The following is a 121,896-nucleotide window of genomic DNA, read 5'->3' on the forward strand; positions in this document are numbered from 1 at the left end:
GCAAACAATAGGGGCTGCATTGCCAGCATCTCCCTTGCCTCAGCTGCAACAGACCATGCACTTTATGCTGCTCGACTGGAATCCAAACTGTCGTGTCTGAGTGTTCAGGACAAGCTGGTTAAAGTGGTCTGAGATCAGAGAACAAGGCTGAGGGCTGCTGTTCTCCAGGGAGAGGGATGAATCCTGGGTTTCAGGGTGTCCTGCTGGCTTTGGTAACTAGTAACACGTGGGGGTTGTTGCACTCTTCAGCGTGCTCCTTCAGGCAGGGCTTGCACACCCATCCCAGATGATGCCAGTCTTTAATTCAGCATCAAACAGACTATATCTCAATCTGTCATATTTGACAGAGTTGCTTTGTGAGGGAGCTCATTTTTCATGAGCTGCTGCTTTATCTCTCTTCCTTTCCCCATTTTCTTCTGTTTCATCTTCCTCTGGCTTCTGTTTTATTTTTCCCTCTGGCCAGCCTGCCTAATCTTTATTTTTTTGCTTGAAAGTCTTTTACTGTCTGAAAGCTGAAATTGTGGAGCATATGGGCACTTAATGCAGGCCACCTGTGTGCATCCAGGGACTCCACACAGTCCATGAATTGTCTGCTTGACAATCTCAGTGTAAAATGTTCTGCAACCACAAACAGCAGATATGAGTCAGGCTGCTGCCAAGACGTGGTGGAAACCGTAAATTGTTGTGATTCCTTTCTGTCCTGTAAATGCTGTTTATTTGCATAAATTCAGAGAAGCCTCCTGGATTGCCTCAAAGCTGCAGCTGTTTCACTGAATTAATCTCCACCACCTCAACTGTTTTTTGCTGCAATTTTGCCAGCACCCACTGCAGGCACAGCTGTAGGGCACAGCAATTTGTTTCCATATGTTCTTCACACAACATGTGTAGTAGCACCCAATGGTGCAAAATTTTACTAGTGGGACACATCCAAAAATTTCAGATCTATTTATTAGGTGCTTGGGGTCTGGTCCTACAGCAATTTTGTACATAATTTATGCAGTGGAGCTTAAACGTGCAAATACAATGCAAGTAGCAGATAGTCATAATTATGGCGTTAATAAGTGGTGTTTTATAAATGGTCTCCTGGCAAGATGTCCTGTGTAGGCTGTTATGCAAGCCATTTCTCCTTTATTAATTGCTGCTAATTATGTTTTCACTGTCAATGATCCATTAACTAGCTTAGCATGGCAGAGAAGAACAAGAAAAAGGTATTACATTTGCTCAGAGAATAAATAGAAAAAACCACAACTCTTGGCTGGGTCTCTCACTGCTGCTTGCTCCCCTCAGATGTGTTCCTTATCACTGTTTATTGCCTTCCAGGCCTCATGGGCTGTGCAACCTGTAAAAGGAGCATTCAGGTGATATCATCTGCTCCCTTTTTTAGTGCAAGTCATTCAAGGTCTAAATCTTTTATTCAAAGCAACCCAGGTTTTACTATGTGTAAAAGCATATTATAATGAAGGCCAAGATGTGATTTGAGTGCATTAAAGAGTAACAATGGCATCAGTCATCCACTTGGAAGCTGGGTGGCGTTGCTTTCAAATCTGGATACCTTTCCTGGAGGTACTCATGAAAGAACTGCTGCAGGCTTCTCTTATAACCAGGACTTATTTTATGGAGCTTGGGTACAATTACTTATCCAGAAAAGCAGTGGCACTAGTGGGTAAAAACTTCAATTGAAGACTGGTGTCTGTATAAACATATCCAAGAAACAGGCCTAATCTGATTGGGTTTCAACATCCTAATAGTGTTCTAAAATAGTTACTGAGTAGAACAGACTCTGTAAACAAACATGTCTATATGTTTAGGTAATCCCCATCTTTGTCTACTGAACAGTTTAAATAATTAAGAGGGAACCCAAAGGGAATATAGATTTATGAAGATTTTTGTTTTGTAAAGCAAGATTATACAACATATTGTCCTCAAATCCAAGGCTCAGAGAACAAATGGGTCTTTGAAAATATGTCATGGTTAAAGACATGAGGAAAAGACCAGGGTGTTAACCAAGCCATTACAAACAAGTGGTGAAAAGAAACTGACTGCAGTTTGGTTTAGCAACACAACTGGGAAAAGAGCAGCCAGGCTGAGACTATTGGAGACTGTCAGCACTGTCACAGTAGCACATGATGGACAGCACAGGATTTGGAAAATCTGCATGAGCAGCCCCCTCGCTGCCAGCCTGTGCTGATGCTCCACAGGAAGGACTTGAAACATCTACAGAGAGCACAGGGGAAAAGGGCAGTGTGAAGAATGTCTAGGAAAGCATGAGCAGAATTCCAGTGCTATGCTGCTCTAAGAAAGAATTGCAGAGCTTCCCAGTGCACCTGGAGCAGCTCTGGCACTGTACCACTCCTTGACTCAGGTGTATTTCTGCAAGAGGAGTAGGGAACTTGGTTATTGCAAATACCTACTGCTATGATGATTCCTTTATCCTGCTACATTTTATTACCTTTGATTTAACTTATTTACTTACTTTGCTCTTTTCTTGTTATTCTATTTTAAATTCCCAGTTAAACCCTCTAACTTGTTTAACTAAAGGCTAAAGACAGCAGAGGTTAGGGATTGGTCAGAAATTGGCAAAATCCTTATAGATTTAAGAGGTGTGTCATGTGTAAATATACAACTGCTTCTCCATTGGGGTGTCACTCATGGCCACAGGGCAGGTGCTCAAGGATGAAGGCAAGCAGAGGGCATCCACATCTCTCCTTTGTCCTCCACTCTGCAGGCAGAGCTGGAAAAAAGCTCTGTGCACTGACCCTTTATCTGGAAATCTGGAGGAATCGTTGTGTGTATTTTAAATGGCCTTTAGGTGAAGCAGCTTGGGATGATGTATTCAAGATGGGATAATACTGGGAAAGGTGATTAAGAGCAATGCTCTTCCACAATGATGCAGAGAAAACAGTTCTCTGCTAAGACAAAGAATCTTTCACTTGTGCAGGAGATTACAAAGCAGGAAGAACTAAGGACAGGGAGAGTCACTTCCCATCCACTAGTCAGATCAGTTTTATAGTGATCAATCTCCTCCACATCATCTCCTATCTGTGTCTATTAGGTGTATAAACATAAACTTGCAGGCTGACTGGGACTGTAACTGAATAGTGGGGCAGTAGGTGCACGATCAGACTACTGCAAGATGTGTGGTGCATTTGTGCCAAGCCTAATTTGGCCTCTGGATCAGAAATAAATGGTCTGTCATTGCAAGTATGCTTCATTGAATATAGATGTACTAGCCTAGCCCCAAAGATTACAGTTTGCTGGAGGACACTCGTTTGGAAGAGATTAGATTAAGTAAAGAGTGATTTTTAAAGAGTATTTTTCCTTTAAGCATGACAAGGGTGTTGAAATGATTGATAACCATTTTAATATAACTAGAGTCTGAGAAAGAACTTGGTGGATAAATGCCATTTCAAATAAAGGTTTCAGTGAGATTAGCTTTCAAATACTTTCAAATGTATAATTTTTCACAGATTCTCTTCTTGAGCAGCTGTTCCAGCTGGATGGTGAATCCCAGGCAGCTGCTTTCATACCCTGCCTGTACTGTAGCACATACTGCAGCCAAACCAGGGTTGCACTCATGCAACTTGTGCATCTTGCCTGTCTATGCTCTACTGCAGCTTGATTTAGTAAGAGAATACACTACACTGCTCTGGCCAGAAGATGGCAATGAGAAATGAGGTTTTACACTTTATTTTTTTTATCAAGTATTGTACTGTGATGCTTCAAGCTGATCATAGTTTATATGTCAAATCCTTCCAGGCAGAAATTTTTTTTGAATAATTAAAAATCCCCAGCTTCACCTCTACACAGATGAAGTCACCAGTGGGCTGTGTGTGAGCAAGCCAGAAGGAGGGAATGGAGGTGCAAGTTTAAAATTAATTGTCCCTTAATTGATCTTTCATATCTGGTTTTCATATACTGCACAGTGGTTGTAAAGGCCAAAAAAACATTTAGCAGCTGTTTTAAGGACTTTGGGAAGAGCAGATGGCTGAAGATTCACTTGAGCACTGGGGCCCAGGGTAGCTACTCTCCTGGAGCTCCTGCTGAGAGGTTTTTAACAGTGTAGAGAAGATTTGTTAGAATGTGTAGATTTCTAAAGCAGGAATGTAGTTTTAACACACGGTTCATTGCCAGAGATTGCTCAGCACCAGTGAAAAGGAAGCTGTGTAGCTGCCCTTCAGGTGCTAGAGGCTCAGAAGAATTATTACTCACCTGTTCCAGGGACATGAGGGTGTTATTCCTGGTGTGGCAGCTCTGGCTCCATCATGAGATGTATCCCCCAGAGCACTTTGTGCTGCGTTTCTTCTGGTTTTACTCTCACCTCTAGAAAGACCTTGATTCTTCATGCAAGATAAGAAGTTCATGGGACTCTTCAAAAGATGATTGCCATTAAATTCTTGCTATTATTTTTATCATGCTGACTCCTAAAACCTATCAGAAGTAGGAGAGTGGAGTTGGCAGAGGTAAACTCACAGTGGCAGAAGAGGAAATTTCTCTTCTCCTTTAATATTTCCATGATTGACTGCAAAGCTGAGTACCCAAAAGCAGAGGGGTTTTACTACGGGGGAATAACTTTAGAACCAAGCAGTTCTGACCTGAGTGAATGATCAGTTGTTTCAAACAGAAACAAAGATAGTAAAGTGTTTGCAAACTTTGCACAGTCTCCTTTGCTGATTGCCACAAAGCGAGATGTGTTTCCAGGAGGAAGATGGACAGCAGGAGAATGCTGAAGAGATCAGACTAGAAGAGAAGTAAAACCACCCAGGGGACAAGGTCAGAAGTTAGTGTAAAGTGCCAGGCTTTCAGCTTGCCTTATTGCCTGATCCATGTTGATTCCCTCAGGCGATCTCTTGAGATAGGAGCTCATACCCCACCATTTCACAGTCCTGCTGAGGTGTTTTTAGTTACCCAAACTGACTGTAGCTCCTGGACCTGCTGTTCTGCATCTCCTTTTTGGGGCAGGACAGTATTAAAGGCCCTCCCTGTAGGGAAGGGAGTTTATCTGTGGTGTGTGTTGTGCACCATGATGGCAACCTAAGAGCAAGTGATTAATTTTAGCTTCCTTGTTTGCTCTCAATTCAGCAGTTACAACGAAGACTCTCCAGTGTCCTCTGCTGTTCTTTAACAACTCAACCAGACCTAGTGTCAACAAGGAAGCAGCTAACCAAGGGCTGCTGGCATAAATGATCAGACCCAGGACAGCACAATTAATGCACACGCCTCCACAGGTGCCCCATGCCCACTCTGTTTGCCTTTCCTTGGTTTTGGATTAACCTGGCATGGCCATCCTCCTCCTGTGTGGGCTGATGATCACAACCCTATCGTTTTGTGGACTGCAAGTATCTGAGTGTTCTCTGCTTGTTATCATTTGCCAGGGCTGAGAATCAGATTTCTTCAGAGACAGTCTGAAGAGGTTATGTCCCTAGCGGGAAAACTTTGGTTAAATAAGCCAAATTGGTTAGTTTGTTTCCTGGGACACTTTCTTATACCCTAATTCATGCCTGGGGAGGATTGACTGCAGTGATATATTGCAGAATGCAACATGAATGTGCTCACTGCCCCGTGTCACTTCATGTTGAATTGTGATTTTTTGGAATTACTCTGTTCCTCAGTGACTGCTCAGTGCTGGGATTACAGGAGCAGATCTGTGGAGCCAAGGCAGTCACTGTTTGTGGTGAAGGCTCCCACAGCGAGGGAGGGATGCGAGGCAGAGGCTGAATCCTTGCTGTGATAGCAGGGCTGTCTGTCAGAGGCAAGGATGGCCATCCATCCTCTCCTGCCTGTTCCCAGGCACCACGGACTCGGTGGGGGTGTGGGGATAACAGCTGAAGATGAAGGTTCAGTCAGGAGCTGTGTGTTTCAGGGTGTGTGTTCCAGTTTGCCCTTCTGTGCAGACAAGGCTTGTCCCTGATCTTTGGCCCTGGCACATTTTAGCTGTGGGCTCTGTGGGGCTGGGCTCTTACTCTCCTACCTTATGTAAAACTACAGTGAAGAGGCAAATCTGACCAGGGGATTTCTCTGCTGAGGAGAAATGAGCAAAACCAGAGACAAGTGCAAAATGCTGCAAATATGGGTTAATTGATGGAAAAATATCACAGAAAGGTAAAATACTATAATTTGTCTTTGCATTTTCCCACTGTTTTTATCTGTTTTTCGCTAGTTTCTGTTTCTTTACTGCTTATATGCCTCATTCTAGGCTTTCACACCCAAATGTATTTTGGTAGGAGGTGTAGAGACTCCACTGGACTGACATGAGTCCCAGTCCAGCAGGGTACTTGCTGAGAACTCTGCTGGAAGTTGAGTCTGCAAAAGTGAGTCTCAGCTATACAGGACATGCATAGAGAACCACCAGAGGTGGACACTTTCTTCAATTTTTTTTGACAAAAGAGAGGTGCCAAGCAATCAAAACCTGTTTACAGCATGGCAAGTAATAAATCAAGGCTCTGATATTTTAAGCAGTGGGTTGTGTAACGTTCATAAAGGAAGAATAGGAGCTCTGCCAGCCATGCTGGTTATTCATCATCTTCTCCATCAGTTCAGCCAGTCTCAGGTATTCAGGTTGTTTCTTCCTCCTTCTTATTTCTTAGTAAGCATTACTTTATTTTCTAGGGAGCACAGAAATAAGAATGGAGAATGAACATAATGATGACAAATGGCTGCTTTGGCCTTCTCTGGGAAGACTGTGATAACCTTGGACTGGTCTTTGTGTGCTCCTCCTGCCTTGCCATATGAGTTCACTGAGGTGGCCCTAGGCTGGCAGACCTCCAGACTGGCGTGTGTCTGACATTGTTCAGTGGGAACACTCTGTGCAGACCCAGGCACGCTCCTCTCCTTGGCATCAGAGGAAAGAAAGGCCTTGGTTCCAAGTTTCATGGCTTTATCAGCACACATGGTTGCCTCCTCAGTCTTCCAAAAGCTGATGCAACCCCAAGACCAGATCATTGGTACTGTCTGGCAAGGCCCTCCTCACCTGCAAGCCATAGACAGTTGGCTTCCTTGGAGCTGATGAGCAGTGCTTCCCTGCTCCAGGCTGGTCACGAGCATGGAGAAACAGTTGAACATCCATAAATCACTAATTATTGTCTCTTTGTCCACCTCCTTGCTCAGCTTAAGCAGAGTTTTTGTGCAAAACTGATTCTTCCAGGGCCTTGTCTGTGGGCAGTTTGGTCTTCCAAATGACAGGAGATGTAATGGATACTACTGATTTTGAGAAGAGTTCCAGTTCAGCCATAAAATGAACCACAATTGTTCTATTTCAAAGCCTTTGACACAAAAATCTTTAATTTTCCTTGTCCAGTGATTTTTTTTTCCAAAAAGGAAACAAAGGGTATAATGTCAGTGCCCAACATGACAGAATCACCTGTTTTCAGCTTAGCTTTAGGGAGAATCTGTCAATCTGAAATGGTAAAAATTGTTATCAGGTTTCTCAGGTTGCTGCAAGGGATGAGTTACAGTGGAATTGCAGAATAATGCAGTCTGAGGAGGGGCTGGCATCCATGATTAGCTACACCCTGTTAGAAACTATCTGAGAGGAGAGGCTTGCAATTGTACAGTCTTTTCCCCATGTTGAACCTATTGGTTGGGTGACCAACTGGGAAGTATTAAGTTGGATGTAAGCATCTGGTGCCTCTGATCTCTGTTAATGGGGGATAGCAAGAGACAAACTATTATTCCACTCACATTAAACATTAAACATGAAAGAGTTGCATTAAAATGCCCTAGGAGAAAGGAATTACTTGTGACTTTTTGATCAGTGGGTGGTTCTTCTAGATTTGACACTGGCATGTGTGTGACTTGGTGCACCCAACTACATTTTTGAACAGCAGTAGGAGTTAAATTATCCTCCCAAAAGGGAATGAACACCCTGCTGGGGTTAATGCAGAAATATCAACAAATGACTTTGTGCTTTAAGACGCCTGGGGAATAGCTGCAATTTCTGGGTTCTGCTCCCAAACGCATTTGGACAAACGTAGAAAGTGTGAAGATAAAAGCAAGAATCCATGGTTCTATTTTATAGGGGGAAAAGGCAAGTGGTGGATCATGCTCCAGCTAATATTGGCTAGTCTAAGGCAGGTGAGTGCTGACTGAGTTTCACTTGTATGTAGATAGTACATGAAGAGATGGCTGATCAGATGTGGATTTAGAATTGCTGAAATATTTGAAATCTGAAGGTAGAAAGAGACATACAGAGGTTTTCTGCTCAACATTTCAGCTCAAAGGGGTAACTTCAAAGTTGAACTGGGTTGCTCAGGGCCTTGTCCAGCCACCTGCTGGCTATGTCCAAGGATGCACATCACCTACCTAAATCCTTGCTTTTACTGTGAGGAATTTTGTCTTTATGTGGAAATGTATGTATCCTTAGTTGTCCCTGGGCAGCATAAAGGGAATGGGGAGACAAAGGCCAGTGTAAATGTCTCTGAGGGTTTCCTGAAAGGGGCTTGAAACCCTTCAGGAAAGAAAAGAACAGTAAGTGAATATTGATGCTCAGGAGATGAGTTTCACCTTCAGGGCAAATAAGAATCAAAGGGAAAGATATCTTTCCCTTGTAGCTAGATAAAAAAAGAGCTTAAGAAACGAAGAAAATTAAACTAAAATAATCAAATGCCTCTCACCATTCTGTGCTGTTTTTTCTCCTATGAGCATTACTTAGCTCCTTGCTTCCCTGTCTCCTGGTTTCCTGTTGCCTTAGAGTCAGAGAAGAGAGGTCCTAGGGAAGCACTTGAATTCCATTCTCCACTTCAGGGCCTGCCAAGGAAGGCAATGGGCTTCCAGCTGCCCTGGACAAGGCTGGTTTGCTGACCCCATGGGCTAGTGGCCAGTACATTTTCTTTGTTTGTTGTAGCCTCCGTTGGGATGCAAAGAGAGTGCCAGCCATGGATTTCATTAATTCCACCATCAGTAGGTCTGAATTCATTGCCACTAATACAATGCCTTTTTTCTATGTGCTGTGCCAGGGGTATTTTTTTTTTGACACCATGTGTGACCTCCTGTTATTTCTCAACAAATGTTGGCAGGCACAGCACAGCTGGCAGAGCAAAGCAGCACAGTGTGTCACAAACTGCTGAGTGCATCCATGCTGAAATGAACAGCCAATTCCAGAGTGTGCTGAAAATTAAATCAATAAGAAAGAAAAACATGCCACTATTGCTCCCCTTTACTCCAGTCTTGACTGCTGCCTCCCATTGCATGCTAACTCTTCTGACTTGGACTCAGGCAATAGCCAGAAAAAGGTTATCACAGAGTTTTAGGGTTATATTTTTTTATATCTCTTCTATCCTTCTAAAACTTCCCCAGACTTCTGTAAAACAGGTGTTTCTAAACCATTCACATGTAACTTAGCAATTAATTCCTTTCTCTGAGCTGATGTTCAGACTCTACTTTTTTTCTTCAGATAATATATTACAAATTATAATTGTAGTGACAGTTCGTGGTTTCCAGCAGTGGATAACCCACTTTTCCCATCTTCCCTTTTTGGGGTTCCGTGCTCTCCTCTCTTGCTGTGGAAGAGGAGAGCAGGGCGAAGTGCTGCAGTTGGTCACAGGCAGCCTGAGCTTTGCTGGTGACAGACGTAGCTGCCATGGCTTAAACTGCTCAGGTAGTGCTGCAGAACATGACTTGGGGATACTGGGTCTGCTTCTTTGTTAATAAATCACTTCCATGTGTTAAGGAGTGGCTGTGCCATCCTAGGAACTTGCCCTGTGCCAGCCATCCTGCAGCCAGCCCCAGCCCCTCTCTGCCCAAGGCACACAAGAGGGCTCAGACCCTGCTCAGGCTGCTGGGGATCACCCAACCCCAAAGCTCTTTAGCTCAGGGTGGTTCAAGGATTCAGCCCTGTCCCTCAGGGTGGGTAACACACAAACAAGTCTGAGCTCCTGTCTCCTGACAGGGTTTTATTGAGTAGTTTTGTTTTATTGCATTTAATTGACCTGTTTTAGGATGACCATGGTAGGAGGCAAGTGTTCATGGGGCAGGTTTCTGCTGGGACACCCTCTGTCAGAGCCATGTGTATAACTCTGTGTGCTCAGTATGGCACAGTGGACTGGAGAGCAGGGGGATATGCTCCCTGCCAACAGGCCTCTCAAGATGGCAAGGCAAAAAGAAATAGCTTCAATACAACTATCCTGCAAGCCTGGTTCTTCAGTGGATTGTCATTTTTTTGGCACCAAGGAGAGCATTTTAAGCTGATGAGAAAATGCAATAGACTGATTTACTTGGATGCTTTCAATGTTTCTTTGACTTTAGCCAGGGGAGCCCAAAGGGGGGGTAGAGAAAACCAAAATATAATGCTGCACAAGGCTCGTTTGTATGCACTGGAGCTTGCAGGCACTCGTTAAATTTGTACCTGCCTGTGGGCCAAGTGGAAAAAGAGGACAGGCAGAGGGATTTTTTTGCTCTTGCTCAGATTTAAAATCACTGTCGTCAGCCCCAGGTGTAGCCATACAGCTTGGAAAAGTTGAGAAAGGTGTGTATGGCTTACACCTGCTCTCTCTGCAGTCACACTCTTTCAGAATTTCTGATGGTGTTGGATCTCTGGTTCACCTTCCTCTTCCTCCCCTGTCTGTGGAGCTGGGCCCCCCAGGTGGCACTGATGGGATGAAATGTCCTTTGAGCAGGAAGATAAACCCTAAGTCTAAACTGATAGAAATAAAGCCATTTCTTTTCTTTTCATGAGCAAATTTTACTTTTCTCTCTGATAAAGAGCCCATTCCAGAGCAAAGCAAAAGGTAAGCAGAGACCTGTCAGGTGCCCTAGGGCAGTGATATGTTGTCAACAGGATCATCCCATCCTTTCCCAGTAGAAGCATCTCATTCCTACTCTATTTTCTATTATCTGGTCTCTTGTCATCCTTGCTGTCACTTTAAAGACTGCAGAAGGTCTGTAAGCCACTTGGGTGACACCAACTGTTCCTCTGGCTGAAGTGTTTTGATGGCAGAGGATGGGACAGGCAGAAATGAGGATGTGAGGATAAACAGGTCCTGACAAAACAAGCAGTTGTGTTGGTGGCTCTTAGAAATGAGGAAGTGTGACCCATCCTTATGGACCCAGGGCTGGGACCAAACCTTGTGTGTCAGAAAGCCAAAGAGAGGGAATTGCAGTGGCAGTTCACAGGAGAATGGTGACAGTGACTCAGCCCCTGTGGCTGCAGCTGAGCATGAGTCCATGCACTTGCAGTTATTATTCTCTTAGAAAAAGCCAACTCCTGGAAGACTTTGACTTTCAATTTGCAGTGAGGGAACTCATGTCCCTGTCGTGATGGGGAGCCCAGTGTTGCATCTCTGCAGCAGTGACTGGAGGGCTGTTTCTCATGTGGCAGCTCCAGGACCTTCATTATAGCACAAAAACGTGGATCAGCCCTTGGATAAGGACTGACTGGTCTCTTGTGCTCCAACATGCTGCTGCTTCTAATTATACTCAGTCCTATCTGATTAAATGAGACTGGAATTTACTGACTACTCTTTTTCTCTGCTGCCTTTGTCACTAATATCCAGGGGCCCGAACTCAAGAGCAGCTGCTTTTGCAGCCCTTTAACATTTCTGACCACATCTTCTGGAAAACTCGGCAAAGGCTGGGTGTTGGCAACTTCTCCCTTCTTGGATGATACAGTAAAAATATCTGGAAGTGCTTCAGGTTTCTGGAGTTGTGGTACTCCTAATCTTCTCTCTATGAATTCTGAATTAAATGAGGACTTGCTTTACAGGAAATTTTAGGTAATGTCTGCCTGTATTCACAGCTCAGTCATTTATTTGGGTGTAGCCCAGTAGTCTGAATAGCCTGTGATTTACTGCCACCAGTGAAATGAAACAGAATCACTTTCTCTGATTTATATCCTCTATTGTAGTTAAATATTTACACAGTATCAAGATCTTTATAATTGGATGGCTTACAGATAGGCAGCAAATGTTTATATACCTCTGGAATGGCCAAAGGGCCTTTGAGGTAATGATATTCCATTTTGATAAAAGGTCTTTTACTAAGAAGAAACTTAAATCTCAGCTCTGTTTTATTCTCGGGGTCAGACTTAGCCATGCTGATTTCAATGAGTTACTGCAATTGTTATAGACTGTAAAAGTTCAGAAAAACACTTTTGTTGAAACGAAACCATTGTGACGGAGGAACACGGCATCTTTCCCCTAGCAGTGTTGTTGATTTTTTCAGGTAAGAAGGCAAGAAAAATTACCAGGCTAATATCACGCTCTGAAGGGAACTGAAGCTGGCAGGTTTGAAAAATACTACCAGTATTAAGTCAGTGTTTCTCCATTCACTTGCAGAAACATATCACGAAATATTTCATGACCCATAGGTAAACAAAATTAGCCCTGTTTTCTGAAGCAAGAAGGGATCCTGTCATTCCTACTTGTTCTGTTTGATTCTATCTCCAAGGGAGGGAATTGGAACTCAAAGCAGGTGCAACAATTACAGTTGAGTTTGAATATTGCTGAGCTGATCTTTGCTTTACAATAATAATCAGAACTTGGGAATGAGCTGACCTGGATTACATTGTTGGTGAAGACTTTGTCTAGATTTGGATAAGAATGTGTATTTCTTAGAGGAGCTGCTTATGTCTTGGAACTGTGTGGTTTTATAACCAAAAGAGATGTCAACTTTTCTTAAAACCAGATTCTCCTTAGAGGCTTTCCATCAGCATAGATTTTCCCTTTTTTTCCATCACGTTTTGTTGTTGTCCGATAATCTTGAGATCCTGGATTTCAAATTGGACTAGATGACCAAAAAGCAGGAGAGTAGCAAAAAGGTAGTTGTTATTATATTCTTGTCTCTTGATTACGGAAAATCATTATAGCAGCTGTCTTTCATGTAATTCCAGAGTGGATGTTGGAGAAAAACAGAAACAATATATGTATATTTTGGGTCTTACTTACAAGTGTAACAAAACCTTTTAGAATGTGGGAGGGAGTCTGTTGGGAATCCTAGTCTGGAGGAAGGGGAAAAAAATTTACTACAGAGTGATTAACATTTGTGATACCATTTCCTATATAATGGAGATCGTATTCCTACTTGGATAGTCTAAATAATCCTATAACACAGAGTGATGAGTATTTAAAATCTGTAGTAAGAAGTGTTTCTGTAGAATCAAGCCTATAATCAAACATGCAATGCTTTGGAGATTACAAAGATGCTCTTCTCAAAGGTCACAGGATTTCTTGGCTTCTCTGTCCCAGCTGGGAGGCAGTAGATAGCCTCTTTATTCTGTGTCTGGGATAAACTGCAGTGCATAACACTGGTGCAGGGGAGCTTTCCAGCTGACACTGCCTCTACATGCCGTGATGTGGAGTAGGATACTCTGAAACTACCCTGCCTTTTACCCAGCTGCCTCACAGCCTGGGCAGAGGAGCCCAGCGCTGCTTGTACCTGCAAACTGTCGCTTACATACCAAGGATGTAGCCCTGTGAACGTGATATTTCTCCCTGCTTCCTTACCCCCAGTTGTGCTGTCAGGCAAAGACTGCCTCGAGATCAAAGCAAGCTCATTTTGCTAACCAACCCCATCACGTGTGACAGCGTCCTTCGAGCCCTGGTAGCTGCTGGTGAGGAACAGGGCTGTGGCAGCACGTTCGGGTGGGGTATCGCGGCTCTCTCTGCTGGGGAGCCCGGCTCGCCCTGATGCTCTCGCAGCCTGTGCCCGTTTCAGCACCTTGGCCAGGGCCGGCGGCGGGCGGGTCCTGCCGGGGGCCGGCCGCGGCTCGGTGGGCAAGATGTGCACCGGGACCCCCAGATGTGCACCGGGACCCCCAGATGTGACAGCCTGGGGACACAGCCCTGCAGCGGGAATCGGCATCGCTCCACACCGCTGGGTGTAACTGCTGCGGCCCCGGCTGCGCGGCTGCTGCTTTCTACACAGCTGGGCTCGCGTGGCACATCTGGGGCGCTGGCAGCACATCTGGGGCACTGACAGCACATCTGGGACACTGACAGCACATTTGCGCTCTCTCATGGGCTGTTAGGCCTCCATTCTGCACAGCTAGAAGCTGCTTTGATTACGTTGTTTGTGCGCCTGAAAGCATCACAGAGCTCCCAGCTCCTGACCCTGTGTTCTGTGATCACTAACAGAATAATAATGTCGTAGTGGAAGATGTTACACATGCAAGCGTTGTTTAGTAAATGAATATTCAGAGTGATCTTCGACTAGTAACAGCTTTGGAGGCAGAAGTTGTTGGGAGTTTCAGCTAATCATACCAGTACCACAGCCACACTTCGAGTGGGATTTTTAAAAATAAATTAGGGAAAATGGGGACCTCAGACCTCCCAGCTCTTCATACTCATACTGATTTTTATAATATGTTCCTTGTGAACTATTATTATACTGATTTCCTTGGGCTGTACTGTGTTTAAGCACTCAGCCTTAAAATAACTCAGTGATGCACAGCTAATGAAACAGAGGAATGACTGGAGAGATGGCATTTTAGGTGAATCACAGCTCATTCCTCAAATTATTTATAGACTGCTCTCTCTTTATGACAGGGTGTCAGCTACCCGGCAACAGGCCAGAGTGTTTATGAATCATCTCATAGACGTAGTAAGGCTTCAAGATCAGGGCAAAAGAGATTAAGGAAGGCTCACTTTGTATCTTTTCATAAGCAATAAGCCATCTCCATTCCAATGAAAAATCTCTCTGGTCCCAGCTGGTGCATGGTTACCAATAAACCAGCTCATGTACAGAAAGGAAAGTTAATAACTAACACAGCTTTTCTTTGTTGTCAAGTGGAGCTAAGTAAAGGTTTGAATTTTTTAATCAGGCTTTTCTGTCTCACCTCCAATCTCTTTATGTGACACCTCAGTGCCATTTTGCAATTCATCATTTCAGAGTCAAAATCAGGAGTAGTGAGAATACTATAATGAGTCAGGTTGTCCTGGATGAGGATGCTCAGCTGCCTAGGAAGGTATAAATGAGAGAGCCAGATGCTGCAGAAACAACAGACTAAAAGCACAATATTGCCTCCGTCCCTGCTGTTTGGTAGCATGACATCTATTCCTGAGCCAAAGCAATAATGGGTCACTGCAATACGCTGTGCAAGCCCAGGCTGAAATGAGCACACCCATGGCTGTCAATATAGTTGGATCTGGTACCATAGAAACATGGCATGTCCTCGTGTGGACACTTGTGACTGCAGGAAATAAAGGTGCCTTTCAGTCCTCTGGGGAGATGTGTAGGTGCCAGGTGGATGCTGTGCTGTGTGAACAACAGCTGCATGGTTTAATGGCTGCTGAAGTGGGCAGAAACAATTGCATCAATTAAGTTTTATTAGCCATAATTTAGTGACAGTGGTAAAATTGACATTTACATATAATCATGGCCTTTTTAAGTCACAAAAATCAGAAACCATATTAAGTGTTAAATTAACTTCCATTTCCGTTAGTGTACCTTTCTAGAAGCATGGATTATTTTAAATTATGCAGCTGCATGCTACATTCACACAATAAAGTAATCTTCAAATAAAAAAATAAAGCAAATTATGTTAATACAAGATAAGTATTTACAGACAAGGAAGTTCACTGCTGCTCAAAGAACCACCCTGGGTCCTATGGCCATTGAAGTCATAGCTCCCCATCCTGGAGTTTTATGGGCCTGGTACTGATTCTTGGCAAGAGGGAACTTCTTGGAGTTTGCAGCAGCAAGAGTTGTGTTTTCTTATTAAATAGCTATGAACTGGTCCAGTGGTGAATTCCATAGAAACCAACTGTAATACCAGAGGCAGCATCAGAACCCAGAACTTTTGCCTTCTGGCCCTTGTTTCCAGCTGCCTGTTTTTTGAAATTAGAGTACCAAATTGAAACCTATCTCTGCTATCTCCTGGCTACCTAGTTGTGATGGCAGTGTGAAGAACTAGATTTTGTTTCCACTTTTTGCTTTCATTGACATTGATCTCTAGCTACCTCTGGGGCACAGGAATGTGTCACAAGCTTCCCTGAGCTTTACCTCGGACATTCCATGAGCAGCAGGGTGGCTTTGAATCTCTTTCCCCCACCAGGAATGGATACAAAAGGACAAATAGGGAGGATGGAGCACAAAACAAGACTGAACACCCATTTCAAAGCTCCATCTAGTCTTTGTACCAGCAAGAGCTTTTCCCCCACATCTTTTCAGGCCAAAGAACGGCACCACGTTAATGCAGCTTCAGTGCTTCCAGGCCCAGGGAAATCATGGGGACACAGCAGGTTAATCAGCATAACAACCCAGCACCAGCCCAGTCAGAAACTGTCCTCACATCCCACCATGTGACAGCAATCTGCCATGAGATGTCTTCAGCCTCTTACTCATTTCCCACATCTATTACACCTGTAGGAAGGCAGGATTTTCAGAGGAGCCAGGCAGTTTAGAGTGAGGTATGCTGAGCAATGGCTTTCCTTTGGCAATAGGAGCAATATTTATCTAAAGGAATGGTTTGGTCACTGTGCTGATTTGCTTGCTGTGGGTTGGTGTTAGACAAACCCTGTTTCTATTCTTTTCCATGTAACTCAGGAAATACTGCTTCAAATGGTGGTTTCAGAGTAAAACAAATCACTCATTTATTTGTTAAAATGCTTTGGGGATTTTTCTGTTTCCTTTCCAGTGTGCTCTCTCTGCTCCAGTGCCCAGCAGCATCATTACCACAGAGAACTTTGCTCAAGCAGTTGCCTACACCAGAATTTTCAGTCTGCGTGTTCAGGTCAGGAGCATCCATCAGCTTGACAGGAGCAGCACCATGAGATCCTCTACCCAAATGACCTCCAGTAAAGTCAGGCTCAGAAAAAAAATCTCTCCAACAGAACTCAGTTCCTTCATATACAGTAAAATTCAGGAACCCACTGGAAAAGAAGAGGATTCATTCAGGTAAATTATTTCCTCACATTCATAATTTATTTGCTATGAGGCAAAGGGTCAGTCACCCCTGGACAAAAGGCTGGCAAAGGCTCAAGTATCAGCTTGTTCCTACTGAAACCCTACTTCGGGATTGTACCAAAGATCTGACACTTTTGTTCTGGCTCTCTGCAGGAGAACTTCTCACATGCAGGGATATAAAAATGTGGAAAGTCAGGCAAATGGAAAGCTTTTCTCTCTCTTCAGAGAAAAAAACCCTGATTTAAGATTTGTTGGTAGTACAAAAGAACTTATTAGTGCTGCTCACTCCATAGCATTGAAATTCACATGTAATAGCATTCTATAGGGTTAGAAAACATAGACAGATGTTTCTCTACTTCTGTTTTACAGCTGCTTTGAGAGACGTGGCATCTGCAGCTGTGTTGGGTGTAGTCCTCTGGCTGCACTGCCTTACTCCCAGCTTGCTGTGCATCCTCCACATCCTCCACCTGTACCAAAGGTTCCCATCACATACTCAGGTTAAGTTCAGGCATTTTCTACACTACCACACATATCAACAAAATCTCCAGTGATAGGAATATTTTCTTCAATGCTCTCTTGTATAGTGGGGCAAGGGGAGAATAATAGGAAAGAAATGCATTGAGAAAAAAATGAGCTGTTTGTAGGACAGGATTTTTCTTCAGCTTTCACTGAAAAGCAGAAAAGTGCTACAGAAACAGTGGTCTTGTCTGACCAGTCTTCATAAATCTACAATAATTTTATGGACTACAGCAAGCTCCCCAAACAAATACCTGTATTTATTCCATGAGCGTTGTTTGGTTTGGGTTTTTTGGGTTTTACTGAATTTTTGTCGTGGTTTTCTTCTGCTGTGATTGTTGTGTGGGTTTGTGGTGTTTTTTTTTAGTTTGGTTGGCTTTTTGGCTTTTTAATCCAGTGAATTAATGCCTACAATCAATGCTTTTATATTGCCTATTCTGGAAGTCTGCCACAGTTACTTTAAAGTAACTACCCAGAAATACAGTTTGTTTATTTAGGAGTGCTTTGGGAAATCCTTACTGCTCCTGATGGAGTGTCTCAAATATTGCAATTCTAAGGCACAACAGGCTATTAGAATGTATTTTTATCCTCTAAAAATAGAGGAATATCCTGTTTTCTGTATTAAAATAAGCCACTGGAAAAAAAATCCTCTACTTTGGTTATTTTTACTTAAGTCCTTCCTCAATGTCAGTGGCCCCATTCTGAAAGCAAGAATAACCAAGTCAGTCTATTTTGAATATTAGGTGCCAAACTACTGTAGAACTGAAGACAAAGGTAACAGAAAACAGTACTGGTGAATTTCCTTCATGTCCATTGACTTCCTATCATTAAATATTCATATCATTAATAGCACTAGTGAAAGTTAAGTCCTGTGCAGTGCTAGAGCACCTTCTCTCAGAGAGTTTTAAAGCATCCTCAAAGTAATGCTGGTGTTACCCTCAGCCCATCCCAGTCTGGCAGACACAGAGAGGCAGGAGCTGGCATTGAAGGCTGGGGTTCCCAAAGACCCACTCCAACTACTAAGTGATACTGCCTCCCCACATGTAAACTCCTTTTATTGATAGACAAATACCCTTAAAATGTATTAGTAAACACATCAGTCTCTTCATCACACCTTAGGAAGATCCCCTGCCCTTGCTGAATCTCTTGTAACTAAGTAGCCTCCAGGCATTAGAAGTAAATCCTGGTTTTATTTTGAGGCATCATCAAAGAATGTGACAGCACCATGGAACTGCAGGTAGGGTAGCCTTGTGCAGCACTTAAGGCAACCATGGGTGCTTGTTAAATCCAAGGCTATCTGTGTAGTCAAGAGAGGCATAAATCACTTAGAAACTGCTGATCCTCAGCCTCCAGCCTATGCCTCCTTTGTTATCTTTGGGTATCTGTGGGACAGGTGCTATTTCCAAAGTGAGAGAGGTGTATTCCCACAGTGCTTTCCTGTTTGGTGCATGTGAAAGTGATCATCAAAGGTGAAAGCCCTCCAGCCTGGAAACCACCAGTAACAAGGAAGAGCTGATGACAAAACCCCAGGAAACAAGTAAAAGCAAGTATCTCAACACAGGCACAAGAGAAAAGAATCCAGTTTGAACATCTGGGGCAGAAAATTGTCCAAGTGCAATCTGGAGTCACATCTGAGAGGGAATGAGGAATGGGTTAGTGACAGAGCAGCATTTAAAGAAGCCCAAAAGGGGTCTTTTTTTCTGCCTGGACCTGTCTGATGCACAAGGTGAAGTGTGACTCCTATGTCCTCTGTGGCTGACCCTTGATCAGGCGCATCATTCAGCCTGCTTGGGCACCCAGGTGAATCTCCAGCCCCCATCGTCGTCCCTGCGCACAAAGGCCTGTCCTTGGTGGAAGCTGTGCGTTCTCACGTTGCGGTGGGGACTCAGGGACGTTGTGAAGGCCACTTCTGTTTTGTTGGGTGACAAACCACCAGTCAAATAAGGCAACCCATAGGCTGGGATGGAGGAAACACTTGGCACAGGTGAGGAGATGCATGGTGCTGAAGAAAACTGAGGAAGGAAGGGAGAATCCTCGCTGCAGGGATGGGTGCTGCTGCTGGCTGGAGGCACATGGCTGCAGCTAAACACTGCTGCTGCTCCTTCCCTGTGCTCATAGTCTACTGCTCCCCCAGGGCTCAGGCAGTATGTGTCTTTTCCAAGGTCTGGGGACAGGGCACTGTAGTTAGCTGAAGCTTCATCAATTGTGTTCACATCTTTTAATCCCAAAGTCTGCAAGACCCAGCTGTCCACAGCAGGGCTGGCTTGCTCTTCACAGGCAGTGAATTCATTGAAGAGGTTCCTTCTAGCTTTGGAGGCATGAGGAATTTCTTGAGGAACAAAGCAGTGGTCCTCTTTTAATCTCCTCTTGGTACTTTTGAGGATAGGACAGGTTTTTTGCCCATGGCCAGACAGTAGTTTCTATTAAAAAAACCAAAACAACAAGGTGGAGATGGAAGATTAAAATTTGAATTTCTAGATACCTGAAGGCAACATGTTTCTGACCTCAGATGCACAAGACGGTTCCTACTTGATTACTACTGTCCTTACAGAGATTTTTTCCCCCTCTGCTTAAACATATGGGCATGACCAACTCTTTTGTATCTTCACAGTGTCTGCAAGAACCCTGTTCCTGAAAGAGAAGAGTGTGGCCATGTCAATAAGACCTGTGCATTGATGCATTCCCAGCCCTGAGCTGCCACCTGCCTCTGTGCCAGCAGTGCTCTGCAGGTGAGCAGGGCATGGGGGGCAAAGTAGCAGCCTGACAAAGAGAGAGGATTCAAAGGTAACTCGTGCTGGAACAGGGTGATCCTGACAAGGCAGTGCTCAGAGCAGCAGCTGAGTGGCACCGCACTCATCAATTCACCTCAGTTGTCATTATCCCAGGACAAGGGCCCTTCAGGCATCCAGCTATGGTCAAATGAAGGCAAGAATAAACAAGGAAGCTCCCCACCATGTCATGAATTCACTGCTCCACACTGGACCCTTCTCCACATGACACAGGGCGGCCACATGTCCCTGCTGTGCCCAGTGAAGGAGACCTTTTCTACTGACAGGATATCATTCCTGGAGCAAACCGTCACCTTTGTGAATTTAAATGTGAGTGTGAGTTCCACTGCAGGTTGTCTACACTCTTAGATTTTCCATATATTTTACTGGCATGTACCTAATCAACCTGTTCCTTCTGCACACATTTCTATGACAGGTCTGAACACAATACCTTGGCTTTTTCTTCCAAACACTTAATCAGGGCAGAATTCAGGTATTGTCGGAGGTTATTATTTTCTTCATGTAACCTAGCAAGTTCCTCTTCCTTCTGAAGCAAAGTATCTTGAAGCTGTGGAATAGAGATATTGATGAATAGATGTTGACTCTGTAACCTAATAGCAATTGCCCTCTGGTACAAGCTGCTTGGATTTGATGATCTGGGTGTTTGCTTTGTGAGCTCAACCCACCCCCTCCAGCCTCTTGTTTCTATAACTCTAAGTGGCATGACTGTTCAGTTCTCACTTTTGACTTCCTTTAATCTTTAAGTGAGTGTTTGAAAAGATTATTCTGAAAAAAACTGCAACCACAGAATAATAATAGAAATGAATTACAAGTAGCCCTGTGAGCAGCCAGAAATGGTCACGGGCATGACAGCAGCTTCAGGATCTCCTCTTGAGCCACAGCAAACATCCCTTTGCACCCCTCCTTCCCATTTATAGCTGGCTAGTGAAAAAAAAAGAAGGAGGAGTTGCAAACTAACAATTTATGGGGGTGGAGTGCAGAAGCGAGATGCAGTTGCTATTCTTTATGATAAAGTAGCACTCAGTGATCTCTTCAGTTCTGGACCCTACTGTGCCAGCACTGATACATATACAGAGTTGAGATGATCCCTGGTCTCAAAAGCTGAACAGGAACGGCAGACACCTAACACTTTTCTGTGGGAAATCTAAGTGTTTACAGATAGATATTTGGCCCTCATCATAGCTCTGGAGACTTCTTTAGGAGGACAAAGAATCTTCTGCCTTGGACCACAGGCATCTGCTGAGCATAGGTTTAGTGAAAAACAGATTAAATGATTGAGGCCGAGCCAAAGAAAGAAGTACACTGACATCTGGAACTATGGTTTGATCCAGGGACCTTTAAGATAATATCTGAATTTTCACTGACTTGACTGTGTCAAAACATCATTCCAAGTATTTGATCAGAGTCATCAAACTGGAGCTCCTTCATCGAAGACAGTTCAGTTTCTCCTGTCTCTTGTCGGGATTTACAAAAAAATGACATATAAGAGAAAATAAAGTAACAAGGAAAACCTGTTGGTCAAAATGGTTGATCTTCCATGTAATTAGACAGTTCTGGTGGACTCATTTCCCATGAAGTTAAACCTGGTGGAATCAGGAGGACACACGCTACGTATTTCTAGCCAACAGCATCACCAGAGCCTGAGGTCCCCCTGCTCATGCCCCTGGTTTTCTTTAGTGCCAAGGCTGCTGCTGCAATATGATGTAAGAGGGGAGGAATGGATACGGAATCCCACCACAGTTGGTCCAACCTCACAGGACAACATGGGGGAGACAAATACATCAAGCACGGAACAACAGTTTTGTGTCAGTTCTGACGTCTGTGCCAGTGACAGGGAGACCTGCCATAAGCCAACCCAGAAGATGCAATACGTGACACAAAGTTCGGGAGCCTCGTGGGGTGAACCCGGGGCTGCTGGGGGACGCGGAGCCTTTACCTGCTTGTTTCTGTAGAGCTGGGAGGACAGCTGGTCTCCCTGCCACGCCGCGTCCTGGGCACCGAGCTGCGGGCTGCAGAACTGTCCTGCGGACGAGAGCGAGGGTTATCCCGGCCCCGCACGGCTCGCAGCGCGGCTGGGGACGCGGCAGCGGAGCGCTCACTCACCCTGCGGCCGAGCCTCCCGCCCGCCCTGGCTGTGCGGCGGCTCCGCGGCGCAGACGGCGGCCCAGGTCTCCTTGGAAACCCCGGCGGGGGCGGACCAGGGGCAGGCGCAGCCCGAGCCCCCGGCGAAGTCCGGCTCCGGGCACGGCCGGCCGGCGCTCTGCGGAGGGAAGGGGCCGAGGCGATGGGGCGCTCGGCGGGGCAGCGCTGTCCCCGCTGCTGTCCCGGCCGGGCTGTGCTCAGGTGCTGCCGCGGGGCAGCCCCACCGCCCAGCCGGGCACCCCCGAGGCAGCGCCCAGCCCTGAGCCGGTGGCCGCTCCCCGCCTGCCCGGTGGCACCGCTCCGTGCCGCCCCGGCAGCCCCCGCAGCGCTGGGGCTCCGAGCACAGCTGTGCCACGGAGGCGGCTCCGTTTCCTGCAAAGCCTTGGGGAATGCTACGGTCCTGAGCGGGTTTAGGGTGAAGGGGGGTCCAGTGCTGTCCTTGGCCACACCGTTGCTGCCACCACGGGTGTTCGACTCAGCTGCACAGCAGCAGCACAGAGCCAGCAGAGTCACTTCCTGGCTGCTCGCACTTTCTCCTGCCCCTGCAGTTCTGCAGGAGTCCCAGACCGCAGAGCCTGGGGTTGTCTCTGGATTCACCCCTTCTCCCTCCTCTAAATAAGCCTCATCTGCAGCAGCTCTAAATCTCTGCAAGGAAGGCAACGGCAAAACTTGGAATCTCAGTCAGGGAGTCTGCCTGCCCATGGGAAGGCACAGCAGCAGAGACTGCACTGGCAGGTAGAGAAGAGCCCTCTTTCTTTCCCATCTTAAGAGGGCACAAAATCTATTGCACTCCCCCAAGGGAGAGACCAGCTTCTCCTCCTCTGCCTCGAGGTCGAGAGAAATGCAAAGAGCACTTACCATATTAGTGGCAGAATGAAATGCAGGTCTTGGGAGCACGTTTCTGTTAAAGCCCCAGAGAGGTTTAAATGGCTCTGAAGGAGGGGGAGAGGGGGGAGACCGGGGAGGCGAGTTTAATCTAAAGGAGCTCCCAGTGACGCCTCAGAGCTCTCCTGAAACCCAGCAATCTGATTTGGTGTAAAGCTGTCAAACTTGTGACGTGAATAAACAGCAAACTTGCTGAAATCAAAGTCATTCTGGTCCCACAAATCAACACAAGGAAGGAGGGAAAAGAAAAGGAGGGAGAAGGAAAAAAAAGCTTCCACACACTTCAGGGCAGCAGTGAACTGGTGCGTCTGAGTTTCACTCCAGGAAATGAACAGGCATGCAGGGAAGCATCCCACATGTTCAGAATAAGGCTGCTGGTGTTGCTGGTGAGTTTGTTTTGTTTTGTTTTGTTTTGAAGACTTGTTTGCAGTTGTAAAATCCAGCAGGAAGAAACAACTCTGTCCAACTGCCTGGCTGACAGAGTGGGTTTTGCCCAGCTTCTGAGAGGTGTGTAGAAGCAAATATGATTCAGAACACTTGTGTGGACAGTTCTAAGAAGGAAAGTGCAGGTCTCAGAACAACAGAGTCTGCAAGGACAAGCTCCTGCAAATGTCTCACTATATTGAGAATGTTTTCCATCAAGCCCCAGACTTCCAGAAGATCTTAGGATATAAATGTGGCAGTGGTAAAATCCTTTTTATCATAAAGGATTTACTACCATGATGTTGCAAAAGCCATGGTCAGGTGTGTGAAAGGCAGAGATTGTCTCCATATAGTCACTTCTGATTCATATCAGATTTATGTAGCAATCAAAATCCATGGATAAACTTGAGTTTCTCCCATAGAGGAACAAAACCAAAACAAAATAAAAAAAAACCAAACCAAAAACCAACAACAACACAATAAAAAGTATATATATATATATGTATATATATATATGTGCGTGTGTATCTTCACTGAGGGTCTGCCTTTGAATAGCATAGGGGTCCATAGAGGAACAAAACCAAAACAAAATTAAAAAAACCAAAACAAAAACCAACAACAACAACAAAACAACAAAAAGTGTATATATATATGTATATATATATATGTGTGTGTGTATCTTCACTGAGGGTCTGCCTTTGAATAGCATAGGGGATGGTGGGAATAAAGCCAATAGCAGAGCAGTTGTTCTGCCAGGATCCTGTCTCTGCCATGGCAAGGGCTGTTCCAGGTGCTATCCCAACCTGTCTGCAGCCAGCCAGGACGAGACTTGGCCAAGGGCAGGCCATGCTGGCATATGGGATGGTCTTTCATTTCCCCCCTGCAGGATGCTCAGTGCTGTTCCCCCTTCAGCAAGCCTCAGGGACAATACCTGTGGGACAAACCAAGAGGGCCATTTGCCTTCCATTCTTTTATCACTGCATATTTTCCTAGGTTGGTGCCCAAGGTAAACTGGAAATTAAACCCCCGCCATCTCCTGCCTTATGTGATTTTTTTTTTCTTTTTTTTTTCAACAGAAGCATTTAAAAAGGCCTCACACTCTCTCACTCAGCCTAGAGTGTTTGGGGTCACGCTTTAGGTTTCTCTACCCGCAGCCCAGCACATTTCATAACTGCTGTGATAACCCACTCCCTTCAGACGCCAACCCCTCTGCACGGCTGGCTCTCTGCTGGCTGCCGAGGAACTGCGGCTGTGTGACACTCGCCCGAACCGCGCTCGGCCCTGGCCCCGCTGCCCCGTGCTGAGGCACCGCTGAGGCGCCGCAGGGCGCTGCGGCACCGCCGGCTCCTTCACACCGGGCACACCCCGGGCAAGCACCCTGCTCTGGGGCTCCGCGGGCGGCAGCGCGCTGGGTCATGGCGGGTAAAGCCGGGAGAGGAGACGTGCCGGGCGGGCAGGCTGGAGGAGCCCGCAGCAGCCCCGTGCGAAAGGCGAACACCCCGTGGATCCCGCCGGGCCCCGCAGCGCCGGCCCGGCACAGCCCGAACCGCGGCCATGTTGGGGCTGCCCAAGAGGGCGTCATCAGCGCGCGCCGATGGCGGCGGGGCGAGCCGCGCTCTGTGGTGAGGGGCCCGGACTGCCCCGCTCCCGGTGCCGGGACTGCCCCGCTCCCGGTGCCCCGTTCCCGGTGCCCGGCTCCAGGCAGCTCGGGAGGTGCCCGGCTGGTCCCGGACGGGGTGAGGCGGGCGCAGAGGAGCCTGCAGCGGGTGAAGAGCAGGGATGCCCTGCGCAGGGAGCGCTCCCCGTGTGGCCCCGGGCCGCCGCGCGGCTCGTGTGTCGGGGCAGCCGCAGGGAGAGGAGAGCGGGGTGGATGAACAGCACATCCAGGGGGGAACTGGGGCTTGGAGCAGCTCTGGTGTGAGGAGAGACTGAGGGAACGCGGCCTCTCCTTAGGGGATCTTATTAATGCATATAAATATCTCAAAGGTGGAGGTCAAGAGGCAGGTGCCAGACTCTTTACAGTGGTGCCCAGTGACAGGACGAGGAACAATGGCCATAAACTAGATCACAAGAAGCTTCACGTCAACATCCTGAAGAACTCTCTGTTGAGGGAGCAGGCACTGGAAGAGCTGCCCAGGCGGTGTGTGGATTCTCCCTGTCTGGGGACATCTCACACCCACCCGTGAGCCGCTGCTGGCTCTGCGCTGCTGGCACAGTGCGTGGCACAGTGCGTGGCACAGTGTGTGGCACAATGCGTGGCACAGTGCGTGGCACAATGCGTGGCACAGTGTGTTGGCTGGGGCTGACAGTGCTGGGCTTTCTGAGCTCAGGGAATCCAGGTCAGCTCACCAGGGCTGGTATGCTGGGGAGTGGAAGGTGGTAATGCATAAAAGACAACCAAACAGAACCCTGGTAGGTTTGGGAAGATGCCCTTTGGGTGACTGCCAGAGAAAGAAAAATGCTGTTGTAGGAGAGAAACACCTCATTTTGCAGAATGGTGCATGGATGATCACACATGGTGGTGGAAGAGGTTGAAGTCACGGTAACAATCACATTGATGTGTGTGTGTAAAACAAAACTAAGTAACCAGTATCTGCTAATTTTCCTCTTCATCTGGAGCTTTTACTGCTTATTGCACTTAATAATGGATTGGGAATAAAGTTCTGGGGGAAAAGGTTTATCAAGACTGCAATATTGCTTCAGTGGAGACTTCACTTTGAATGTCATAGCAACTCTTCTGAAGTTCTGGGAACATATATTTAAGTGTATTGCAGTGTGTTAATTACTGGCTGTTCTTTGTACCTATATTTTCTTTTGTAATTTCTATGATTTTTTTTAATACAACAGTGGTGAAGCTAATCCTTCAGATTAATACTAAAAAAACCCACCAAAAAACAACAACAACAAAAAAAAACACCAAAGAAACCCCAGCAAACAAAAACACAAAAAACCCCAACTTTTTATCTGGTTTATCCCTTTTTTATGTAAAAATGGCCTGAAAGTTGCATTTGCATCATAGTGAATGGGCTCTCAGAAGGGATGGTACAGAGAAGAAAATAATATAGTTCAATACAAGTTTTATACCAGGCTTACAACAGTTGCAGCATGGGTTACTTTGTGTGCTGACACCTGCACTGGTGTCCAAACCCACCCCAAATCCTCTTTACTTGTCCTTCTGTGTTACTGCTACAGTGCTTCTTTATCCGTGTAAGTGAATCAGTGACAAAGCAGAGGCTCACTTATAACTGAGGATATTAACCTATAGACAGATACACACAAGTACCTGGCACTTGCATGAATCTCTGATCATGTTTGTGAACCAAAGGTGTGAGAAATTAAACCTGATGAGACTGATTTGAAAAAATGCTTTTGAAAGGGAATTTATGCAGGTCCAGGTTCTGGCTGGTTTTCTGATCAGTCTTCCTCCTTGAACGCAGGACTAAAAGGCACTTCCCAAATCCAGTCCCCTGCTGTTGAGACATTCTTAAACTTTTCAATCTCCCTCTTAAAACTAATTAGGTTATTTTCCTTATGTTATTCCCACTGTGAGGCTACCCTGTACTCTGAGCTCTGATGGCTGGACACTTTCTAGTTTCCAGGCTGAATGTATTCATAGTAGGTATAATCCCTTTTGTCCTTGTGCCAAACTCTTGCTCTAGTTTAGACACTTCATCTGCCTCTCCAGTGTTTAGCCTTGATGTCTTTGCAAAGCACTATCACACATTGTCTTTTTCTTTAGGTCAAAGAAGGCAGGTTCTGTTACAGTCTTTCCTAACCTTAGGAACCCACCTCTGAAAATATTCCAGCTGATATTAACCTGTTTCTTGGATGGATGACTAACGTTACTCAGGTTGCTGTGTAGCACACCATAGTTTAGAGAAAAGCTTGGAGAAATCTTTCTCTTTTATATCTTCCTGCTGTATTTTAGGGCAGCCTTTACCTTTCTCATCACTCTCTCACCCCTGTTACTAGTCTTGAAATCACTGTCAGGTGGCAGTGAATACACCTGTGGGCTTTATTGCCTGTAAAATGCACTTAAGTCAAACTGAGTCTTCACTGCTGTTGGGCTCCAGCTTTCCTGTGTTGATATTTCTTGGCACTGTGGAGTTCCACAAGTGTTTAGAATGAAAAAAAAAGATGACTACAAGGTGGAAAAACTGCAAAACACCTTTCTGGGTGTTTCTCACAGCAAGAGTGGTAAGTCAGTGACTAGAGGATGGAATTTATCTGAAAAAGTTGAAGATTTTCTAAAGATAGAAATCTTTCTAAAGATTTCTAGCTAATGGCACTTTTATGTGAGAGGCTTGCTCTTGTGATGCTGGTGCTGCTTTTTACTGTTCAGAATTTCACTCCAATTTCAAATCTGATATTTGTGGCTTTTGCTTTTTCTGGTTTGCCCTGTGTCATTTGATGTGTTATAAACAACAATCAATGCTGTGTCTGGATTTGTGCTATTGTTTTTCTGTTTGTCAGCCATCTGAGAAGCAGTCCTGGAGATTGCACTTGATTACAACCTCAGGTGCAAGGTATGAGGTTTCCCTGAAATGGAAAGGCAAATGGAAAAAGTGCAAATTTTATGAGCACAGAATATGTTTACAGAATTCACTGCTTGCAGAATGTCACTGAGAGTGAGAGGATAAAAACATAATGAGTTTTATGATTCTTGTTTTTTCTTTTGAATGCTTTCATTAATTCTGGATATATTGATCTTTTGTCAGGGAAGGGCATTAATTGCACTTGTTTAGTATCCTATGGGCATGTTCTCTCAGAAGTCATCCCAGGCTCTATTTATTGCCTGTTTCTTGCCCTTTCCTTTGGCTGAAATTTTATCATAAAAGAACCCTGTGATCCTGATCTTAGGGCTGGCTTTTGATGAGCTGATGGGTTCTCCTGAAAACTGCAGGTGAGAATTTGTTACTGTTGCCAATCTGATTGGTTTAAGGAAGAGAAACATGTTCTACTCCTGGGTCTGATGTTGTACGGTTTTATAGTAGCACTTAAATTTCTGAAACTTCAGATCACTCATTTATGGTATACACCTAAGTCAGTCTCTGCATCTTTGTTTCGGTTCCTCATCTGTCAGTTAGGACTGGTGTGTCTGCTTCGATTTCGCATTTCTGTAATAAAAACTGTCCTCATGTAGCCCCTAGCCAAATGAGTTCCTTTGTTCTTGGCTGAGACCAATTTGCTCCAGAAGAGCAAATTAATTGTGAACTGATAATTTTTTGTGACGTTTGGGAATTAATTGGATGGGAGTTTTAATATAAACGATGATGTAGTTATGGAAGTAAAGCCTGTTCTTGGCTGGCCTGAGCAGCATGCTGCTGCTGTCCATGTCCCTCATTCCAGAGGTTCCCACTGCCCTGAGCTGCCATGCTGCAGCTAAGTAACCTTTACACCATAGAAAGTGATTCAGCAGTGCAAACAAAAACCCTGAGGTAGTCCCAGGGTTAAATAACAGATGGCAGAAACAGTTTTTCTTGAGTGTGCTCGGAGTGTTGACCATCGTGGTTTGGGGGAAATTGTTGCTCCTGCAAGAGAAAGAGCTGTGTGCTAAAAAGCCATGTTTTTCTCCATGGTGTTTTCTATTGAACTCAAACTATTTTGCAGGGAGACATGCCAGAAAAGCTTAGCTCACGAGTTTAGTCCAAATTAGGATGAATTTTCATGGGACCAGATGCAAAGCTGAATGGGGCCTCGTGTCTAATCATGCACTGATGTGTGCACCTGCCTGCTTCTAACCTGGCCTGTTCCTGTGTGAACGGTGCTGCCAGCCCAATGTACTGGGCTTCACCTGCTGAACAGTGCTTTTCCTCTTGGCCCTGGCTCAGGAGTTGGCAGTCTGGCTTCTCTCCATCTTGCTTTGGGTGCAGAGCTGGGCACTTTCCATTCTTGGCTGGCAGTTGGGATGTTTGGCAGAGATCTCTGATCTGAGTAAATATGTGTGAGGGCATCTCTTCATTGCAGAGCTGTATGGCATTGCCTTCCCTAATCAATAATGAAAGAAAGATTCTAGGACGTGTGTAAATGTGTTGGAGGTCAGAAGGTGAAGGATGTTGTTGTCATGAGCTGAGAAAGATGTCAGGGTTTTTGTGCATACTTTTCAAAGGCTGAGTTAAAGCAATAAGTCACAGGGGAGATAGCCTAGTAAAACAGCTCTGTCTGTATACACAAAATTTCCAGCTCCTAGTCCGTGCAGGTAGTGTTCGATGAACTGGCGAAGAAAAGGAATTAGTTGGCTGGTAATTCATCTAAAAGATTGGCAGAGGATTTTACAGGCTTATACCAGGGCTGGCTGGAGACAATAATCTCTTTTCTCGAAGAATGCCGAGGTCCTGACGCCCAGCTCGTTGGAATGAAACCTGAATGCTTTTTAATTCTCTGTGAGAGATTTTTTTCTTTCCCCTCTTTGGTTTTTGTTTTTAGGAAGGAACAAAATGTTTCATTGTGATTTTGTCAATTATTTTGATATAATGGATTAAAAGAGTAAATGTCTTCCAAATCCCAAGGCCCTTTAAAAGAATTCCATTCAAAACACATCAGAGCTGCTTTTTTCCCTGAATTTTTGCTGAAATTTATTTTTAACCAAAAGTTTACACACTTCAATGGCAGCGTGACTTCCCCTGTAGGAATGATGTGCAGTGGATAATAACTGCAGACAGGATTTTTTTTGGTCTGGTTATATTTTATGCTATCCTGGAGGAGAAGGGGGTGGGGGGAGGTTTGTATCCATTTGGCAGCCTCATACTGTGCCAAAGCAATGTAAAAAGGCCTTAGAGTGAATAAGAAACAAGAGAAGTATTTGGTTTTTAACTGCTCCTGGATAAGAGAGCAGGATTCATCCATGCCTTACTGTAATTTTGCAATTCCATTGCAAACTGTAATAGTACAGCAGGGAAAGAAAGAAGAGGTTAGTACAGTGCAACCGAGCAGGCTTTGGAGGGGAGATGTTCTTGTGTCTGAATCTCCGGAAGTGACTGGAAGGAACAGAGACTTGAATGGCAGCTATTGAGCTGCCCAGAAGCTCGTGTGGACTCTGTATCATCTCTCCTTTCTCTCTTTCTACTCGGACAGAAATGAGCCCTCTTGCCACCCACAGAGGCTGCAATGACTGGTGTGTCATCCATGGCCAGCACTGAAGCTCAGCAGACTCCTGACATGCACATGGGGACCTTGTTGGCTCTGGTCAGTGTTTGCTGACCTCCCCCTTAGAGAAAAATTGTAGCTTAATTTGAACTGAACTAATTTAATCTGTGATTATCAGCTATTAGCTGTTGGATGTTGTTTTGCAAATACCACACATTTTAAGAGAGTTTTATGTTCAGGGACAGGGCTTGGACCTTTCTGTAATCTCCAGCACCCAGGAGATACAAAATCTACAAGGAAGAGTCTGGGCAAGCACCCTTGGTGCCTTGGGCACAAAGGAGTGGGGGCCCCTGGAAGAATATACTTCACTGGGAATCTGAAAGACCCTACAGTGCTCCATTCTGGGTTGGCTGCCAGCCCACAAAGTGCCCTTCAATAACTTGCTTTTATTGCTTTGTTTATCCTAAACATGTGATGAGGAAGATACTATGATAGATGTTCTTACTGAGGAATACCCCTCTGTAATTGCTGTCAGTTTTATTTCAAGAGTAACACTAATTATAGACTTTATTCTTTCAAAGATGTGATTTGGTACCATGAATTTGGAAGGTTAGCTTATTGCTGAGCATGTTTTGGTTTTCATGCACTCCTGGACGCTGGGATGTTTTATAGAAGGATGTTGCAGGTGGACACTAGAGGGCTTGCTAGCATCTCTTCCTCTGCTCCCACCCAGGCACAGCAAGAAGGTTCAGCTGAGTAAATCAGGAAGCCTTCACTTAGGATCTTACAGCTGGATTTAGGTTTTGAGGATGGGGGAGACTGAGCAACATGGGGGAAAAGAATTATTTTGTGCTGCATTTTCAAAATTCCAATGTCTCCAGGAGGATGATAGCACTTACTCTGCCTTATGACAATGACCTTTTCAGGTGCATTTTCAACCAGATAAAAGTTGCCAGTGGGAGCACTGCGAGCTCAGGCTGTGTTTCAGTTAAATGTCCAGGCAGGCAGAACAATCCCAGGATGAGTTAACTACAGGCATTTCAGCATTTAGTTGTGGGTCATGTTCAGGTTGTCTGTGTAACTTTGCAGTACACAGAGGTGTGAGGGGCAGGCTCTGGATTCAGGTGTTGTGAGTTGCTGTGTAGAAGCCTCCAGCACTCTCCACTGCCCACAGAGAGTCTGCCTTAACAGCCAGCAGTGTGACAGTTCCCATGTGCTTTCCCAGATCCGGGAATAGCTGACCTGTCACAGCACTGTGCTCAAGCTGAACACAGCTCTGTGTGAGTGCCCTCACCTTGAGAGCTCGTGGTGTGTCCAGCCAGATTCATCCTGGCACCACTGTTGAATACTGCTCTGCTTTACCTGCTATTTAGCCTGCAACTCAACAGTGACTGGTTAAAAAACAATTATATCACTGGGTTCCCCTTTAGCTTGTGCTAAGAAACCTTCAATCACAGCACTGGGCAATAAGAGGCAGAAAGGCTCTTATTAATTAATGTGCTGCCTGCAACCAGCCTTGCAGCAATGGGTTAAGCAGCACCATCCCTGTAGATGGTCACTCACCAAACTGTTTTTTGGGTTGACCTGCTAGGATTTCTCCCTCTCCTCCCTCCCCTTCCTCTTCTCTCTCTCTTTCTTTCTCTTTATGCTTTCCCTCAGGTCTCTTGATTTCATGCTGGCTTTCTAAATTGAGGATAAAGTTAATTCAGTGCACAATGCCACAGCTGGAATGAAATATGGCCAGTTGCCTGTGTGGAGGGGAGGGCCCTGTGCTGCCTGGGGGTGGCTTGTTGCATCTCCTAAGGCCACTATGGGCTGTCACTGATTTATTGATAATGCTTCTAGCAATAAAGCAAGAAGTTAACTAATTATGAACATATGGTTCAGCTCACACTCGACTCAGCAGCCACCTTGTTAGCCTGGAGCTGCCTAGGTGTTCAGAAGCAGGAGCGGAGGGAAATTTTGGGTGGAAGGTGTGGTCCAAAGTCCCACTGACAAGCCAGAGGGAGACTTGATTGATCTTAATCTATTCTTTTTGTTAGCAGGCAGCATGCTGCTGTCAGGAACAGCTTGGTAATAACAGATTTGGGGCCTCTAAGTCCTTGTGGTTTTAGCCAGCATGCGACACTCGGTCAGCTCCTTGCATGCTCTGTTCTTAATTGGTCTCAATGGTGGGGTCTGAAATGAGATGGTAGTTCAAGGTGCAACACATGCTGTACCTGAAAGTGCAGCCTGGGAGCTGCTGCACAGATGTCAGCTTTTTACCAGTGGGCTTAGCACTGGGGACCCGGAGGGTCTGTACAGAAAGGGACAAGGGCTCTCTGAGAGGACCCTGCCGACTTTCAGAGCTTAATATGGAATTAATTAGAGGAAAACTTTAGAGAGAAGGAGTGTGACTGGTAGAGGAACAAGGAGGGAGGCGCAAAGAACTTGTTAGGAAGTTAATCAAGGTGGATTGCAATTTTGCCTGCATTGAGTGGTCAGCATGCATAGTCTGGACACAGGAGAGTCTTTAATGGGAATTGATACCAGCCAGAGGGGGGAGGAGGGTGTCTCTTTCGGTCCATCTGTTGGTCTTTCACAAGTGAATTGGTCTATGCCACAGGATTCAAAGCCGTGTAGTTAGAGACTGGTTTTTTGTGGGCGTACATGGTCTGCAGAAAGAGTGAGATTAGTTCTGCCCAAACTTTTAAAACATTTTTAGGGTTCTTAGACTTCACTTAACTGCAAATGCTGCCTGTAGAAAGAAGACAGTTTTAGTAACAGGCATCAAAAAGAACTCCAGGGATTAGTGTTTTGACACAGCCAACAAACAGATCATTTAATGACTACCTAGACAAAGCAAAGGTGGGTGGAGGGGGCTCTCTGTGTGCTGGAGTGCATTAGCAAGACCACAGTCAGACCACAAGCAGGCTGAGGGAGATGGTTGGTAACCCGTACTAGGCACTGGTGAAACTGCATATGAGGCACTGCATCTGGTTTTGGTCTTCACAATGCAAGCAAGTTGTTGTCAAACTGGAAAATCAAAGGAGGAGGGCCAATAAGCTGGTCAGGAGGCTGGAGAATGTGAGGGTGAGGGAGCTGGGCTTGCTTAGCTTGGACAAGAGGGAAAAATGAATCTGATGGCAGTTTTCTGCTGCTGTGGGGGTATATAGAGAAGACAGAGACCAACTCAGACATGCACAGAGAAAGCATTCAAAAACTGGGAGAAGTTATATTTCAATTAGGTATGAGAGGAAGGGAAAAAAAAGAAAGAAAACCCAGACATGATAAGCTAGAGAGGTCATGAAATCATAATTTCTGTGTTTTTTAATAAAAAAAAACCCTTGCCTGGGCCAAGTGCTGAGCAATGTGATCTAAATTTGGAAAGAACTCTTCATTTTCCTATGATCAGGCTGCAGCTGGAGCACAGCCCAGGGCCTGGGACAGAGGCACATGGCTCATGTTCTGTTGGGTGCTGCTGTGCTGGCTGGTTTGTGGCTCTGGTGTCACGCCACAATGTTCATGGCAATTATCATTGTTGCCTCTATAATGGAATGAATTAGGGCAGTTAATTAATGGGTAAAGTTGATCTGTACACAATAATTTGGAATATAATTCACCCAGACAAAGCAATAGCTTTTCTTAGCAGAGGCTGTCTTTTCAGCTGTGATTAGCTGGTTAGAGCTGAAACTATTTTTGAGGCTAAATAAGTGCCTGTCCTTCATCTATTTCTTATCTCCTGTGAGAGGATGCTGCAGCTGAGTTGAAGACCAGAATGTGAGCGGTCCCTGTGAGATTTCATATTGCTGCTGAAGATGGTTTGAGTTCACCTGGTTAAGCTACACTGCTGCAGGTTGGAAGCACTGATGTCACTTGTACTACAGGTACAGGCTATTGACATGTTCCTCTCTAGTCAGCTGTCATCTAGAGGAGGTGGAGGGGTAAATTCTCAGGCTATTAAATATACTCTTACAGAATATTTCTGGCCATAACCTTGCTTTGTGTTTGCCTGTGAGGACCTTCCCTGGCTGAAATCTTTGCCTGCTGTGTAACCAAACAGGAATAGTTACATTAAAGATAAGCACAGAGATGAAATATTCAGCCTTAAATTCTCAATAAATTCTTACTTGTATTACTCTAATAGTGTGAGAGGGGGAAATCTGAAGGAATGGGCTCTTAATCCCAGCATAACACTTTATAAGCATGTCTGCATGGTGCAAAAAACCTTTGGAGGAAAGAAGAACCAGGATTTGGTGCTTCCCTATCTCTCTTGGGATCATCTCTGCTGTGTTTCTTACCCAGAAATGCAATATATTACAGTGGAGACCTTCTTGAGGTAGTGTTGTCATTCCTCACTGCAAAAACCAGCCACTGCCTTGGTTTATAGCAAGTAGAGATTATTTAAAAAGATGAGACTGTGGTTATGAAAAATTAAACTGAATTTGGCTCAGATTTGAAACTGGCTGGATCAGTTTGTGGTTTTTTACCTAACTCAAAAAGATAGCTGGGGGTGAAAATGAGGATGCAGATCATAATCCCAAAAATACAGTAAATACTCAGAAACATGTGAATTTGAAGTCTAATTTCAGACTTGCTGCAAGGGAGATCTCCTAGCTGGAGCAGGAGAAGCTTTCCTGACTGAAGTTGGAAGTTGTTGTGCCAAGGCAGACCTGTAACTTAATAGAAGCAGTTATTTGCTTTACCTGTTGCCAAGTGGAAGTTGGGTAGCAATGATCATAGTTTTCTGGGCACCTTTTTTCTCTGGAGTTGGCCAGAGGGGGGGAAAAATCTAAGCAGAACTCACAGTGCCAATGAATGAGACCAACACATACAGATCAAAGGCAGAGGCATTCTGCAGTGAGTCCCTGCAAACTGAAAACCTCTGTTCTCTGCAAGGAACATCATGTTCCTGCTCGAGTGTGTGGAGCTCCTTTGCTGTGTGTTGGTAAAATGACTCGTTCCTTCGTGCAGGAATTGCAACACCTGTGGGTTTATACTCAAAAGCTTATTTCTTTGTCAGAGACACCTTGGCATCACTCTGGATGAACTTCCCCATATAGAATTCAGTGATTTTTTCCTCATCTACTAATTTCTTTTGGCTTCGCAGCTGCAGCTGAGCCCTGAGTCCTGATGCTGCTGTTTGAGTTTGGTTGCTGCTCCCTTTCCCGCCGGATGCAGCTGCAGCCATTGGGGTGACTTGCATCCCGCTGCACGCAATATGCCCAATCTTTACCCTACAAAAGTATTGTTTAAAGGGCTCGGAACGTTTTGAACAAACTGGCCTGGCAGGGGGACTTTCAGCTTCCTCTCCTTTATGGGCACAGCAGCCTGTGTTTGTAAACAGAGCCTTAGAGGGGTAGAGGGAGGCACTGGAGGACTGTCAGCTGGTTAATTGGATGTCAGCTCCCTGCCGGGGACCGGGCTAATGAGTCATCCTGCAGAACGAGAATGGCCTTGGGAGAAAGGCAAGGAATTGGTCAGCAATAATCACATCCACAGAGGAGCCCAGAGCCCACCTGTTGGGATGAAGGCAGAACAGCATTTGGGGACACAGGGCTTCCCTGTTTGGATTTTGTTAAACAGAGATTAAGCAGGCTCTGAATTTGTAAAGTTGAGATATTATTGTTGGAGCATGTGTTAAACAAGTGCTCGTGTGCATGGGCAGTGATCTAATATGCAATATAAACACTTTCAGCTTATAGGTTTTGGTGGCCTTTGTTTTTAGAAAAATACTAAAGGAAAGAAATAAAAATTATGTGTTAATGAGGAGTTTAATGCAGGAAATGTTGAGATAATCATAAAAGGAACTTCAAATTAGGAAGTTAATTTTTTTCTTTTGAAAACATAGTCAAAGATCCTTTTTGCTGAAAAGTGTCTTCTAAAACAGTGGATTTTTTTTTATCATGAGAGCCTATTGTTAAAAAAGTTAAGTTTTTTGAAGTTAGTATTGTGTACATAAGTTCACTTTATTCCAAAGAACATTTTAATTTGAAAATATTTATCAGTGTAGTTACATGAATAAATAGAGGGATTTTATATCTCTTTCAAGAGAGGAAACACTAATCAGAACGATTGGATATTGGTATTAAGTCCTAAAAGAAGGGGGTGTGTTCCCACTTAAAAGCATTTTTCCCAAAGAAAAAGCTAATAAGAGACAAATGGGTAGACACAAAGAAAGGTAATATAAAGGTTAAAAGAATTCTTAAAAAGATGGCTGTAAGAAATTCTGGTAAGTCAGTATGTCTCTCTGTATGCTCTGAAATGAGCTGCCCTTTAGCTGAGCTGTGTCTGATGTCTGATGGGTGTTTGCCTGGCCCGTTATTGAAAACAGAGAAGAATGAAAGATTCCTTGCCAACCAAATCCAGAATGCCACTGTTCTTACTGCAGAGATTTTCCTTGATATTGAATTTGTGGTAACTTAAGTTCATTGCTTTGTGTCCTGCGCTCCTTGAGCATAAAATAAATTCACTTGCCTCTTTCAGCAGCATTTCCTATATTTGATACCTTTCTTAAATCTTCTTCAGATGAAACACCACATTTTATTCTTCTTTCACAGTATCCAAATCACTAATTGTTCTAGTGTCTATTTGCTATTTATTATTTGCTGAACAACCAAGAGAAGATGGGGGGTGGATGAGAAGTAAGAGTGAACCCTGCTGCAAAGAGAGTTTGTTACCCAGGAGAACTTTTGTAGGTAGGAGCCACCTGCTAATTGGAGTGTCAGGGGAATGGAGTCAGTGCTGGATATGTGCTGCAGCCACAGTTGTCATCTTGCAGTCTGAGCACATCTCAGCTGTGAGTGGCTCACCCTCATAAGCACTGAGCTCCCTGATCCTCGTGCAGCTCATGGCAGTAGCACCAGGAAGACCTGAACGCATCAGTGCCCCCGAGTCATTCAAAAATGGACATTCATGGGGCAGACAGCCAGCAGAGTAAAGGAGGAATTGGCTTCCATCCCAATTTATGCAGTATTCTGGTTTTTATCAGGGCTTCTCTGAGGTTTTCTTTATAGACAAAAAAGCAAATGGACAAAGCAGTGTTTCCCTTGATCTGCATTCACCTGTAGAGTCCAGACCTGGTCTGAAATAGTTGAGGAAAAAATTCATTTAGTTTCTAAAATTGCTTAAATATTGCATAGTGGCTGGAACTGGGGCTTTCATGGATAGGGAAACTTTTCTTTTGAAGGCTGTGGATTCCTTACTAGTGGTGACATTCACAGGAGCTCCTGTTTGCCCTGGACTCCCACTTATGCCTTCTAGAAGGGTGGCTATTTTGGAGATAAAAACAACCCAAAAATCCAAAAAAACAACTTGCAAAGAGCTGTAGGGATAGTGTGGTTCCAGTTACCCAAGGGAAGATAAAGTGCTGTGTCACCTCCTTCCACACGGACAGCATGGTGTATTTACCTGGCTGCTGCTTATGCTAGATCTGATCTGTGGCCTAAAATCAAAAGGCTGTCAATCCTGCACCAAATTAAAACAGAATCATGAGAATTAACATGCTTTATAAATGCAGGTTAAGCACACTATAAGCACATTGTAATTATAGTCAGCTGCCTGACTACTGCAACCCAGTAGCACTGGGCTTAGGAACTGACTATACAATTAATAGGAGCTTATATTAAAGGCATTAGTAGAGTTACAAAAGCTTTGTAACAAGAGTGTGACCCAGCCTTGGACAGAGACAATGAGGGTTTGTGTTCTATAATTAGCACACATAAAACCTCCCCATTAACTTGGCAGTTTTCGATTTGCCTTTTAAAGAACTGAGCAGTGCAAAGCACCCTCAGCCCATCAGAGATGGGAGCTGTGCAGGCAGTATGGAGGTATTTGGGATCTCAGTGTTGTCTTTCTTTGGTCAGTAACAGCTGGTCAGCTGAGATACCTGATGAAATAACTTCTACACAAGGTAGAACTCTGCCCCCACACTGCCTGAGTGCCAGGACCAGCAGGCAGCTGCTACCAGTCCTCTGAAGAGATGAACCCCCTTTTCTCTTCCTTGCTCACCTGAAACAAGTGGTTCTTAGTGCAGAGAAGTACTTTGACCTGTTGCAGGGCCTGATAGTTAAAGGAGAGAAGCAAATGCAGGAGGGAAGGATTTTTTTCCATGTATGGACTAAAGTATTGGAAGAAATCTCACTTTGAATTCAAGACCAATATGTTAGTGTTTGTGGTCTGTGACAGCTGGAATCTTTGAGGTCACACTGCGGGTCTAGGATAGAACTAGAGAAGGATTGTGGGAATTAAAAGTAACAAGCTAGAGAGGTGTTTGTAGGAACAAACTTATGTGGAATATCTGAACCTGAAGAAAGGCAGAAAAGCAGAACTTGAAAACTAATGAAAAAAACCCGTTGAGGCAAAGAATATTCAGCAGCAGTTTATTTGCTTTGAATGCCATATGCATCTTGAAATTCAGATGATGCTTAACACAGAGTCTTTTTGGGTAATTATCTGTGTGACCAAGGTAGAGTCTGATGGTTAAGGAAGAGGAAAAGGATTAGTCTTCAGCTTATGTGCAATTGTGCTAATTAGCTCCACAGGTACTCTGCTTAGGAGACTTGCATCCCCAGTGCTGCTGATCTTTGGGACAGGGCTGGCAGTGTGTGCAGACCCGTGGCAGTGAAGGACATGGGGTTGCCCTGCAGTTGCTGAGGTTCTAGAGATGCTCAGACCAACTCCATTCATCCACTAAAGACTGAGTTCTTCTTGCATGTTTCTCTAGGAGACTGTGATAAGATTCTTTCACTAAGCAGGACTTCCCCTCTTAAGAGAGGAGAGTTGGCTGAGATCAATGCATGACAGGGTCTTTCTGTGCCGGGACAAGCACTTCTGAAACTTGGTGGGCAGGTACAGAGATGATCCAGAGGGTAGCATGCAGTGCTTCTGCCCAGCTATTGGCTCTCCATTCCTCTATTGCTGGATGTAAAATACTGTCAATTTCTGACTAAAGGTCATGGGAGAACCTCTTAAGATTTTTTTCACACTTAGGTTGACCTGTTATTCCCTTTAAGGTTTGGTTTACATCTAATACCCCTCCAAAGCTCATGTGTATTCCCAAGAGAAACTCCTCTCTGTCATTTTTGCTGTCATCCTACAGTTTTGAGGACAGGTATTAATCTAGGGAAATGTAATTTCTGTTAAAACTTCCCTGATGCCTTACTTTGTACATAGACATAAATAGCATTCTAGTGCTTACCTGAGGCAAGGTGCAGCCTATCTTCTTTTTCACTCACTTTTCAACATTTTGCTACTTTCAGAAAAATTTTGTTTCCAAGTGGTATCAAAGAATATCAGTCATTGCATAAAAATAATTTCCTATTGCTTGCTTTCTTTTAACTATGCAGTCTGTGCTGGGGCTTTTTATAAAGCACACATTGCTGGTGGGCCCTGGCTTTCCTGCAGTGCCCTAATATGTAATACAAATGACATCTGTCATGTTTGATTTGTTCTGGTGCTTACGTTTGGGGAAGAATAGCTCTCACTTGTCACGGGAAGTTTTGGGTCTCTCCCTCTGAGTTGAACTGCCTCGCAATTTGTTATGGTCAGTAAAGAGGGCTGCTCTTTGCTGAGGCTAAAATAAAGTCCTGCTTGTGCACTGATCAGTAGTAGTAAGTACAAAGACAATGCTTCTAGAAGTTCTTGAACTTGAAATGCCTCACAAGTTGATGAGTATATGGCTGAAGCAGTGCCCTGCTCTTTCATTCTTTCCTAGACAACCTCTGCTAGCCACAGCAGAAGACAGGTGTAGAGCTAAATGGTCCATTGGTGCTGTTAAATCTACATTTTCACAAAGATTATTTGATCATCTTTTACCCCTTCTCCTCAAAATGAGGCCAGATTGCCCAGCTGTGTGGTGTTGTGTTGCTTAAACTGTCCACTATGTACTATTTCTTATCCTAAAGTTGGCAATAGCTGGAGGGTTAATGTTATCTGGGGTTCTGCCAGTGATGAGTGAAAAAAGATGGTTGAAAATAAAGTGCTCCAGCCTAGACAATTTTTTGCTGTCTTATTGTTGTCTTGAATGCTGAAAAAGCTTAGAGCATCAAAATTCTTATTGAGTGACTTATTTTAAAATGAAATTTAGAAATTAATAAGATTTCCTGCTTCTTTTGGTCTAACCTGCAGACCTCCTCCACGTTGCCTCAGGCTGTGTCTGTTGGTGTCTCCTGGTTCTTGGTTTTCTGTCATGTTGCTCCCTGCCTGGTGTCACAGTCTGTACTTGGGGTGCAAAGGCTTTGTCCTGTGCTGCTCTTACAACCTGAGACTTGCCTCTTGATTTTTTCCCTTTAGAAAAAAAATCTTTCCTTGCCTGAACCTTTCAATTTCTGCTAATTCTGTCCTTCATTCTTTAGTGTTGACATGATGAATAATTTTATAAAGCTGTGTGGCAGATGGTTTGCATGAAACATAAGCAAATAACTTATTCTCCTTTGCTTAGAATGGTAGGGGAAGCAATGTTTGTCTAGCTACACTCTGGTGTGCCTGCACTTTTTCTCTGAGCAGAGTTTATGTTTTTAACATGCATGTACGGACACAGGAGCATACACCCAATCTGCTTTATCACACCCTTGTGTGCACTCCTGTTGTGTGCCCTGAGTCCAGATAGATTTCATACACACAGCCTGACCGTCTGATCATTGCTATTATGCTTCAGAGTATGTTTTCAGAAATAATTTCCTGCCACATTCCTGACTGTATTTGTAGGCTGGGTTTATCCTGTTCCCTGCTGCTCCATGATCTGCCCCTAGGTTACTAACAACCCCAACAGACAGCCTGGCTCATGCGACCTGCTGCTTAGACACAGATTAACTCCCCACCAGCCATATGGGCTACCAACTTCACAAATTCCTCTCCTTTTGCTTTCTGCTCTCTGTAAAGTTAATGGACAGTTTGCTGGTAAAGAAAACGTAAAACAAAACTGCAAACCTGTGACCTAATCACCTGGGTTTAACACAACTGGCCCCTCCATCTGCCTTTACACTGAGATCTGTGCATATAAAAGAGAATCTAGCTCTGTGCAGGATGCAAGTTCATCCTGGTGACTTTCCCTTATGGCACAGGTACTTGCTTGCAATACAATGGAATTAGACATAGGCACTGTGCATATATTGCACACATATAACCATATATAATTGTGTGTTCTTAAAAATATCCCATTGTTTTGGTGGGCTTTAGTTAGTAATGGCTCTTGTGGTCATTTCCTAAATGTTTTTAGACTGGCAGACCACATTTCAAGGTGATTTCTCCACTGACTTTGCAAGATATGTATTTGGGGAGGGAATGCATGAAGGGCCAGAAACACAGAGATTGTATCAGAAAGCCAAACCCTTCAATGCCAAGTGCTGACTTGAGGATGGCCTTTCTAAACATTATTTCCTGCCTGGGTCTTAGATGTAGGGTGCCAGGATGCTCAGGAATTACTGGGTAGAGTCTTGGAAGTGCTCAAAGCCAACATTAGCAACTGTCAGTGGTGGGCTCTGCCCCAGCCCTGTGCCTGGACCTGTTGTGCCTGTGGCTCCTGTCCAGACTGTCCTGAACAGCTCTGCTTGGGGCTTCTTGCCACCTGGGACAGACAAGGACATCCAAAAGAGATGGTAGCATTAGTCTGTGCTCTGGAAAACATGCTGCCCATCTGAGATGCAAGTGGAACTGCCTTAAGCCACCTCAGGTAATCATTAGTCTTGAAATACACTGCTGTCACTGAGGCTCTCTTAAATATAAGACTTGGGTTACAGGCATGCTGCATCCAGTAACTTGTGAATTACATTTTATATCAGTAGTTTGTACCATTCCTTTATCTGCAGTGTGTGTGTTCATGTGCAGGTAACCTCATCCTTATAAATATGTCAGATTATCATCTTTATAGCTGTTGCTTGGATATTTGGTTTTTGCTGAAAGTTGGATCCTTAATTTAAACCTGGAGTTAAGACTTGCTTTGCATCTTAGATTGCAAGCATTACCTTATACAGACTTTACATTTCTTTGCTAAAGGACTAAATGTTTGTGGAAAGAGGAGGACTTCAGGTAGCCCAATGAATGATATGATTGGTGAAAGTGTTGTCACAGTTCCAGCAGTGCTGTATTTGCAAATGTGTGATTTCCTAAATGCTTCTGGAAGGGCTCATTCTTTGAATATTTTGGCAAAAAAAGGAATGTAAAGGTTTAAGAAGAATCAAATGAAAAATACAATATAATATAAACTTTAAAATGGAAATAAATTTTCTTCAATATTCTGAGACTTAATTAGGAAATATGGATATTTTTAGTCGCTTTGACTTTTCCATGTGTATTGTCATAGAAATTCAAAGATAACTTATTGGACCTGATCCAACCCTTTACAAGCTCATCCCTCCTCAAAAATAAAAGGTTTGCTAATGATTTTTGGGTTCTCCAAATTTTTCTGTCTTTGGAAAGAAGGAACAAACAGGCCTTCTCAAATTAAAAAGGAACGAAGTATGACCTCTCCAGTGACAGAATGGAAATTGCTATAGAATAAAAGAAAAGAAAGACACTCAAGGTAGTTCTTATTTTCCAAATGATTGGGAGGGGTTAATAAAGAAGACTTCTTTTATTTGTTTTTAGAAAGAAAAGTTCCTTTCCAAATATCCCAGCTTATGATTACCTTTTTGCTTTCATACTGAGCATCTCTAGAGGCAGGTATCATGTGTGAAAAATACTGAAAAAAATTTGGTAGTTCCACATTAGATGGTACATTTGACTTGTCTGATGCTTTGGTTCCTCCCTGGAGCCATAATTGCTACTTCAGAAACAGAACATAATGTAACATTGAAGCCAGAATCCATGCTTTCAAACAAATGGGATTTAGAAGCGATTTTTGACATGTGCTGATTATTCTGAAGGAGTATATGCAATTTTATATGGTGTGTTTTGTAAATGGAATTGCCTTTAATTTATCTGTTCAATCAGAGGCAAGTCTTTCTCCTGGTTTTGTTCAAATTGGTAACAGAGAAAGGAGATGAAAGTGGTGAGCTGGTTTCCATGTAGATTCATTAACTGATTCTGCTGGAAGTGTTACCTCAAGACAGGTAGAGCTATTCCTTGTTACTGGGGTGCTGGGGAGCTAAATATCTGGGAAAATCCATCCTCACCTGCAGGGTCTGTGACCACAATATGTCATTCTTTGCAGCTGGGTGTATTTAACTGTGTGACTGACCACAAGGATCCTGGCTTTTCTCCCCTGAGCTTAATGGTGAAAATCCCTCACTTTCATCTCAAAACCAGATTAAAGATTTGTGTTATTTGAAACGGCTGGGACTGTCCTTTGACCTCCCTATTTTGGGCCCAATGGCTCTCACCCCCTTGGATCTGTTCTGGCTGTCTGAGGACACGGGGTAGAGGCAGGCCTGAGGGCAAGGCAGGTTGCAAAAGAGGAGTTACAAGGGTTTCTTTGGGATTTCAGGATTCTAATTTAATTCTAAGGTTTGAAATACCCCTTTAGCAATGAGGGAAGTCTAAGGTGCCAGCCCGTGGTGTGGCTCTGCAGCCAGAGCAGAGCACCCGGAGCTGGCCAGGAGCAGCAATTCCTTTGGTTATTCCCAGCACGGGGTTGTTGCTGTTTGTGTGCTCTGCAGGGTTTATGTGCACCCTTAGCTGACTGATGGCAGGCTCAGAGCAGTAGACACCATGTACAGTTTTAAGGTCCTTGCCTCTCTGGTATTACCCATTCAGCTTGAGTCCTCTGTCCCATCCTTGTGTAATGAAAATTTCTCAGCAGGGTGGTGATTTGTGCTGTGGCCCCAGGTTCTTGGGAGGAGGGGTAAAGGGGGAGGAAGAGATTTCTATATCAGCAAATACCTTGGAGGTGGATGCAGGATATTTAGGGAGCACGTGCAAGCCGCCATGTGAGCAACAGGGAACCAAAGTCTTAATGAAAGCCTTTGACAGGAGGGCAGGACTGGCTGCCGTGGTCGCTGGCGCTGAGCTCTGGTGCAGACGCCAGCCAGGCCCTGCTGACATAATCCTCTTAGGAAAGAAAGAGTGGAAACCGTTTCCATTTGCTCCATGTTCTGTTGGGATGCAGTGTTTGCAGTGTCCAAGTTTTCTTGTTTCTCCCTGTCCTCTGTCTCTGAGGCACAGCAGGACATCTCAGGAAAGGAGAAGCACTACAAGTCATACCCCTTCTCAAGTGGACCTGGATGGATTTGGGATGGAAAGCCATCAATAGGTCTGCCTTCCATAAATCACTTTGGGCATGGACTGGCATTCCTTCAGCCTGCACTGCTGCCTCTGTACATCTCTGCTTTATTCCTGCTGTCTTTCTTCTCCAATGCTAAACCACATTGTTTTTCTCTTGATGTGGTTGCCTCCTTAAAGATCTCGTGTAGAGTCACTCTGCTTTCCACAAGCCGTCTTCTAAAATGTTGATTATGGTTTTCTACCTCTTGAGACTAAACAGATGAAGAGATCAATATTCCAGGATACTTCATTTCTGGTACCAAAATTCCAAATCCAACCACCTGTTTTTTATTGTAGGGAACAAAACTCTGATGTAGGTCTGAATTTTGCTAATCACAATCTGAAACAAATCTTCTTCACTTTTTTAAATAAGGAATTACAAAACTAGATTTGCCACCATGTCTGGAGAGCCTGAGCAGATTTTCTCTCTAACCACTATGAAACAGACCTGGAGTGATGTTTGGTGCCTCAATACTCTCTAGAAGGAAAGTGTAATACCCCAAACCCATGGGTAAGGGTCTGCCATCCTCAGTCTAAAAGGACAGATCTCTGCATGTTCAGAGAAAGAATCAAACCTTTACACCCTGTTCTTGCTTCCATTCATGATTTTTATTTTGATCTTTTAAATGTTTTTCCCAGTCTTTGACATTTTGTAGCATTGAATTAAGAGATTTTTTACACACCTAACATCTGTGGTGCACTGTCTTCTTGCCATTCTGGGAGAAGCTGGTCTTAGTCATGGGGGTTTTGGTCTTTGTACTGGCCAGGTCAGGTACAGGAGCAGCATGTTTATTTCAATATTAAGCTGTCAGCAGTTTATACCAATATATTGTAAGGAAAAAGAGGTTCCTGAACATTATTAAGTCTTTAGTTTGGGATTAGGAGGTTTTAAGACAGATTTAATTAAACAGAGCAGGGACACCTTTATGAACCTGAAGTTGGGGTTAATTCGCTCCCCTAGTGCTCTATTTCTTGATTACACAAAGATGAAACAAATTCCATGTCCTACCTGGGGAGCCTTGGAGGGGAATATGAAGTTTCATCTGCAGACAGTTCAGTGCCCTGTCAGTGAGGCCATGATTAATAACCATGTCAGGGGACTCAGGGCTGGAAAGAAATGAGCTGGAGCCACATCTGACAGTGAGCCAGTGCACACTGGGAGCTTTCATTGAGATTGGGGTGCTGGCTCCATGGACCTGATAAAAGAGGCTCTTCAGGGCTGCAGCAAGATGGGGGAAGAGGAAAGTGGGATCCAGAAGTTGTCAGGAGGTCATTATTAATGGAACCAGAGACAGACAGATTTAAATAAGCACCTTTGTCCTTGGCATCTCTTGGACTGTGATGAGCTTCTTTTCAGTGAAGCTTGCAACGGGTCAGATGTAATTGGAGCTCACCCCAACTGCCACCACCACGGTAACCAAGCACAAACAAATCCTTTGCAGAGCTGTCTTGAGCTTCTGATGGTTTTTCACTAGATGCTTCCCACTTTTGCTTATTTCTGGCCCCCATATCTCAGTGTTAAAGTGGCGCAAGATTTGCAGAGGAGAACACTGTGACAGTCTGTTTTACACCTGCAGAGCTTTTCATCTTTAAACCTCTATTCATACAGGCATGGACCCGACATTGGTGAGTTTCATGCTAGATGCATAATAAAAAAAAAATTAGGCATGAGTGTGTTTTGTTAGGAGAAATGAATGAATGAGATATTTGGGGATATTGCAATGAATTTTGTTTTGTAGAATCAAGTGTTTGCAGAACTTGAAACATAAAAGGGATCACCTTGCCTTTGACACCATATTGCTCTGTCAGTTCTTTTAGTTCTTTCTACACTGGGGTTTTGTATGTGGTTAAAACATCCTCTCCCAAAAGGCACCTGCCCTGATTTTGAAGCACTAGATGACAGTGTCACTGTGTGAGGGACAGTGCCATTGTGTGGGAAACAGTTCCAGTGTTTAACTGCTGGCATTATTTGAAGTCTTCCCCTTCTTTCCATTGTGAGTAGTGGCTTCCAACTATTGAATGAAAGATCCTTTAATGTACCTGAAACTGGAAGCATGCTCACATGTGGCTCTTGGTCTCATGCTACTCTTCACTTTTGCTGGACTGAACAGACAAAAAAGATGTTTCTCAACCCAAATACACCACAAGTGTTGGACAAGACCACGGAAAAGCTGGTTCCCTGTTCTGTAGTTTCATTCCTCTATCTGAAATGTACAGCTATCAGTTCTCTTTAATTTAAAAAATAGCTTCAAATCCTTAATTTTTTTGTGTGATCTGAAAACAGATGAACCTGCAAACCATGTTGCTGTGTCCTTTGCAGTTACTTTCTCATTTCTTATTCCAAGCATCTGAATCAATTTGATGGGAGTTCCTGCTGTGGGCAATCACAGCTGAACACTGTCAAGGATGCAAATGAAGTCCAGATTTTTAAAACGTTATTTCAGAAGTCCTGTGCAGTTAATGCACTAAAAGCCTAACAGTTTTTTTGTTTGTTTGTTTGATTTTTTTTTTTTTTATTTCAGTCATGTCACTTTTTACACGGAGTATTTGGGGAAAATTTACAGTCAGGAAACAGTCAGGATTTGGCTGTGTCTAGTATTCTGAATGCATCTTGGTGCAGACTTGATTTTCTCACTGGTCTTTTTTAATTGTTTTGTACTGTTTCTGGAATGCCAAACAACGGTGTTGTAGCACTGTTGACATGCAGATCTGGACTCAGGCCCTGCAGACAGTTAAGGAAGGGCAATAATGCCACCTTATGTCCTGATTTGTCACTGCCGGGCCAAGTACTTGGTTCAAGTCAAACAAGTTCTGGGCAAGGAACGCTGTGTGCTGAGGCACCCCTGGAGTTCTTGCCACTAGGCCAGAAAGGTACTGACCTGAATCTGAAATGACTGGTGTTTTGGTAGAGAATTGACTCCTACTTCACATGAGTTTGGGAGCATGAAAGTGTGGGAGAAATAAAGACAATTTAGCCCCAAAGTGCTAACATCAAAATCTGTGAACATAATGCTGCAAGCTTTCAAACCTATAAATATTTACATTAAATTCTTCCTGAGCTTTTAATTTGCACCACTAATTTAAAGGATTTTGTAGATAAATGACACTAAAAGTGGAACTGCATTGGAAATATACATTTACAGGCAGTAGGCTTCTATTTGCTTTTGACTGTTGCAGATTTTCTACATAAATTTGAATTTCTTAGAAAATATAATTATCTGAAACTTAGCAGGAATGTATTTCATAAAAACAGTTCCAGCAGTAGGAGCTAATTGAGCAACGATACGGCCGGATTCAAAATTGACATTTAATAAGGGTCTCTGATTATTGGTTTTTAGTGCCAGTCATTTGGAGGGGGGAAAGTGTGATTTAAGAATTAAGGAATACAGTGTTTTCACTGAGTTTCTAGTTGAGAATGATGTGGAGGGAAATCTGTTGGAAAACCATTACTATTTTTCTCACATAAAGGGAACATAGTCCTGCCAAGTGGGTGTTGCTGAAGTCATTGGCACTTACTGAAATAAGCAGAAGTGGAATGTGATGCTCTCAGAAAATAGGTGGGCAGATAAAGCTCCTTCAGGTATAAGGCAAGACTATTCTTCCCACTAAAGACTTTCTGTCCTTTACAAATGTTTTCTCCATGTTATTAATTTCTGTTGGGAAGTTATGCTGCTCCAAACACAGGCCCACTCAGGGAGTAAACAGGTTTAGAACACAATGCAATAAGCCAGTAGAAGTACAAAGAGCCTAATACCTAAGGGTGCCAGAAGGCCATAGCTACAGTTTTGCATGTATGGGGCTTGCAGAAAGTATGAATTTGATAAAATTCCGTAAAAATGCTGAGAGCAGGCATGTGATCACACTGGATCATGGCAGAGGAACTTCTGCAAGGGTTGGTGATATTCAGAAAGGAAAGATGTTTCCTGTAAGGCAACAAGCTCAGTCTCACAAGGGGACAGGTGTGTACTTGCAGCATGTGTTGACACACATTTAGGAATTTGCCACAGTAGATCTACTTAAAAATCAGTTGGTGAACTCACAGCTTTAGTGGTAAGTGATTGTTGTTGCATGGGTCAGCTGAATGCCTTAAATGATTCTCTGGAATCGAGAATTTATACAGGACCCTTAATTCAGCAGAACTTCAGAGCAACCAAAGTTGTACTTCCAGTTACAGGCACCTGCTCTTCTTTCTCTCTTCCCATTTTCTGGGGCCTGCGTGCCCAATATTCCACAGCCCAGAGGGTCCTTTTCTGCAGAAATGGGCACACAATGAGTATTTAATTTCTCTCAGCTGAAGGAAAAACCCCAAAAAAGCAACCACAACCCAGGTTTTGATCTTCCTGTTACTACAGCATGGGTTTGTTTTTCTTCATACACAGATCGCATGGCAGGGGGTTGCTGTTGTCTAAGCAACTCCCTTGGGATGGAATCCTTTAGAAAGAAAGGAAAAGAATCCACTTACTCTCCTGCTTTTGTAATCTCATTCCAGGGTTTTGGCATCATCTCCTGTGTATCTGTTGTGCAGATTAGAGAACATTTTACCCTGCCTTTGCTATCTTTATGCCCTTATGGGTTCCTTTGTAGGTAACACCTCCTCCTTGGATCAAGTTCATTTCATTTGCTTTCCTCCTGAACCCTTATCTTCTTGGTTAAATAGAGTGCAGAAATAGTTGGCAGACTTTGAGCATCTTTAATTATCATTAGCAAATTGTTGAGAACACAGCAGACAATTGACAGTCTGGTCTTCAGAGTGCCATTAAAAGAGATTAGAAAAGACTGTTTGTGTGCGTTGTACAAATTTGTTTGTTTTCTAGCACTGAGAGTATAATGAAAATGTCCCAGCCAGACATAGCTGTTGCCCTAGCACCAGTCAAAGCCTGGAGCATAAGAGTGAGGCATCGTTGTTCTGGGTTACCCAGGACCTCTGGGTTACTGAACCCGGCCCTTCTGAGCAGAAGGCTTGCAGAGCAAAATGAAATCCTAGTGCAGACTGACTGCCCTGCTCCTCCTCAGCTTGCTGGAGAATGTCTGTCCACATGGCACTTGCAAGTGGATTATGGTGCCACTTGTATATAATGACATCACTCAATTATATAAATCTGTACTGTAAAGGGTAAATATCACAAGTAGATAAATGTGTTATGTCCAGAAAATATCAGTAAAAATGCTTTAGTTAAGAAAAAACAGAAAACAGGAAAAAAAATACAGTCTCTAACATTCTCAAGGGAAGTTTGAGTTGGAGGTAATGAGTGCTCAGCCTGTTCTCTGATGTGCGGGAGGTTAGGACTATTTAAGTATTTATTTTGTCTAACATAAAAATGAATTCTCATTTTACATGTGCAAAAACTCTAAACCTTTGTTGTCACTAATGCCTTATGCTTGAGGAGTTTCCCAAGATAAACCTCTCCAGCACCAGAGTGTGTAGAGAGAATGTGGTGAAACAAGGTTCAGAAGGATGAGGCTCTGCTGCTGGCCATAGGTCTCCTGGCTCAGTTTAAATTACTATAGAAAGCTTTCTTGGTTATGTGTGTCCAACAGGAGACATGCTGGAAACAGCCTTCACACTTTGCAGAAATTCATCTGGCTTTCCCCTTTGCTTTACCAATGTGTTTCTCACAATGAATTTGTCACTTCATTTTTGCAGTCACACATGAGTTTGAAATATTGAAGTGGAGCTTAACAAAATGTCTTAGATTTCTCACCTTCATCAAAATTCTGAGTGGCTGTATTTCAAATCAGTGATACTTCCTCTCAGGTTTCCTTGGAAATATTCAGACCTCTAGGAAACACTGACAAATGTGTCAACTTCAAGCTTCTCAAGAAATCTGGTGGGTTTGATATGATTTCTCACACTGTTTTGCTGACAGAGTCACAGTTATCATGGTTGTGTGGATATCACTGTCCAAGCTCTGCACAGGTGGATTTTGTAGTGTAAGGTGGAATTAGGGGGTGTCTGGAGAGTTTCCAGCTGCTCTGGTGGTATATGCTTTAGGATCTCTGATGTTGGGTTTTGCTCAGCTGAGCTGCCCAGTACATGTTACCACAGCTCATCCTATGAGACAGCTTGGATATGCAGGAGAGATGGTTCTGATTTTCCCACCTGTGGAGTGCTAAACACTGTTTTACAGAGAAGAGCTGAGAATTTTGCGGGCCCTGCAAACCACCAAGTGATCATGTACATCACTGCCCGATTTTTCAGATAACTCCTGAAAGACATTCCATGTTAGAGGCTGGAGTCTCCTTGCTGAAAAATGTTGTTGGGGCTAAAGTTGGACTTGTGTTCAAGGGAAGGCTGGGAAAGTTCAGAAAGGAGAGATCCAGCCAGGGTTACCAACCACTGAAAATGCCCTTCTGACTTGAGAAGTTCCTGGGCTGAAAACAGTTGGAGAGTGGAGGAATTTAAGGGAGAAATATCACACATCTGTGAGCTCTGTCTAGGTACTGAGACCAGTGTTGAGGCTGCTTACTTAGGGAGGTGTTCACTCTGATCCAATGCAGCACACACTGTTTCTGTATAAAAATTCTTTCTATTAACATAATTTTCTCCTAGCCTTATATTCCAGTCTTAGTGAGTACTGAGTTCTCAGATAATTTGGGTATGAATTATTTCCATCCAGAGCTGATAGATGGAACCCTTTGAAGCTGCAGACCACTGGGCATAGAAGAGAATTTAGATTTCTTGCAGAGATTTTACTTCCTTAAGAAGTACTGTACTGCTGCAGAAAACAAAGTTTATACTTAGTGTCCCATGAATTTTGCCCCCTTTCCTGTGTAGCTGCTATGCTCTGGGCTCCAGGGGAAGTCCCTGTATGAATCTTACAGAAGAAGTTGACAAAGTTGCTGTAGTAGTTGCTGACCTGCAGCTCTGTGTGGTAGAAGGGCAGCAGGTAGCAAGTGCTGAGCATCCCTTTTATTCACTTTGCCAGCCTAATATTAGTTATTCCAGTTAAACCAGATGTGACTAGGATGTGTAGCTGTTGCAGTGGCAGAGATGAGAAATTCCCCTTTGCTGACCTGCTGTGCAGGCAGGGACTCCAGCTGAAGATCTGAGCAGCTGCTGGTCTGTGTGTGCCTGCTGTCCCCTGGGAAAGCACACTGAGAGATGGTGGAGGGGCTTGATGAGACAAGAACAACACAGGTTAGAATATCCTAAGTTTTCAGTCATGTCATGGTTGACTTAGGCAGAGAAACTGTAACTGTCAAAGTAAGCTTCAGAGACAGGAAGAAGGCTCAACCCAAACAGGTTGAGAAGTGAGTTTTTGTCCCTTCCTGCAGTCTTTAGCCCCATTGCTGCAGCATGTTTTTGCCCACACCCTGGTAGAGCAGTGTCTGTTTTCACGTGGCACTGCACATGATGCAGTTCTTTGGTTCTTCCTCCTTTTGACCCCCTAATCAATTTTTTCCACTTTCATTTGGGAAGAAACAAAAGGTTTGGTGGGGAGAGAGAAGCAATTTCCTTTTAATTGCTTGTTTGTCCTTGTCTGTTCTCCCATCTTTTCAGATTTCTCGGAGCGGGGTTGGGAGTGTTTTGTCTCTCTTATTTTCTCTGGTACCGATGGAGAAGAATGACATTTTCTACTTGGATAGAAACCAATCATTTCCCCAGACCCCCTTGAAAAACCTTAATTTGCTCAACTAGTCAGTATTCCATCTTCGTTAAAAAGTCCCAGACTGGAATTTGGATTTAATCCTTTGACTCACATTTTTCCTTCTCTCCTTTGCCTTCCACATTCCCACTACTTTCCAAAGTACTTTCCTCACCACATTTTTGATTGCTGTGCACTCAAGTTACCCATAGCTCAGGAGGAAAAGGGACAGAAAAATACTCCCAAAACAAAAGCAAATAAAAAAGCCCCTCACCAAAGTAAATAAATAAGTAGACAGAAAACAGGCTGCTAGTTCATTTTCTTCTGCTTTTCCCTTAAGGCATGAGGTAATGCCAAACTATTCAGTGTGTGATGCAACTGCCTGATGGACATTCAGCAAATCCCAGCAGTAGCAAAAACAGTTTACCCAAGTGCAAGTTGGCAGTGAGACCAAGTTCTCCAACAAGAGACTATTTAAAGCCACAATGTGATGCATTTTTAACATTTTTATCCAGCACAGGATTTAATTGCTCACTGACAAACCACCTAGACATTTGTGCCTGGGTGTTTGTGACTGGAATTGTTTGCTGTCTGTGGATTGTTTCAGAGCTGTTCAGGCATCAGTTGCAAGACTGATGCAGGAATGAGAATTTGTTCCCTTAGCACTTGCTGTCTGAAATGGATCAGGGAGGATTTTATGCTCTGGTCATGCTCTGGCCTCTTCAATTTTTCTGCAGTTATTTCTTCCCAGCAACCTTTACCCTTCTGCCAGCTTGCACACCAAGGGTGGGGGTGGATGGCATAGGAAGGTGTCCTTGGCTGTATTAGCTGCACCTAGAAATGAGAACCTGTAGCATGGAGAGGTTACGTGTGCTGCTGAAGGATGTGGAGGTATCTGTGGTGTGGAATGAGGAATAGCCACAGCTCCTGACTCAGAGCCACCAGGATGCCTTGGCTGTGCAGATGAGCTTTGCAGCAGGGGCTCAGCTGGCCTGGCAGAGATCTACAGCTCTCCTCAGGCTGTGCCCCTATGGGTTATGCTGCTAACACAGCCACTGTAGGCACTTGACCACAGCTCCTCTATATGCATACACCTTGGTATTCCAAGCCTTGAAACAGTGTCCTTTATACCAGAAATGTGTTACATACAGTCCCCACCAATGGCAAACTGTGACCCTCAATCATTTGTACATTTCTGTCTTTAATGCCCACCTAGTTCTTGAGGTTAATTTAACCGTACCAATTAAAACCCACTAGTGCCTCAAAAATGTGTTGCATCAAAGTCAACTCTTTGTCACATGGGACTCACAAACTCTGAGTTGTGGCCTTGTCTGCTGAATGCTTTGATATCTTTGCACAGAAGTAGCTTTGTGTAAGTCAGTGAAGGTGCTGGAGCTGCACACACAGCCCAGCAGCTTTATTTCATTAGAGCTGTCCAGGCAGTTGAACCCTAGCAGTATCTTTTCAGAGATGTCAGCAGCGAGCTGGTATTTTCTGAAATGAAAACTCCAGAGTAACCCTTTTGTTTACCCATGTGGGCTGTGGGAATCACTGTGTTTTCTGAGGTCTCGGTTTCCCCTCTTGCTGAGAGGCAGCAGTGATGGTTGTCCTCCTTTGTGAAGCACTCAAAGGCTGCTGATCCTGGGCTCCCTGCAGGCAGGCACTGCCAGCTCCCAGGAGATGGCTGCAGGTACTGATCATCTGAATATATGGGAGACAGGAGGAGAGCCCTTTAATTCCAGAAATTCCCACTCCCAGTAGCCTCCCTCTCATCACAGTACAACTCTGCATTTGGTTTGCTTAAGTATTAATTAACAAATGAGCCAGTGCAGAAGCACTTAAATGATTGGTTTGGTTGGATTGTTGAATCCCTTGGACCTCCTAGGCTTTCTTATTTTTTTTCTTTCTTTTTTTTGTTTGTTTGTTTGTTTTTGTTTTTTTTACCTTTTAAATCAAGGCAATGTGTTAAATGTGGTGACTGTGTTGACATTGCACAATATAGAACCTCCAGCTCCTGAGTTGGAGCCTTTTGCTGCCCTTGCATAGGAGGTCACTGCAGAAACACTTTGCTGGGACACTGCACTCGATGCCATCTCATTGCATGGCAGGAGCCCAGGCCAGCACCCAGGAGCGAGGCAATGCATGAGATTAGTTTAATCCTCTCTCAGAATCCTGTGATGGGGAGGGGAAGGACAATGACCCAGTGCCAGCATTTATTTTGTCCACAGGTTCAGCTTGAATAGGGAGGAGAAGGTGGTGGTGGTGAGGAAAGGAGAGGAAAAAAACCTTCCTGGAGTTCATTTGGTCTGGAGAGGTGCCAAGCCTGGGGGGGTGACCCACGAATGGGGAGTAAAGAAAAGGAGGGAAAGAAGAGTGGAATGATGATTAGAAATCACAAATGAAAGAATCTTGAAGAGGGGGGTGAAGAAAAAAAAACACAAAAAAAACTTCTCTGCTTCTCTGAATATGTGTAGGGAGGAAGAAAAATTCCTTGCCTTTTCTGAGTCCTATTCATTAGTAAATGCACTTGCCCTGCTGCCAAGGGAAGAGGAGCACTCTGAACAACCTCCTTGGGAGGCACCTACTGGCTCAGCCTTGGTGAGAGAAAAATACTGTGTCTGCTGAAGTTTCTCTTGTGTTCATGTTTCTTACAGGGCTCTTTGGTCTCTTAGCTCCTACTCCAACCTTACCATGCATACATCTCTAGGCACCCCAGAGAGCACTAAGGACAGCCCCTGCAATCTGCTTTGCAGTGTGGAATCACAGGGGACTCTCTCTACTGCCTCAGCTCTGTGTATTGCTGCCAGTGCAGAGCTATTCCACACAGACCAGACCCCTTATGTGAAATCACCAAAATGTACCATCCAAATGTAGGTGGGACTTCACATCCTGGATGTCTGGGTCATTTGAATAACCCACCAGCCTCTGGTGTGCACCTGGACACACTCAGCTGGCTTGCCCAGGGGACCAGGGACAGGCTGGGCTGGGTGCCCCATGGCTCTGCCTCATAGCAGATCATCTGCTCTTCCTTCTGCAGAAACCCTGATGAAAACTGCAGAAAACCCTGAGCAAGCATCAAGGAAAGAGGCAGAGGTGCCCCTGGGAGGAAGCAGTAGGGTGTGGGAGGTGTCTGCAGCAGATTTTGGAGGCAGTTTAAGTGGCTGCTTTACAAGTTTGTGGCTCTGCCTCTGCCACAGGAGCCTGTTTAAGGGCCAGGAGACTCCGCTCCAGTCTTGACTTTTTATGGAGTTATGTGATATGCATTTTACTCCTATTTCTGTTTTGCAGGACAGCTAAGCAATGTTCTGTACAGAAGCCCCCATGTACACCATGTGTAGTCTTCTGGACTTGACTGCATTTTATTTTTCCTCTTTTCCAAATCCTTCCAGCCATTACTAGTCCTTTTAAAAGAAAAGAGCATTATGTATATCCTGCTCCCTCCTTTATGCAAAAAGCAGCTTTTAGATGGAACTGCTTTCCCTGGCAGGCCTCGTTGCAGAGTTCCAGCTGGGCAAGGCTGGCAGTTCCCCTTTGCTGAGCACATCTTGAGTCCCGTCTGTCCCCGCTGTGGCCGGCCCAGCCAGGGGCTCAGTCTCCAGCGCTTTCCTGTCTCTAGAGTCAGGCGCTGGCTTCTGTTTCGAGACACTCCCAGGCAAGCTCCGTCCATCCCTTTGTGCAGTGACTCACACACCCCAGGAACACCTCTGCCCTGCGCACACGGCCCCATCCGCACGGGCCGTCTGTCCCGTGTCCGTCTGTCCCGTGTCCGTCTGTCCCGTGTCCGTCTGTCCCGTGTCCGTCTGTCCCGTGTCCGTCTGTCCCGTGTCCGTCTGTCCCGTGTCCGTCTGTCCGTGCGCACACAGCCCCATCTCGCGGCCCGGCGTGCGCGGCACACGCGGAGCGGAGCGCGGCCGGGCATTCCCGGGAGCCAGGGATTTTCGGGGGACAGCGTTTTGTCTTACGTGGCCTCAGGAGGGAATGATCCAGCCTGGCAGTCCTGGGAAAAGAGCTCCCTCCTCCAGCGAGCAGCTCCGGGAGGAGGGAGTCTTTTCCACAGTGTCTGAACCTTCCCCTGGCTTTATCCTGTTTGCCCGAGTAAGACACACACCATTTTCTTTGAAAACATGTTGTGAGTAAAAATAGAAATTAATAGAATATATATTAATAGAATATATTATCTAGGAAGACTACTGGATAAAGGTAAAATACATCCTAGTCCTGGTCTGAATATATGGGAGACAGGAGGAGAGCCCTTTAATTCCAGAAATTCCCAGTTTGGAACCCCAGGGGAGCCCAGATCTCTGTATTTGTTTTGTGTGTGTGATTATTTTATTTTCTTTAAACCAGATGTGACGTTTGGACTGGAGTTCAAATCTGGATCTGAATCTCCTCACAGATCAGGTTTCTTTTGTTCTGGGACCGCATTTTAATTTGTGGACAGCTAGAGAGGCAGAAACGCAGGTTTCCTGGAAGCAGCCTGTGTGATGCTGGATCATTAGGTATCAACAGAAATGACTGAAATGCCACATGTGAGTGCTGAGCAGGTACAGGAACAGTTGTGGAAAACCTGTACCTTTTTATGAGTGCTACAAAGATTGTTTAATCTAGTAGGGCAGAATAAGTGTATTTGAAAACGGGAAGTGTAATGATGTGGTCCCTCTTCCTGCAGTTCTCACCTCAGTGTGCCATCAGCCAAGCATACTGCAAGCATTAATTTTTGCCTGTTCTTTTGAATTACTTTTGACTACTTTCTAACTCATCACCTGGGCTCTCTGAGGGTGTCAGAGCTGTGGGATAAGGTCTAGTGGGAGAGCTGTCTGATGGAAGAGAGAAGACTCCCCTGTTTTTCCCAGCCCCTGCCACTTGCCCTTGCTGTGTTCCTTCTGGTGCCCACTCTTCACTGGCAGCAGGGTCCCATGTATTTCCAGCTAAGGGGAATGAGGCCTGCAGGAGCCATGTAATCCCAAAGAGGTTGTAGAGGCTTTGCTGCCAGCAAACCAGTTCAGGTGCACTTGCCCATCAGAAGTCCCTGGATCACCACCCCCAGGTGACGGGACCATTTGCAGTAACACTTAACTGCAGCAAATCCGAGTGTGACAACACAGGGCTCAGTTATCCTGGGTTTTCAATTACTTCACAGGAAGCAATTGCCAAAGAAATATTCCTGGAGCAGCCCATCAAGTCTAGAGTTTAATTCCTCTGTATATTTTTCTAAAGTGATCTCAGAGTATAACTCTGAAAAGTGGAAATCCAGGGGTGAAATTTGCGGTGCAGTATAGAATATGTGAAGGGGGTGAAGAGAGAATTCCTTCCTTTTGCCTTACACTGCTCTGCTGCGTGCTGAGAACTGCCTGAGGTAAACATAGGTTTGAATTGTGCAACACCTCATTGGTACTCAAACCTGAATCACTGTTCTTGTAACTTTCTTGTGTAGGAAACACATATTCAGGGATCCTTTTGCTTTACATTTACATAACTGCAAGATTGACTAATGTTAAAATATGAATCAGATTTTATCAGAGTTTTAAAACCCTTCCCAAACTATGTGCTTGGCTTGTCCTCATTTAGCATCCCTATAATTGCTAAAGCAATATTCCAGTCAGTGAGGAATTGCAGGAAGTGTAAAGCTGCAGGTTTGTTTTGGGAACCATTTGCAGAAGCAGCATTTATAGTCAGTGTAAAATTCTACACAAAAACCAAACTGTGATTTAGTTCAAACCCTGTTATTTTATCTATAAGAAGATGTACAATGAATTATAATTAGCCAGCTCACCCAAGGGAAGCTGAGGCAGGAGCATGGATCCATTGTGTGTTAAGGCTGAGCAACAGACCTGTGGGAAAGACACTGTGGCTTTAATACTGCAAGCAACATTTTGCATTATTTAACTTCTAAATCGAATTGGGGACTGGCTAAATATCCACCCCTGTTTTCCTGCTGCCTTGTTAGACAGTCTGCTCCAGAGTGAGATGGGAGCTACAGCTGTGAGTAACTTGGCCTTTTCTCTGCATGGCAGTAGTCTGCTGTAATGTGTGCCACCCCTCTCAGATTCAGTGGCACAAAGCATAATGCACCTACAGACCTCGTAATCTGTCATGGTAATAAAGGCTTTGCCTGCATCCAGCTCCAGTGAATGATGGGGTGTGAGTGCTGGGACTGGCTGGAGATGCTTTGTTGCATGTTTAGTGATGAGTGTGTAACACTATAGTGTTGCAATCGGTGTCTTCTATTGCTGTAATTATAGTCAGATCATTGCAGTGACTCGCTGTAAACCTGATTGAGTATTGTAAATGAAGGTGCAGCTCATTTATTGAGGAAGTTCTTTGAAGTTCTTTTGAGTGTATAAAACACAGAGAATCCTGGATTTAGGGTTTTGGTATTATTTTAGTTGGTGTTTGATGGTTGTTTTTTGTCAGTTGGGTTTTTTGGAACAGAGCCTTTCCTATGTGCTTAGCAAAATTCTGATGCTTGTTCAGTGCCTATTTAGCAAGCTGCTTGTGGTGTGATTTCTCTTACAGCTGGCTGTTAAGGTTATTAAGTATAGGTCATTTGAAGGAGGCTGTTAACCTGGGGTGAACCTGTATTCTTCAGCATTTACTGAAGAATAGCAGCATCTTGGTAATTTAAGAGAGTTTCAGTATCAATACATGGGAAGTCATCAGAAATAGGCTGATGTAATTCCAGGAGCCTTCCACTGTGTGGCTGGACTGCCTTCAGGAGAGCAGCATTCTTAAAAACTGGAAAACACCTAGAATTAATTAATTGTGGGAAGACATCTAGCCTGTGTTGAATCTGCACACATAAGCATACACATATATTTAGCAAATTAATTTTTCTGTTCTGTTTTCACATTTATGTAGTTGATTTCAAATTTATTAGGGGTTGAAAAGCTGTCACTGAACAAAAAAAATTTCTTTGGTGCAGACAAATGACAGTCAGTTTGATTTAATAAAAAGCTGTCACTGAACAAAAAAAAAAATTTCTTTGGTGCAGACAAATGACAGTCAGTTTGATTTAATGTGTGCTGTGTTTGCTCCCTACAGCTCCTTTACAGGCAGGCAAACATAGAATTATGTGGTGGATACACTAAATGTTTATTAGTTTTTCAGGGCTAACCACAAAGTGGAAATTAAAACCAGAAGTGGAACAAGCTCTCGTTCTTGAGGCTTTCCCCTGACTAATGGAAGGAAATGTTTCTGGGCTGGTTGGTGATTCACTGCCCCAGCCTGTGAGCTGTGGTTGGAATTATCTGTTGGACTGATCAGATCTGGCACTTCCTGCCCTCCTTACCGCAGGGTGCCAACACAGAGGCATTGTTTGTGCTCTGAGCTCTGGTTGCAGCTCCTTCCCCACCACATGGAGCTAGCAGGAACGTACTTGAGGGCCCCCAGATCACCCCCCTGTCCCACCCCGCAGGGAGCTGGGACTGTCCTGCCTGAGCTTCCTCCCGATGCTGCTCCTCAGGCTGCTGAAGGCACCTCTGCTTCTGCAAAGCTGCAACACCGAAACCTTCAGAGGGCTAGTGAGAGTCAACTGCAGGTTCTTCAGCTGCAGAAAGTCTGGGTAGCTTGCATGTTTCTCTTTGCTGCTTTGGGACCTCTGCTGTGCAGTTTCCTGCTGCCCTCTGGCAGAGGGACGTGCTGCACGTGCAGACAGGATACACAGACCCTGCCTCTTTGGAGCTGTGGTGCTTTGTGTTGCATGCAAAAGCCTTTTCTTCCTCAAGAGCAGGAAGTTTCAGATTTCATTTTATAAAGTCAGAACAATGCATGCCAAAAGGATCAAGAACCTAATGGAAAAATCAGTCCTGGAACGCTGTTTATGTGGAAAGGGTTACTGTCACTCCAGAGGGCTGGTGTGGCTTTGCTTAGATCTGGTGGCACTTGAGAGTGATAGAGCACTTCACCAGAGTAGCAAGATTAAGGTACTGAATTTAGATTTCTCCCTTTGCCCACTGGTGAAAGGCAGAGGAAAGAAACTCTTTCAGGGGAGAGCAGCAAGCTGAGAATTTGCTGCTTGCCAGCATCAGCTCTGAGAGGCATTTTACCAAAGTGAAGGAGGATTGGCACTGGCAGACACCAGTTTTGCATTGGAGAGGGCAGAGTTAACTACAGAGACAGAGCCAGCCTTGCAAAACTCACATCTGTGCTGCCATGTACACCAAATAACCTGAACGAGTGGTTTTGTCTCCCTAATAGTGACTTTGGGCCAGCACTTCTCCAAACTTTTGGGTAACAGCCATGAAGTCATCTCTAAACTGATGCTGTCAACATGAAAAATGATTATGTATATATTAGTTTGGAGAGATATGTCTATATTAATGTTCCTAATCTGTATTACTAAAACAAACCCTTTTATCTCTTTTTTAATGTAAGTCTCACTGCGTCTTTGCCATCTCTATGGTTTATTTGCTTTGACCCAATTTCATTCCCAGATTTGACTGGTCAGGCTCCCTTCAGTCCACACAGCTTTTTAATGACAGCAGCATTGAAAGGAAAAATGACAATTCTGTTGCCATTTAAATTAATGTTAGACCAGAAGTATGTTTGGGGACATTTTCTCCCAACCTGTACATTTTCAGCTTTCCACATGATTGACTCTCTGGTATGTTTTATTCTAAATTACTGGATAGTCATTGATGAGTTTGCAGCATCATTTTGTCTTGAATATAAATGAGCTGTTGTGTGGGACTATCTTATTCATTGGGGCTTTTTTGCCCCTTGATAAATTGAATTACTCAATTGGACTTAATTTGGTTCTTGCCTCACAAGTTTACATTTTAAAAGAAGACAAGCTAGAAAGGAATTAAAAATGCGTGGAAACAGAAACTCTGTGAATTGTTCCTGAGATGCTTGAAGGCAGTTCTTAGTCTGGTCAGCACAGAATTGTCTCCTGGGCTCTGCAGCACCTGCAGCAGGGTCCTCACCCCTGGATTTCACAGGGGATGAATACCTGGAAGAGAGCAGCCCAGCAGCATGGAGGGAGTCTTCCTGGAAGTCCAGAATGAAAGCCTGTCCTGGCTTTCTCCCTGTGGAAGTGATTAAAGGACATTGTGCACCAGGCACTCCCCATTCCCAGCACAGGCATTTCTGCAGAAAACAGGACCTGCCTCAGAGTTATTCCCCTGATGTGTGATTGTCACCACAGTTTTCATCTATCAATCTTTTTTTTTCTCAGCTACTTTGCTTAAAGAATCGCTACATTTAAATTAAGAAGGACTTTCGTATGTTGGACAAATTGCTTTATTCTGTTTTCTTACTGAACTGCCATGTCTAAGGCAAAAGCTATCAGGTAAAAGACATTTTTAAAAAAAAAAACCAAACAAACAAAAAATTAAGGCAGAGCTCTGACATATTTAAAGCAATCACAAGCAACAGTTTCTTTGGCATCAATTCAGGAAATTGTTGTGACATGTTAGTGACTTACAGTGAAAGTATCCAGGTCTGAGAGAGAGGGTGATGAGATAAATGTATGCTTATGATGGAAACAGACCTTGTTAACAGTTTGTGGCATTTGTGTTCCCCTTGGATCACTGGTTTAGGATCAGAAGCCTTCCAGTGGGAAACAACAACTGCAGTTTTTCAATTAACACCTGACAAGACTTACTTTCAATGACTCTTTTTCTGGCTCTACTGCATGCTGTGTGTTTTCTTTTGGGAATCTCACTTGGTCTCTCAGTGGTCCATTTCCCATAAAGCAGGGATCTCTGTCCTCTTTTATGAGCCTCTGGAAGGATCTGGTGAGGTTGGAGTGGATTCACCAGTGAAACACAACACATGTGCAAATCTGTCTTGTGTGAGCTGCAATTTCCAGCAAAGGTTCCTTATGGAAAGGCAACAAAGCTTAAGTATGAATTGGCCAAGAGGGGTCTGGGATCTGCAGCACTGAAAGTGTCTGGATCAGACTGATCTCCTAGGGTTCCTCCTGGCCCTTGTTTAATCTTGGATGCTGTGGAACTGAGACAAATAGTGATAAGCACAATGATGCCATGCCCTTGGGTTTTCCTACTGTTACCATGGAAAAATTCACAAATGGATTGTCTTGAAATACTGGGCTTTTTTCTTGTAAACTGAACCCAGCACAGGTTATTTATCATCATCATTTTTTTATGTGTATTTGAGGCTTCTTTTAGTCTCTAGGGAAACCCACAGATTAAAGAGCTCTGTACTGCTGCAAACTATTGCAAACTTCTTCATAACCTGATACTATTCATATCTTCAAGGTAATGCCTACCTTTAATAACAGTAATGTCTGAAATCAAGGAAATGCAAACAGAAAGTTTAGCCATTAGGGAAGAAAATGTTCATGAAGAGTTCATGGCTTTCATTGAAGTTTTGGATAAAGATTGATCTTCATCCTCTTTTTAGTTGAATGTGTCCTCACCCTGATTGTGATAAGAAAATCAGACAGGCTCAGTGCAGAACTTCAGGTAGACTAAATTTAGTATTGCTGTAGTATTTCTGATTGATCCAGAAAATAATTCCTTAGGCCTCATCACTAGATGGACACAATATGAGAAGGCTGTAACTCAGCAAGACCCAAGAGGGCCTTACACTAATTATTGTCACTTTGGTTCTGGCCATGGACATTCTTGTTCTTACTGTATTTTTTTTATTATGATCACATATTATATCTCAAATAATTGGTTTATAGTTTCTGCTCTGCAGCTGTTGTGAGGAGCTTGGAGTGTGTAATAATTCCATACTTTCTGCATCAGAGTCCCTATCTCAAGACATTCAATTACCCTTCTGTCTTAGCATTACATTCTGAAGGAAAGTCTGTCTTGATACAAACTCTGGTAATGTGGATGAGGTCCCTACCACACAATCCATGGAAGTAAATAAATATGCCTTTAAAAAAAAAAAAATTGAAGTTTTTTTAAACTTCAGCAAGTTCTGAAATACTATCAGTATTGCCCTATGTTTAGTTGTGTGTCAGGGCTGTTCTTGTTCTTTTCAGCTTTGGTACAATCAGTTCCTGTATGTTATCCAACAAATTTTAGGGGATTATAGGAGGTTTCAGTATCAACAGACAGCATCTGGCTTTCTGACATTCACATCTGCATGAAGTAGGATCTGTTCTGCAATTCAGGAGCATCATTATAATATTTATTTCACTATTTCACAAATATATGTCTGTTCATTTTCAGTAATTCTGCAGGGATATGCACTGTTTTCATTGTGTTTTTCAAGTTGCTGTGGTTACAAGGAGATACTCCACTTATTATTTTCCGTGTGCCAGATCTGTGCCCTGGCTATTGGCCCAATTCTATGAGGTATTTAATACCTCCTGAAAGTGTCAGAGTGCTGTCAACTCATACATAAACCAAAAGTTACTGAGGGCATTTAGTCAGCCTTGCTGTTTGTGTGTCTGCTGCCAAACATGGAAGATTACCAGTGTGATGCTCCTCTTTGGCTGCAAGTGATGCAAGTGTCAGCCTGAGCAGGAACAACATGTGGGAGAAATCAGGTGGATTGACCTCTCTAACAAGAGAAACAGAGGGAAATCAGCTTCCACCTTTAATATCTAGCAGTTCTTTGTTTCTCTGGGCTTTGTCCCATAATCCATGTCTGGATTTCTTTGGCAGAATACCTGGAAAGGTGAATTGTGTAGGAGCTCTGCAGTTAGAGCACACTTGAAATCCAGAGGTAAGCTTCTCTGGGTATGGTCTTTTGTCCTTTGGACCTAATATCCTCTGCAGTAAGTGCCCTGGGCACTCAGTGTAAATTGGACAGGGTGCTTGGCCATCTCCTTTTGCTGCAGTTCAGCTGAAGTTGTTTATCCTCTTTCTGCAAAGCTGCCTTTCACATGCTACCCTTCTCATGGGTCCTTTCTCAGCAGTGTAGGGTTTACTGACGGCAGCCGTGGCTGGCAGAGCTTCTTGGGGGTTAAATTCTGCCATACCCAGGCCCACAGAGAACTGTATCAACAGAGATATTTTCCATAGAAACTCCTCCAATTCCACTTCATCCTGCCAGGCCCTCACTGCCCCCTGCTCAGGGTAACAGCTGGCTGCAAGACCCCCAGCTTTGCCTGTGCTCCAAGTGAGACCAAGCCTTTAACCAAAGCCAGTTCTGCTGCTGCCTGCAGGGTGTTATTCTGTCAGTAGTGCTGCTCCTTCCCAGCAATGGCTGAGTCTCAAACCACTCTGCACCCTACGTGCATTTGCTGGGCTGGGCCAGAGGAGACTGGAGAGCAAAACTGTGTGCTGGGGCTGGCAGCTGCTGGGCATCCTGCCCCCACTCTTTTTACTTTCTGCAAAGCCTGTGGAAACTTTTAGGTTCAGATTTCTGGAAAATTCAATATTGATGCCTATCCTTTTTCTCTGTGCAGTGGGGCTGGATTTCACTGTGAGCTCTTACACACTAAATTCTTGTAACCCCTAAGGAATATGCATGAATAATGAGGTGTAGCAAGCCATTTAGAGTGGCACCAGACACTTAATGGCCTCGCATAACTTCGGGGTGTGATGAAAGCATCTGACTTCTGACTAATTTAATTCACAGTTCTCTTAGTGCCTGACAGAGCCCAATCTCAGGGTCTCACCCTTAGATATGTGTATAGGAAATGAGCACTGCAAACCCAAATGGCACCAGAAATGGCAGAATTGTTTTCTTCCCACTGATCACTTACCTGTGCAGAACAGCTTCATGCTGCAAGGTGGAATAATGATTCTCAGCTGTGTAAAACTCCACTATATTTCCCTTTCAAGAGATTGCATAAGTGCTTTGATAACGTGGGAAATCCTATAACAGGGAAGTCTTGTCTTGTACAGGAATTGCCACACTGAGGTCCCATCTAGTCCTATACACCACAGCCTGCAATACCTTTATTTCTGAAATCCAGGAAACCCTGCAGTGGACAGCCATGGAATTAGCAATGTACAGCTGAATGTATTTTTGGCGAGATGTTAATTTCTAAAAGTACCCTTTCCAAGCTTTGTTATTGCAAATCTGCTATTAATCTTCATTAGTACAGATTCAGTGCTTTTGGGAGCTGTTTAAATGAATGATACTTTTAAAACTCTTATGGTGGAGCAATTAGAGAAGTACTGGTTTTCTGATAAAAGGATACACCTGAATGCTATTTTTTTATTATCAGGGGAGGGAGAGGAACCTGGGCTTGGTATTTGAGATTCTGGGAAACAGGGAAGCTTTTCACTCTGTTGTGCTTTGGACTTCTTTTGTAACTATTGTGAAATCACTTGAATTTGGATAGATTCTCACATTGCTGTGACTTGACAAATTATTGCAGACCACTGAGTCATGATCCCTGTCTTGATGCAGGTGCTCAGCTCTCCCTTCATGTAAGGTCTTGTTGCCTTAGCATGCAATAAGGGAAACTTCACTAAGCTGGGTCTGACAGCTCTGCCCTTGCAGAGAGGTGAGAGCCCTCCCAGGGGTGGCTCCTCCAGGCTGGGTGCTGCATGGTGGCTTACTGGTGCCATTGGCCACTCTGTAAAAAGTGACATAAATTCACATTTGCCTGACCCTGTGGCTGCATCCAGATGCAGGAGGGCCAGCCTGAACATAAGCCAACAACAAGCCCTGCATGGCTGGTGTTTCTCTGTGTCAATCAGCTGAACTTTGTGAGTTGTAGCTGTGTGGGTGATCACAGAGCTTGGCCTTGGTGTGACTCCACCTCTGCATTAGGAAAGGTCACATATCCCCAGGTTAATTGTGAGGAAAAGTGCAGAAAATATCAAGCTCAGAAAATGCAAATTGTACTTTAATCTTGCCATGAAAAATTCATCCCTTACCCACTGTTGGCTCACAGGATAAGAAGCAGGCCAGAATAATTTCTGGAGGAATTTGAATCGAAAGTAGAGTTCTGATTTGGTTGGTTTGTTGGGTTCCCTTACACCCCCGCTCAGATTTTACAAAACTAAAATCCTGTAACCAACACCAAGCACTGGCACACAGTGATCATCTTATTCAGAAATTAAGGTAAGTGCTTTGCAAAGAAAGTGTCAGCTGCTATGGAAGGGTAGAGCTGAGCCTGGATTTAAGAAAGAATTTGCTGTATGTTCTTCTAGGTCGGTGTGTTTTATTGTCAGGCTCACTTGGAGGAAGCATTGGGTAGGGACATGGGAGTCCTGAACTGTAAGATTGGTGGCTGCTCCAGATTAGGTAGATGACCTTAGAGAAGGCACATCCCATCCCTTTGTCTCCATTTCTGGTAGGTAATTACATCCCACTGCTGTAAAGAGCAGTGAGACCTTCCAGCAAGAGGTATTATTATTATCATCTTTATAACAAACATATCACATGCTGTGTTAGCACCACAGGTGCTGCAGCTCCAAAGGCCTGGAGCCTATCATGGACAGGACACAAAAATTATCCTCAAGCCATCATCCCTTGCCTTCCAGTTCATTGCTGTAAAATGCAGAGAGACCTTCCAGCAAGTGGTGTTGTTATTATTTCTATAATAAACATACCATGCACTGTGTTAGCACCACAGGTGCTGCAGCTCCAAAGGCCTGGAGCCTATCATGGACAGGACACAAAAATTATCCTCAAGCCATCATCCCTTGCCTTCCAGTTCAACCTGATTTCCTGGGTATTTGTATGGGAACGAATGGGCTGGGCTTAAGTGATACACAAGTTAGCTGAGATCATGTCTGGGGAAGACAAATGTTAAATAAAGATCACCAGAGTCACGTTTGGTTTCCGTAGTGATACTACAAATAGCAAAAGCAAGCCAAAGAGGATTGCATGAGCATTGAAACTGCTTCTCTCCAGTCCTGAGGATGTGACTCTGTCCACTTTGGCATGCAGGTGTAGCTTCAGGAAAGCATTAAACGTGACCATGGCAGGAGAGCAGCACAGATGGTGCTGAGCCCCCTGAGCCTGGGGCCTCTTGCTCTGCGTGTTCTCCCGTCTCCTCGAGATTCAGAGATGCACAGAGGAGTTTGTTGTGATACTTGTTCTCTACCATCCCACCCTGTAAGAGAAATTGAAAAATAACACTCTGAGAGTCCACAGTCTGGTAGGGTGTAGATAAAGTAGAGTGAAATTAGAAATATGGAGGAATGAAAGCATGGATAGATGGCCTTGGTCTATGTCTTCAAGAGGTTACAATAACATCATATCAGCAATTGTTATTTCAGTACAATTTTTATTGATTTTTAAATATTTGTTGTTGCAAACTCTGCTCAAAGTTGCCACTCTACTGGAGAAAGTAAGACAATTTTCATGAACATCTGCTTTGATGGTTTGCATTTTAAGCAAACCAATCAGGAGACTTTATGAAGAGACATTATCTCCAGTATAGCCACTTACAGATAGGGGGAATGATGTGGAGTTGACAAAAATGAGAAACTAGTGATTTCAAGTAATGCCAAGGCTGGTAAGTTTTCAGTTGCATTTCTTTCCATTTCGAGGTGATTAGAGAACAAGAGAGATCGTAGAGAATTTGGGGAAAAAAACAGATCACTCCCATAAAAAATCCTTATTAAAACACCCCCAGTGTTGGAGGATGCTGCCAAGGAGTTGGATGGGCTAGTGTGAACCATGCTGAGTACCAAGTCAGAGACCTGAGCTAGCTCTGAACAAACTGTTGCAGCTGTGTCACACAGAGCATGGGGTCTGCCACGTCAGCCTGGCCTGGCAGCAAATGGCTTCTCTGTGTCTTTCATCAGTACTGATTCCCTGATGGGTTATTCCACATTCATCTGCTGTGGGACTGTGCCAGCCCCACGTGGAAGCTCCCTCAACATGAGCACTGCTCTCTGTGATGTGAACGTGGCAGGGAGAGTTTGGCCAGCAGAGATGAGTGAGGGCAGTGACAGTAGCTGGGCTTGTTTGGGTGCAAGTCATCAGCACGTGGTGAGCTAAGTGGTAAAACTGTGAGGTCTTGAAGAATAAATTCTGTGCCTGATTACACCCCAATTCATAACAGCACAGAAGGGGAACAACACTGGGTAGCAGCACTTGTGACTCAGGCTGATCTGTCGTTCACATCTTTGTGTGCTCGTGTGCTTTGTAGCTCCTCCTGCTCTTGTCTTGGTGGATGTATTAATCATCTCTTTGTTGTGAGACTAATGAACCTATTACCAGAAATTCTGATGATGATTTGGGAAAATCAATTAAATAAAGAAAGACTGTTAGCACACTACCTTGGAAGGTCACTGGTAACATAAGGAATTATTTTCCTCTTGTCAATGGTCTGGCTGGAAGCTGTTAATGTCATGCAACACTGTGCTGCATGAAATGAGTGATGTGGAACTTGCCAAGTTTTAATCTAAGGGCTGGTGTCTGTATCAGAAACCTTGCCATGCCAGTGAACTTATGGGAGAGGTGGAAAAGGAGAGAAAATAATTTTTATACAATATTCACGTGATTGGTGTTTTAGCAAATTCTCTGGTTTTTTATATGAACTGAAACACCAGCAGTGCAGCTGTGGGTGTTCAAACATTGGCTGTTCTCTGCCACTGCAAGTACAATCCAGGTATATTAGGCAGGTGACCTGTGGAGATAAGGATGTTTTCATGCTGCTGCACAAGGAACTGGTAAAATATCTGGAAATGGAACTGCAGTGCATGGTAGTAAGGCTCTGCAAATTATTTGAGTGCAGGCTGGCAGTGCTTGGGCAGTTTTGTAGGTCTGAGCAAGCAACTTGGACTGTCAAAGCAAACAGCCTCCCGTGTTGTTTGTCACAAAGTGCCTGTGGAGGGGTGACCAGAACACCCTGTGCGTGCCAGGGAGCGCTGCCCTGCGCTGCCTTTGAAGGTGCCACAGAGCTTTGGCAGGAGAGCCAGGAGATACTGCAGGAATGCCCCAGGGGCTGTCCTGCCAGCCTAGGGAAAGAAGGGACAAGGGAGCCACCCAGATCAGAGCTGACTGAGCTGCTAAGTTCTCTGAGGCGACAGCTGCAGGACAACTTCCCTGGAACCTGGCAACTTGGCATCCTATTTGGATAGTCTGCTGGGCTTCCTGTACACCTGTGTATTCTCACTGAGCAGCATGAAAGCATTTTGGCAAGCACCACAGGTAAAAGTTCCCTCCTGTTACTAATATTCTTGTTCCTGCATTTTAATTTAATTTCCCGTATCATTCCTTCTTTTTCCACTGCACGTTTCCCCTTGAAAGCTAAGATTGCACAAACGGATGGATATTTTTTCTCCCCAGGTGTATGTAGCCTTTTCTGCTGTTTGAAGAAATGAACATTTGGGTTGAAGTGCACCTGCAATTCCCATTAATGTAGCAAAGTGAAACCAGTCCACTGGTGGAAGGAAATAAGCTCTGAACTCCCTTCCTCTGACAATGGATCTGGTGAAAAAAGCCCCATAAGATGGCAAAGAAATCTGCTTTCTATGCCTGGGCAGTTTGTAGGGTGTGTGGCTGCTGATGGAGCCTGCATGCCATCAGGAGCTTTGCTCTGGACAGGAATGCAGTGCAAACACACACAAATTGTTTAAGTATTTAACTTGTACTGGTATCACCCAAAGATGTGTGACCCAGATGGAAGAGCTGGAAACTTCTGCAAATGAAACTGTGTTTGTGGAAGCTGTATAGGTTGTAGGAAAAGGAAAAATGAGGGGATGGGGTGAGGGGGAGGAAGTGCCTTCTTGACTTTAGTTCTTCTGCCAAGTGGTAGGAGGTTAGCAAGCAACTTTTGCTGTGGTTGTTTATGTCCTGATCAGCCATGCAGGGCACTTTACATCTTACCCCGCTGTTGCATTTTAGGATTTCTGTTTGGATAGAAATGTGTTGCATACCAGTGAAGAAAGCTAAAACAGAGAGGAGACACACAAAGAGGAACAGTGGTAATTGTGTTGCTTAATAATGCAATGCTGGGGTGTAATTCTGGTCTCCCAATCCAGCAAAAAAAAAGTTAAATTGTCACAGAATCTGTGCATGAAGAGCAAGTGGAAAATAAAAGTTTTAAATAGTTTAAGTCCAATATTCCAGTCAAATTATTCTTAGCAAAGTGATTCAAGTTATTTATTAAGAATGCGTTTTGTGAGGAAATAACTCCTCTGTTTTGTCCTGGTCTATCTGTTCTTTCCCAGTATACTTGGTTTTTGCCAGATAATTTGGACAGGCACAGATGTAGCGTGCTTCTACTTTGCTCATGTAAGCTGATCCTCCTTTCATGTTTGTGGCATATCCAGATGATGGAGTATTTTCCTCCTTTCTGAAAGGAGTGACTGAAGTGCTGTGAAACTGCTGGTAAGGGTCACAAAAGAAAAGTTTAACTTGGGTGAGAAATAAGACAAAGTCTCCAAATAAGACCATGGGTTCCAAGTGTGTTGCATGCTGTGTGCTGTTAGAGGATCAAGTCTTGGAAAGTTGCTGGGGACAGCAGAGGAGGAGGAAGGATGCTAATGCTGTGCCATGCAGTGTATAGCCCTTCCAGCAGGGCTTCTCCTTCCTGCTCTCTTAACAAGATTGTGAAAACCCTCCTGGTGTTTAGGTATCTTGCTGGCTCAGGTTGCTAAAGATAAAACCAGTGTGTAGGACAAGGTTTCTCTTATCCAAAAGGTGGATCTATTTTGCTTCAGGTACTGCAGGAGCTGACTCATGAGGAAAAGATGAAACAGTTCAGAAAGGAGATGGCACCAAACTGATTGCAGACTGGCCACAGAGAGTCTTTTGCAAGAATTGCAGGAAATGGGAATCTTCAGGCCCTCCACCTATGGTATTTCTTCTCTTGTTCTGAGAGCATGAAGGCTGTATGTGTCCCTTCAATCCCTGGCAAGGCAGCTCATGTTGGTGAGATTCTATGGAGGAGCTTCAGCCCCAGTTTGTCCCAAACAATTATGTGATTGCTCCTTATTAGGACCTGTAATGTCCTTCTCCTGCTTCAGCCATTCCTCTCAGACCTCTGCTGCTGACAATGCCTCAAGATTATTACATAAAAGAGCTGTGTTCTCAGCTCTTCTCCATGGTGGGGGCCTGTGAGATCCAAAATTCTCTTCCCGCTCTCCTCTCTGTGTGCAGCTGGAGGGAGTGCTGCCTCTCTACCAGCTGGAGCAGATCAACACCTTTTGCCTCACACCTTGTATCTTTTCCAAAGGAGGGGTCTTCGTGCTTTATGCTGGCACATCAGCTGGGGGCTGAGTTCAAGCAGCATTGCACATCTCCATGGTGGGCAGCAGCCTCAAGAACCAGCTGCTGCAGCACTTACCCTCTTCTGTGCAGAACTCCAAACACACTTGCATGATAGTCTTCTCTGTGTCAGGCACCCAGAGGATTTTACTCTGATGTAGGAAGATAACACAGTCTTTGTGAGTGATAGATATGATGCACATTTGTGTAGTTTGAATTTCAGCATCTCAGCATTTCATGTGAAAATAGACAGAAGGAGCAGAGGAGGCTGCAGCAAGGGAAGGAAAAAATGCAGAACAGAATTTCAGCCTGAAAGATAGCTGGATCCAAACTGTGGTTTTTCTTTCCTTTTTCTTTCTTTAGAATAGGAAATGAATCCCATATTCCAAACTGTATTCCTCATATGAACCAGGAGTAGCAGTAAAGCTGGAAGGGGGCAAAAAGGACCAAACCTGGGCCTTCAAAGGTCAATGGGAATTGGGGCTAGTGAGTGCAGGCTGTTAAAGGCAGCATTCCTGGTATCTCAGATTGCTGCTCACTGTTGCATTGGCTCTCAGTTGCAGGGACTGATGCAGCAATGCAGTCTGGCTTTGCAGTTTCTAGATCAGGGCAGTTGCACACCCCAGCAAGCCAGAATGGAGGATCTGAAAAGAGAACAGGAGAAACGAAAATTGAGAACAAAAAAATAAATCACACAGTCCAACTGCCAAATGTTCCCAGGCCACAATTGTCTTTGGCACCTCTCCACCCCCCAAGGTCTCCAATGGTTCTTGGGCTTCCACCACGAGAAAATCAATGGTTTAAAAATACAATAATTAAAGAAAATCTTGATGTCATTTGGGTTTGGGAGTATTTGGACATTAGTGTTGTGTGAGCATGTTTGCTCATGTACACCCTGCTTTGCTGAAGCCTGAGCTATGCAAGGACTGAAACCTTCTGCCCTGGGGGAGAGGAAGGGTGTGCCCACCTGTTCTCACTCTGAGAATCCAGGAACTGGGGGATGATAAGGCACTTTTTGTGGAAGAACTTTTAAGGTGACAAGTCCCCCTCTTTGCTTTGTGCCAACCCCACCCTGCTGACCTCCAGTGCCCTGGTTCCTTTGCAGGGGTGAATAAAATGTGTACTACACTCATGGCATGGTGACACAATCAGCTTGGTCCAGGTGGAGTTGCTTGTGGTTCCCCCAAAGGTGTTCAGGAGCAGAAAGGTGATGGGGAGAGCTCTGTTTGTGCATAACTTGTGGAGCAGACCCATGCAATGTGCTGACCTAGAGCCTCACCCATGGAAGCAGGAGACAGCACGTTCAACAGGATCATTGCTCTGCTCTACCCAAGACAGTCTCAGCTGCAGGGATCATTCTTCTTCCTGTCTTCTTTAGGGTTAGGATGTGTGCTGTAGCCTGAAAGTGTTCTTACAAGATGAATGTGTGGATGGCTCCAGCATGCTGCAGTTGAACTGAGATCAAACCCTTACCCAGATCCAGTGGTGGGGATTTTGTGCATCACTGTAACTCCATTGCTTCAGCTGGTGTAGTTGAGCTGATTTTGGCTAAAGTATTCTTCATTTTCTTCACTTTTCTTCACAGTAGCTGGAGTGGGGCTGTGTTTTGGATCTGTGCTGGGAAGTTCTGAGAATTCCAAGGATGTTTTAGAACCCTGTTGCTGAGCAGCACCTACACATAGCCAAGGCCTTTTCTGTGTCACCTCACCCCAGCAGTGATGGGGCTGGGGGTGCATGGAAAGCTGGAAGGGGACACAGCTGGGAGAGGTGACCCCAGCTGACCCAAGGGATATTCCAGAGCATCTGACATTATGCTCAGCAGGAAGCTAGAGAGAAGGTCAGAGTCAGGCAAGGCTGCTCAGGGAGTGGCTGGGGATCTCTCAGTTGATGGTAAGCAATTGTTTTCATTTGTATCACTTGTCCTTTCTGAGCATTATTTCTCTCATTTTGTTAATTTCCTTTTCATTAAAATTTATTATTGTTATCCTATTTTAATTATGAAATTGGATATTAGCTCACCAATTTTTTTACTTTTACCCTTGGAAGTTCTTTTTCCCCTGCTGGGGTCAGGGAGTGAGTGACTGTGGTGCTTCATTCCTGGCTGGGTTAAACCATGACAGCAATGAGCAAAGTGAACACACAGGAACAGCCTGGGCTTAGAAAAAAGATAGAGACCTGCATGTGCTTTAAAAAAAGTATAGATTTTTTTATTGAGAAATGTGGGTCTAAAGGTTAGAAAATCCTGCTTGCACTGTTGTAGACTATTTCATCATTTCAGACTGGTGTCCTGCTGGCCAGCAGCAGTTAGATTCTTTACTTTTTCTCTGGATGAAGTCCCAGAGGTGGTATTTTATTAATGAGTAAATTGCAACTCAAGTCCAATTTATGACAGAATACTTGATGTAGAGGGTGCTGAAAGAAAACTAAAGAAGTGAGCCTTCAAGAAACTATATTGTATAAAATATTGTTTCTCTGCAGATTGGTCTGCAGATTTATGTGCAGTGATGCCAGACTGCACACACATACACTGACTGTTCATCAGGGATGGATGCTGTACACCAGCTGTTGGTGCCCAACATGCAATTTTTAAAAATTTTTAACTCCCTAAAAAGTTATTAAAATGACCTCACTAATTACAAAGGAATGGTATGAAGAACAATTTAAAATGTCAGTTAGATATTTGCTATATCAAATGCCAAGCCACATAGCTTTGCTTAATGAAATCAGTTTCCAGTAGAGTTCATAACATCATCAATGACCTAAGCAGTGCACCTGACAGCTTGCCTGCCATCTCGAGCTGTAAATCTGGGTAACTAATGGTATATCGAAGGAGAAAAGGTCAATAAATGCAGAAATGTGGAGAATCTAATCTTTCCCTGGCACTTATTATTCCTCCCTTCTCACTCTCCTTTCGTTCTATAATCTGTCACATTAAACTAGTCATGCTTGGCCAGAGCCTGATCAGGACAAGTTCCTGATAAAGCTGCCTCTGTTCTTGCCACACATCATCAGATGGACTGCAGCCCTGGAATCCTCTCTTCTGGAAATGAAGTTTAAGAAGGAGCCACAAATGTATGTAAATGAATTAAATCTGAGGAAGAGAAGGGAGAGATTACAGAAGTCACTCATCCCTTCATGCACAATAGAAAAGGTTTCATGAGCTTGGTTTTGCTCTGAATAAAACTGCTGCTGTTGAGAACAGAAATGTCTTAGGCTTCTGAACAGCAGAGCTGGTACTCTTTCTGTCTGCCAGCACATTTTTTCCCTGCTTTGCCCAGTCCAGAAAGAAATGACTCAGTAAAAAGGACTTCCTTCCTCTCCCTTGGGTGATTATTCCACACCCTGTTAGGTCTCCCCATTAGAAAATATTTCCAGCATCATTTTCCCTGCACTTACTTTTAAAGCATATTCTATGACTACAAATTATCCTAAACAGTGCCCTTCCATCATTAGTGTTTCCATTTCTGCTGTGCTTCTCTGTGGTTATCACATGTCCTGTAGCATTTCACTGGTGTTTGTTTCACTAGTTGGGCTGCAGATGTTTAATTCATTTAACTTTTCCCTGTATGCCAACCACAGGACTGGCACCAAGACATTTATACACCATTAAACAAGGGAGGTGCCTGCTAAATGTAATGATTTTCTTCTGGTGCTTTCGTGGTAGAGGTTGTGCTAGAGAACAAGGGCAGCTTCTATTCTAAACTAGGTGGAAAAGGTGCAACTGCTGAAGAAGAATTACTTATAAACAGACTATATATAGAAGTACATTAATTTAGCATCCAGCCATGATTTAAGTCCACAGGGGAAGCAGTTACATTTAATTAGCATTGGCCTCTCAAACAAAGACATTGCATATATATGTGTGCACAAGAAATTCCAACCAAATGGAGGAACAAGTATTAGGTTTAGTAGGACTCGGAATTTTTACTGCAAAGAATATCTCTAAAACCACTAGAGTCTTTTAGGCTGTGGGAAACATTGCAAATGTCACCACACTATGTCTGGATGCATAATATGTATTTATTTTCATGTGTCTGTATATTTGAGTTTCTTTAAATTTTAAGATTTTCTCTGAATTTCTTTAGCTCACTTCATGAGCAGTTATATAACTGCTGTATTTTGTATTACCCTAAATTGTTGATATGTGCTACCCACTTGAACTCTAAATATTTTTTTAAATTAAAGGTAGGGCAGATAACTCTCTGTTATTTAACTTTAGTATAGTAAACATTTAGCATTTCCCTTCCTTTGGTTACTTATTGAATTTACTAAACTTTAAGTCTTTCTGTTGAAATTTTCCATGCCAACTCTGTCTATCAAACAAAATATGGGGCGTGTGTGAATGTAAATTATCATTTTTAAAGTGACTTGGGTTTTAGGTTTTTCTGAGAACAAGGCAACAGGAAAATGTGATACAAAAGTGCAAGAACAGTCATACCAGGTCAGCCCAGGCGTCTGTCTCGCTCAGGATACTCACTCTGACAGTGCCAATCCTGCAAGCATATTTGTCACTTCCTTCAAGCATTCTCCCAGCCTCCAACCATTTGTGGCTGGGGGATTTTAGAACCAGACACAATATTTTGTGCTTAATAATCCTTGAGGGATTTTCCTTTGGTGACTTTGTTTTTGAATCTGTGTAAACTTTTGGCACCTAGAACGTAATTTGGTGAGGAGTTCCACTGTTAAAATACACTCTGGTTAAAAAGAGGTCCTTTCTGGTTTTTAAGTATATTTCCTGTCATTTTCAATTCAAGATCCCAAGCTGTTACATTGGAACCGATCATTTTGAGAACCAGCCCTGCCAAACCCCCTCTTGGTGCTCATTTTGGATCAGGAACAGCCAGCAAAGCCCTTTGCTATGCAGACAAAGTAGAAGGATTCAGGATTGTTTCTTCCTGTGTCCATCACTTCACATTTATTGACACCCAATGTCATCTGTCCATTTTCTGGGCCAGACAAACCATCTTGTCACCTTCACCTAAAGTTTTCTATAATCATTCCTTAATACTTTGGAATACCTAACAATTGGTAGCAAACTCTCTTCTAACTGTTTTCTGTCTTTTCTAGACCATTGCACAAAGCTTGTTTTTTCTCAAGTTAAAAATACCAAAAGAGGGGGTTTTTGAGCAGCTTTAGCCACTTCAGATGATAAAAAAGAGGGAGGTGGGAGTCAGGAGTGTCAGGAATATGCATATTGCTATGCCCATGAGCATCCCAAAATTTCATGAGTCATGTAAAAGGGAATACTGCAGATGCTTGATAGCGATGATTAAGGAAAACTGCAGATTTCCTGCTTCAATGAAAGATAAGTACCTTTTATTTATGTGACTTTAAAGGGCTGACTTGACACACCAAAGGCCAATAGATTTTGGTTAAAAATTAAATAGCAGACCAGAGCTGACTGAAATTGAGAGTGAAACTTGCTTAGAAATCAGTAGGATGTTGTATCAAATGTAAAAATAATGTTTGTGGGTTAAGAATGAATAGGAACCAGTCCAGGAATAAGTTAAATGAACCTTCAGCTGTACATGCTTGAGTAAATATTTTCAGCAGGGACACATATTTTGAAATTGAAAACCATACCTAAAGCCTTTGCTGGACTCTTTGAGGAGTTGTATAGCTGTCTGAAAATACTGAATTTATGTGAATTGTTTGAAATGTAAAATCAATTTGAAAATAACTTCTTTATCAAGGGACTTCTGACTGATCATTAGTTATTTGTTTGTTTTTCATGCGTCTCTGCCAGATTCCCTGTGAGCTGCAAACTCTGAGAGTTTTTTCAGGGGTCTGGTTTGATCCCCATGGAAGTTAAAAAGTGGCAAAGTTCACCAAAACAGTATCAACAGGATTTTAATTTTTTTTTTCCTACAAAAGGAACTTTCTTAATCTTCTCCATTCCTTCCCTCTGTTCCTCTCCAGGAGATCCATTCCACACAGACCATGGAATTTTGGCCGCCCATTTATAAGTGGAAGAAAAGCAAATTTCAGAATGTTGGAACTTCCCACAGATCAAAAATTCCCTTTTCCAGACAGTTCTTCATGAAAGCGTCCGAGTGGCTTCTGTGGCTTCCTCATGTGGGATTGTCAGGCAGGTGTAGGAATACCTGACTGGGGGAGAAGGAATTGCAAGGTAACAAACCCACCACCCTGCAGGAGGTGAAGCACCCTGAGCCCTTGCAGTGACACTGGGACTCCCAAGCCCCCTGCTCTCCAATCCTCTCTGAAATCTGTTCCAGAGCAGTGGCTCCTCTGCTGAGCCACTTTAACCTCTCCAGCTCCAAAGGAAGTGAATATCTCTGTTGGAGATGGGATGCTCAGAAGTTCTGAGCAGGGCAGCTGCCACCTCTTAGCAGCTTCCTCAGGGACTTTTCAGTGCCAGTAAGAGGGAATTTTGAGGTGTGCCAGGAGGCTTTGCTCCTTCTTCACATGATAGTCTTTCCCCAGCAGAAAAGAAAAGAAAGAGCAGAAGCAGGAGATTTCATTAGTCAGTAGAAAAGGAATTAAAATAGTTCTAGTGTCTCCCTTTACATTGTCCCTGTTGCTTGTATTTTGCCTTCCAGTGTATCATTTCTGCTGTCCACTCTCCAGACTCCTCTGTTAAGTTTCTTGTGGGAATATGACAAAGTAAAATTTCACTGAAATGCAGTAGAAACAGAGATGAGGGGAGGCAGAAAGCTCATTTTATGTATAAAAAAGGTAGAATTTAAATCCTCTAGGAAATGTGTCTGGGCAAGGCAGGGGCAGGGAGGGTGAGGGAGATCCTGAAGGAGTTCTGCTCCTCTGCTGCCGTGTCCTTTCCATACCAAGTGCGACTCTGCATGTGCAGAATTTGAGTGTAGGTGGGACACTGCTCCTCATTCTCAAACGTGCATCTCCTGTAGTCATCTCCATGAGTAGAAGAACATGTAAAAAGCTACAATTTCACTGTTTCTGATTTTTGTTTGTTTTCCATAGAAGAGGGTAGTTAAAGTTCACACTTATACAGACAACAAAGGCACCAGAGCAAATTTTAAAACACTTGGTTTCACAAGTGAAAATGATTGGCCTTTTCTGTGCTGGAAAATAATAATTAAAGGAGGCTGAGCTGGTCTGACTTGTTTGCAGTCCCCTCAGTCTATGACAATGTCCATCACAAAATGTTCTTACAGAAGCTGAGCAGTGAGGAAGGAATGATGAAATACTGACTAATGGAGAAAAATAGAAATAAAATTATTTCCAATGTGTCTTAAGCAACAACAGCAGCTACCTTAAGACTCCCTGGATTTTCTACCTTGCACTTAGAGAATGTAAATATTTTGATCTTCATGAGTGTCTTTTGAAAGACTTACCAGCAGTGGCTGAAGGACCTTGCAGCTCTAGAAGGGAAAAGGAAATCAATCCCCCACAGCAGCAACTTCATGAGCATTTAGTCTAACTTTAAAAGTGTTCATGGAGCAGAGATAAAGACAAAACCAAGGCAATGAGTCAGATTCCCAGAGAGAGGATGTGAGGGATGGTGGGATGGAGGTATGTGCCTTTGAGAGCCTTAAAGTGAAGATCAGAAGAGATTCTTTGGACATGGCTTTCAGATCCCTGCCTGGCACTGCAAACCCTGACTGTGATACCCCACAACCTGCCTGGCTGCACTCCTAACAGAGCTGCCTCAGAGCTGTCCCTGATGATGTGGTGTTGGAAAGGGAGACAGAAAATGGTTGTTTCCATCTATTCTAGTGCAGATTATCTGTGGAAAATACCACTGCTCTAAGGCAGAAGCTGCTTTATATGGCTCAGTTCAGGTTTCAGTCTGTTTTGATCCAGGGCTAACTCCTTGAATTTCAGAAGTTTTTGGTTTTTTTCTAAAACACCAGTACAAGAAAAGAAAATCAAATGATAAAAATCTCTTCCAGTAAGTGATCCTGGAGCTGTCTTTGCCATTAAAGTCTCTCTTCACAGCGGGGTCTTAAGCAAGTTCAAGGCAGGCATGTCTGGAACAGGCACAAGAAGTGCCTTCCTGAACCACTGCCTTAAAATAACTCCACCAATGGACACTTGTGCAGTGATATTTTGGAAATGTGCACCACCTTATTAGAAAATTCAGCTGTGAATACCAGGCACTCTGCTGAGGTTCCTGGGATGTCAGCCCAGGATCTCAGCAGGCTTCTCATCACAACATGGCTCAGAGAGGCAGTTTTTAAACTAAAATATTTGTGTAAAATAATAGGTATTGTGACATGGGAAGCCTCATAAATTGAAAAATGTCAGTTGGTTTTGCAGAGGTTTCTTACTCATTTTCACCTCATAAAGATTTCAGGAGGGATTCTAGCACTTTGTTAAACTGCTGCAGTGAAGTCTTCCATGTTTATTCATACACACCTAGTGAACTCCCTGAAGTAGCCAAAGGCTCTGCTTTCATCAGCACACAGCTGCTGACTTCCCTTGCTTTCGTTGTGCTGGATTAATGTTCTCCAATGTGAGCAAAGTGTGTACATTAAATGCAGGTGTTTGCTCCCAGAGGAGATGTGAGCACCCAGCTCACCTCTCCAGTCCAGGTGCCTTGCCCTCCTTTGTGTATCCTTACTTTTGCAGCTGCAGCCAAGCCTGTTTTCTGTTTGGAGCTATTGGCTTGATTTCAGCCTCTGTCCCCTGGGCATCCTCCCTGTCACACTCGGCCCACGAGGGTCTAGCTCCGTGCTCAGGATCTCACAGGGCAGGATCCCAGCCTGGCAGAGGCTGGCTCAGCTCCAGACCAGTTTGTTGCCCAAAATCTCAGCTGTTGGCAAGTCTAGTTGGTTTAAAGTCACTGTGAAAATCTCTGCAGCTCTATACAGTGAATTGTTTTCCCTTTCAGGGTATGTGCCCCATGGAAAGCTGGTGGAGTAAGTGGTGTTTTCTCTGTTTTCAGCTGGTCTCAGAGGCTTCCAATCCTCCTGAGCCACATTTTCATTGCAGTTCCACCAAAGTAAATGCTACTGAGGACAGAGGAGCTACAACACCAAAATAACACTGAGAGATACAAGAAACCTCACACTTATTTTGCTAGTTTATTCTTCACCCTGTGCTTGTGTCCTTGTGTGTCCCTCACCCTGTCCAGCAGGATCTCCTCAGTGTTCCTGCCCCAAGCCTTCCCTGGCAGGGTTTGCTCTGCAGTCACCCCCAGGGGCACTCAGGGTACCACTCCTGAGCACCCCCAAATGTGTTTTTAAGGTAATTTCAGTGGTTAAGCTTTCCCCAGTGCAAGTCATCAGGAGCCAGCAAAGTGAGCAGGTTGGGGCCAGAGACTGGGAGAGAAGTGCCAGGGTGAAGCTGCAGTGCAGAAGGTTTTTTCATGGGTATTAAGGGCTGTGCTCCTGGCAGACTGAGCCAGGATAGCTTAACTGCCTGGACATCATCTCCTGCATTTGTGGGTGTTTTCTGCTTCATTTTTTTTTTTTTTTTTGAGCCATATACCTCCCTCATCTGGAATATCTCCATTGATTTTCGTGAATTTCTCAGGATTTTGATCCCCTCTAAAGAACATTTAGTTCATTACTTGTAGTACTGACACTACCTCAACCCTGCACCAACTGTGGCAGATGGGCCAGAGGCAAAGTGGGGTAGGGAAGAATATCCTCCATAGGAAATGCTGGGGGCAGATATTGCAATCTTCTTTGTGCAAACTTGACCCAATCATTGTGTAAGCTGGCCAGAAAAAGCATCTAAACAAAGCTGGTATGAAGTGGGTGTGCAAAATGAGTGGTACTTCCATTTCACTGGGGCCAAGGGGAGGCATTGAACAGCATGAAAGGAGAAATCTAATGCAGAGATGTGTGTGGGCATTTAGCTGCATGAAGAACAAGGGAAAATAAAGCCCTGTACAGAATTGTGCTATTGGTGGATCTAGCTGCTGGTATTTTGGTGAATTACTGTTGCTATTACAGTCATCTGGAGCATGTAAAAGGGATGAAACTTGTCATTTATTTTTTAAAAAAAAGCATTTAGGACAATTTTCTCAGTTGCCAGCTCTTTGGAGGGCAGTACCCAAAGCAGTTCTTGTGGTTCACTGAGGGAGGGGAAGGGGCAAGTGACCCACAGGGTGTCTGCTGGGAACTCCTGGAGGTGCAGTGCTGGTTCCACTCCTGGGTTCTCCAGAAAGCTGCAGTGCTGCCTGGGTGCCAGTGTGTACATCGGTCCTGCCAGCCCTGAAATCCATCTCTGCACTCAGATTTGATGCTCATCCTGTTGCTGTGCTGAGGACTGGCTGTGAGTGGCAGGTAAGGAACATTCCCTCTCTCCCCTGCCTCCAGAGTGGGTGTGACCTTTGCTGCCCTGGTGGAAGGGATGTGTTAATGGCTCTGCGTGGAAAAGGATGATTTTTCCTGGCAGCACTTTCAGGTTTGCTTCCAGAATATGTACAGTTATCATTTATGTGCCTTTAAATTCTTTCCTTGACTCAGAAGAGGTCAGTGCATAGAAAGAGAATTTGGATTATTAGGCTGCTGGCACTGACCTGCATTTTCCACTGTGTGTACTTGGAATACAGTTTTGTGCCTCTCCTCATTTGTTTCCTTTTCCCCTTCCCCTCTTTCTGCTCCCACCTCAATAAGATGTTGGATTTCTCTTTAAATGATAAATATTTTAAAATTTTAAGTGATCCATTGAATCACTCCTTTAATTTCTCTGGGAATCTTTAAGATTGCATATTTGATCTTGAAATGTGAAGAGCCCAGTGAAATGATTGAGGCATATCAGTGCTTCAGTCCTCAGTGTGCTCAGGAGACACCACATTTGTGTCCTTGCTACTGGAACGGGAGCTTTGAAAATGTGGGATCTGATCCTGTAAGGTGCTATCCTGTCAGTCTGAGCTGCTCAGTTTGCAGATGGGGAAGCTGCTGGTTTGTCTCTGGGATAGGGGAACTCTTGGCCTTGCAGTTTTGAACCACTGTTAATGTCATGATAAAGGCCACGTTGGTCTATGTGATGTTTCTGCTACCTGAAAGCAATGTTTTTCAGCAAGTAGTTTTATTTTAGGTAGGAAAGTTATTTTCTGTTATGAAGATAGCTGGAACTAGGGATTCTCTGTGGTGCAATCCATCAGCATGTTCAGCTCACAGCTGGAAAGCTGAGGTTTGAGCCCATGCAGAGATGGGTTTTCCCTTTGCTCTGCCCTTGTCAGGAAGGTTGGAATTAGATCACCTTTAAGGCTCAGTTCAACCCAACCCATTCTATGCTATGGGGCTGCAGGATTTTGTCCACACAAGGCTGTCTGTTGTAAAGTGGGATCTGTGTTTCTGATGGCAGTTTCCAGTACAGAGGTGAAAAGGAGCTGCCTCTGTAGCCCCACAGTGATCTCAGGGCTTGGGACTGGGGAGACAGTGGATGTACTGCCATATGGAATGGCCAGGGATGCCTGTGATGGGATGACAATAAGTTGTGGCTCCTAGGAACCAGTCCTATTTCAGAGCACACAATGGAAATAATACTGTTTCTGCTGCTGTTTTGCTCTAAAAGAGATATTAATGTAAAAAATAGAGTAATTTAGAAATAACTGTCTTCTCCCAGCTGGCTGTCGTGGCAGCAAAAGCCCCATAACAGAGTCATTCCCTGAGCCAAGGTTATTTCCAAACCACTTTAAGTTCATGGAAAACAATTTGCAAAATTTTGAGTGGTTTGGGAATAAGAAAAGTAATTTTACAAATCATTGTCTGCTGCAGGAAAAGCAATTGTCAGGGACATAAAAACACAATATGGGTGGTTTTAGTGTGTGAAGTCACGTGACAAACCAGAGGGCTACCAAAGAACTTAATTTCAACACTGTCAAACAGCTTCTGCTTTGCCTGCATGGTGATTATCCTCTCAGTTTACACAGATCTTTGCACTCCTGTGGTGCTTTAGTATCATCACTGTCACCCGCTGACATTTTGGTAAGGTGAGCAGCAGTGAATTCTCACAGCACCTACAGTCATCAGTCACTGTCAGCCCTGGGCTGAGGTTTCTCCTCCCTAACAGTGAGCTCAGACAGCCCTTCCTGACACTGCTTCCCACGGCCCCAGAACACAAGCTGGAGAGGCTCTGGGTGATGTGCCTGGCTGCCCAGGGGCTTCAGAGCCTGGGCAGGAGCAGCAGGAGGGAGAGGCTTCAGCTCATTGGTCCTGGCTGCTCCTCAGGGTGATGCTGCTCACACTCAGTTATTCGTGTGGCAGGAGATGGAGGGGACAGGGGGAGTCCCCTTTGCTCCCAGGAGCTTACAGGACCAGGTGGAAAAAAGAGAAGGAAGAAGGGCAGGATTGAGGACCTTCAGACAGTGACTGCGTGTGATAAATGCCTTGAAGAAAAGGGGTCTGACTTTTTGTCCATTCAGCCTCTGCAGCCAGGTTTTGCCCTGTTTGTACAGGTGTCAGTCACAGTGCCACTGCTGACTGTGTAATGGCAGCGTTCTCTGTGTCAGGGTGCTGACTTGAGAGCAGTTATTGCAGTTATTCACCATCCCTGAATAGAAGCCAGTCCCTTGTCTAGGCTGGGAAGAACCAGGGATGGCTGGTGGCTGGCTGGTTTTTCTCCCTGTTTATTTGGTCTACTGAGAACTAAACTCATCCCTCCATGATTCAGGCACTCCCTGCTGCTGAGAGCATTGGAGCTCTCTGAGCATTTGGTTTGAGCAGGACTGGCACCAGTGGCACTGCTGTGTGCCCAGGAGTGTCTGTGTGCACCCACACATGGCACCACCCAGGGCAGGGTTTCTGCCCCACGGGATGAGCAGAGATGATGATTTTATTATCTGTTATTTCATCGCAGATTTTGCAAAAAAGATCAGCTATTTCTTCTACGTTTACTTAAGCACATCTGAAGTTCAAAGCTTCCATACTCTCCCAATGCCATTTTTTTCTCAAAGACAGCCAGGCTTTGCTGTGGCAAGGCTGGGCTGTGGTGGGTGTAGATGCTTCAGATCCCAAAAGGATCCTCTCATGATGCAACATCCCAGGTTGTGTTACATGATTTAGTTCAGAACCCAACTCCAAATCCTCTCTGACTGGTCACTGCAGTTGTGTGTTTGGGGGCAATGTGCTTTAGTCAATGTTATTTGTTCCATCTCCACTCCTCTGGTTAGTTAGTTCTGAATGTATTTTGGATACCTAATAATTCCAAAAGAGATTTCTAGAAGAACATCAGGAAAACTGTCCCCAGTATATAAATTACTGTGTTAATGAGACTGAGCTCCTGTGGCTGAGATTGCCAATCATTTTCAGATGCTGTCAGCATCTTTTTTTTTTTATGCTTTGTCTCTGTCCTCCCGTGACCATTGCTTGGAGAGCTATGTATATACTCAAAGGAATTGCTTTGGGGGCAGGGCTCAAATATCAAAGTGGAAAAAAAGCATTCAGTCTTAAAAGCTGACCATAAAGCCCAGCACATCATTTTCAGGAGCAGAATATTATTGTTACTCTGCTGACAAACTTCTTTTGAGGGCAGCAGCACAGTCCAGCACCATTTCAGATTTGTCTCGAAGCCGCACGTAACCAAAATAAATATATGATTACATAAGGCAGTGTATTATATCCCTGCTCAGTGGCTCCAAGTGTAATTGTAAAGTAAGCACAAATGCAGTGTGCCTGCCTTTGTGGAGGTAGAGGGCAAACCTCCTTCCACACACAATTCCATGGATTCACACCTGGGATTAATTAATGAGGCAAGCAAGTGCAAGGGAGGTGGCTTTGTCCCTTGTTCTAAGGTCCTTGCAAAAGATGTGGGAAAACAAGAGACAGGTAGGGAGAGGCACCAAACAGAGAGCAGCCACGTTGCAGGGAGGGCAGCGTGTGGCTTTGGGACAGCGCCCAGCTTGGTGTGAGTAACTGAAGCCCAGAGGATTACACGGCTCACATGAATCTCTGGTGATTTTTGCAGCTGGCTAATGTGCCAGCAGCAATGCCTGGAGCTCCAGGGACTTTCTGCTGCGTGGCACAAGCCTGCTTCCTGCTGTGTGTGAGCAGGGCAAGAGTTATGCTGAGGAGCTGTGACAAACTTGCACTGCTAGAGCTGGGCTTTGAAATTTGGCAGGGGATCGTTGTGCTTCTCTGCTCCTGAAGGTGGTATGAAAATATATGAATCATTGATTATTTTCAAAGGGCTTGGGCACTATAACTTTGAACGAGATAGAAAAACCCATGAAGGAGCCCAGAGATCCTTATGGAAGACAACCCTTGGCCTGCAGAGAGGAAAGGTCTGACTGTGTGGCTGGCGCAGTGCAGAGGTGGACAAGGAAACACAGCAGGCAGGGTTAGGACCTTGAGATTTCTGAAGCTGTCAGTCTCAGTTTTAATCAAGCATGAATTGTTCAGTTCCATGCAGAAGAACTGGATAATGTTCACTGTCCTGCTGCTCAGGTGCCTCAGATGGATAAGCAGGCAGGGTTAGGATCTTGAGATTTCTGAAATTTCTCAGTTTTAATCAAGCATGAATTGTCAGTTCCATGCAGAAGAACTGGATAATGTTCACTGTCCTGCTGCTCAGGTGCCTCAGATTGTATTTAGTTTATGTTTTCTTGAGGTGCTCATGCACACACATGTACTGCACCACAAGTCTAGAGACTGGGACAGTAAACTGAGCACTGTATAATATCCTGTAGCCAAAGGTTGTAAAGTCCTGTTCAGAACATTATGACATGAACAATGCCCTTTCATCTTACCAGTTTTCTCCCCTCTCTGGCTGTTGTATTCTAGATAAAAAGTGAGGGAGAAGCCCCAGTTTTAATCCTACAGGGAGTACAGGGCAGTGAACATGCTATAAAAGCCCCCATGGGAGTGAATGTTGCCAATATGAGGAGCCAGACATTAAAGGAGGATGATGAGATATTTACCTATGATTGACAAATGAAATAACACCTACATCACATAAACAAAGTTTGAAATTGCTTTACAAAAGAGATCAGTGTTATCAACACCGTGGAGAGCAAGGCCCAGGGAGCTGAGTCCAAGGCCAGCTAGTCAAGGCAGAAGTGAAGCTGTGAGTAACCCCATGCACCTACACAGGCTGATGACTGAATATCTGGAAAACAGCTTTAGAGAAGACCTGGGGGTCCTGGTGGGTGCACTGACTGAGGCAGCAGTGACCTTGCAGCAAAGAAGGGCAGCAGCACCTGGGCTGGCTGAGTGTGTGCACACCTGCGAGCTGGGCTCCCAGTGCAAGAGAGGTGTGGGCATACTGGGAGGCCACACCTTGGAGCATTTGTCATATGTGAGCAAAGGGTGAGAGAGCTGAGGTGATCTTCTCAATGCATATAAACACCCCATGGTGGAGGAAAAGACAGAGCCAGAGTCTTTTCAGTGGTGTGCACTAAAAGAAGCAAAGGGCACAAACTGAGTACAAGAAATTACATTTAAACATCAGACTTTTGTTTTACTGTAGCTGAAGAATGAACAGGCTGCCCAGAGAGGTCATGGAGGTTACTTATCTACAAACATCATAAACAAACATCACTATTTGTATTCTTCTCTTTCTTTTACTGTAGCTGAAGAATGAGCAGGCTGCCCAGAGAGGTCATGGAGAGCACTGGCAAAAAGTTGCTTTTTTTGACCCTTCTTTGAGGAGGGGTGTTGGGCTAATCAGTATCCAGAGATCCCTGGCAAGCTCCACCATGCTGTGATTCTGTAACAGAACACAGCTCTCCTGAATCCCAGGGTAAGGTTTGAAATGTAATGTTTACTGGATCCTGGGCTGCACATGCACAGGTGGTCTGTGCATGGTTACCTGCAGAATCCCTCCATCTGCAGGCAAACCAGCACATCCAGCCAGCCTGTCAGAAGAAAATGTAAAAGATTGCTGAATTCCAACTAGACAGAATTTTCAGCTGGGAAAAAAGAGAAAGGATGTGTCTGGGGAAACCTGGCCATGTGCTATTCCTGCCTCCAGGATCTTATGTTAAGTCTCTGTACAGAGCAGTTTCTTCTTAAATATTCACCTAATCAAAGAGGAAGGACCTTTGCACACCAGGAACAGTAGATTCATCTCTTGATTATGTGATAGGTTACTTACTTACAAACATCACTATTTGTATTCTTCTCTTTAAAGCTCCCAAGCTATTCCAGACAAGGGAAAGTAACGTGAGTGTGCAGTTGTACAGAAGGGCTTGCTGCTTTTCTCATACAGCACATCCAGCTCATGTGGGCACAGTCAGTTCTTGCAGCTGTGCCACTGCTTCAGTTTATGCACATTGCTTGTGAAAAAAATAAGCTGTGGCAAGAGTTTAGTCTGGCAGTTACTTTTATTGCTTTTTACTGTAGCTGTGTCTTGCAGTTCTCTGTGTGTTTCACTCCTCTCTGCAAAATGCACAGAGGGAAAGTGCTGCCAGCTGGGCGATCTCGGATGTGGAGAGGGAAGGAATAACGGAGGAGCTGGGAATGGGGGCTCAGTCCTTTGTAGCCATGAGCCTACCTGGATCCATTCAATCCAGCCAACACCGTCCTCCTGCTTCTTGCAGCTGGGGCTGTGGGGAGGATGGCTGGATGGCAGCAAAGCCGGCTCAGCCCCACGCCCGGCGTGGGCTCCTCTAGAGGGCGGTGATCGCCTGATGATCGCTCTGCTCTAGCGGGATGGCTCCCGAAATATCCCGGAATAATCCAGCTGCGAGCTGCAGCTGTTCGGGGAGCTGCAGCTTGCCTGCAGAGAGGTGCAGAGTCGAGCTCAGTCAGGTCTCTGTCCAGCTGAAAGGATAGAGGAGCTGAAGTGGGCAAGTCATGTACCAGAATTTGGCCCAAGTGTTAGGATGAGTTTACAAATTGTTGGGAGGTGGTTAATTCTGAGAAATACCAGAGACCTTCATTTCTGTAATGAAGGTTTGCTATTCCCCTTGTTTGTTCTTTCCCTTGAAAGAACCAATCCACAAGCACATTTATTCTAGAGCAAAGCATGAAAAAAAAAATCAAATCAGCCAGCACACTCTGAACTCCTGGGTTGACACTAACAGCATCCCTTGTTTGCTGCTTCCCTTAAAAGAACCAATCCATAAGCACATTTATTCTAGAGCAAAGCAGGAAAAAAAAATCAAATCAGCCAGCACACTCTGAACTCCTGGGTTGACACTAACAGCATGCTCTGTTTGGATTCTGTTCTCGGACAGAACCTTCCTTATTAATACCACTTGGTGCAGGAACTGTTTCCATGGATAAACAGCTTCCCAGCCTCACCTTTCACATGACTTCCTTTACCTGCATGTCAGGTAGGAAATGGGTGGTGAGATATCCTGCAGCATCCTGTGATACTGGGAGTGGTCCACATGGCTCTGCCCAGCTTCCACACCTCTGCATCTGCCTGAAGAATATCTATCCTTCCTCTTTTTCCCAGTCTTTTGTCACCATTTTGCTGGTTAGCTTCTTTCTTTACTTCTTTTGCACCTCTCATCCTAGTACCAATAAACACAACTCCTCTGTACTTCTCAGGTCTGCAAGAAAATGATGAAAAGTTGTTTGAAATAAAGTTTGAGGTGAGGACAGCTTCAGGGGCAGACACATTTTTTCTTCTTTGAGCATTTCTAAACTTGAGCTGCTGCTGCACATTCAGGGCTGTGCTGCATGGCCTCATTTGTGCCTGTGCTCTGCAGCCACTTTGCTGTCCTGTGTTTGTGCACTGTGGCACCAGGGTTCACAGGCCACAAAGAGCTTGTTTCAGTGGCAGGGGCCACCAGCACACATGTCTTTGACAAGGCAGGCAGTATGAAAACAACATTCTTCCCTCCCAGCACAGAAAGATGGGGATGGTTCCCAATTTGTTGTGTTTATATTCAGCATTGACTCCAAGGAGCATAGTTAGAGGGGATGGAAACAGTTTACTCATTTTCATTTCTGTGATGCCAGTTGAGTCAGCACCAGGCTGATGCTGGCCCAGAGCTATTACTGTTTGCTTGGTACATTGAGATGTGTGTGTTTGTTACCCCTTGTCCATTAGCTCATGGACCACTGTGTCCGCAGCACAGAAGGTCCTGTTGCTTTTCTTGGCCATCTTCACTCCTCATGTCCATCTTGGGCTGGGAGCCAATGGCATGGGCACCGGAGATAAAACATCTTTTATTTCCACACACAGCCTTCTGCACCAGAGCATGCCTTGCCTTTCAAGAAGCTGTCCTTTTTGGGACTTTTGCTTTGTTTTTTGAGAGCTTTTCATGGACTCATAGATGTCGTGACCCAGCACCTATTGCAAGCACATAATTCCAGCACAAAGGACTTTTAAAAAGTACATATATAGAAACTGCTCATAGGAAGCCTAACATTCCTAAGGAATGTTACAGTCTTCAGTGCTATTTTCTACCATCAGTTTGTGGGTTTTGTTTCTCCAACTCTATCTAGCTGCAAGGATTCATCTTAAATGGAAGTGACACAGCAAAGCCTACTTTGATAGTTTGCAGGTTTAAAAATAGCTGTCTTAACATAGGTTTTCCTTCCAAGGTGGAATGTACCTTCTGTTGGAAAACTTTAATGCACATTGTTAGTGCAGGGTCTCTTTTCCATAGTCTGTCTTACAGTGAGTCATCTGCTCTCTGGCTCTCTGTATCAACATGCAAAGAGGTGGGAACTAGCTTGGTTTTTGAAATTCTCTCTTTTGTATTGACTAAAAATGTGGGGTGGTTATTTTTAAATGTTTCCCATTCTCCAGACAAGATATGAATGTAAATGCAACAAAAGTAATGTTGGATGTTCTCCCTGTACCAATAATGTAGCTGTAAAATGCTGTGTTTTGATTAATCTGGTGGAATGCTATTCCTTTTTTAGACTGGTGTCAGAATTGGGCCAATTTTATCTGAAGAGTTTATTGTCTCAAGAAGTAAAAATAAATTGAAGTCACTGTAATTTGGAATATCTTAGTTTTTTATCTCAGAGCTATATGAATCAACATCAGCTGAGCACCTGGTTCATGAAAATCAGCTCTTTATTTTAAAGAATATATTTTTAATTTGAAAAGATACAAAAAGCACTTGGATTATTTCTTAGCGTTTGGGACAAACCTTGCACATCTGGAAAAATGTCCACTTTTGCTAACTTCAGTGTGGTGATGTTTTTCCATGTTAAACTGGGAACTGGACTCTTCCTGATGACACACTCAGTGTTTAGTGAAGATATGTAAAATATGTATAATCATAAGTAATCAGAATTCCTCAGGTCCATGCCAGATCAATCAAAACTTCCTGAGTTCAGGTCTCTTGCTTTGGCCATAACACCTGCTGGACCCTCACTGTTCACACTGATTTGTGAGGTGTGGTGTTGTGTGGGGAACCCGTGGTTGCTGGAAAGGGTTTCACACTTAGAAGAGGCTGGAAGGTGAAGTTCCCATGGGACAGCTCAGGGATAGAATGAGGGGACTCCTGTGGCATAGATCACAGGGATGCTACAACACTGCTGCAAGTTTTAGTGGCAGAAGGGAAGGACTAAAAATACAGAAATATCAAGCATTGCATACATGTGCCATTCCCACGCTTCTACAGACAATGTCTGACAACCCCAAATACAGTTTCCACAGGCAAGGGTGCTGAAGAGCAAGATTGCTCAACACTTACACAAGTGAGCCCTGCTAACTCCTGCTCTCTGAATCACAACTTGTCTACTTAAGGAAAACAGCCAGCTCAACTGATGTGCAAAGCAGTGTTGAAAGATTTACAGAAATTCTTGTGGGACCATGAGAGCAGTAGGGAGGTAAGTTTGTCTTTCTCTTGAATGGCAACAAAAAGAGTTTCATGTCTTGTGTCCTCACCTCCTCCAATTTTCCTTTTTCTTGTCTTCATAGCTGAGAAAAATCACATTATATTTGTTCATTCATTCATTGGTAAGACAATAAGGACTCCTTCCAAACTCTTGGTTGCTATAATTCAATTACATTGTAAGTATAATTAAGCCACAGTGCTGCTGAGGATATCTGTTCCTTAGATGCTCTGCCAGCAGAGTAACCACCACATACCTTTTTCATTGTCTGGGAAGCTTCCTTGGCAGTCTTCACTAGAAGGTGTCAAAAAAGTGTTAATAAATCACAGTCAATTTAGAGCAGGAAATTAAATGTTAGCACTCTAACACACTATTCATTTTTATTTGTGGTATTTCTTCTTTTGTTTTGTTTGTTGGCTTATTTGCTTGCTTTGTTTGTTGGTTTGTTGGGGTTTCTTTTTCCCCAGAGACAAAACCCACATATGTGCTGGTAGAATGTCTTATGCTAAGGCCAGAAGCAGCCCAAGAAGATGAAAAATTACCTAGATCTGAGTCTTCCACACCTCCTAGTCAGAGCTGATGATAGCTGTGTGTATCAGGAACCATTTCTGAAATATTTTAGATTTTGGATACAGTGATAAATTGTGAAATAGAAAATAACTTTTCTTAAAGGAAGAGCTTCAACCTCTGAGTAGGTCCAATAGGTAGAACAAAAGTGGCTGAAGCTTTGATATAGCATCACTGATCCATGGAGACAATAAAAGAAAATTTTGATGCCAGTTCTTAGACAAACTCTCGGAGCCAAAGGAGGTGACACTATGGCTGCACTTCTGCTGGTTTTTCTGCAGTCCTTCCCTGCCTCCCTCAATCTTGTGAGGTGCTGAGTTGTAGAAGGCTGAGTCTCAGCTGTTCTCCAGACTTTCCTCTGAAACACCAAAATGCCTTCACTGCCAGCACTCAGCTCTCTGTCATCAGCTTGTTCCCAGTGTCACAGCCCAGGTCTCCTACCAGCCACATCAACACCAAACGTGGTGGCAGAATGGAGTCCTGCAGAGATTCTGCTTGAAAACCTTAAGATAGAACCTATAAGAACTCCCAAGAGGAGTAAATGCCTGTGAGTGCCACCTTGTGTCCTTCCAACAGAGGAAGGAAACCCAGAGCCTGGAACTGCAGTAGCTGGTCAGCAGCACCTTGTGGTCCTATGTCACTAAGGTAGCCCAGAAACTGATCATACCTCATTGTTAGATTGTCATGATCTTTATTTTTTTCGCCCTGAGATCCTGCTTTCTTGTTTTAGACCCATCAGTCAAGTACAGCTGTGTCCTTGGACTTCCAGCAGCAATCCACCACCTAAATGCAGTACAATGGACTTCAGTCCAGTTCTCTTTGTGCAGCAGCATCTCCAGCTGTGTTTCAGCACTCTGGTGGTGTTTGGCTCTGCTCTTGTGCTTCTCTTGCTCCTCCAGTGCCCACAGAGCCCATCTGGACTCTGCAGCTGCCACCACTGCTCTGTTACACCCTGCAGTGCAGAAGTCTCAACCTGCCTGACTTGGCTGTGGCTGCTCCTGTGGCCAGCCCATTTCTGTGTTTCTGCAGGATTTCTGCAGATCTGCTCTAGGCCGCATTCCCACACTGGCCTGTGCTGGGAGATGCTGTGGAAACACAGAACACCTTGGGTTGGCAGGGACCTTACATATCACCTAGTGCCAACCCCCTGTCCTGGGCAGGGACACATTCCCCTGGACCAGGCTGTCAGAGCCCCATCCAGCCTGGCCTGGAACATGTCCAGATATGGGGCAGCAGTCCTTGCTTTGCCTCAGTATCACCAAGCTCTTATTTTTCTCTAATCACTTTGATCAAGACAAATGAAGTCAAAGTGTTTGCTTCCTGGCTGACAATTTTTTCCCACATACTGGAAATTTCCTTTCACTGTCCATGGCTTGTAGGAACAGCTTTTGGCAAGTCAGAGTAAAAACTTTCAATGTCCTGTGCCTTTCTATTTAGGGAATAAAATTACTGTGAATCAAGTCTTAAGGAGCCTGCTCTGGTTAGAATTTTAAACCCCAAAACAGGTCTAAAATGTTCTGCAAATCTATTAAAATCTGAGATTTTTAAAAAAGGAAGATAGAGTTAGTCTAGGGAGGCAAACAGGGAAAGAAATAAGCCCTCTGATACTGCCTAGGAAAGATAAGCATCTCCACAACCCATGCTTTACAATTCAATAACTTAACAGTTCAATAACAGAAATTAAGTCTCTGAAAGACTTAAGTTCATGTCACTTGCTTTACAAAGCACAATCTTTTTCTAATGCTTAACTTACAGTGGTGTTTGGTTTACTAAAAACATGCTAATTTCTTTCTGAAGCTAATACAGTCCTTCTGATATCCCCAAGAAACAAAGTTAAAAAACAACAAACCCTCAGTAATGACTCAGGACATTGTGTTTCAGTACTGCAGTTTACAACAGTGAGAGTTTAGAGGAATGGTGATGCTGCTGAAAATCTTTCTACTCCCATGACTGTCTGAATCTTGAAATTAAATGAAAAAAGGGGGAAAAAACCCAGAGCAAACTCCTAGACCTTTAATTATAACCTAATCATTTTGATCACAGCAATAAATATAACAAATGTGAGGCAAGTATGTGTGTGAGAGTGCAGGACAGAAAGGTTTAGGGCAAGGATCAGTGGAAAATCTTTAGAAATGATGTAAGAGAAAGCAAAGGCAGTGATTGGAGTTTGTAGCCTACACCAGACACTATAAAAACCTCTGAAAGAAAGCTGAACATTAAGGATAAGTTAGGAGGAAGAACATAGCAGGACCATTAAGGTGGAATTGCTTGCATCTAATGCAAGGTAAGAGGAGTGAGGGCAGAATGTGTTGGGAATGTTTTCTGTCTTCTGCTCTCTTTACAGAAGCTTTCTTCCCTTCTGTGTTTTCCTCTTTTTGATGTTTTCTTTTTTTTTTTTTTATTAACAGACATGTAAAAGGTATAAAAATCTGATGGGAAAAGCACAAGTACTTTTTCCAGTACTTTTTACTTTGGAATTAAGATAACAAGGTGGCTATCACCTAGGATTTTTCGTAGGAAAACTGAGCTACAAATATTCAGTGGAAACTTATATCCTTCAGTTAATCAGCCAATACTTAAACAGAATATGTCAGTGCATTTTGCAACAGTGACAAATTACTTTTATGCTGTTGCAGTGCTTTGCAGTAAACTGCTGTCTGTTTATATTGCTATGGATTTTCCTTTTGTGTAAGTTATTGTCAAATGCATATTACTTCTTAAAATAAGCTGAAGAGCTGTGACAGAATAATTCTTTTACATTGCTAAATATCTTATGTGGTAGACAAGTTTGCTACATCTAATATATTGGAAAACATGAGATAAATTATTTAGGAAAAACCTTTAATTTATGGATCTGCAAAAGGGTTTCACTGTATCCTGTATTAGACAAATGTTGATCCAGATTCTGCTGAATTCCTGCAATAATAGAATAACTGCAAAAACATTCCTACACTAACAGAGTAATTATCATTATCCAGTGATCTGGCTAGTTCAGTTTTGTACCCCTGTAACTGAAGGCAGACTCTGATTCTGTGATAGTCATTGTAATTTCTTCATTCTGAGTTCAAACTATTTCACTTTTTTTTTCCTCCCACACTGAAGTTGTACAAGTAAATACATGCAAATAACGTTTGGTTTAGATGTCCAGAGGCTGCAATAAAGTTCAGAATACACTAATTTTTGAAGCACTAGCATGCAATGCCCTTAGCTTTCCTACTTGGTCTTTCACTTTGCAATGATTGTTCTCTCGTGGGGAGAGCAGAGCTGAAACCTGAGGAGCTGAGAGGACATTTTGTGCCTCTGCCCACTGCTTAACTCAAGAAACTTATTATTGCATTTATCTGTCTCTGCTCACCTGTATTCAAAATGCAGCTCAACCTACTTTTCCTGTAAAATACTTTGGACATTATGAGGAATAACAGGCAAAAACCCCCAGCTTAAACCAAGCAAAGCTATGGTGTAAATGATGGGAAAACTGAAAAATATATCTGACTGGATCAGGCATTCTTCATTTTTATAAATACCTGCCAATCTGATTTCAGCAGATTAGGACTTTGTTTTCACTCTTTGAATGAATGACAAGTGCCTTTCTGGGCTTTCTTGAAGAGCCAATTAAAACACACAACAGCTGTAAGAGCTCTGCTCTTGGACCCTGACAAAGATTGCAAGGGCTTGTGCCTTCCTTCTCTTCTTACTTAACCCAGAGAGAAGGGCTATTCTCTAATTTACTTTTGCAGTGCATCTCCCCTAAGACTTTTCTTCTTCAAGTAATACCCTTGATCAGAATGTTTAAGTGTTTTTCAAGTAAATCAGTATCACTGTTTGAATCTTGTTAAGATATTCCAATGCCATTCTGGTCTCTTAAAAGCTTATCTTGAGGGATATTTTTATTATACTTTAAATGGTCTGTTTTTCTATTGATAAACTATTTTGCCAATATAAACTTGGTACCTGATGTAAAGATCTTCTACTTATCACTTCAATGCTGTTAGGAAAATATTATTTTCTAATATAGAAAACCATTATTTATTTCTTGATTTTTCTTGATGGAAAGATTCTTTATTTTTGCTCTAAATTCTGAAGATGGCACTCAAACAATGAAAAGTTTTTGGCTCTTGCAGAAAAGAAGAAAGAAAGCTGAATGTCAAATTGTTGGAAATGTTAAGAAAAGTTGGCATGTTTAGTCAGTACATATATAAACAGTGTAGGACTGAGAGTTTGTTGGCAATGAAGAATAGTCTAATAATGTTTTGTATTCCATTGCACAGACCAGAAAAACTGCAGCTTACTCAATTATATTTTGAGAAAAGGTGCAAATAGGTTTTTCCCACTAAGAGATATTTTCTTGCACTTCATACCATCCTTCTGTTTTAATAGCCCCTGAGCTTCTAGATGGGCTCCATCACTTCTGTCTGTCTGTTGCTTCATGGTCTCCTACTTTCATGGAATATATGTGAATTTGGGGCTTTTAATTTTTAAAATATGTTGCTAAAAATGGATTTATTACACAGTGTAATAGTGTAAATGTGTAGCCAGCTTTGCAGGGTGCCAAACCAGTGTCCTTCCTGCCCATTCTAAAAAAAATTGTCCTCATTTGTGCTGTATGGCCATTTGGTTTCATGCCCTGTTTTCAAAGGAAGAGATGAGAACCATGACTGACTAGACTTTTCAAAAGTGTTTGCCCACCTCTGTCAGTTAATTTGTTCCTGAATCATGCTTGTGTCTGTCCAGCCAAGGGGCCCTGACAGGGCTGTGTTCATTTATGCCCTTCTTGAACTCCTCATGGGAATTAGAGGGTCGCCTTTCCATCCTTTCTTCTTGTGTCCTGTGCAGGCAGGGTCCAGGACAGCCATGCAGTGACTAAACCATGACATAAAACTCTGTTTTATCTGACTACAAGTGGTAGGAAGAGCTGTGTGCTCGAGCAACTTCTGAGCCAAAGCACAGCTGTCAAACAGGCAAGGGTGACTAACGTGGTGATGTGAGAACATGTCAGGACTGAGCCCAGAAATCAGGGTACAGGGAATGCAATTATTGAAATGAAGGCTTTAGAAATCAATCAACAAATCTTGACTGTCTTGAGAAACCTTGAAGGAACTTCATTTTCAGGAAGTGGAGCATACTTGGCCTTGAAATACTGTCTGAGAAAAAGTTTCTTTCAGGACACAAAAATACCTAGTTATCTCAAAATAACTAATCATAAGCCTCTTGCATAAGTCTATGAATTTCAAGTTCTCTCTGGTTCCACTAGATGAAACCTACCTGCCTCTATATATCCATATAGTTATGAAACTGAAAATAGAAGGAAAAATACATTGTAGAAGTTGTCAGTTTCTGTTCCATGTATAACAAAACATATGGCATTGTTTAAAAATCTATGCCTACTCCAGAAAACACATTATTAATAACATAAAGGGCCTGACACTGGCAGCTTACATTTCATTTTGTCACTAAAGCCCCATGTTTCAATGTGTGGCTTCAGTATCTTTTAGAAAGCAATATGTGAGAAACGCTCCATATCTTGTCTGTGGGATGACAACAAAAACACCACTCTAGCCTATTTTTGAGATCTGCTTTTTCTTCTGAGGGTGGGATTTGTTTTGATTTTTGTCCTTTTTCCTTTACATTTACATAACTACAAGATTGCTCCTGAGACACACAGAGTCCTTCAGCAGCTCTGAAATCACTGGGACTGGTGCTAGGGACAGTATTTTTGGCTTTGTGGTGATCAAAGGATACCCTTTACAACTTTTAAAAGTAAGGAAAATTTGTTCCAGCAGGAGCAGACTTTTTAGAGCTTCACACAAGCCATTTTTAAGTTTTCTTTTGGTAAGATAATCATCCATCATCATTTTTTTGGCCAAGGTGTATTCCTATTGGGCGTGCAATGCAAGCATAGCAAGGCCAGTGCGAGTACTCAATTTGATTAATCAATTCAATTAAAATAGGTAGCAGCAGTTAATATTCTATTTTGTGGTGCAGGAGCAGTAACAAAACAGCTCAGTAGCTGGTTTGCAGACCTGATTTCCCCCAGCTGGCAGGAATCTGCACAGTCCCAGAGCCCTTCCTGCCTAGCAGGGATGAAGTTCATCACTTCCCAGTGCTGTCCCAGCGTTCTAAGAGCAGCACTGGAGGCCAGAGAGGCACCAGGAGCTTCCCAATGCCTGTGGGACAGCCAAGCCTTGGCTCTGCATCAGGTCATTCTGGTGGCATCCAGGCAAAACCTCAGGGGTTTCCAGGCTTGGGCACAAGGTGCTGGTTGCAAGAGCAAGGTCCCCTGCTGGTGTCACAGCCACGAGCAGAGCACAGCCATCAGGACAGGCTGGCACTGGAGTGAAGGATTGCAGAGCAAGGCTTGATGTCTTGCCTCGGTTCTCTTGCTAACAGGCCAGTAAGAAAAATAAGTCCCTTGTGATTTATGCCTGCAGAGTAATCTCCAGAGTAATGTGAAATATCGTGGATCAAATGGGCAAGAACAATGATGGCTGTTACCATTTTTGACAGGCAATGGGTTTGGAGCTTGGTGATGAATTGCATTCTGTCTGAGGTTTGTTCAGCTCACTTATCTTCAGGATGTCATTTTGGGTTTTGTTTTTTTGTCTGTAAGAAAAACATCTTTTAAGTCCTTTGGTTTGATGTTGGAGACTTAACAGTTTCTGTTTGGTAAAGCGTTTTGCTTTCTTGTGATATTTTCTTGGAAAATGGCTCTGCACTGGTTCCTAAGTAAAAGTTTTGTGTGTTTATCCTGCTTTGATAAGGTAGAATACTGTTCTTTCTTTTATCTTTAATTTTATTTTAATTGGACCAGCAACAAAGATACCTAATTATATGAGGAATTTTAGTTTTGACACATTTCAAGCTAAAGTATCGCTAAGAAACATAAATATGTCTGAATTTCAGACTTGCAATTTCATTTAGAGAAGGCAAAACCGTATTTTATGTCAGATAACACTGACATAAAGACCCTGAGATACTACAGACATGGAATTATACACCAATCCCTTGACCTAGCTCTGTGAAGTTGGTGGTGAAGAATTTTCTGGAAGGATGCAATTTCAATACAATGAATTTCAAACTCAGTTAAGGGTGCATCTTGAAAAGCTTGTCAGAGCTTTGCTTAGTCTCCTTCAGGAAGAAATACTGTCCAGCCTCTCTTAAAGCCTCTCTTGGAATGTGTCAAGGTAAAATATGGATGGAGTGAAGCAATACCCAGAGCATGGCTGGGAAAACCCCTTTTTGGCCAGAGGGCTCTACTTGGCCAGTTGCAACAAATAAGCTCAAGGAGAAATACCAATAACTTCTTTTAATAAGTAAGGTCCTATGACATCGCTGAAGGTGGTAGAACTAAGTTCCAGACGAGCAGAAGAAAGTGTGATTTTAATTGTATTTACATAATCCTCACTGCATTATTAGTTTTTTTGCAATTACTTTTCTAAAGCCGAACTGTTCCACTACAATGACCCTGCCTTTTTTTCCTGCCTTGGTCCCATTGCTGCATGAAAATCAGTAGAAAAGGGTCTTGCTGGGCTCAAGTTTTGCTCTCTTTTCAGTCAGTGACACCACCTCTTTAGCTGCTTATTTCTTTGGGAAGTAGAGCCAAGCTTTAAGTCCTTAAAATTTCCTCCGCTTCTAATTTCACTGGCGTCAAGTTCTGACCATTTAATCAAATGTCTTTAGTGTTGCAGGTGTCTCACTGTTTATTTTCATTAGTGTACCAGTTGCTATTTTTAGCTCTTTAGTCTTTGGCTTGAATGAATACCAGCACAGATCTTAAAACCATAATAAACATATGTTTTTAACCTTGCCATTTATTTTTACATCTCTGTATCCAAATAATCAGGATGTGGTTATCTGTGAAGGTAGTAGACTGCTACTTCAAATTTCAATGCACGCCCACATACAAAAATATACATTGTAGAGGGTTCCAACTTTAAAAACACCCAGGGAAACCTCTGTGTTTATGTCAAGCAGTGGCTGCTGCTGTGGGGCCGAGAGACACCAGATGCCTTAGTGCTTTGACTTTGTCCCTGGATTCCAGTGAACTGTCTGCCTCACCCCTGCAGAGAAACCAGCAGCTTTCTTCCTAACTGCCCATCCCCTATGGACAAAAGTAATAATTATATATGTATATATAATTATTCATACACTCTTTGTGTTTCTGCTTTTGCCAAGTGGAGACTCAGCAAAAAATGGCAGAATCAGACTTGAATCATACTCTGGGGCAGGACCTGGAGACAGACAAAACAGCAAATTAGGAGATGCCTTTGGCAAAAGGCCCCAGCCCAGCTCTTCCTAACATCATCTGAAACACTCCCACCTGGGGAATTGAAGGCACATCAGGTTTTAAGGTCTGGATCCAAACATGGACTTAAACAATGTAGGCTAAACCCACGTCCAGAGGTAACCAAGCACCTTCCCCATCCTGAGCCCCCAAAACTCCCTGCATTATTTAAAGGCTTGGTGGGCATCTGTGGTTCTGCAGCTGTGACACATGGTCAGACCACCACCAGCCTCAGCAACACATCCCTCTGCAAGCTTATTGTGAATAATTTTATTGCAGGGTGCCATTGGAGGTTGTGGCTCCCACTACATCGTGTTGGGAACTGGCAAAATGCAGCCTTGCCTTCAAAATGCTACGGGAGGAGTATATGACTTCTGTCACAGCTTCAAGCACCTCTCCAGCATGTGGGGAAGTCAGGGACAGCCTGGGCTACAAGCCAAAGGCTCCCTGCTTACAAGTGAGCATGCAGTTCATCTGGTTTTAAGGCATGTTTGCATTCCTCACTGCTGCTGCTGCTGCAAGGATTGCACCACTGTGCAGAAAGGAATCAGAAGATTGGCAGGGCTGTGTAGGAAGGAGCAGAGGAGCGAGCTGGTTCTGCATGCAAGGGTGAAGAGCATTCAGCTGGCATTATCTTTATGCAGTGACTCTGACAGACAAAACTTATTAACAGCCATGGGGAGAGTCTCCCTTTGTTTTTACTTCTTTAAGACCTGTGGAGCAAGATTCCTCAGGGGATGCAGTTGTGGAATAATTTATAGATTGTTCTCCTTTGCAGATGCTGCAGCTCCAGCTCGTGGTGGTGCATTTGGCCCTTGTGATTGCCCTGCTGTGGTGGAACTCCAGCTCTGTGCTCCTTGCACAGGCAGCTCCAGAGGTAGGTGAAGGTTTCTGGGGGTTGTCACATAACTGCTCTTCCTTGGGCATTCTTAGCCACAGAGTGGGGAGGACACTGGAGCATCCAAACTGGAAGGTGTAGGATCAGTATTGACTCTGTAAGGGCAAAGGAGGAGCCTCAAGAAGAGAGAGATGCAAATTGCATGGCTCTAGGGGAACAGACTGAATGAGGCCTCACCCAAACCCTGGGGATTTCCTGTGTGTTAAAACATTGTCCAGTGGATAGAGAACTTCCTGAAGAGGGGAAGGAGGTGATGGAAGGGAGGAAAGCAAACTTCTCTAACACTGGAGGGAAAGTTGAATTCTTCTTCTTACAGACAAATAATAACATGAGAAAGCTGAAACTTTCAGAAGCCATAAGGAGATCCCTGGGAGAAGATCACCTGCACAAAAATGACAAATTAAAGGAGATGGACTAGACCAGGAGGGGGAGGGAGCAAAGTCTCTTGCCTAAGCTTGCAGAGGAAAGCAGCAGATGAAATGGATGAGTTGTCTCATGTTTCACCCAGGATGATATGTAGGGGTTGCACCTGAAAATACTTCTACTGCATTCCCTATTTTTATGTCATCTTGACATAAGGCAGATTTGGCAGAAAAGGTATTTATGTAATGGTTTCATGCCATAAAAAAAAAAAAAGAAAAAAAAAGTATTTAAAAGTTAACTCAAAGTAGCACTGTTTGCCTCTAGGGTTTTTACATAGGTTTTAAGATGAACTTAACATGAGATGTCTACTGAAGAATACTGATGGATCCCTCTACCTTCTGTCTTCACATAAGCATGACCTGATTCTCCAAAAGTGCTGCAGCAGCTGTTGTTCTGGTACCACAGACACCTGGTATCCTGCCTCCACCAGTGATAGATTTTTATGAAAAGAATATAAGAGCAGAACATCTCTGCAGACTTCTAGATCTAGAGACCTGCACTGGATCAGGACAAGTTTTAGCTGCTGATGGGCCAGAATTTGTCTTTGAACCAGTTCAAAATCTCAGTATCCATGACATTCTTTGCCAGTGTCTTCCCTTCATCTGTGTTCTGTGTTTAAAAAGTAACTCATTATATTTATTTTAAATCCACCATCTGGTGACTTCACTGGGTGGACTGGGAAGCTCTTTCTCTTGAGGAAAAGAATAACTAGGTTTTATTCATTTCGTTGCTGTTCCTAAGTTTGCAAACCCTCCACTATACCACCTACACCCACTCTCATCTCTGCTTATCTGTGAAATTGTACTTTGTTCAGTGGTTTACCAGAAAAAAACTGTTTTCTACTTCTGATTATCATTTTAGCTGTCACTTCTTACAATTCCATTCCATCTTTTGAAGACAAAGTAAGTGGAGTTGCAAGGTATTCAAGAGCAGAAGCTCTTTTTGGCTTCTAGTTTCAACTGACATTGTAGATATTTATCCCCACTAACCAGAAGGAAGGGTTCACTCTTTTTTGAAGGCATCATTCAGTTGCAAACCTCTATGAAAGTTTTATAACCCTGAAAGAGAATAGAAAGGACTGCCCTGTGCACTTGAGGCTTACAAAAAGCAGAGTCAGCGGACAATGTGAGATCCTTTATAAAGATTTCAACAGTGCTACACCATTGGTGTGATCATTTTAGTCGTGTGCTCCTCCTCATGTAAAGGTCACAGTTTTGTGCACTCCATCACTGTCTGCCACCAATCAGCAGTGGGGAACATCCCCACCACAACTGGAGCAGACAAGGAAATTGCACCATCCATGTGCTGCCTTCCTTCACGCGTGTGCTAAACCCACCATGTGTGAATAACAACAGCAGTGTGCTTCTAAAGAGAGTAAAACCTGTTTGACGCTGTAAGCTGTAATGTTTCTGACTAATTCTGTGAAGATCAAGGGAACAAGAAGATGCATTTCATTAAAAGAGACAACAATCTGAGTTTGCTTTTGTAGACTAATTACTAATTGTTGCCCTGTATTTTTCTGTCACAAGCAAAGCAACTATTTCACTTCTTATAATTTAATTTCTCTCTCAATAGACCCCAGTATTCTCAGCTATTCTTATAGCAAAGTTTGGATTTGAAGTAGTGTTAAACCTAATGTTGTAATTAAGGTTCAAACTGCTGTGTCAATTCAAGAGCATATTCTTTTCTTTCCTTCTCCCCAGTAGTGTTACTGCATAATTTCTTTGAATGCCAGGGCCAAGCAAGTTTTTTTGGGGCATTTTTTGCATAACAATTAATTTGTCAGATATGTATGGAAACTTCTGTAGAAGTTTTCATTACTACTTATTAGCATTCATTTAAAAAACAAAAAACAGTTCCCTGAAAACTATCAGAATGGATATTGGAGTCAGGCAATGGTGACTGCATTTTTCAGAATAATTATATTAGTCAGCTCATGCTATAAATGATACTGATCACAGTGCTGAGATAAGGATAGTGGAATGGCCTGAAGAAATAGGCTTTGTGAAGTAACAGATTTTAATGTTTCTTGCAATAATAATGAAAGCAAGTTCAGTTCTATAAAAAAAAATTCCAGACTTTGACAGCAAAATCCTGTCGATGGAAACAGTCCACATTCCAGACAAGGAACTTTGTTTTAAAACATTGTCCCAATTTCAGTGAGTGTCTTGGTAATTCTTTATTTACAGGACTGCTCCTATGACACTGGTTGAATTCTTTTTTTATCCTGGGACCTGAGCAGCCAGCAAACTGAAATTTTACTGCTTTCTTCTGCAGCCTCTGGAGCCTTCTGCTGCTCTGGGTGTGGGAGACCATCCCATTGCCAGTGAAGAGAAGTCAGCCACCAGCCTGGCAGCCAAACTGTTCCTTCTTGATGACTTGGTGTCTCTGGAGAACGAGGTGACTGAGACCAAGAAGAAAAGGAGCTTCCCAGGATTTGGCTCCCCCATTGACAGAATTTCTTCATCCTCTGTGGATGCTAAAGGCAAACAGAGGTAAACTCTTCAATGCTCCTGCCAGTGATAAAGGTGGAGGAAGGCTGTTGCTAGGTGCTCTGGACATTGATGGGTTAGCTTTAGCCCTCAGCATGTTTGCTGGTCAGCTGTGAGGTGCCTCTGGTCAGAAACCTTTCAAACAGTGTGTCACCCTTCAGCTGTGATGTACAATACATTCACCAGCTCATTTATCCCCACAGTGCTGCACAGCTACCAGACAACATCCCAGTACCTGTGATTTTCCAGTACACTTCTTTCCACTGGTTTGAACTAACACTCAGTTTAACACTTCATTTCTGACCATGAGCTTTGCTAAAGCAAGAAAAGTGCCTGAGGTTCACAAGCAGAGGGCAGGGCTGGGTGCTCCTGAGGCTGGGATGGGAGGAAGGTGTGGTGGAGTGGATGTTTTGAACAGAAAGATGGAGGACACATCATGGAAATGGGCAGGCAGACAGTAGAATAAGCTTCAAGACCTCCATTAGCTTTGGATAAACCAGGGTTTAAACAATGCAGCAATGTGTGTTTGAAGATAAATTTGTTTATAACAGGGCTAAGCAAAGAATGATGCTCACTGTGGCTGGGGAGAGACAGCGAGTTTGGGGCACAGCTTTAGGGGCTGTTCCTGTGTCTGAGAGAGCTTGCCTGTCTTGTTCTGCTCTTCTGGTAACTGTCTTCTCTTGGATGGAATCCCTAATGCCACAAAGTATTTAATAACATGCTTAAAGCTTAATCTGGAAATGGAAAGTATTCACGAGAGCCAGTCAATATTACAAGAATTTTTTTCAAACAAAGTTTTGCAATATTTTCTTGTTGTTTTTCCATTTATCCACTCAGTATGCCACTAGGACTGTTTGGCTCTAGCCAAAAGTGATAAAATACAAAATTCTTAAAACCTTAAGTAGAATTATTCTGTTCTGTCTGCCTCTTCAAGATATCAAAATCAGCTCACTCTTCATTTGCTTTTTAGCATGCTTTCCCTTTCCAGGCAAAGAAAAAAAAAAGGTGTTTTTTTAAGCTATACTTTTTTGCAAAGGTACATGGTATTCCAAATTTTTCTCATGGTTTTTTTGGATGGAAATCTTTCATTCTATATGCAGTACAAGGGGAAACCTAAACAAAGAAACAAACAAAAAATTCCCCAAAACAACAACAAAAAGCAAGCAAACAAAAAGCAAAAAGGAAAATGGTGGTGAAAAACAGTTTGTCTCTGAATAATGAGCTCACGAAAATGAGTGATATGCTGCACAAAATTCCCCCTTTCCCAGCAGCATCAGCACAGTTTGCAGTTTTGAGTTGGGATTATCACTCTGGGGGCGCTGTTTACCTTTTAAGTTTGGGGTTGAGCCATTTATTAGAACCACCTGAGCTGCTTTGATCACTGCAGTGACAGCCTGACAGCACCAGCAGCACGGACTGCAGATCAGACAGATTGCTGTGAAAGAAAGCTTTTGATAGAAAAGTACCTTTAGATAGAAACTGGCAGAGGCTGCTGCACTTGGAGGAGTAAGACAGAGGCTGAGCACCCTGTCCCAGTGGCTCAGCCAGCAGATAGCAGCTCAGTCCTGTACGAGCTGAGCCGGTCACCTTTGGAGAACAGGAAATTAATTCGGGAGAGCTGATCAATAGATTGAGCCCCCCGAATCAGTGCAGTGTGTGCAGTGCCTGGCACAAAGCAGAAACTTTTGGAAAAGAGCAGATCAAATGTCAGTCCACTTCACAGCTCGTTGTGACACCCAGCGATGACAGGAGAGCCCAGATCCTGGTCCGGCATCAGCATCGGCTTGTAGCGCTTTGGAAAGCACGGGGAAAGCGTGCAGGAGGCAGGAGAAAGAACCTGCGGGAATCCTAGACAAGGCTGTTTTAAGTCGAAAAAGCCACTTTGTCCCTCGTGCGCGACGGCACGGGGGCTCTGCGGAGCGGAGAGTGGCGGGGCTGCCGTGGCGCCGGGCGGCCGCAAGAGGGGACGCTGGGCTGCGCTCCGCATCCCGGCACCGCTCCGCATCCCGGCACCGCTCCGCATCCCGGCACCGCTCCGCATCCCGGCACCGCTCCGCACCCCTGCTCTGAGCAACCAGCATGGCAGTGTCATTGCTCCTCATCCCCGCTCTGAACCCCGGTACAGCTCACTGACACACCTCCTCATCCCTGCTCTGAGCACCCAGCATGGCAGTGGCACTGCTCCCGGGGCAGAAACACCGCCTCGCCTCACCTTCTCCATCCCCTTCCATCCCGAGGAGTTACCTCCCCTTTTCTCCAGGCGGGCTCAGGATGGCTCTGACAGCCCAAGTGTCCCCCTGTGCCTCCCCACCTGCGGGGAAAGCAGCGCTTCCCTCCAGGTGACAGGCTGAGCATCCCGGCCTTCCTTCCCTTTGCCTTCCCTCGGGCTGGGGGCAGGGATACCTGAGGAAGGGACAGGCCGAACAAAAGGCTCTCCTTCCTTTGTGATGCTCTCAAACTCCGCAGCACTGATGTGGTGCTCCCCTCACACAGGTACACCCCCAATTCCCAATCCCGGAGCTCAAGCAGCCAGGACAGAGCTGGCAGGGCTGTGGATGCTGGAATTGGGCTGCAGAGAGCTGTGAGGGAAGGAGCTGCTCACATGAGCCCAGGGGCTCTGGGTGGGTGTGCACAGCCCCAAAGCCCCAGGGTGAGGCAGCTTAGCAGTGCTGGCACAAAGTTAGACTCGAGTGCACTGCACCATTCTCTCCTGCTTGTTACTTTGCAGTTGCCAACTTACAGAACAAAATTTATTTTTATTTATGTTCCTCAGCAAGGACTGATAAAGAATTAATCTTCCAGGGCTTCTCTTGGACTTGCATTTCACTGACAAGTATTTCTGAGGGCAAAAGTTGAGGTTGTTCTCAGCTGCAGGAATTCTTGCCATTTCCACAACTAATTAAAATAAAACTTCTGCTGGTGGAAAAAAATGCTCCAAAAATGCTGAAATAAGATGGGAAAACTCATTATTTTATATAAAAATAATTGCAAAAAAAATATTGCTGTGTAGAAATTCTTTCACACATTCCTCATGCCCTAATTCATCAAATTGTCAGGAAATTTACCATATACAGGAAAAAAATTCAACACCAAAATCTTCCCGTTTTCAATCTCATTGAAGGACTGCTCCTATACAATTCTGATGAACATACATTGCCAAAGAACCTGTAGAAAAATCCTGTTAGAGCACTTCTGACTCATCCCCTCTATTACTGAGCAATACTTTCTACCTCCTTGCTAATTTTAGCCTCAGCTGGCCCTGGAGCTTTCAAAGACCCAGGTAACGGGTGACCTGCAGTGTGTGATACTGTGCAGGAAACAATTCCCCTTTATAAATGCAGTGTATCACCTTTCTTTTATGAATAGCAGTTAACCTGTGAAGTTAGTTTGCTGCCAAATAAAAACAGGGGTGGTGGATCAAGCTCAGCCAGTCTGTAAAACAGCTGCAACTGCAGCCTTTTGTCAGACAAGTGCAGCATCTTATTTTTAAACACTCATGTCTTTGGCTGTTCCTGCACACTGTTCTATCTGAACAATAAGGTGTTAGTGGGATGAAGGCAGGAATCAAACATGTAGTAACATCTTGATTATTCATAGATGTCTTTCCCATTTTTTTCCCCCACTCTCTGCTCATTTTCCTCGTGCAGGAAAGTGCTTGAGCTGCCTAAGAGAAGGTTTGGAGTTCCTCTGGACCGGATTGGAGTGAGCCACCTCGGCAACACCAGGGGTTAGCAGCTCCTGCAGGTGAGCCAAAGCATTCCAGCTGTGGGCAGGCTTGGAGAACCCAGGTGTGCTCTGTTGCTGGAGGTACTCAATCATGCCAGCAGGCTTGGGAGGAGTGGCTTAGAGAATGATGGCTTCTTACAACATGGAATGCCCTAATTTCCCACTGAGTACCTCTCTACAGGCATACAAGTATTCCTAACATTTTAATTCTCTCCACTCTACCTTACAGTGTGTTTGACCAAGCCTTGCATTCCTGACATTGGAAAATGTAATGTTTACTGTCTTTTTTTTTTTTGTTTGTTTTTGCTTACAGATGCTTCTATTCTGAATGAGTGATGCTGTATTGGAAACATTACAGAGTTTTGGAAGATGCCTCACAGCAAGTCTTGTCTTTGCCTAATGATACAGCACTCAAGGAATTGACCTCCTGCAAAATCTGTTTCAAGTTGCATTTTACAAATATTGCATTTACAAATAATTACATGTTCAGTTCAACAGGTCAGAATGCTCTCACAGCTGTGCACAGTGTCACTGGTAGGAGGGAACAGAGAATATGTATATATTTTTATTGCATGGCATTTATCTGTTAAATTTGCAGAATTTTATTATCCTAGGCAGGACTGAGATTTTTGGATTGAAAATAAAACTTTCAGAGATGCCAACAGCAGTCCATGAAAAGCAGAGAGTTTGCTTTGCACATTTCTTTCTGGAGGGGAGCTGATCAGTAGATGAAGGGAGGATATAACAGTTATGGGACAAAGCTAGAATGCTTTTGAACTGCTGTTTGGGTGGAGATGTTTGCTGCCTTCACTAGGAGTTAGTATGAATAAGAACAGTGACAAGACCTTAGTATTTGTCCTGATGCTTTGAGTAATCTCTCTCTTATCTCTGCACCATATTTAGACATGTTTTCATCATATGGCAGATCCTGAAACATGGTGAGACTTTTAGTTGATGAATACATTTCACTCCTCCCTATGCATAACATAGGATAGTGTCCAAATATGAAGTCATCCACTTCCAAGGCCACCTGCATCATAAGCCTTATTTTAGCCTCTTGATGTGTGCATGGGGCATGGTCAGAATCCAGCTCTAAAAGTTCAAGTATTTCTCACTCTGGTAAAATGTAAACATGTCCTCTCCATTTCAGAGTAAAACAGGTTATCTTAAATCCTCTTTCATTCTTTTCACTTCTTTCCAGATTATAAAATACAGCTGAGAAGAGCTCTCTGCTGACATCTCAATGCTCAGATTCCTAGCTGGTGTTTTCTAAACCTCACATTCTCTCTCCTTCTTGGACTTTGGTTCATATCAGCTAAATTCCTCAGATTGCTATTCTGGGGTATAAATCATCCTTAGCATTGCAAAAGAAGATCCATTGAGAAAGGGATTATGCAGGATTAAGGAAAAAAACCCTTATTCTTGCCAAACACACCCTGTGTTAGGCAGGAAGCAGTGCTGGAGATGGGAATTAAGTGTTAATTTCCTGATCTTGTATGAGGCACAAAGCACCTGGCCAACAGCTACCAAAAAAAAAAAAAGTATTTGGGAAATCATTGAGACTGAAAAGCTGTTGTGAGGGTTGGGACTTTGGGACAATTGCCCTGGTTCAGCCAGGGTGAGAGACGAGGCTCCCACTCAGAAGGGCAGGTAACCTTTCATTCATGTGCTCAGACATAACAGGGGCCTTTCCCATTTTCCTCCTCGCCTACAGCCCTGCTCAGAGACCAAGACTGGCTCAGGCATAGAAAATTTGCAAGAAACTTCACTTTTATTGATATTTCTACTGTAGGCTGATGCTGCTGAGAGCAGCAGCACAAACCAGTGAGGTGTCCCTATCTTTGCCATCTGCCAGAGCACTGCAGCTGAGTTCGGAGATCATTCTCCCTTCGGTGGGTGAGCTGTCCATGCTTGTGTGTGAGGTGAAGCACTGCAGATGCTTTCCAGACCAAGATCTCAAAATTCAGATAAACAAAGAAAGCCTGTAAGTCCATATGTGATGATCTTGGGTTTTTGCTTCCTGCTTGTCCCCTGGTCACACTGCTAATTTTCTGCCTTTAAGCTTCCAGGTGAAGGGTCTGAGAGCTGGGCTCAGTGGGTGCATGTAGACTGCCTGACTCAAGAGTTTCAGTCCATGCTAGAAGCAAGCCTGCAAATGCAGTCCCAGGCAGCCCTCTGCAGTGCATTGCCACCATCCATCCTGAGCCTGCCTTGCAGTTTAGGGAACTTTTATCTTGCACTGAGCTCATCCAGACAGGCTGCAGATAATCTGCTTGCAGGGCAGCCGTATGTATGGGGCACGGGCAGATTATGGAAGTGGTGACCTGAGCACTCAAACAGCTGCCAGTCAAAAGAACCATGGACAGAGTCAGTGCCTGACACATTTTTGGAGACTGAGACCAGAGGAATCTAGCGCAAACACAGCAGCTTTGAAAGGCATTGCTGGATCATAGAAGTATTTAATAATTGGCAGGTATTAGCCAGGGCTTCAAAAAAAACGTATGGTTTTAAAGGCTGAAAGTTATGTGCAGAAATTACATTCATCTGAAGGGAAATGTGAAAGCAAAGCAGGACAGAGGGGTCTCTGGTGGTGTTGGTAGAACTGGGAGCTGGAAGCTTCAGTCCTGCTTCCATCCTACTGTGTGGATTACCTGGGAGAAAGCAACAGTCCTTCTGTTCTTTTGCCTCATCCATCACTGAGCACACTGAGACTTCCTGTGGCTCAGGAAGCACTCTTTAAAATCTGGAAATCTGATGATGTGTGAAAGACCAAACACCACAATTTGGTATTTTAGTCAATGTAGGATGGCTCCAGCCATAATGCACAGCATGGAGATCAGCAAATGTGAAATGAGGATAAACTGTGGCACCGTTGCACACTAGACTTGCCCTGTGCTGCCTGGATTTGCAAATCTATTCAGATGTCTGTGAGGATTTTCTCCTAATAAATCCACATGATCTACTAGAATGTCTCAGGGAAATCCCTTTAATTATTGCCTGTGGGTCATTAACTTTGGCAAGAGTGACTGCCCAAGCATGGGTAGGATGTGAGCAGCTGCTCTCTGGAGGAGAAGGGTTTCTGCTCTGTGTGTTTAGGAGAAAGGACAGGACCCCCACACTGCCATGTGGAGGGTAAGCCTGGGGGGAACAACACCACCTCTGCTTCTAATTAGTTAATAAATTGCATTCAATACATGCTGATGTCTGCAGCACAAGCAGCTAATACAGCAGGATAAAGTGCCTGCCAGGAAATAGGGGGTAGTTTGGGTACCACAAGCACTTAAATAACCGCACTGATAGGATGTAGCAGAAAATCACTACTAAGCAGCATGATGCATTGCACTCCAGGGAACTCCTATCCAGGGTCAGAGCAAGCTGTTAAATATCTGCAGACACAGTATTCGTTTTCCTGACTTGCTGACGAGCTGTCACACCGGCTCAGGAAGGCATGGCTACAGCAAGCAGGTGGCAGATGGAGCCTGCTGCTCCAGCCTTTCCTTCCTCTGGGATTTCCTGCAAGCTGAAATCATCTGAGCTCAACACCACCTTGGGGCACTCAGTGTAACTCTTGGAACACACCTCCCTTTCAGCTGGAGCACCAAACTTTTAAAGAGAGACAGAGACTATTCTTGTTCATAGGTTACAATTTTTTCCTGGATTTGGTGCCAGTGTGAGGGTATGTGAAAGTGTGTTCCCACATACCTTTTCACTCACACAAAAGCAACAAAGAACAAATGGGAAATGGGTTCTGAATCACCACTAAAGAAATAGCAAACAACTAATGGTAACAGGAAACTGTATTTTGCATGTCATTAGACTTCACTGATATAATCAAGCAAGCTGGCCTTATTCCCTAGATGCTGGCTTTGGCCTGCAGCAGGATGAATAGGTCTCCTGTTAATGCAGTGCATGCAAGGTACTGCTGTGGTAAGGTGTGCTCCTTGCCAGAGCCCAAGGCAATGAGTGTAGGATGGCAATTACAGCTTTGGGAGAGGTAACATTTGGAAGAATATCTAATATGCAAGCTGCAGTTAAATCACAGGGCTCAACAGAGCTGCAGAGACAGTTGAATGCTAGTCAAAGTCATTCCATACATTCACAGTGGCTACCTGATCCTGCTCTCGTTTAGGTTGTTGGAAACCTCAAAGTTAACATTGGGATTTATTCTGAATTTACATTTTCGGGAATGAGGTCCTTTGCTTTTGCAAATAAATGTGAGTAATGTGACTTGAGATGAATTTATGTAGGAATCACTAATGGATTGTGATTTTTTTCCTTTTGGACAGGACAGATATAATTCTGCAGTAGAAAAGGCCAGCTAGCACCTGCATTGACCAGCCAGATGAACAAAAAATCTCTGCTCAAAACATCTTTTTGGGGTGAGTAGGTAGAGACCATTGGGTCTAGTCCAGTCCAATGAGGACAGTACCCCATAAATAGCTATGAAAAAGACCCAGCTCTCATTCCTGATCCTGGTCAAAAGGAAGGGTCTGTTTCTCAGGCACAGTAAAACCCTAGGTGTTTAATGGGAGCCTTTCTTCCATTGTGAACTCCACATGAACCATTAAGGTAACAGGAGCCAACATCAAGGGAAATGTGCTGCACTTTGGGTCCCTGCAGGGGCTGAGAAAGCAAATACTGAGAAACACATGCTTCTGTGCAACAGAAAATCTTTATTGGAATGGTATCCAAAGGATCCAGAGCTCACTGCCTGCCCTCCCCTCTGCACACTGTGGGACATGGCGAGGAGCAGCTCTGGCTCAGCAATCCGGCCCTGAGCCCTCCACATCACACCCAGCCTGTCTTCTTGTCCCAGCAGCACCACCAGGGCAGCACAGACCTGCTCAGGAGGTGACAGGAAACCCAGACACCGCTGAGAGCAATGTCTGCAGGTGTGGGCAGAGCCCCAAGCCCGGGGAAGCTGAGTTAGTGCTCAGTGCCTCAGGGGACTGGTGAGAAGGGGGAGGATGTGCAGTGGCAGCAGCCTGAATGGCACACACAGGACAGCACAGAAAGTTGGGAAGCATCTTCTGAGCAGAAGATCATGGCAGGTTAAACCTGGAAGAAAGGAACAGCAGAGAGTGGCAGTGGGCTGCCAGCTCCTGTCACAGTCCCTGCCAGGCTTGGCTGTGGTGCACTCATGGAGGATGGCTTCCAGATAGCAGCACGATGAGGGAACAGGACAAACTCAACATGTTAATACCCAGCAAGGCGGTTTGGGGAAGGGCTCATCTTCATCCTCCAGTCCTGACAAGCCTTCAGATGCAGTATTTCCAAAAGCAGGCTGTGAAGGGATACAAAAGAAAGATGTCAGCATACAAGGGACTTTTTCCAGCTTCCCACTCTAGCCCTGGAGAAGGTTTCAAAAGACCCACATCCTGAGAGAGCTGGAGCATGCAGCCAGCGTTGTGCTTTCAGGGCACATCTCAATAACCAGCTTTGAGTTCATATAACACTTTTAGAAGGTGTTTCTTTTAGTGTAAACTAAAAGTTTAGTGCTCATAGTGTAAACATGGGGTCTAAAAGTTGTCTTCATGTTGCTTTATTTAAAAGATATCATTTTCTTCTACTTCAGCAATGTCAGGAACTAGCTTTTTCTTTCCTGTCTACTGGTCAGCAGTTTTGCTGCTTCAGAGGTGTGTGGCTGACTGGAAGAGCCGGATGCTGACTTGGAGAGATTAGATCTGGTTCTTAGTTTTTTAAATCTAGTCACTACCACTCTGCTATCAACCATCTTAAAATCAACATGGATTTCTGTAGAATCTTCTAAGACTAAATTAGGGAAGGATGTATGTTTTAGTGTTGGAAAAAGTAACTGTATCACAACCAGCATGAATCCCATGTGAATTTCCTGTTTCCTCAAGTATGAGAAGAGATTTATACCTGGTTTTTGAAAGCAGGATCTTGGAAGAAAACTCCTACTGAATCAGCAGTGCTCATGCTGAGACACGAGCTCCTCCCAGACCGGAAGGACTTTAGATGAAGACAAAGATTCCCTGCTTTCATTTCTGTCAGAATCTGATTTAAACCTGGCAACGGGAAGTAGCTTTATCTACATTAAACCTTCCAGACTGGTGGGGGCATGAATTACATTAGCCAAATTAATGACAGCCTCCAGGGGTGCTTACAAATTGCATATTGCCTAAGGATCACCTAAGCATCCAAGCAAGCCTTGCACAAAGGGATTTTCTCTTGGCTCTGTGGCAGCTCTCAGCTTCCACGTGCACAGAGCATGTGGGCTAAGGGCAGAACCAGCTCTTTTGGTTTTAGGCCAGATCTGTCATCAGTGACTTCTGGTTCACAGCTGCTACAACTTTGTGGAGGAATCCATTGAAAGCCAGCATGAGCAGCATTGTCCATGTCCTTGTCAGGGGCAGCTTCACAGGAGCACTCGTGCAAAATGCTCCCGAGCCACTGGATACAGACTGGACAAACAAAGCTGGGAGACCAACTGAGGGACATACCAGATCTTAGCTCCCTGCATTCTTGGTTGATTTCCACATCCTTTTTAGCTGTTTTTCAGCAGCAGACAAGTGCTCCTTTTTTCTCTGTGGGGAGGCACTGACCTTGGCAGAGGGGAATGCCTGCAGTCCACATGCCTCATTATGCCTCCAACAGTTGCTTTGAGGCCAGAGCAAAGGAGGGGTGCACTGTGGGGATGTGTTCATGCAGAACTGCCCTCCTCCAGGGCAGGCACTCATGGCTCATATGACCCGACACCCCTCTGTGAAAAGCAGGATGTGACACTGCCTGCCTCCATGAGGTCCTGGGTGTGCAGACCTGCTGTATCTGCCTCCACAGCAGACACGGTTGGGGGACACAATCCTTCTCAGCAGCTGCTAAACCAGCCAGCCATAAGAGAGGGCCAGGGCTGCTTGAAAAGCTGCCAACCAGCTGCTTTTCAGCATATTTGGGGCTTGTTTACTGTGACTGTTTTTGTTGCAGAAAGGAAGCCCTGGAAATGAGGGTGGACAGGATGGCTGCAAGGCTCAAACTCAAAACCTACCGCGTTTTTTGGGCTGGGATGCTGAGAGACTTTCCAAGGCATAGGCCACCTCTGACCCATCCTCAGCTGAGAGCTGATCCTTCAACTTCTCCAGCTGTTTAAACAGAAACACAGCAGTAAACAAGGGCCCCATCATGAGGAGCTCCACAGAGTGCTGGGAAATGCAGGGCAAAGGAGCTGGATGTAGATTGGCTGGCAGCCTCACTGGGAAGGTGAGAGTGTTCCCTGGAGCAGGACCATTCCCAGAGGATCTGCCTTTGGAGCACTCACACCTCCTCATGCCCTCCTTCATCAAGCTGTGTGTTTGGTGGCAGTGGTGTGGGCACTCCATGCTCATTCCCTCCACCCTAGGTGTAAGTCCCTGTGGAAGGGAGGCTGTGTGCAAGGTTATTGCAGCACTAAGAGTCAGGACAGTGCTGGGACATGAAGTCCCCAGGCATTCAGACACTGCAGCAGAGGACATTGCTTCTCCATTGCTCTGGGCTGTCCCTCCTCTCTCTCCCTCACAGTTCTTGCCACCTTCCCTTGGTTATAATGTGGACAGTCTGCTGCAATTCTTCATCTTTAGCTACTCTCTTCTTGTGGACTGGGAACATCTACAGCCACCATCCTGACTTTTGCTCTGGCAGAGCTGTTCTCAAACAGTCAGAGCTTATGTCCCTCAGCACTGGAGTGAGAGGCTAGTGGAGGGCCTGGCAGCCTCCTGTCTGGCATGATGCACTGGGATTCATTCTGAAATTAAAGGGTCATGTGGAACTTAGCAGGACCTCCAGCACCCATGCAAACAGCTGGAACAGCTGGACCTGGCCTGAGAAGGGGAAAAAAGCACTTCCACTGCTTGTAAGAGCCATGCCAAGGTTGCTGCAGACCTTTCCCTGTTCCTGGGCAGTGGGTGTGTAGGATGGGGCTCTATTTCTGTATGCATGCTCTGATCAGCTCAGCAGGGCTCTGACCTTGAGTAGGGCCACTCTTACAAGGCGAGTAAGAGGCACTGCCTGGCAGTGACTTTCCCTCCAGCCTGTTACCTGATGCAGCCAGCTCATACAAGGCAGCATGACCTCCTCTTCCCACTCCCTTTTCTCCTATGGAGATTTCCTTTGGTGCTTTATTCTTTCCTGGCTTGGCCTTCACTGGCCTTTCGCTGGTGACAGAGGCAGGAACTGCTCAGCTTTTGTTGCACGAGTCTACAGCCCTGTTCTCTTTTCACCTTTTCCAGCTTGTGCAGCTGTCTAGCCAGGTTCTGCTTTTCCCTTTTCTCCATCCATGCTTACATTACAGCAGCAGGCAGAAGGGTGGCAGGATGCAAAGATGGAAGGATAGGGCATAAAGACAGTTTACACAATTGTTTAACTACCCATGAAAGAAAGAACATGCATCTATGTATCTGTGCATTTGCTCCTCTCACCTCTTCAAGCTCTTCAAATTTCTTTGCCAGCTCCCAGTCTGCAAGAGGGAAAAGAGTAACATCAGTATCTGCATTGCTTCCTGAAGCTCAAATTAAAAACATTTTTTCCTTCATTTTTCATTAAAAACTTTTTCCTTCATTCCTCTCCAGAGGTCAACAAGCAAAGACCTAGTTATCATTTAACTCCTGTTAGTGATCTTCAAATGAATGACAGAAGAAACAGAGAGAAAATAAGGTTTTTTCTGCTGAATCCTATGGGACCTTATCCTAATTCTCCATTATGAGGGAGGCTTCTTTACTGCTCACCAGGCCATAGGGGAATTGGCCCAATGAGGTCACTTACTGTGTGATACCAATTCAGGTGAAACTCTGCTGCTTTTTAATTTTTAACCTGCTAATTGCAAATCTCTAATGCTGGCCTTTTTTGTCACTGGCTTTTATATGAAATCCCACTGCTTCCTTTAAGGCTTGTTTATCCTCACATCACCCGTGCAGGCAGAAGTCAGAAGACACAAATTTAGCCTAGCATAACTCACTGATTTATAAGTCAGCAAAGATCCAGGCTGGCAGAGTGGAGCAACAGGAAAAGTCACATAGCAATAAGTGCACAGATTCCACACTTCTAAACCTTAGTGAAGCATGAGGACCTGGGGCCCAGCCTCACAGATCAGACTTAGGGATCTCAAGGCTAGTCAGTACTGTACTGCTGTCAAAAAAACTATGCAGGTGGATGAATGAGCTGCCCATGCAGAAAGAGGGGAGAGTTAGATGCCTAAGAACAGGATTTGAAACATCCAGCTGAACTGGGAAGAGCCTGGAATAGCAATAGGGAAAGCTGCAGGGGTGGGGAATTTCAGTCCCACTGCTCTTGAAGACTGAGGTACCTTATTCCAGACCCAAACTGATGTCAAAACCAGTTAATTTTTTAATGAGACAGATGAGTTCAGTCAAAGCTGAGTGTCTGGCTACAGTAGCGCTCCTGGGAGGGGAGTGCAAAGTGATCAGCTGGTTTTAAGTGCTAGTTTGGGGAAAAAATGCAGTAAAATAAGCAGAAGAGCCAGGAAAGAGCTAAAGAATGTTTTTGCTGGGCCCCACAAGCAAACCAAAAAACAGCCCTGGAGCTGCCTCTTTTCTCTCTTCCTAGTGTGGCAGCAGGCATTGGTCTGGATCATCAGGGGGATTTAAGACATAATTCCCCTTGATTTCAGATTTCAGATAAGACTTCAGCACACAGACACATTGCCAGACTTGGGGTTATTATTTTTTTTTTTTTAACGTTTGAAACTGAGCAGGAGGGTGCCAAGAAAGAGCTGACTGCCTTCTTGGTTCCTCTTGAAAGGAACAGTTTTGTTGAAAAATCCTGAATATTTTCTGATATTCATCCAACAGTAAAAGCAGCAGTTCCTAAGCAAATCCATTACATCAGGATTCAATCTGAGAGATGAGATGGGGATGGAATGAGAAGGTGTGGGCTCTGTTCCTGGCACTATCAGCAATGACCTCAGGCAGACTCCTCCTATGTATATCTTTACATACCCATACGGTAGAGACAGACAGACCCTGACATATCTATAAGCAAAAAGTGCCACTTAATAATTATTATTATTAACATTTTTACCTCTTTCAGAGTTTCAAGTGCCTGTTTTGGCTTGATTTTTTTGCAAAGTAAGTTTGGCCAATGACTGCTATGAATACCAAATGAACAGCAGTTGAAATTTGGAACAGATTATCTCAGACAGGGAGAAGGAAGTTAATTTATGGATGAAGCTTTGAGAAACTGCCTGCTGTAAATCCTCTGTCTGTGCTCTGCTCAGAGATTCATTATATTCAATTGTCTGGCATAAAATGCAGCCTTTCCTCTAGGAGTAATAAGTGCAATAATCCATAAACTTATCATAAAAATGTTATTTCTTGAATGCATCCCCTTTGCAAGAAGAATGCCTTTGTTAGTATAAGGGCTTGATTTATTTATGTTTATTTATTTGTCCCAAGCTTGTTTAACCACTGCCTTGCTGCATTAACAAGGGTCTGGGGAAGAGCACTGAGTGAGTTTGATAAATGGATTTTCATAACAAGGTTTTTGCTGGGCCCCTCTGAGCTGTTTTCACAGGGAAGGGCAGCTTCCTGCTCTGAGACCACCACATCCAGCCCAAGCCCTCCCCTGGCTGCAGTGGCCGTGGGAATAGCTGACCTCTGTAATCCATTTGGTGCTTGTGATCGCTGTGCCTCATGTCAGGGAAAGCCCAAGTTTCTCTTCAGCAGGTCTGAGTTTAGCCACAGATGGGTGGTTTTTAAATTTGGTGTCTGTTCACAGAGCACAGGCAGGAGGAGCCTCTCCCTGGCCCATCTTTGGTGGCTGTGTGGGAAAAGCCAGCTGTCTCCACCTCCTCCAGCAGCAGCAGGGCCTTAGGCCAGACAGGAGCTCCCCCTGTCCTTGTCCCAAACTACACTTGACCCCAATGGATCTCACTGGAAAATCTTGGTGACATCCCCCTGCCCCAAATGATAACAAGATGCTGTTGTCTCTCAAAAGCTCACGGGGTTGTGTGGGGTGTGGGCAGAGAGGTGACTCCCAAAGCTGGTCCATGCCCCAGGCAATGCACACAACATCTAAGGGATAGAAGGGCCACAGGGACTCAGCAGAAAATTTTCTTGTTTTTACTTATGTGCACACACATGTTCCCAGCAAAGTCTTGAGTGTCTGGGGATCGAGGGTACATGGGTTTTGGAGGCTTTGCTTTGCATTGCAAAAGCAGGTCCCAAAGGCTCATGGTGGAGAGCATCTGACATTAATCACATGTAGGCATCATACTGGGTGCTGCTTCCACTTTCTGAGCAGTTGGTATTTCTGAAGAACCTGAGAAGCAGGTTCCTTGCAGTCATGCAAACACAGATTCAAGAAGCAGAGATCTCTCCTCCCCTTCACTTACCAATATTTTCTGGCCTCCGCCAGGCAAATTTCTTATTAAGAAGCAGAGTCAGCAATGTGTTCTCATGATTTGTGTCTTCTCTCTCTGGAAGCACTCGGTTCTCTGCAGCACATAAAACACATCTTTCTCAATCTCATCAAATTAAGAATCAATTAATCAATTGATGCAATTAATCTCTTAAATTAAGAAGGATGAGAAGTGGAAGGAAAATGTCTCCTGTCAGCACTTATCAGGGTGGAAGGAGCTCGGTGGAAAAGGAAGGTGTGTTAGCACAGAATAAAATGTCCAGGCAGTGAGGGCTGAGCAGGGGAAGGGTGTGGGATGGAGAGCCTTCCCTGCCAGCCCTGGGCTGCTGGCCAGTTCCACTGCAGCCTCATCAGCACGACTGGCTGCAGAGAGCTGGAGCCATCATCTTGATTTACACAGTCCCGAGCTCCTCTGCAGGGCGGGTGGAGTGGGCGCCTCTGCAAAGCCACACAGGAGCCCACAACATCCTCTCTTCTCAAAACTGCAGGAGTTCCCCCGCTCACTCCATGCACCTTCCCAGGGCTGACAGAGGTGGGAAGTCCCTCCTCACTGTGCTGAGGTGTGGGTACCACCATGAAAAGCCCTGCAGCCCCACCCAGAACTCTTTCTTGAGCTCACTCAGCCTTGGGGCTGCTCTGAAGGATTCTTCCTGAACAGAGTTCAAGTGTGGAGGAAATTAAAGCAAGACCATGCAGAATTTTTCCAGGAAAAACCTCCCCAAGCTGCTGTCCTGAAGCAATTTAGAGCTCTCTAAGAGGCCTTTTCAGGGCACTTTCTCAGTGGTTTTAAATTAGTGGTTGTGGCTATGCCCTCAAATGAGTGGTTGTGAAGGTCAACGGTTCAGCAGAAACCAACAGACACAGTGGATGGGGCTGCTCAGTGCCCTGAAGGCTCTGAGACCCTCCCAGCTCTGCTCAACAGATTTCCAGAGTCACCTGAACTAGAATGTTGTACTAATTGTTGAGAATGTCAGAATAGGAGCCAGACTTTATAGGGAGACTGAGCATTCCAAAAAATCTTTGATCTGAACAGCTCTACCCCACACGAGACCCTACAAAGCCCTAGAAGGATGCCTACAGAATTCCATGGAAAATATTAAGAAATTATATAGAAAGGCTTTTTTTTTCTTTTCTTCCAGAATGTTTAGGACTTCTCCTCAATGTAGTTTCATATGGCTATCAACCCCTCTGAGGGGATGGATGCAAATATTCTTGGTACACATGAAACAAAACGTTGTAGCAGATGAGTCTGAAGGATGCTCAAGAGCATGTGGGAATCAGCTCCATTAGCTAACGTCACATAAATCTGCAGAAGCTGAGGGATGCTGGCCAAAGAGATGCTCCAAGTATTTGGCCAGACTCAACCCTGCCTCACGCTGCGGCTGAAGCCGCTGGTCCTGATTGTGATCTCTGGAAATAAACCCAGGGCAGTGAGCAGAGCGACCTGCAGTTAGCATGGAGTGCCATAAACCTCATTGCTAAGTATGAAGGACAGCTATAATTTCAAAATAGCTACTTTAAGTTTTTTTGGGGGATTTGCTACAGTGAAAAAAAATCTAACGCTATAAACACTCCAGTGAAAGCTAAACAGAAGCAGGATTTATATAGAGTGGCCTGGGGAATGTTTTGGTTGTAATTACAAAAATAAATAGGTAATATTAGAGGAAAAATAATTTGAAAAGCAATGTTATTTTCAAGCCTATACTTAGCGGCTCTTTCTTTTTTTCCACTGCCAAGCCTCTTTAAGAAAGAGCACTAAGATTGACATTTCCTTGCAGTATAAACTCAGGTTAAGATCAATTAAAATTATGGGAGAAGTACATATAAAAAGAGGTTCTGTGTAGAAAAAAAAGTACAGCATCGCCATACTACTGACATTTATGAGCTGTCAAATCTCGTACAGTACATACTGGAATTGCTACTCTCTGATATTCTAATTTTTTATTTAATTCTCTTATGGGAGAGAAAGAGCTACCCTTACCAGATTTCACCAGATTTGATATTTTCAGTGATTAGCAGAAGGCGTCATAGAGGCAGCTGCAGAGCAGAAGGACAGTTTTGGCTCATGATAATATGAACAAGCCTCTCGCTAGCACCCATGTTAACAGACAGTACAGCTCGTGGTTCATTTTGTTTTCTTTCCCAGAGAAGAGAGTGTTGCATTGGCCATGACAAGCAGCAAAGCAGAAAGATAACCACCTACCTGTGTCGTGTAGCCTGTATTCCAGCTTACCTTGGAGTAAAAAAGGGTCTCCATGTGTTGATGGGACACACAGAGCCATGGTCAGGATGGTCAGCACTCCCAGACACAGCTGGGCAGACCACATCTTCTCCACGTTCCCAGAGCCCAAAAGCATCCTTCCTTCAGGCACGGTGGAGGACTTCAATGCAACCAGCGCCAGATGAGCTCACTTTTAAGAGGCAGTGGATGTGCCGTGATTGCAAATGGCCTTTGGAGGAGGGGAGAAAAATATCTCTTGAGATATAATTCAACCTGTCAATATGATTCACTCCGCTGGGAGTGGACAGAACAGCCCAGTAACATAAGTCAGATGGAACCTGTTCAATGTATCTCATATCAGACTGATCTAATGAATTCTGATGTTCCCACAGGCGTGCACTGTTCACGCACGTTGATAGACATTCCATACATACACACATTAAAAATACTTTTTCGGGGCTGTTGCTTTAACAGAGTTCAGGCATGAGGACTCCCACGTTAGCAAGGAAGATTTGTCTAATGTACAAGCTGCCATATTTTACCAGTTTGGACAGAATCGGGTTAATGGGGTTTTGTAATTTATCATCTCACTTCCTAGTGCCTGTATTAATTAATGTGAGATATAATGAGTACTGAAATGGTGGGAAACAGAGGGGGAGAGCTCTTTTCATTTAACTGATTGGAGAACGTTGAGTGTGTCTTGCTCACTGTGACTTATGGCTTTGTCAACGGGAAAGGCATCACACCCTATTTTGGGATTATGTCTGAGTGGGGGAGTGCAGATTTGGCAGTAGGT

At 44.1% G+C, this 121,896-nt stretch overlaps 3 protein-coding genes across 8 annotated transcripts; 1 reads left to right on the plus strand and 2 right to left on the minus strand.

The window, feature by feature from the left end:
* Positions 1-19,124: 19,124 nt before the first annotated feature.
* On the minus strand, positions 19,125-23,149 carry GMNC (geminin coiled-coil domain containing). Its single transcript, XM_039713769.1, has 5 exons — positions 23,139-23,149; positions 22,242-22,398; positions 22,075-22,160; positions 20,569-20,685; positions 19,125-19,769 (listed from the first exon to the last, which is right to left on the minus strand). Exons 1-5 carry the CDS (start codon positions 23,139-23,141, stop codon positions 19,125-19,127), a joined length of 1,008 nt encoding a protein of 335 aa, XP_039569703.1. The 5' UTR covers positions 23,142-23,149.
* Positions 23,150-27,669: 4,520 nt separating this feature from the next.
* On the plus strand, positions 27,670-108,179 carry OSTN (osteocrin). Of its 6 annotated transcripts, XM_039713956.1 has the most exons (6): positions 69,304-69,427; positions 90,938-91,119; positions 100,752-100,850; positions 103,572-103,789; positions 107,434-107,530; positions 107,826-108,179. In XM_039713956.1, the coding sequence occupies exons 2-5, from the start codon at positions 91,057-91,059 to the stop codon at positions 107,516-107,518; spliced, it is 465 nt and encodes a 154-aa protein (XP_039569890.1). In that variant the 5' UTR covers positions 69,304-69,427; positions 90,938-91,056; the 3' UTR covers positions 107,519-107,530; positions 107,826-108,179. The 6 variants fall into 6 exon arrangements, with proteins under 6 accessions (XP_039569891.1, XP_039569893.1, XP_039569890.1 ...); XM_039713957.1 differs by lacking the exons at positions 69,304-69,427; positions 90,938-91,119 and adding an exon at positions 27,670-27,785; XM_039713959.1 differs by lacking the exons at positions 69,304-69,427; positions 90,938-91,119 and adding an exon at positions 46,380-46,478.
* A 4,026-nt stretch (positions 108,180-112,205) lies between these two features.
* UTS2B (urotensin 2B) lies at positions 112,206-121,546 on the minus strand. Its single transcript, XM_039713711.1, has 5 exons — positions 121,113-121,546; positions 118,854-118,955; positions 115,924-115,961; positions 114,519-114,612; positions 112,206-112,796 (listed from the first exon to the last, which is right to left on the minus strand). The coding sequence occupies exons 1-5, from the start codon at positions 121,234-121,236 to the stop codon at positions 112,771-112,773; spliced, it is 384 nt and encodes a 127-aa protein (XP_039569645.1). The 5' UTR covers positions 121,237-121,546; the 3' UTR covers positions 112,206-112,770.
* Between the last annotated feature and the right edge of the window lie 350 nt (positions 121,547-121,896).

The sequence above is a fragment of the Passer montanus genome, unplaced genomic scaffold, assembly GCF_014805655.1.
Source record: "Passer montanus isolate IOZ18808 unplaced genomic scaffold, ASM1480565v1 scaffold29, whole genome shotgun sequence".
NCBI lineage: Eukaryota > Metazoa > Chordata > Aves > Passeriformes > Passeridae > Passer > Passer montanus.

Bases quoted from the DNA above. Each gene is read 5' to 3' on its own strand.
- OSTN (XM_039713956.1), top strand. From the start codon at position 91,057: ATGTGCAAAGCAGTGTTGAAAGATTTACAGAAATTCTTGTGGGACCAT. The intron at 91,120-100,751 runs GTAAGTTTGTCT...TCTCCTTTGCAG, and splicing joins ACCATGAGAGCAGTAGGGAG to ATGCTGCAGCTCCAGCTCGT. The intron at 103,790-107,433 runs GTAAACTCTTCA...TTCCTCGTGCAG, and splicing joins GATGCTAAAGGCAAACAGAG to GAAAGTGCTTGAGCTGCCTA.
- GMNC (XM_039713769.1), bottom strand. The intron at 20,686-22,074 runs GTAAAGGCTCCG...TCTATTCCACAG, and splicing joins AGCTCTACAGAAACAAGCAG to CTTCAAGATACTTTGCTTCA. The intron at 19,770-20,568 runs GTATTGTGTTCA...TTTTTTTAATAG, and splicing joins GTTTGGAAGAAAAAGCCAAG to AAACTACTGTCTGGCCATGG.
- UTS2B (XM_039713711.1), bottom strand. From the start codon at position 121,236: ATGCTTTTGGGCTCTGGGAACGTGGAGAAGATGTGGTCTGCCCAGCTG. The intron at 115,962-118,853 runs GTAAGTGAAGGG...TCCCTCTTGCAG, and splicing joins GCGGAGGCCAGAAAATATTG to ACTGGGAGCTGGCAAAGAAA. The intron at 112,797-114,518 runs GTAGGTTTTGAG...ATCCCTTCACAG, and splicing joins ATCCCAGCCCAAAAAACGCG to CCTGCTTTTGGAAATACTGC.